The sequence below is a fragment of the Schistocerca gregaria genome, chromosome 7, assembly GCF_023897955.1.
Source record: "Schistocerca gregaria isolate iqSchGreg1 chromosome 7, iqSchGreg1.2, whole genome shotgun sequence".
Lineage (NCBI taxonomy): Eukaryota > Metazoa > Arthropoda > Insecta > Orthoptera > Acrididae > Schistocerca > Schistocerca gregaria.
This window is the reverse complement of record NC_064926.1, coordinates 481,402,942-481,547,120: the sequence shown is the minus strand read 5'-3', so window position 1 is coordinate 481,547,120 and position 144,179 is coordinate 481,402,942. Positions and strand designations below refer to the sequence as shown.

The window sequence follows — 144,179 nt, the reverse complement described above, 5'->3', positions numbered from 1 at the left end:
CAATAGTTATGGGTGACTAAAAGAACCACCATCCAATTATCCATAAAAAAGTATAATAATGCTGAGAGCGAGTTGCTTATCAATGAAATTAATATGCAGTACACGAAAATGAAATCAGATTCGAAGAAAGACACAAATTAACATGAAGTACACAAACATTAAATCAGATTAAAAGAAAGACACATAACTACATTGAGAAAGAAATTATTGTAGGAAAAACCGACCTCGTTAACAGTAATATTAAATATAGCTTTCGATTTAAGAGTACGAAGAGTAGATCTACGAAGAGCAGATAGTGAATCAATAAGTGCAGAAGAAAGGGCGTATACACTGGAAGAGTTAATCGAAGACATGCAAAATGGTGACTACTGTTCGAAAGCGTGATAAGAGAGAAGTCAGTGTTTGACAGAGCACTAAATGGTCAGATCTAAACAAGTCAACAGGCGTCGACGATACACCTGCAGAATGACAAAAACTGCGGGTCTTAGAAAGTCGAAAATTAAATGTAAAGAAACCAGACACGAAACGAGGAATACCAAAGAGCAGGTGATGATTTAAAGCAATAGAAAATCTGAATAATGAACAGGTGTGGGACATTTGTAACTGCATCCAAAATAGCTAAGTCGGGAAGACTTGTTAGAGCAGACAAAGACTGGAAAATTTGAAATATGTTGTAGAGGATCTTGGGTGTAATACACTGAGGCGCCAAAGAAACAAATACAGAAATACACTACGTGATCAAAAGTATCCGGACACAACCAAAAGCACACGTTTTTCATATTAGGTGCATTGTGCTGCCACCTACTGCCAGGTACTCCATATCAGCGACCTCTGTAGACATTACACATCGTGAGAGAACAGAGTGGGGCGCTCCGCGGAACTCACCGACTTCGAACGTGGTCTTGTGATTGGGTGTCGCTTGTGTCATACGTCTGTACGCGAGATTTCCACACTCATAAGCATCCCTAGGTCCACTGTTTCCGATTTGATAGTGAAGTGGAAAAATGAAGGGACACGTACAGCACAAAAGCGTACAGGCCGACCTCGCTTGTTCACTGACGGAGACCGCCAACAGCTGAAGAGTGTCGTAATGTGTAATAGGCAGACCATCAAACAGGACTTCCAAACTGCATCATGATCCATTGCACGTACTAGACAGTTAGGCGGGAGGTGAGAAAACTTTGATTTCATGGTCGAGCGGTTGCTCGTAAGCCACGGATAACGCTGGTAAACGCCAAACGACGCCTCGCTTGGTGTAAGAAGCATAAACATTGGACGACTGGACAGTAGAAAAGCGTTCTGTGGAGTGACGAATCACGGTACACAATGTGGCGATCAAATAGCAGGGTGTGGGTATGACGAATGCCCAGTGAGCGTCATCTGCCAGCATATGTAGTGCGAATAGTAAAATTCGGAGGCGGTGATGTTGTGTTTTTTATGGAGGGGGCTTGCACCCCTTGTTGTTTTGTGTGGCACTATCACAACATAGGCCTACATTGATGTTTCAAGTACCATCTTGCTTCTCACCGTTGAAGAACAATTCGGGGAAGGCGATTGCATCTTTCAACACGATCGAGCACCTGTTAATAATGCACGGCTTGTGGCGCAGTGGTTACACGACAATAACAGCCCTGTATGGACCGACCTGAATCCTATAGAACACGTATGGAACGCTGACTTGGTGCAAGGCCTCACCTACTGACATAGATATCTCTCCTCAGTGCACCACTCCGTGAAGAATGGGCTGCCATTCCTCAAGAAACCTTCCGGCACCTGATTGAACGTATTCCTGCAAGAGTGGAAGCTGTCATCGAGGCTAAGGGTGGGCCAACATCACACTGGATTCCATCATTACCGGTGGAGGGCGCCACGAAAATGTAAGCCATGTGTTCGGATACTTTTGATCAGATAGTGTATGTAAACAGGCAGACTAAGGCGCTGGGTCGGCAACGCCTATATGAGACAACAAGTGTCTGGTGCAGTTGGCTGTGAGCAGTATGGGACTTAACTACTGTGGTATCAGTCCTGGTACAGTTGTTAGATCGGTTACTGCTGTTACAATGGCGGGTTGTCAAGATTTAAGTGAAATTGAGCGTGGTGTTATAGTCGTCGCACGAGCGATGGGACAGATCATCTCCGCGTTAGCAGTGAATTGTGGGTTTTGCCGTGCGACCATTACACGAGTGTACGGTGAATAGCAGAAATCCGTTAAAACATCAAATCCCCGACATCGCTGGGCCCGGAAAAAGATCCAGCAAGAACGGGACCAATGAAAACTCCAGAGACTCGTTCAACGTGACAGAAGGGCAAACCTACCGCAAATTGCTGCAGATTTCGATGCTGGACCACCAACAAGTGTCTGCGTGCGAATCATTCAACGAAACATCATCGATAAGGGCATTCGGAGCCGAAGGCCCACTCGTGTACACTTGATGACTAAAATTCACAAAGCTTTACGCCTCGCCTGGGCCCGTCAATACCGACACTGGACTGTTGATGACTGGAAACATGTTGCCTAGTCGGACGGGTCTCGTTTGAAATAGTATCGAGCGGATGGACGTGTATGGGTCAACCTCATGAATCCATGGACTCTGCATGTGAGCAGTAGATTGTTCGAGCTGGTGGAGCCTCTGTAATGGTGTGGGGCGTGTGCAGTTGGAGTGATATGGAATCCCTGTTACGTCTTGATACGACTCTGATGGGTGACAAGTACGTATGCAGCCTGTCTGATCACCTGCATCCATTCATGTCCATTGTGCATTCCGACGACTTGGGCATTTCCAGCAGGACAATGCGACATTCCATCCGTCCAGAATTGCTACAGAGTGTCCCCAGGAAGACTCTTCTGAGTTTAAACACTTTCGCTGGCCACCAAACACCCCAGACATGACCAATAATGAGCATATCTGGGACACCTTGCAATGTTCTATTCAGAAGAGATCTCCACCCACTCGTGCTGCTACGGATTTATGGACAGCCCTGCAGGATTCATGGTGTCAGCTCCTTCCAGCACTAATACAGACATTAATCGAGTCCATGCCACGTCGTGTTGCGGCACTTCTGCGTGTTGGCGAAGGCCCTACACGATATTATGCAGGTGTACCAGTTTCTTCGGCTCTTCAGTGTAGATCCTAGAATATTTCTGAGGTGTGGGGGTACCATGCCAGTCAGGACGTATACAAAGAATGGCAGAAGGAAGTGTCACAGGTTTGTGTGACTCAGAGGAGAGTGCACGGAAAGGCGGAAAAAAATAATCTGGCAGACGCCTGAAGATATACGTGAACTATCTTGTATAAGGCCATTTACTAAGTTTTAAGACCAGTATTAAGGAGAGACTCTAGCAATATGCTTGTCGCAGTGGCTGCAGCGCAAGTAGATGACGTCAGCGTGACTGTGTCCTGTGTCGGGACGTACCCATTCTGTGGCTACCGCCATAACAACAGATTGTAGCAACAGTGCTATGCTATGAGGAGTATTTCGGTGTCGCTTTTTCTGTGACTATATGGACTCTTCATATGGAAAGTACTTTTGACCTACCTGATTACTAGTAGCGTGTACTGTCACACGTCTAGAAATGTTGGTAAACGAACGAACGCGCTTAAGCAAGAGGTCAAAGTTCCGTGGACCTAAAATCTCAGAACTCCAAATCAGTTAATAAACTGTGAGAAATACTGTAGACAGCGTGGATGCAGATACCCGTCGAGAAGAGTTAGCACCTGACTGACTTCCCCAGCTCGACTAACTACTGTGTGTTCTCAGGAAGCTAACAGCAGATCATAATAATATTACAACAGATCACATAGGCCTACCAGCTTCTGGGAATTTTTTTCAATATAGATGGTGGTAGCGGGAATGGATTCCGAAGTTGCTTTCGCCGTGATGTTCGGTTCTTCATCTCTAATTTGGAAAGTACTTTTGACCTACCTGATTACTAGTAGCGTGTACTGTCACACGTCTAGAAATGTTGGTAAACGAACGAACGCGCTTAAGCAAGAGGTCAAAGTTCCGTGGACCTAAAATCTCAGAACTCCAAATCAGTTAATAAACTGTGAGAAATACTGTAGACAGCGTGGATGCAGATACCCGTCGAGAAGAGTTAGCACCTGACTGACTTCCCCAGCTCGACTAACTACTGTGTGTTCTCAGGAAGCTAACAGCAGATCATAATAATATTACAACAGATCACATAGGCCTACCAGCTTCTGGGAATTTTTTTCAATATAGATGGTGGTAGCGGGAATGGATTCCGAAGTTGCTTTCGCCGTGATGTTCGGTTCTTCATCTCTAATTTGGAAATTATCTTTCTCCTGTATGTGGTGACGCTGTTGAGTACACCGACTGACCGTAAAGGAAATTTGCCAGCCACTATAGACGGAATACACGAGGATGTATGTAGCAAGGCAGATGTTTTCTCGTGAGTGCCAACCACATAACGCCAAGCGTCCGTCAGCAGTCTGCCAGGGCATTACGAAACAATCCATTGTACCCCTCCTAAGGACCGCGACTCTGAACTAAGACAATCGAATTAGCTGACTGTTGCCAAGAAAACGATGCGCACCCATTTCAACAAGCCAAGCTGTTCTTGTATTCATATTGCTCTTGTCAAAGTTCTACGGCAGCAACGAATCACGGTATTCACATCTAAATCTGTATTCCGCAAGCCGTTGTATACCCTCCCTCCACTTTTTTTTCCGTTTCATGAGTTAATGGAGTGCCGGTGGACACGTTGTGGATACCTCTATCTATGTGTTCAGCTTCGTCAAAATTTCGCCCTCATGTCAGTAGGCGAGACATACGACGATGGAAATTATATGTTTCGTGACACATAATGAAATGTAGGCACCCAGAATTATTGAAGTAAATCTCTTTGTGATGCACAGGGCTATCTCCTAGAGTCTCTCACTGCAGATTGTTAATTATTTCTATAGCAACGAATATCATCCGTTAATGTTATTCGCTAAGGATCTCAAATCGATAAACAACACTCTCACGAACTGGACGAAGTTTACAAGTAAAACGCCCTTTGGCTGCTGCACATTAGTTTTTTATTTTATTTGTGCACCCAAACGCGTTTCGCCTTTTTAACGAGGCATCTTTAGTGGGCGTACTGGAATATTGTGTGATTTTTTTTTCATTGTCGCATATCGGTCATAGATTTATAACAGTTCATGGAAGTTTATGGGTATAAAATGGAAAGGTACTTAAAGCTAAACGTCTAATTCATCATTTGAGAAACAAGCAGCTTTCCCCCATACACAAAACTGGCTCAAAGCGTCCAGTTCTTAGTGTACTCACTGTGCTTTCGTAACATAGCACTCTATTTGCCATTTCCTATGTCTGAAGTGTAATTTTTTTTGTAAGTGTTGCCAACTTTCTCAGTTTTTGCTTTCACTTTTTTTTTGCCTATTTGTGTGTTGATGTAAGTATGTATGAATCCTGCAGGGCTGCCCACAAATCCGAGGAGGAGGAGATCTCTTCTGAACACCACATTGCAAGGCATCCCGTATATGCTCAATAATATTCATGTCTGGCGAATTTGGCGGCCAGCGGAAGCGTTTAAACTCAGAAGAGTGTTCCTGGAGCCACTCTTGTCCTGCTGGAATTGCCCAAGACCGTTGGAAAGCACAATGGACATGAATGTATGCAGGTGATCAGACAGGATGCTTACGTACGTGACTCGTTTCTGAGTCGTATCTAGGCGTATCAGGGGGTCTCATATCACTACAACTGCACGCGCCCCACTCCATTACAAAGCCTCAACCAGCTTGAACAGTGCCCTGCTGACATGCAGGGTCCATGGGTTCATGAGTTTGTCTCCGTACACGTCCATCCCCTCGATACAATTTGAAACGAGACTCGTCCGACCATGCAACCTGCCTTAGGCTCCGAAAGCCCACATCGATGATATTTCGTTGAATGGTTAGCACGCTGACACTTGTTGGTGGCCCAGCATCGAAATCTGCAGCAATTTGTGGAAGGGTTGCAGTTCTGTCACGTTGAACGATCTCTTCAGTCGACGTTGGTCCCGTTCTTGCAGGATCTTTTTCCGAGCGCAGCGATGTCGGAGATTTTATGTTTTACCGGATTCCTGATATACACTGTATACTCGTGAAGAGGTTGTAGGGAAAAATCCCCCCTTCATCGCTACCTGGGAGATCCTGTTACCCATCTGTCGTGCGCCATATATAGGACGAATGCATTTGAGATCATCTGTTGGGATGTTTATTATACAGGTTGTCGCAGGAGGAATGATTATTTCTTAAGAATATGACAGGAATGATCATTTGAAGCAAAATACTTTATATGGACATACACCCAGTTTTGAATGGTTTGCCGGCCGCGGTGGTCTCGCGGTTCTAGGCGCGCAGTCCGGAACCGTGCGACTGCTACGGTCGCACGTTCGAATCCTGCCTCGGGCATGGATGTGTGTGATGTCCTTAGGTTAGTTAGGTTTAAGTAGTTCTAAGTTCTAGGGGACTAATGACCACAGCAGTTGAGTCCCATAGTGCTCAGAGCCATTTGAACCATTTTTTTGAATGGTTTCTGAAATAGAACACATTTAATGCACATTGTTATTTATTTTTTGTATTATTCAATATGCTGTCAGTTTTACACATGTACAGATGTACAACCGTTAGTAAACATTACAATATGGGTTTTCCAAAGTATCAAAGTGCTGAAAGCTCTGGTAAACACTACGACCACGAATTCGACGTGTTGGGAAGAGCCGATGGTAATCTTAGGCAAGAGCACTACCACTGTAGACGCCGTAAACATACACCATAACTGCAGATTTTCATTAGAGTATAAGTGTCACATTTTAGCTAGCACCTGAACAAACACAGTTAGCCGATGCTTCTCTCTGATACACTTGCAATCCCTCGCGCTACTTCACTCACCATGGTAAACTGTACGTTCAACAGGCTTGTTTAATGGCAGAAAGACATACCGAGGAAAGAACTTGAAAGCAATAAGTTAAGGTGGTCTAGAATAAGATGTCAAAGAGGTTTGATGTGTAAGACACATACTTGGACGCCACTAGCCAAAAATGTACCTTAAACGTGTTCTCTCACACAAACCATTCGGAATGAGGCACATGTCCATATCAAGTTTATTGCGTTCCAGTCATATCCCTGAATACTGACCATTCCTCATGGGCCACCCTGTACAAACAGTTATGTAAACAGTGACTGGTTAGTCACATTCACGCCGCCATTTAGTACAAGCATTATTGCTATCTTTATTTTATTTGTGCAATAATTTTCTTGTGCAGTTAGGAGGCGTCTTCACTATTCCGTCTAACTATTTTAAATTCTTTCTCCCTTGCAATAGGCTTGTGGCTACTTTCTCTTAAACGTTCTTCAAAAGTCGAATGGCTTGTCATATTTCTGTTCTCTGATATATCCTTTGTATAACATGTCGAATGTTCTGCTAGTTTGTTCTACATACATTCCACCATAAGTGTTGCATAGTAGATCATATATTCCTCCTTTCTGGTAGATGTCTGTGTCTTTTGTTATTTTTGGAATGTACTTTTGGACTGAACTGCTTGTTTGGAAACATTTATTATTTAATGTGTGTGTCGTGCTTGTATGTCACAAATTACCACCTTGAATCTTCTTTCTTGTTGACATATATTCTTTGTGTTGTTGCTGTTCTGTCACTTCAGTTCCTTGTGTTATTTTTTGTGGCTGTGTGTATTGTGTTTATTGACTACATTTTTTGTTTAATTTTGTGGCTAGATTAGTATTGTTGTTGTTTGTGTGACAAGTCCAGTTCTCCCTGGTGGTTTTCTTTGATTAGTGGTACTGTGTGGAGTCTACGAAGCATCTGAGTGCTGCTTCTTAATGTTAGTGTGGGTGATTTAAAGTCTGATGTATGACTGTGATACATGTTGTGAGTTTATAATAAATTTCGTAGTTATGTTGGTTATTTTGTTTTTTAATTGTTACATCTAAGGCTCTAATGAGAGCGTGCGGCGCCATAAAACGGAGATGCGATCATTACTCACGAAACTTCTGATGTAGAAGGTAACACCAGATCAAACTTTACCGCCCCTAGAGACACTTAACTCAGCCAATCCAGCACATCCTCAGCAAAAGCCTTTGGAAAAGAGAACAGGATTGAAATGTTAATCAGTTTAATGGCACAGCTGTGTGATGATACTAAAAGATGTTGACTAGCAGAGTGAAGAATCAGAAGACAAGAGTTCTTGAACAGACGAGAGAGACCGTTACTTGAAATCAAGACCCAACTGGAATACACCACAATAATTCAGGAACAGATTAGCAGTGTAGAATGTCGGCAAGATGGACAAGAGATTTAAGTCGTGTGTTGTAGCTCCTGGCATGTGTTTGCTATAGTCAAGGGTTCGGCCTATGTGGCTGTAAAAAGGCTAAAACTACACTCCGCCAAAACAGGCCATGAAGGCCCAACGGTACAGACCGACCGCCGTGTCGTCATCAGTTCACAGCCGTCACTGTATGTAGATACTGAAGGGCACGTGGTCAACACACCGCTCGCCCTGCCGTATTTCAGTTTACGAGACCGGAGCCGATATTTCAAGTAGCTCCTCAGGTTGTCTCACAAGGGCTGAGTGCACCCCGTTTGCCAATAGCGCCCGACAGTGCTTAACTTTGGTGATCTGACGGGAGCCGATGTTACCACAGCGGCAAGGCCGTTGGATGTGCCTGTAGCGGGAGTTATAACAAATCTGAAGAAGTTTCTAATTTCATCCCCCTTGCAATCCCAATATTCGTTTCGGTGACGAAATTTGGAACTGTTATTAAAAATTGATTTTTTTTGCTATTTATAGATATTATTTTATTTTTTTCACATGGGGAAACGCAGACGGAGAGAAATAGATTCGTTGCACGAAATGCTTGGTTTGTTATCATGAAATACGCTATTCACCCGGACAAACATACAAACTCATATCTGACAGATGTTTATACGGTTGAAAATAACTAGAAAACGTTGTTCATTTGAGGCTTTTCGTGATTTATAACAATGAAAGTGTTTGCCAATGTTAGTGTGGAAAAATACATTTAAAATAATTATGCATTTTAGAATTTTTATGAGGGACGAAATTACGAACTTCTTTTTTTTCTATTTCTGTTTCTAAGTGTTAACGTTTATGTCAAATTGTGCCTTTGGTGTTTTATAACAGTTTAATTGTAACTTGACTACAAGTGAAGAATAAATTGAGGGATATATATACAAATTTGTGACGTTTTCGATAACCTTCCAGGACTGATACAATCTCTAACATACTAAAGTGAAAAAATTTTCGCCTCCTACCTTGCATGTTCAATATCGAAAGCGGAAACTGTAGAAGTACAACCACTTCACGAGTTATGAATGATGCTTCTTTCTTACAGGTGACAAGTACAACCACTTCACGAGTTATGAATGATGCTTCTTTCTTACAGGTGACGTAAAAACTTACGACGTTAACACGAGCATAACGGTGTTTAGATCGTCCTGATATCAAAAGAAATGAGTACCCATGTTATTGCAGAGGATTTCCATCATTGTCATCCAGACAGTGATGGTGAAACTTCTCGTGAAATTCCACAAATTGTGCCTATTGCAGGCAAACAGAAAAGCAGAGTGCAGTACTAATTACGTCTCACAAGACATCGGGGTCAGCCAGGAATACCAGTATATCCAGCTTCCCCGCAGTTGGATACGTCTTAGAGGTCCTATGAAGTGGACGCCACATTAACCGTGTGTTAGTTCAACTGATTTCTGATCAGAATCGTAGCACGCCACAGCGAACGGAATGCTGATGCTTGTGGTTGCATTCGAGTGCATGTTTTGGTTAAAACTCGTGAGGATGAAGTTAAGAACAACCTTACAATGATCTGGACAACACATCAAGCACTGCCTACGACCTTTGTGTGTTAGCACCAGCATTTGCCCTCTTTTGTACAACTCAAGAATGAGTAAAGCCACCATACTCAACTGAAAGACACCATTGTTGTTCTTGTATAATTCTCTATCTGTTTTATATGTCATGACCCCCTTTGTATCTGAAATCTATGAGTTGCATCAAGATGGCGCCTTCCAAAATGGGCGCCACGTTATTAACACATTCTCAGTTTTCGCCCCTGCTACCTCACGCTATTTGACTTTACATTTTTGTTTATCCACAAGTTTTTGTTCTAGAATGGCTGTTCCATACCTATGGACCACCCATCGCTTTGGAGTTTAGTAGGCATACGAACACTCCCTTCTTAGTTGACGGACGTGACGTCACACAGAAGGTGCTGGAATGGCACAGCTGAGCAAGGAGACAGCCTGTTCCTGGCAGATACGGTGGCCGTTTTCTATAACTGAAGTGTGGTATCCATAAGTCTTTACACTGACGACAATTTATCATCAAGTATTTGAAATTATTTATCAGTCTTTATTTTTAAAACTGTGATGTAACATCCTAACATAAGTAATTAATGTTGGTTGGTCTTGGCCAGGGTACTGGACAATCTCTATAACATTTTTGGTATGTGGTGGGAGTCACACTGAAATTTAAATTAATTTGGAAATGTTTGTGTTGGCACCCAAAATAGAAAAGAAGACTACAAACAAGCCATGGGCTGCCTCCTCATCAGGATATAATGTGCACTTCATAAAATATGGCACTGCATGAAAATTTAACACGTCTTGTTCGGCAGAATTAATACAAGGCCACTAGCTTCAGCCACAATATGTGGTTACCTTCAGGGCTATTGATAAGACAGCCAAATGAAAAGTATCAGATATAACCAATTAATTACAACATTACATAGAAAACAGTATACACAACCACACAATAGTTCCTACAGAAGCTCGTCGCAGTTGAGTAATCACCAGTCATCAAACTCAACGGTTTCCAAACTTCAGAGCGTTAATATTGGAACTATGCGCTAATCTGGACAGTGGAGCGCAGGTTTCTGCGGCTTATAATTCAAATAACAAAATGTTACATACGAAAAATTTCAAAAGAGAAAACTACAGTCCAAATCAAAATTATATCAACCAAAAGCTCACGATATTCAATGGTACAAATACAAATTAAGTTCTTCAAAATCAACAGTAAGAGAGGTAAGTAACAAAACAACGTATAAGTCATCCAGAATAAACGGTACTGCTACTAATACAATACAGTTCATGACAAGATTCTGAAGGCATATTGTGTAAAGGGGTAACAGAACAAAACGCAGTAAGTAATAGGTGTGAAACAGTAACGGCGAGCAGCCTGCAGAGGTCGCAGCGCTTGTTGGTTATGTATTCAGCGTCTTCTACTTTCCTAGGATACAGCCACTTGGCTGCATGCACGGGGCACTCTTCGAGGAAATACCAAAATACTTTATCATGGCGAGACACTGCGACACATCTCCAGTGAGCGACCTCATCCTATTAATAATTATGTAATGAAACATATGAGAGCTAATAAAATTACGTGATCAGCTTCTCAAAAATGTTAAAAAATTAAACCCATCTTCACATTCGTCGTTCAAAAGACCCTACGAAAACCTTTTCTTGCCACTATATACCTCCAGCTCTTTTAAACTTCAATGTATAAGGGACAGGCAAATGAAAATCGAAGATCAACTACAGCGGGATCGTGAAATGGATCCAAACAAAAGTGATCACTACACACGTTAAGACGTTTACCCACAAGGAGACGAGATTTTCAGTTCCTGTGTCGCAGATTGCATGACGGATCAACAACCGCACCCACTGTTGCCCGTCCTCATCGGACTGCAACCTAGGTCCTCGCATGTCCACGGTCATTTTCATATGCTGAACGATCCGAGCTGTACATCTACATCTACATGGATACTCAGCAAATCACATTTAGTGCCTGGCACACGGTTCATCGAACCACCTTCACAATTCTCCATTATTCCAATCTCGTAGGAGCGTGGAAAGAACGAACACCTATATCTTTCCGCACGAACTCTGATTTCCCTTATTTTATCGTGGTCATCGTGTCTCCCTATGTAGGTCGGTGTCAACGAAATATTCTCGCCTTCGAAGGGAAAAGTCGATGATTGGAATTTCGCGAGAAGATTCCACCGCAACGAAAAACGCCTTTGTTTTAATGATGTCCACCCCAAATCCTGTATCACTTCAGTGATACTCTTTCGCGATAATATAAAACGTGCTGTCCTTCTTTGAACTTTTTGCATGTACTCCGTCAGTCCTATCTGGTAAGGATCGAACACCGCGCAGCAGTATTCTGAAAGAGGATGGACAGGCGTAGTGCAGGCAGTCTCCTTAGTAGATCTGTTACATTTTCTAAGTGTCCTGCCAATAAAACAGTCTTTGGTTACCCTTCCCCACAACATTTTCTATGTGTTCCTCCTAATTTAACTTGTTCTTTATTGTAATTCCTAGGTATTAAGTTGAATTTACGGCCTTTATATTTGACTGATTTATCGTGTAATATCGTGTAACCGAAGTTGGATGTGGATGGCCTCACACTTTTCGTTATTTAGGGTCAATAGCCAATTTTCGCACCATACAGATATCTTTCCTAAATCGTTTTTCAATTTGTTTTGATATTCTGATGACTTTATTAGTCGATAACGACAGCGTCATCTGCAAACAACCGAAGGGGGCTGCTCATATTGTCTCCCAAATCGTTTATATAGACTGCCTTGGGAAACGCCAGAAATCACTTCTGTTTTACTTGATGACTTTCCGTCAATTACTACGAACTGTGACCTGTCTGGCAGGAAATCACGAATCCAGTCACATAACTAAGACGATTTCCATAAGCAAGCAATTCACTAAAGTCGCTTGTGTGGTACAGTGTCAAAAGCCTTGCGGAAATGCAGAAATACGGAATCAATCTGAAATCCCTTGTCAATAGCACTCAACACTTCACGCGAGTAAAGAGCTAGTTGTGTTCCGCGATAACGATGTTTTCTAAATCCATGTTAACTGCGTGTCAATAAACTAATTTTCTTCGAGGTAATTCATTATCATCATCATCATAATTATAAATTACCTCGAAGAAAAAAGTCTATTTACACACAGTTGACATGGATTTAGAAAACATCGTTATCGCTGAACACAACTAGCTCTTTACTCGCATTAAGTGTTGAGTGCTATTGACAAGGGATTTCAGATTGAATTCATAATGTTCGAACAAAATATGTGTTTCAAAATCCTGCTGCATATCGACGTTAATGATATGGGCCTGTAATTTAGTGGATTACCCATATTACCTTTCGTGAATATTGGTGTGACCTATGAAACTCTCCAGTCTTCGGGTACGGGCCTTTCGTCGAGTGAACGGTTGTTAAGTGTGTTAAGTACACTCTGAAAGGAACCTAATTGGTATACCGCCTGAACCACAAGACTTGCTTTTATTAAGTGATTTAAGTTGCTTCACTACTCCGAGGATATTTACTTCTCCGTTACTTATGTTGGCAGCTGTTCTTGATTCGAATTCTGGAAAATTACCTCGTCTTCTTTTGTGAAGGCATTTCGGAAGACTGTGTTTAGTAACTCTGCTTTGGCAGCACTGTCTTCGATAGTATCTCCATTGCTATCGCGCAGAAAAGGCATTGATTGTGTCTTGCCCCTAGCATACTTTACATACGCCCAGAATCTCAGTGGATTTTCTGTCAGGCTTCGAAACAAAGTTTCGTTGTGGAAACCATTATAAGCATCAGCTCTAAATTTCGAGCTTCTGTAAAAGATCGACAATCTTGGGCATTTTGCGTTCGTTTAATTTGGCATGTTTCTTTCGTTGTTTCTGCAACAGCGTTCTGACCCGTATTGTGTACCAAGGAGGATCAGCTCCGTCCTTTGTTAATTTCTTTGGTATAAATCTCTGAATTGCTGTGGATACTATTTCTCTGATCTACACATACATTATTAATTTGGAAGGAGTGGAGATTGTCCCTCAGGAAGGAGTCAAGTGAATTTTTATCTGCTTTTTTGAATAAGTATATTTTTCGTTAAATTTTGAAGGTTTTGGGGGTTACAATATTCAATCTCGCTACGACAACCCTGTGTCCACTAATCCCTGTATCGGTTTTGATGCTCGTTATTAACTCAGGATTGTTTGTTGCTAAGAGGTTCTCTCACAACCGTTTACTATTCGCGTGGGCTCGTGAACCAACTGCTCGAAATAATTTTCAAAGAATGCGTTTAGCACAATTTCGGATGATGTTTTATGCGTACCTCCGGAATTAAAGATGTATTTTCGCCAACATATCGATGGTGAATTAAGGTCACAACCAACTAGAATCGTATGGGTCGGGTTCGTGTTTGAAATCAAACTCAAGTTTTCTTTGAACATTTCAGCAATTGTATAATCTGAATTGGGAGATCGGTAAAAGGATTCATCATTATTTTATTCCGGTTGCCAAAAATGATCTCTGTATGGAAGATGTTGCACTGTTTCTCAACCACATCGCTGAAGCACAGCTTTCTTCCGATTGGCAGTGTAGAGGCGGACATTATCCTGCAGCAGGATGATGCCGTACGACAGCGTTCCTGGCCGTTTCGGCTTTATGGCGTGTCACAGGGTCTGCAGAGTGTCCTTAAAAAACTGCACATTGATTGTGGTTCCATGCTCGAGGATCTTGATGAACATAGGGCCACTGCATTCGAAGAAGAAAGTCATCATGACCACACTGGGACTTGTTTTTGTGTTTGTTTGGTGGGAGAGATGTGGCATGTTTCAACTGCTGGCTTTGCTGTTTGCCCTCGGGCACGGAATGGTAGCACCACGTTAGGTCATGATGACCTTCTGGCGTTCTTCGACTGTAGGAGCCTTCTGCTTGTCGAGTTTTTTAAGCGTGGAACCACAAGCAACGCGCAGACACTTCGACGCGCCCTAAAGTCAAAACGCCCAGGAATGCCGTCGGAAGGCATCAGCATGTCGCACGATAAGCCCCACCTCACACCGCCAATCGGACGAAGGCTGCGCTTGAGAGATGTGGATGGGAAACACTGCAACATCTTCCGTACAGCGTGGATCGTTCACCGTGTGATTTTCACATCTTTGGTGACCCGGAGAAAGACATCCGTGGACGTCGGTGTCAAACGGACGAGTAAGTGCACGAATGGGTGCAGTTATGGGTCCGTCAGTGGCAGACAGCGTTCTATGAAACAGGAAACGATCGTCCCGTCTCCCAGTAGGGTAAATGTCTGAAAGCGTGTGGTGATTACTTTTGAACGGAACATTCCACGGTCCAGTTGTGGCGGGTGATTGGTTTTCGTTTGACTTTTCTTCATACCTTCCTATGGCTCCTTTATCCAATGTTTCGCCGCTCCGGCCGCTGTGACCGAGCGGTTGTAGGCGCTTCAGTCCGGAACCGCGCTTCTACTACGGCCGCATGTTCGAATCCTGTCTCGCGCATGGATGTGTGTGATGCCATTAGGTTAGTTAGGTTTATAGTAGTTCTTAATCTAGGGGACTGATGACCTCAGATGTTAAGTCCCATAGTGCTTAGAGCTATTTGAACCATTTTGGCAATGTTTTCATGTCATGGCTAATACTTCCTACAGAATGTCTGTTTTCTTTTATATGTACCATACTCCAAATACCGCACTTCAAACGAATGTCCAATTTGACCACCAATAAACTGTTACATTGATCGCATTCCGACTGATATTTCGAAAGCTCAGTTTCATGTCGGCATTTTTTAAATTATATTTTGTTTTCGCCGAAACTTAGCCGTTATATGTCATTGCTACGTATTTAGCTTCGTGTTTCCTTATTTCTATCTTTTATTTCTTAATGTTGTAATACATTTTGCTCATCTCAGATGCTCTGCTGTATTTTGCTTCGGCTGTTTGCTGAAGAATGCAAGTCCCTTATTAATTTCATCCTCTAGCAAAGGCAAGTGGCGAATGTGTCGAACCGTGAAGCGAAATAACGTATCTCTGAGCATAGCAGGACTTTCCAATAAAACTTACGTCAACATACACTATCTGGTTAAAAGTACCCGGACACCCCTAAATAATACGGAATTTGCGACTAGATGTTGTCATGAGAAGCTGACTCGCATGTATAAATGGAGGAGGGCAGTACTGTGTTGTCAGTAGAGAAGCAGTAACAGAAGAACAGGTCGGTCAGGAGAACTCAGTAGCCTCGAAAGTCGACTAGCCATTGGATGTCACCTGAGTAACAGATTCTTCAGAGACATTTCAACGTTTCTAAAGCTCCCAAAGCCAACTTTTAGTGATGCAATTGTGAAGTGAAAATGTGAAGGAACAACCACTGCTAAACCTAAGCCAGGGAGACCACGCATGCTGACTGACAGGGACTATTAAGCACTGCAGACGGTGGTTGTAAGAATCGTATGAAATCAGCGAAAGGAACCAGTAGTGAGTCTCAAGGTGCTACTGGAAGGCCAGCTAAAAGAGTGACTGTGCATAGGGAGTTAAAAAGAATGAGATACAATGGTCGAGCACCTCCTTGTAAGCCAGATTTCTGATGTCGGTGCTAAGCGAAGGCTGAGGTGGCGTACAGAGCAACGACACAGCTCAGTGGATGATTTGAAACGTGTGATTAATGACACTGTAACCAGTGTCAACCCGATGGAAAAGTACAGAGGAGGTAGTGTTACTCTATGGGGGTTTTCCGTGGTTAGGTTATGTGCCTCTTACTCCGTTTTAGGAAAATCTTAAATGAGGAAGGATGTGAATACATTTTAGAGCCTAATGTGATGCGTACAGTAGAGGAACAGTTAGGAGTCCGCGACCGTATCAGCTCGCAGTCCACCTTATCGCAAAGTAGCATTTCTGAAGCAATGGTTTGTGGCAAACACACTCTGGAAATGGACTGACCTGCCCAGTCTCTCGAACTGAACCAACAGAAAACCTTTGGGATAAGTTCAAACGCCGATTTCTCTCCAGATCCCAGTTGTAATGGTACTTGAATTACGTAACCATTACGGCACCTCACCTCAACCTCTCGATACCACCAATATTCTACTGTATTTCTGTAAAGTAGTTAACATATTTCTCAGACAACATTCAGATTTGATTTCATTAATGTAGAGGTATTTTGATACATCGATATGTTTATATTGCAATGATATTATTCTTATGTGAATTCTTTCTTTTGTCACTATGGTCTTTGATGTACTTGTAACTCTGATTTTTGGGCGCGTAAGCGGTTATTAGACAGTCAAGTCTTGGTTGTCATGTTGAAAACACGCAAATTGCAGTCAGTTTATGAAATGTGAACTTTAACAGTGAGGAAGATATTTTCAAGTATGTTTTATATTGTGAAGTGATGTTTTGTGAGTTACGTGATATTGCAACAAAAGTAATAAAAAAGAAGTGTAGCTTAAATTCGGAGTACTGATTACATTTTTACATCACGATTGTGCTAACTTGCAAAAGTTTAATCTTCAAGAATGGTTTATGAAACACAGCTATAAAACTTTTGAATATCGCAGAATAACACCTAGGTCTCTTTGCATCCGAGCTTGGAATTCGCTACCTAGATTTTCGACGATTGAGCCATGAGTTCACAACGAGACCAGCGTGGGAAACACGAAAAGATGAGTGCCTAGTTTATCCATTTTTTCATGAAATGACTTTATTAACTGTGCTCTAATGACACCTACCACATAATATAACTTGGTTGTTACCCAAAAATGCAATATTTAGCAGTGTGAACAACACTACAATCATAATTAATTTTTTACCTTTGTTGTGGTAGGGTTGTTAGACAGTGACCATCATCACTACCTTCTCCGGTTTGAGCTCTTCAGCAACAATGGGCTCCCACTCATGAGAAGACATTCAGACACCTCCAACAGTGTTAAAACGGTCAGGAAGATGAAGTGCTGTAGCAGGTGTAGTAGGCATGGTAGGTCACGTCTCTGGTGACAGTGGGCAGAGAAAGGGAAGTTACTGACTATCACTGGTTCCCTATCAGCCAGGATGTTGCACTCACCAGATAATCTTCTGCCTTGTAATATGAAGACGTTAACCTTCTGCACTTACTGTAAGTCTTTCGTCGCCTAAATTGATGCTATAATAAGAGAAATTCTGAGTAACTCGGCAAGATGTCACCTTGCTGTACGGCAAGTAGTGAAATAGAAAATCAAGACACAATGGAAATTAAACAAGAAGGCGTCCAGTCTGTACAGAAAGCGGGAACTTCCGAACTGAGGTCAATGTTAGCCATGAGTTCCGAAATACGATCACAAAGACAGGAGCAGTACGACAAAACTAACCATATTGCTACTGGCGGAATCACAGTGCCAGACGCTCATGGTACAAGTGGCAGAGTTGTATGGTAGTTACCAAAATACTAGTTGTTGCAAGTATCCTATCGCAAAACATGCTTATCTAGCCGGACTACTTTCACACAGGAATGCTCTCAAGGTAACGGAAGGCAATGTGTGTGTATTAGAATGTTGATAACTTCCACGCTACTGTCCAGGATCTGAAACCGAATGGAGTCAACAGAGCATTGCCTCCGTACTTCTCTAAACTCGAAAGCCATCCAGCAGCGTGTGTCCATAGATAAAAGGTTCCAAAAGGCAACATAACAAGGGATGGAGGCAGAAATGTTGCTGCTCCCTCAGACGAGTGGGATAACACAGTCTATGGGTGCACAAGTTGGGAGAGCTGTCTTTGTGCCAGTTCTTCGAGCATGGGAGAAAATAATGCCCATCCACATTGGCATAGCTTCAACTTAAATTCGAACATACCGGCCCTGAACTTTACGGATTTTCGCTCACCACCTTCGGTACTTTATAAATTAACTAAATGGTTAATGTGAACATTATTTCACGCCCTCCAGGCGGTGGTCCCCAGTGCGCGGAAGCCATCAGTGGTGTCCTTTGGTTCTACTTTTTCTTGTGTGTCATCACTGCATGGTTGGCGTGGTTAGTAACGGATTTGGCAAGGTTATTTCAAGAGATGGATGGATGTCCTTCCTGTCCGCCTCCCCATTACCCAATGGGATGCAGAATATGTACCCCAATTGTGTAGTGATATTTAAGTGAACACCAGCGAAAGTTTTCGAAAAATTTGCTAATCAGGTGAAACTTGGTTACCAGCCTGGTATTCTCCTAGCGGGATGTACCAAAAAGCCACATCCAGGATGGGCAGCACACTGACCTTCATCCTTAGTCCGCTGGGTGGATTCGATTTGAGACCAGCGCACCTTCCCCTCCCAGAAGCAGCGCTCCAACATGGACGACTATCCGGGTGGGTTGTTGGTGCCGTTCAATTGGAGAAAATAGGTTATCTAGTATTCTGACGTTTTAATTGATTGACAGTCAGATCTATGATTACTAGCAGTGAGCTTGAAATTTTGCAAGAAACTCGAATCTGTGACTGAAATTAATTTTATTTGGCTCTGCTTCTTAGTGATGTGGACTATACTACACACACTTTGTGGCTTCAGCACCTGCGCCGTACGCCTTCAAAAAGTCTCTGCGTTACAGGACAGACACACCCCGCATTAATGTCCACTAGCAGACACATTTGATAAACCACAAAAATATGGATCCACGTTTAGGAAGTTAATACCATTATTTTGTCCAACTGTAAAATTTATCTGAGTGTGCTGATTTCATCCCTGTCCTCATTATAAATACTATTGCCATGGTCTGCAAGCGTTCTTATTACATCATTTCTGCTATACAGTAGATACATTTAAATAAAATTGTTGCGAATTAAGGAAGTAAACATCTGTTGAAACTTCCTGGCAGATTAAAACTGTGTGCCGGACCGAGATTCGATCTCAGGAACTTTGCCTTTCGCGGGCAAGGTCCCGAGTTCGAGTCTCGGTTCGGCACACACTTTTAATCTACCAGGAAGTTTCGTATAAGCGCACACTCCGCTGCAGAGTGAAAATCTCATTCTGTACATCTGTTCCTGTACTTACATAGCAATCAGTCTTGAGTATACAGTCAAAGTTCATTTATGTCAGGGCGGGAAATGACGTGCCAAACCAGACAAGAGCCATATGCGCGGGCCACATGTGAGCTGCGGCTCAGCCTGTCTCGGTTTTGCTCGGTGTAGTATTTTACAACTGGCACTACTCCCTTCAATTCGGCAGAATCGTGGCGTCAACGCTGTTTATTCTTCGCCATTTTTCAGTGGTATGAAGGAAGTTTAGAGGTTCAGTGGCTGTTTGCACAAAAAGAGATATAAAGAGATCTATTGTTACAAGCCTTTAAAAATGAATAGGAATGAGGGTATTCTCAATATCTATGGCGCAGTCGAATGATTGATGGGTACTGCAAAATCCCTACGAAATGACGTTACAGTGCCATGCAGAAACAATTTTAAGATTTAGTTGACAATGAGACAGTAAAAAATTACTCTGATCGACAGACGGAGTTCATTGCTCTGTACATCGTGAAGCACATTCTGCTAAATTCGCGGGCATGGAGCATGTGAAGAAATTTGTGGTACGAATATTGAATTTCCTGAAGTCGCACGCATTATTCCGCTGTCAGTTCCAGCAGTATTCGATGGAAGTGTATGAAGATTATGGAGACTTTTTATACATCACTGCAAAGTTCGTTGGTCAACCAAAGGGCATATCTTGAACGAATTTTTTTATTTAAAACCAGCTATCGTTGGATTTACGAAGGAAAAAGGAGTGCAGGGACGAGAGTAAGAGCATTCGGATTGGACTTCAAACCTCGTACTTTAAGTGGACTTGACTGCACAGAGCCCACGTAAGACACTGCAAGGTGAGAAAAAAATTATTTATCATTTGATGAGGATGAATTTTAAAAGAAAATCGCATTGTAGAAGAGACAAATTCTGATAATCACAGCCAGTCCCCTGTGCTCACTGGCGTCAAAGACAAATTGTGGCTTTGGAAGAATTACAGCGATAGTTTTATAAACTTTGGAGGAAACTGCCAATCTTACATCTACTTTTGACCTGCTTTTGAGAGCAATTTGACGTTTCAGCAGAAAGAGCTCATGTGCATGTGCAGATGTAACTGATTAACCTGCAGTGCAATTCCCATTTTAAAGATAAATCCTTTTACATTAAATGTGTCCAGGATGTCTACATTGTTTTCCCCAGGTAGAGTTCCCACTTCTCTATAACGAGGTTGCAGAAGTGCTACATTATTTCGATCAACATATATGTATGAAAGACCTTTCTTTGATTATGAAACTGAGGGAGTCACGATATCCGTGGCAATATGAGTGCGAAAATCTGTGAAATTGTCTCCGCCTGTCAGAACGCCGGCAGTTTGTACTAGATAAATTTTATATTATGCCTTCAGTGTGCCAAAAATGAATAACATTGAAAACTTGTTTCGTTTGTGATCTATGTTGTTGATACATATGAAAGCAAGTTGTATGCAGTGCGACTTCATTGCCATCTAAATATGGTGCATTCGCAGTTTCCCCCTCTTATCCCTCCTACCATTCAGACGATGAGCCTAGTGGAGTGGGAAGTGTGCAGCCAGGCTGAGCACTATGACCAGTGAGCCAGGTCAAGGGTCACATGCCAAATTCTTGGCCATCCCGATTTATATTATTACCGCAATGATGAAGCAAAAATTATTCTTGGACTAAGAGTGTGTTTTTAAAGTAAGTGTGTGTGTTCTAACAGTCATTTACAAATGATGTCTCCACAGTTTAAGAATTTTTTAGATCGATAAAGAATTGAAAGAGACATTGCTTTTTTAAAATTTTTAGTTCATATCGAGAAATGATTTCTGTATTATTCGTGTTGAGTGCATGGTGGAAAGTACTTCATACCAGTGTTGACAATACTCTGCCCCAATCCATTTGCGCATATAACAAGGGAAAAATAACTGAATATATGCCTCTGTATCCGCCCTAATCTTTCTTATCTTATTCTCGTAGTCTCTCCACGTGATAGGCGATGGAAGCAGCAGAAACGTTGCACCATCAAGCTCACTGTCGGTTCTCTACATTTACCCAACTGGTTCTCGGTTTCATACCCTGAATATCTGCATTACTCTTTCGTGTGGACTGTTCAAATCTGCTACAGTTGTTGCAGCGTGTTTTTGAATTCCTTCGATTCCTGCTGTCATGCTTACTTGATAACAAGTCAAACACAGTGTGGCGGTTCGCCCGCTTTTATTTCTTTGTTGGTTGTCCACGGTGTCGACGTACTGGTTGAAAAAAATTGGAGGTGGAAGTGCAGCACTGTCTACTGTAAATGATGTAGCCGACAGATGCATATTTGCGTTTCACGGTCCTTTACTTTCACTGTTCACAGCCCCCCCCCCCCCCCCCAGTATTACAAAGTTACACGGCCAGTGCACTATTGTTTAACTTTCGATAAGCCTCAGTAATAGTTTTCAGGTGAACATCCACATACTGCTACAATAGTTTACTGTTGAATATCTATGAGTAGTATAAAACCTAACAGTTCTTGAAGAATAACAAGGTACGTACGGAACAGACACTGTCATTGTTTTAACACACGGCCTATTTGTGTTACACTTATTTCACGGATGTATTGTTGTTGATCTAACCAGTATAGGTTCCCCAGCTGAAACTCGGCCGTGGACTGACTCGGGAGCAGAAATTGGGGTATCCTGACAATAATAGGTGTCGAAACTACACATTGTTCAAAGTAAAATTTACAGGAAGTACAATTAAAGATTTACAGAAATTACTATTAAAACTTAACTCATTAAATTAAATGAATACATTGTAAAATTTTGTTCTTTTTAACAGTTTATTCTACTACAAGAGTTAGGCCGAATTGTTCAAATCATGAAATTAACAAATATCATTATGAAAACAATACTTTTGCAAAACTGTTAATTACTTTGGAATTAAATAAGGACTGGCTTTGCTACAATGTTTTCGAATATAGCAGAAATAAATACTTTAAGTACACTATTAGTTGTTCCTCTAAATGTTTATAATTAGTGCAGAATTTATATTTGTTTATACAGAACAATAGAATTTAAGTTACGAAGTAATTACTGATTTCATTCTATAATGAAAGATATTAACTAGGAATAGTCAAAATAAATTAGAAAATCAATTTTGTGCTTAGTTTTACATACATAAAACTAAGCACAAAATTAGACCTGGTACTATATTCTTTAAAACTGAGGGCTAACCATTGTCTTTTATGAAAATGCAGATTATTGTAAGAAAGCAGATGGCAAAACCAGAGGGGAAGTAAAAATATCCCAGCCTGCTTCGTCACATCACCCCCTCATTGGACTGACCAGATAGAAATTGCAAATAGCTAACTGGGCAGTCCAGTGACCACTAGCGACGCCAAAAAATTGGTTTAATTATCTACACAAAAGGATCTGGAGAATAGCCAGAATGGGCACGGAAATTTTAGGAGAAATTCAAGTAAAAGAAATGGAGGAGATGACTTTAATTCTGGATCGAACCATTTAAACTAGATAATGCTCCAGTTTTCGCTCGTACTCGAGTTAGTAGTGACGAAGAACCACTTGCATATAAATGTGCTGTAATCAGAAGTAAGGGTAATGTAAATGATAGTAGTAATACGAGTGTAATTCCTAATTCTAGTGAGATGTTGAATGATGGTGTGGACAGGAATGCTTATCCCGTAAAAGGAGAGGAGGAACTTACTTTAATAAAATCAAGTGATTAAACAGTGTGTGTTTGCTGGTGCTCAGGATGCCCAGAGTGTCAAATTTGGTGTTAAGTTTTTAAGAGAACACAAGGAATTCAGGTGTTCTGCTTTGTGGTCTAATGGACACAACGATCAACTAACCAGTCAAGTATTTGAGGACAATGAGAGTGACAGCAGGTCTGATTCTGACAGTAGTGCTAATGATGATAGCAGTGTCGAATCCAGTAGTGATGAGAACGAGGTCTTTGCATTTATAGCTGATAATGATGGTCAGGTGGTAAGTAAAGAAAGAATAAAGGAGTATATTATTAGGCCTAACGAAGAGTTAGAGTTTGAGGGTGGTAATGAGGAAGAGGGCCATGCTATCTGTCATTTGACTGAGTCTGATAATCATTTTGGTAAGCAGGATGATGGTTTTTCCAGGGAAAGGATTAACGAGGATGTGTTGTATGAAGAAGATCATATGGTAAATAAAAAGGAAGTGTGGCTCCTTGTAATAACAGCAAGGGTACAAGTGATACATGTTAAGTGTTTACTGGACAGTGGTAGTGACGTGAATGACATTTCACAGGCATTTTTTGAATCTATTAAGAACACAGAGGGTATAGTAGTGATGCATGTTTCTGGAATAAAAATTATTGGTGCAACTGGTAAGCCATAGAGCGTAAAATAGGTACTATTAACTGTGGAATTGGCAGGATAGCTGTTGGAATGCAGTTCCTTGGTGCTTCAAAACCTCAGCATTGATGTAATATTTAGAACTAATTTCTTGTGCAAATGGTGTGTAAACATTGATTTTGCTAGTGGTAAGTCTTGTTTTAAGTACAGTGGAAGCCGGTACAAAGTGTCATTTTTGGAAGGTATGGACAAGTGTATGGAAAATGAATTAGATTCGCCGCTAACAGTTTTGACGACAGAGCAGGTTACTGAGGAAGAAGAGGAGGAGAGACTAAGGTTGGAGATAATAAAGAGAGTTGAAGATATTGAAGGTATTACAAATAGTCAAAGGGATGAATTAAAAGTTATTCTCCTGAGCAACTGTAAGGCATTTTCAGACAGGCCAGGTTTGGTAAAAGATTTTGAGTGCAAATTAAAGTTTAAGGATCATGAAGCATTTTCAAAAAAACGTTACATTATTCCATTTTCAAAAAAGAAGTGGTGAGGAAAGAAATTATAAAGATGGTCTCATGAGGAATAATCGAAAGGTCAAACAGCAGGTATAATAACCCACTTGTGGTTCTAAAGAAGAAGAACAGTGGTGTAAGGTTGTTTCTGGATGTCTGAAAGTTAAAAGAAATTGTAATAGGAGAGAGTGACAGACCCGCTAACATGGATGAAGTTTTGCAAAAGTCCCATGGATGTAAATTTCTGACTTCTTTTGATGTGACTTGTGGCTATTGGAATATCAGTTTGGCCAAGGAATCTAAGCCATGTACAGCATTTTTAAATGAAGGTAAGTGTTACCAATACTATGTGGTGCCATTTGGTCTGAACTTGTCTGCATGTGCGTTTCTCAGAGCTATTGACAAGATGCTAGGTGAGACATTAACTTATGAAATAACGGTCTATGTAGATGCTATCCTAGTAGAGAGTGCAGAATGGTACAAGCACTGTAAGATTCTGAATGAGGTACTGAGAGCTATGCACAGAGGAGGAATGAAACTAAAATTACATAAATCTGAATTTTTAAAGAAGGATATTTCATTTTTGGGTCACAGGATTAACGAGGAAGGAATACAGCTTGATCCAGAAAAGCTTGCTGCTATTGTCGATTTTCCACTCCCAAAGAACAAGAAGGCTCCTAAAGCTATATTTGGCTTGTTTGGGTTCTAAAGAAAGTTCGTATCAGATCAGGCATTTAACCGTCCTTGCCTTGGTAATTTATTGAAAAACAATGTGGTGTGGAGTTGGACAGAGGAGTATGAAAAGGCATTTCACAGTTTGAAAAAAGAATTAGTAAATAATAAGATGTTAGGACATCCAAAATTTTCAGTGCCTTTCTGGATGAGTACTGGTGCAAGTTTTTTTGGTTTGGGGAGTTGTGAATATTGAAAGTGAAGTACTATGAAACGCAAGTGTGCATCTGTCGGCTACATCATTAACAGTAGACAGTACTACACTTCCACCCCTTATTCTTTCAGCCAGTACGTCGACACCGAGGACAATCAACGAACAAATAAAAGCGAGCGAACCGTCACAACTGCAGCAATACTCCACAACACGTCGCAGTAGCTTACGAGCTGTAGTCACGAAGTTTTAATTTCCACCTCAAAAAGCTGAAATTATATAATTAAACTTGTTTGTAAGTAAATGTCTGCAGTCTAAGCAAACATCGAAAATTCCTGTACCACAGTAACCTAGCATGCTGCAACAAATCCTGCTGGGTTCATCAATTCCTCATAACCACTCAAACAGGCTGAAGAAACGAGTCAGCACCAGAATTCCTACAGCTGTGAAGGCCAGTCAATACGATATTTTTAGCCTCATAAACAACGTGGACGAGTGCTAGGTGTATCACTACAACTCTGAGACGAAGGAGCAATGCAACAGTGAAAACACGTGGATTCAGCATCACCGAAAAACGCGAAGACGAAGCCATCAGACTGCAAAGTGAAGTCTGTGTGTTTTCTGGGGCTGCCATGATACGCTGTTAACATATTATGTTCGTAAAGTGAAAAAAGTCACAGGAGCATACAACAGAAATCTCATGGCGACGAGAGCCTGTCAAGACAAAGTCATGGGAAGTTCCCCAAAGATGTGTTTATGCTCCACAACACACAAGTTCGTTCTGCACAGCTTCTTTGGGCTACCAAATTATATACAAGGTGTACAACTTTTCTTCTGCTGTTTGCCGATAGGTGGCGACAACGGTAAGTAGCGGTCGAAAGAAACAGATCGAAGACGTCAGGCAGTTAGCTTGGACCTCGGTTAACATAATTTCATTCAAACATTAGTCGATTTGCGTCTGCATCATAAAGTTGCTCTTGAGTGAAAATGTCAGTTTACGAGACTAATTCTCGTCATTTGCGGGAGGTGTTACTGTTTTGTTTCAGTATGAAGAAAACAGCGGCTGAGTCTCATCGACTGCTCTCAAGTAAGCTTGGTAAGGACGCTATTAGAGAAAGAACGTGTCGTGAGTAATTTCAACGCCTTAATAACGGTGATTTTAACGTCGTAGACCGGCATGTGGTGGAAGTGAGAATATTTTCGAAGATGCAGAATTGGAGACACAGCTGAGTGAAGACTCGCGTGAAACTCAAGAAGAATTGCCACTATTAGTGGGAGTGACACAGCAAGCCATTTCCAAACGTCTCAAGGCTATGGACATGATTCTGAAAGAAGGAACCTGAGTCCCGTGTGAGCTGAAACCAAGAGACGTTGAACGGCGTTTGTGTGTTTGTGAACAATTGCTTCAGAGGCAAAAACGGAAGGGATTTCTGCATCGCATTGTGACGGGTTCATTACGATAACCCTAAACGCAAAAAAATTATGGGGATATTCCGACCATGCTTCCAAGTCGATGGCCAAACCGAATAGTCACGGCTCCTAGACCATGCTCTGCATTTGGTGGGACCAGCTCGGCGTCGTGTACTATGAGGTGTTAAAACCAATTGAAACAATCACAGGTGCTCGTTATCGAACGCAATTAATGCACTTGAGCAGAGCATTAAAAGGCAAACGGCCGCAATACAGCGAAAGGCACAGTAAAGTGATTTTGCAGCAAGACAACGCTTGACCCCACGTTGCAAAAGAGGTCAAAACGTACTTGTAAACGTTGAAATGGGAAGTCCTATGCCACCATCCGTATTCTCCAGACATTTCTCCCTCTGTTTATCACCTGTTTAGATGAATGACGCATGGACTGGCTCACTAACGCTTCCGATCTCATGAAGAAATCACAAATTTGATCGATTCGTGGATCGCTTCAAAAGATGAACAATTTTTTCGACGCGGGTATCGTACACTGCCCGAAAGATGGGAGAAAGTAGTGGCCAGTGATGGAAAATACTTTGAATGATACATATGTAACCAATTTGTTTCATTAAAGCCACAACTGTTGGGGGAAGATACGGCGGAAGCAAAGTTGTACACCTTGCAACTAATCTGTTTTTGTTTCATTTTTAATATAAAGAATGTAATTTAATATATTACATTTAATAGAACATCCTTACTTTCCACTCGGTGTATGTGCTTATTCTACCTTATATCGCTCCAGACAGAATCTTCTAGCTGTCTGTAGGTTCTGAGTGACTGCTGATCATGTAAGTAAATGGTATTGGATTTTTCCATATATTTATGCACACTTCATACGTTTATTGATGTTCAGTCAGCTCTCTCTCTGAGGCTCTGAGCAGTATGGGACTCAACTGCTGTGGTCATCAGTCCCCTAGAACTTAGAACTACTTAAACCGAACTAACCTAAGGACATCACACACATCCATGCCCGAGGCACGATTCGAACCTGCGACCGTAGCAGTCGCACGGTTCCGGACTGCGCGCCTAGAACCGCGAGACCACCGCGGCCGGCATTAGTCAGCTACCAATCTCTGCACCAGGCGCTTCCTGCTGCGTCGATGCCTTATGCCTACTCAGCCAGCAACCAAGCACGCAGAGGGGTTATAGGGACACAGACCTCACAGGGGCAGCTCTTCACATGACAGACAAGCGATGGCTGCAGTCCGCCTGTCCGCTAGACGGCAATTCAAGGCCACCAGAAGTCACTGGCCCAGGGACCTTTTCTCCTCCAAATGTCATGTGACTGAAAGTAGTACTTGTAGTATCATGGCACACAGGCAGTATTTATGCTTGTGCCCAGGCTACACTCGAAGAGTTCACTCCGAGTGAGTTTCCTGAGCAAGGCGTCAACTGCAAAAGCATTCCCACAATCAGGCTCTCACTCTGGAGCTGCTGCTATGACTAAGCTGGTGTCCATTTGAGACTCATCGCCAGGCGCTGCCAGCTATTGACCTGCACGATTTTTGCCTTTACACCAAGGTGATGTGCCCTCAGACGCCATGAACAGCAATCGGACTTTTTGATATTTGCCTCTGTTTTTCATCAGAAATACGCTGGACTTTTATTCTCAGGACCTTAACCTTCGCACATCCCTTCCAGAGAGTGACTGTGGTACACTTAGTCTATGGTCAATGGAGTTTGGAACTTTCAGATTACTGTGACATTTTCGGGTCTTCGGTCTTCAGATAATATTGTTGTTCTCTTAATGTCCAAGAAGTGACTTATTTTCAATTAATGTGTTCCATACTAAGTCCCATCAGAGAAGACCAATCATTTGTGCTACAATTATTCATCTCAAAGAAGGGTAATTTTCCTGCGCCGCCTTCGGCAGATACATCAGTTGTCCGAAAGGCATTTAAAAAATATATATATTTTTGTGTCACTATCTGACGTGTGTGCTCCAACCCTTGTAGACAATGTTTTGATGTGAGTTCTTACACTCTCAAGTACACGTACTGTCATGTTTTTTCCAGCATGACAGAACCAAGGATGTCTCTGCCCAGGTGTTGTTACCGCTCCAGCAGATGCACAACACACATGAACTCCTGATATCGAGTGGCTGGCGGCCATCACCACATTGCCTGCAGAGCTCCCCAACGGTCTATCCTGGATCGACTCCATGATAAAGGGCTTCTGGACGGCGCCCTTGCCGCTTCAGCAGCTTGAGATGAAGGTTGAGCGATGGGCAAACTATGTCGCATGCATGGAACAACACTTCTTAGACCATAGCACACAGAAGATGCCCACTAGTTTTCTTGGCACACATGGGCCCAGACATTAAACACCTTCTAGAACAACTAAATTTGAAAGTGTAACCACAAGATCTTCCCTATGACAGGTTGATTACGAGTTTTTTAACAATGTTTTACTCCAAGGTACATATGGTGGCAGCCCACAACAAGTTTTTCAGCTGCCATAAACTTGACTGTGAATGTCTCCAGGGTTTACCTCACAACTGTCATTTCCAGTCTAGTAATCCTTAATGTAAGCAATCGTTTTTGAAGAGTTTCTTAGGTCAACAGCCATCATTAAGGATCGTCGTTTTTTCCTTGGCCAGACATTATCTGGTCCCTGTTACACCTGGATTGGTGGGTTCCTTCCTGGGTCACTCCTGGTTAATCGCCATAGATGCTGGCTGTAGCTTCCCCTATGCCTCAGGCATGGCTGCCATGTCTGCAGGTCAGACCACTTAAATTCTGTCCCGCATGTATTCAGTTGAAGGTCTCCCAGAATCCACTGTCATAGACAATGGCCATCAATTTTCTTCTGCAGAGTTCTCCACTTTCTGCAAAGCAAATGGCATACCATTGAGACATATTGCACACTCCTGACCTTCTTCTAATGGTCTAACTGAACACTTAGTCGGTACCTTTAATTCCCAGCTGTCCAACCTCCAGTGCCATCAACATTTGGATGAGGTCCTTATGCTCTTCCTGGTTTCCTGTCGCTCCACTCCTCAGGACAGGTCAACCCCAGCAGAAAAACTCCACAACTGATCCCATTAGTGGCAATTACCTACCATCCAGTTCAGTAGTACATGCCCTTCCTCTTGGCTGTGCAACACAACAATTTATTTCCCAAACATACCCTGTGGGCAATTGTCTTCACCAAAGGCTGCCGGCATTGGTTTCCTGTGGTTGTTTCCAATCTTCTGACCACGTGTTTGGATGAGGTGATACTTCAAGAAGGCACAAGAGTGCTGTAAGCACATGAACCAGTTGCAGCTTTGCCATATTCATCTTCCTGTGTCCAGTAATCTACCAGCATCTTTTATTTCAGAGGCAAAGCCCTCCTCCATGAACATATCAGACACCGCTTGTCTGTTTCAGCTCTGGACTATGACTGGCTTCCTCCAAGGGCCCCCAGCTGCTCCACATGCATCATAAATGCCAATGCTGATGGAGGTGGACCTGAGATACCCTCCTCCCCCATCCCCCCAACCCACTCCAGCCACTGGCAGGGCCCTATCCCTTCCAGGGGCATTGAGATGTGTTACCACCTCTCCTCCTCTTTGGGGGGGGGGGGGGGATAACGAATGCTGTGTCGAGGTCTTGTACGTATTGAACCAGTAACCAACAACACAGACAGATTATGTGGGCATAGACCATGCAGAGGACAACTCTTCAGAGGACAGTCAAGGGATGACCACACTCCACCCAGCCAACAGGCAGGAATTGAAGCACTGCCAAAGGTCACAAGCCCCACAGGCCTTTCCTCCTCCATGGGGCATGTGACCAAGAGTAGTACCTGCAGTAACATGCCGCCTGGGCAGTTTCTAGGCAGGTACCTGGGGTATGATCAAGTTCACTCTGAGTGAGCTTCTTGGCGGTAGGCACTGATTGCAAAAACATCCCCACAATCAGGATTTGACGCTGGAGCCATCGCTACAATGACAACGCCGCCAATGTCCATCTTCGCCTCCAGGAGCTGCCAGCTATGGACCTACACCATCTATGCCTCTACATTGAGGAGACATGACCTCTGACACCATGACCAACAGTCAGACTTCGTATTAATGGTTCAAATGGCTCTAAGCACTATAGGACTTAACATCTGAGGTCATCAGTCCCCTATACTTAGAACTACTTAAACCTAACTAACCTAAAGACATCACACACATCCATGCCCGAGGCAGGGTTCCAACCTGTGACTGCAGCAGCAGCGCAGTTCCAGGCTGAAGCGCCTAGAACCGCGACCGCAGACTTCGTATTATTTGTTTTCATTTTTGATTGGCAATCACCTTACTTAATCATCTGTATTTCCCTTCGGGATTTTGATTGTGATATGCTTAGTGTATGGAAATTTGATTTTGGAACTTACTATTTACTTATTTTTCAGGCCTTCAGATGTTATTATTGCTCTTTTAAGATCTAAATAGTGACCTGTTTTCTAATATTGTGTTCTAAATTAACTTCTGTAGTTGAAAAGTATTTATGTTTGTTACAATAAACATCATAGTCATTTTATACCCAGCTATTTTTTCTGCACCGTCGTTGGTGGACTTATTCAAGTGGCAATTGGGTAATTTTTAATGAGGCAGTGTCGCACTTGTGTTCTCTGAGCCAGGTAGACATAATTTTGGAATGTGCTCTTCCACTTTCAAATACATTTAGTGTCACATTGCTTCCAGCATGGCGGAACCAGTGTTTTTCTATGTGTAAATGTTGTTATTACTCCAGCAAATGCAGCACACTCCGAATTCCTGATCGATTATCTGGCGACCACATCCACCTCTGGAGCTCTCCAATCGCCTCTTCCAGACTGACTACATGGGCAAGGGCTTCCAGACAGTGCTGTCGCCATTCCAGCAGCTCGACAAAAAGGCCGAGCCATGGGTGAACTACACTGCATGCGTGGAACAGAACGTCTTGGGATCACATTTGATAGCAATGCCTTCTTTCTGGCATACGTGAGCTCAGACATTTGCCACCCAGAAGTGGAACTCTACAGTATGCCCTATGAGAAGTTGAAGTCGAGTTTGCTAGAATACTTTGGATCACAGGTACATATACATATGGCAGCAGAAACCACAAGTTTTTCAGCTGCCATAAACTCAGCGGACCATCTTAAGACGAATGGATAGCAAACTTCCACGGTTTATGTCGTGGCTGCCATTTCCAGTCTAGTAATCCTCAAAGTAATCATATGTGGCTTCCTTGGTCTGGGATATGATTTTTGTGCATGCGCTGATGATGAACTACTTGTGTACCTACTTAAATTGGAGGACCCTTCCTTAGAAACATGTCTCCAGAATAGAAGAGCTTTTGAACAGTCTCTTAGATCATCAGCAAACATGCAGGACCCTTCACAAGTCTTTAACGCCCGACCAACACGCCGCCCTTAGCCCCAGCTGCACTCCTCATGACGTCAGTTTCACACAATGCAGGCAAATACTCGGCAGCCAGACTTCACCCTCAACAGCTCCCTTCCAGAAGCCTGTATTTTATTAGTCACCAGAGACGCTACTGGTGTGCTAAGTGCAACTCTTGTGGGAAATCCGGATATAGGGCTGAAAAGAACCAAGCAATATTAAAAAAGAAAGGCAACTAAACACTTACGGATCCGTCAGACATAGGGTGGACGACAGGGCAGACCTATTCCCGAACATATCCTACATGCAGTCTGTGCTTCCTCAGTCAGAGGAATCTCTTTTGCTCATGGTAGCCATCAACAATGTGCCCATTGTGCTAAAGATAGACACAGGGTCCTCCATCACTACCATACAATGGTGATCGTTTTGACACTCCGCTGCACAATTACATCATTAGAATCAACAGCTAATTTTCAGTCCTAGTTCAGTATCGTTCAAATGAATGCACAGCCAAGATTTTGGATGGCAATGTTCCTGAAGCAATCTTTCTCTTGGGCCTGGCTCTGTTCAGTGCTATTGGTTTAGAAGTCCATGACTCTGCCCCCACATCAAATCGCCAGCCACCAACCCCTACCTAAAGGACCTCTTTTCCAAGTTTAGCTCAGGCGCGACAAAATCCTCCTTGGGTCTCAAAGCTTTTAGGCACATATGGGCCTTCCCCCGTCAGTGACACTGAAGTTCTTCAAAGCCAGAAATGTACCTTCACACTGAGAGACAAACATCGACTGGAGCTACAGCGGCTGCGGCGTGAGGTGTACCTCCAGCTTGCACTGGCTGAGGATTCTCAATCCTGCTTAGGTGTCAATACTCGTTTTGGACTATTTAAGTGTAATAGACTTTCGTTTGGCATTGCCAGTGCTCACAGACACATGAATGAGGCCCGAACAAGGTGACGAACGTAAGACAGAAGTCAAATGAGATTAGCCGGTCGGCCGTAACCAACCCCCATCATGGCTATCGACTACGCAGTTGCATTTCTTCCTAGCAAACATGTTTTCAAACGGCTGTAGCACGGAAACGATACACTTCTGGACATGGGTTACTATTAAAATATTATGTACTAAACGTATTGGAAGAGGATGTAGATGAAGATGAAATGGGAGATATGATACTGCGTGAAGAGGTTGACAGAGCACTAAAAGACCTGAGTCGAAACAAGGCCCCCGGAGTAGACAACATTCCATTAGAACTACTGACAGCCTTGGGAGAGCCAGTCCTGACAAAACTCTACCATCTGGTGAGCAAGATGTATGAGACAGGCGAAATACCCTCAGACTTCAAGAAGAATATAATAATTCCAATCCCAAAGAAAGCAGGTGTTGACAGACGTGAAAATTACCGAACTATCACTTTAATAAGTCACAGCTGCAAATTACTAACGTGAATTCTTTACAGACGAATGGAAAAACTGATAGAAGCCGACCTCGGGGAAGATCAGTTTGGATTCCGTAGAAATGTTGGAACACGTGAGACAATACTGACCCTACGACTTATCTTAGAAGAAAAATTAAGGAAAGGCAAACCTACGTTTCTAGCATTTGTAGACTTAGAGAAAGCTTTTGACAATGTTGATTGGAATACTCTCTTTCAAATTCTGAAGGTGGAAGGGTAAAATACGGGGAGCGAAAGGCTATTTACAATTTGTATAGAAAGAAGATGGCAGTCACAAGAGTCGAGGGGTATGAAAGGGAAGCAGTGGTTGGAAAGCGAGTGAAACAGGGTTGTAGCCTATCCCCGATGTTATTCAATCTGTATATTGAGCAAGAAATAAAGGAAACAAAAGATAAGTTCGGAGTAGGTATTAAAATCCATGGAGAAGAAATAAAACTTTGAGGTTCGCCGATAACATAGTAATTCTGTCAAAGCGAGCAAAGGACTTGGAAGAGCAGTTGAACGGAATGACAGTGTCTTGAAAGGAGGGTATAAGATAAACATCAACAAAAGCAAAATGAAATGGAATGTAGTCGAATTAAGTCGGGTGATGCTGAGGGAATTAGATTAGGAAATGAGACACTTAATGTAGTAAAGGAGTTTTGCTATTTGGGGAGCAAAATAACTGATGACGGTCGAAATAGAGAGGATATAAAATGTAGACTGGCAATGGCAAGGAAAGCGTTTCTGAAGAAGAAAAATTTCTTACACCGAGTATAGATTTAAATGTCAGGAAGTCGTTTCTGAAAATATTTGTATGGAGTGTAGCCATGTATGGAAGTGAAACGTGGACGATAAATAGTTTAGACAAGAAGAATAGAAGCTTTCGAAATGTGGTGCTACAGAATGCTGAAGATTAGATGGGTAGATCACATAACTAATGAGGAGGTGTTGAACGGAATTGGGGAGAAGAGGAGCTTGTGGCACAACTTGACTAGAAGAAGGGATCGGTTGGTAGGACATGTTCTGAGACATCGAGGGATCATCAATTTAGTATTGGAGGGCAGCGTGGAGGGTAAAAATCGTAGAGGGAGACATAGAGATGAATGCAATAGGCAGATTCAGAAGGATGTAGGCTGCAGTAGTTACTGGGAGATGAAGCCTGCACAGGATAGAGTAGCATGGAGAGCTGCATCAAACCAGTCTCAGGACTGAAGACCACAACAACAACAACAACCCCCCTACCCTCCTACAAGTCCTAGATGTTTGTAACGGGAATTCCCGAAAACCCTGTATACCGCACTGTTTATAGGTATTTCTGGCGCATTAACGCGGTGCCAATAACGTTGGTAGTGATTGGAAACCGCTCAGTATCGGTCAAATCAGTGAGCGCATATAGTAAACTCGAGCATTTTCGAGCGACAACAAATCTGATGCCCGTTTGCAACTGCGTAACGCAGGGATGTCGGCTTTACGGTCACGAACGACGTTGGGCGGGGTCGAGAGTTAACGATCGAAGTGGCAAGGGACCGGACGCCATACGGTTCACTCGTAGCAGCCTCTGGATGTATGCGGTGCGGTGGAAGCGGCGGAGGCAGCGTCTGGAAACATGATCGCGACCGTGTTGGTTGGCAATGCTCCTGATGCAATCATTCTCTTGGGTCTAGGTCTGTTCAATGCTCTTGGCTTAGAAATCCATGACTCTGCCTCCACATCAAATCGCTAGCCACCATCCCTTACCTGAAGGACCTGTTTTCCAAGTTTAGCTCAAGTGCGACAAAACCCTTCTTGGGTCTCAAAGCTTCTGGGGCACATACAGGCCTTCCTCCGTCAGTGACACTGAAGTTCTTCAAAGCCAGAAATGTACTTTCACACTGAGACACAAACGTTGACTGGAGGTACAGCGACTGCGAGGTGAGGCGTACCACCAGCTTGCATTGGCTGAGGATACCCAATGCTGCTTGGTTGTCAATACTCGTTTTGGACTGTTTCAGCGTATTAGACTTTCGTTTGGCATTGCCAGTGCTCACAGACACGTGAATGAGGCCCGAACAAGGTGACAAAGATAAAACAGAAGTCAAATGAGATTAGCTGGGCGGACGTAACCAACCCCCATCATGATTATCGACTACGCAGTTGCATGCCTTCCTAGCAAACATGTTTACAAACGGCTGTAGCACGGAGACGATACACTTCCGGACATGGGTTACTATTCAAAATATTACATACTAATCCCCCCCCCCCCCCCTGCTACAAGTCCTAGATGTTTGTAACGGGAATTTCCAAAAACCCTGTATACCGCACTGTTCATAGGTATTTCTGGCGCAGTAAACGCGTTGCCAAATAACGTTGGTAGTAGAATGAGATTTTCACTCTGTAGCGGAGTGTGCGCTGATATGAAACTTCCTGGCAGATTAAAACTGTGTGCCGGACCGAGACTCGAACTCGGGACCTTTGCCTTTGGCGGGCAAGTGCTCTACCAACTGAGCTACCCAAGCACGACTCAAGCCCCGTACTCACAGCTTTACTTCCGCCAGTACCTCGTCTCCTACCTCCCAAACTTCACAGAAGCTCTCCTGCGAACCATGCAGAACTAGCACTCCTGAAAGAAAGGATATTGCGGAGACATGGCTTAGCCACAGTCTGGGGGATGTTTCCGGAATGAGATTTTTACTCTGCAGCGGCATGTGCGCTGATATGAAACTTCCTGGTATATTAAAACTGTGTGACGGACCGAGACTCGAACTCGGGACCCTTGCCTTTCGCGGGTAAGTGCTCTACCAACTGGGAGGTAGGAGACGAGGTACTGGAGGAAGTAAAGCTTGAGGGCGGGGCGTCAGTCGTGCTTGGGTAGCTCAGTTGGTAGAGCACTTGCCCGCGAAAGGCAAAGGTCCCGAGTTCGAGTCACGGTCCGGCACACAGTTTTAATCTGCCAGGAAGTTTCATACCAGCGCACACTCTGCTGCAAAGAGAAAATCTCATTCTGGAAACATCCCCAAGGCTGCGGCTAAGCCATGTCTCCGCAATATCCTCTCTTTCAGGAGTGCCAGTTCTGCAATGTTCGCAGGAGAGCTTCTGTAAAGTTTGGAAGGTAGGAGTCGAGGTACTGGCAGAAGTGAAGCTGTGAGGACGGGGCTTGAGTCGTGCTTGGGTAGCTCAGTTGGTAGAGCGTTTGCCCGCGAAAGGCAAAGGACCCGAGTTCGAGTCTCGGTCCGGCACACAGTCTTAATCTGCCAGGAAGTTCCTACGTTGGTAGTGACTGGAAACCGCTCAATACCGCTCAAATCAGTGACCGCATATAGTAATCTCGAGTGTTTTCGGGCGACAACAAATCTGATGCCCGTTTGCAACTGCGTAACGCAGGGATGTCGGCTTTACGGTCACGAACGTCGTTGGGCGGGGCCGAGAGTTAACGACCGAAGTGGCAAGGGACCGGACGGCATACGGCGCTCTCTGGACGTGTGCGGGGGCGGTGGAAGCGGCGGAGGCAGCGTCTGGAAACATGATCGCGACCGTGCGCGCTGGGCGAGCGCTCGATTTGACTGCGCCGGGCGGCGACTGCTCTATTTCTGGTCGTGGGGTGGGGGGCGGCGCCCGGGGGCGGGGTGGTGGGGCGGCGCCGCCCCCTGCGAGCCGTGGTGGTCGCGGCGCGCCGGCCGGCCCTCGCCAGATCCGCTGCAAGCCTCGCGGACTCCACATTCCACGGCCCTCGGATTCTTCGCGGACAGTGTGAGTGCATCGCGGCTCAGCTGCGTCTGTGTGTCGGCCGCTTGCCGCTTGTGTGCGACTGCAGGTGACGCTCGTGCTGCCGCGGTGGGACGACAGTGGTGAACACAGGTGCGACAGGCAGACAGTGCGAGTGTGCTCTCTAACGGCTCGTATTCGGGGTGCGCGCCGCGAGAAACGACTGGTCTTCGTCTGATGAAACCTACGTGAAGAGCTACGGAAATAGTGCGGTAGCTGCCAGCAATTCGCAGCAAGTTTCAGTTCGTGTCCGGGAACCATTGTCCAAGTTTTTCGTCGAAAAGAATTCAGAGTGTTCTGAATGAGATTGTGGCCACAGAATGACACGTTCTGTGGGACTAGAAACCTAACTCGATACTACAAGAATCTACTCTCTCGTTCGCTCGGAGTAACTACACGCGCTCGTTGGTTTCACATCTGTGACACAGTATGACAGGGACGAGTCTTTCGCTGTATAGACACGTAATTTGGCCGAAGGAGTAGAGCCTATATCTGTTGCCTGTGATCACCGCTGTTTTCAGTGAGAGTGGCAGTGTGTTAAAAAAACTATGAAAATAAACCGCTTATAACGACGGGCAGGTGCAGGGATGTCGATTCTTGCCTTACTTCTCGAGTCCCGAAACCAACCAAACAGAAATTAACCTTCCTTCTCACACCCACGAACAAATTTAGCTTTCTTAATTTACCCTCCTTACCCTGCGTTCCACACTTTTATTTTACTTTGAAAACATCATTTTCATTTTCTGTTTTGATTATACAGCGTACTTCGGTAACAGGTACTTCGCAATTTAACATTGCCCTGTCGATTCTAACTATCTTATTTTTCTCGCCTTAGCTCGTAGTTCTCACACTTGCAAAATTTTTCCTCAGCAAAAATCTAACTATACCTAATAGAATTAACTGGTTACATTTTATCCCAAATTCACCACTTTAGTGGTAGTTTCATGGTTTATCACTCTGCAGTGTCTGAAACCGTACTGCCCCTCACCCATCCCCCTTGAGCTGTGTCATCATACAGATTTAGACTCTAATCTGTCATTCCTGACTGACTTATAACATAAATTCGATGTTAGGAATGTATCACAGAAAGCATGAATGGTGAAAATAGTTCTTTCATTGTCATTTGTAGTTTTTACTACTAAATGCTGCACATGTATCTTGTTGAGAAGAGTGAGAATCAGTTATGACATTTAAATAGTCTAGTGCCATTCCATGTCCACAAGGAAGAGAGAAATATGAGAAACAGGCCTAAATATCGGTAGAGGAAATAAAGCGTATAAACTGAAGGTCCTTTGAAACGCGGGCAACATTTACTTGTCATAAACGGGGCAAAAATAAATAAAAAAATCACCTAGCTTTTCAGCAAATGCCGAAAGATATGCTGTATGAAGGCAGGTCCTGTGTAACGTACACAACACACACATGTCATAAACGGGGCAACATAAAAAAATTGATCTCTCAGCAAGTGATTGTACGAATATGCCGAAAGGTATGCTGTATGAGTAAGACTTCTACGTTTGTCATCTACTGCTACGTGAAGTAATTATGATTATAAAAACTTCCCTTTAACTATTAGACAGTTTCTGAAAAGAAGAATACAGTGAGATAATGCTTATTAGTATTTGCAACACAATGTTTCTCAAAAATGGACGCGAAATGTGCTAAATGTGTCCGAGCCACGGTACGCAATGATTACGTGGTAATCTAGGTGAAAGTTTGCTGTTCCAGAAACTCTGGCTCCCGTATCTAGAACTCTTCTCAGCTATATTTGCGGAAAGTCTCAAGTCATCACATTATAGTTCCCCTCTTTTCAAAACCACTCGCAAAAAAATCGTTTAGTTGGAAAAAAGGCAGTTCTTCAATATATCAATTTAGTCAGATGAAGTTATGAGTATGAACCATACTTGCTCTTACGGGTAATACCGTTTGTAGAATTCTTGTTTCCATTTCACAAAATTCTCTACTCCGGTTTCGGGTTACAAGCCCGTTTTCCAATGTTACTGTTTCAAAGAGTCAGCAGTCTCTTCGTGGAGAGTAGGAACACAGATGTTGATGTACAGTACAACCATCAAAGAAATTAAGTAGTAATTCGAAATACTTCAAGATCTTATATATCAGATAAATTAAGTGATGTATATGAAACATTGATAGAGTAATATCTAATAGATAATACCATACTCAAAATCGGTTAAATAGATTATAGGTTGTCCTCATCGTCATTTCATCCTCAACCAATGTGGCGTCGACTGAAATAAAACGCACTTCCCGGCCGAACTTCCCCGGGTGGGGCCTCCTGGCCAGCGATACGCTCATCCCTATTTTTTATTTATTTTTTGTTGTATAAACTGTTCTTGGTGCGCTACCATTCTGTATGGAGAATAAATGCGGCAGATACATCTAGAACAGTTTATACAGGTTAAATATATGGTTTCTAAAAACAGAATAATGGCAATGGGACACTATTTATTACAAAGCAGAGGATCGTGGTTAAGTCAGTAAGTATTTAAGAACGCAGAGTAAGCAAAACGCTTTCGGTCGCAGCAGTTCTGGGTGAGCCCTTCTTTCGAAGCCAATAACATCTTTAAAACAGTAATACTATATACTTGTACCCAAAATCTAGGTAGTTCGTGGACACAAGAAAAAAATAGAGTTTTCTTGTGTAATTATTTACTATGTTTCAGTAAGAACACACAGTTAAGCCAATTAAAATGATTCAGTTAGTACTCATAACAGTCATGCCACGTCTAATTCAAACGATTGTACTCAAAGTTAACCCCAATTCTCCCAAATTAGGCAACTAAGTGTCAGGTATGCTTCAATTTCTTCGTCTTACCGTGAAACCAATTCCGCTTCTGTGTTAAAAGAGAATTCTAATACAATCTAGTAGGCAGGCAGCAATATCCATGACCTCAAGAGTGGCCTTTTATACTGAGGAATTGTTAACTGGATTAGGCAAAACTCCTAAGACCGCCATCGTGCAATGGCCCACCGAATGTGTACACTATTCGTGTATTTGTAAATGACTCAGCGAAAGGGTGCAGCGATTAAGACACTGGTTGGAATGGGATTCAAATCCAAGTCCAGTAAGCCTGATTTCTCCGGGGTTTCGCTAATCAGGTGAAGGCCAGAATGGCCCCGTTAACAAAAGCCACGACCTATTATCTTCCTCCGCCTTTTATGATCGAGTTAGCGTTTTGTCTCATTGTGTGGGGTGCACGTCCTGCTGAATACAAATATAAAAACTTACGTTGTTCATTTGAATACTGGTTCGATGCAGCTTTCCGCGCTAGTCTATGTTGTGAAAGTACTTTCATATCTGCACAGCTACTGCACTCTATATCTATTTGAAATTGTGTATGTACCTATTGTAGTGTTGGTCTTCCTTCACAGCTCTTGTATCCATGCTTTCGTCCACTACCAATATATTATACACCAACGGATATTTAACATTCCTTGCTGCCACAGCACATGCCATATCAGTCATCTCATCTTTTAGTTCAGCTCTTTTTTTCCCAAATCGGTTCAGTACCTCTTCATCATTTACTCCATCTTACTATCTAATCAACAGAATACTGTAGCACCACATTTCTAAAGGTCTCGCGGTTCTAGGCGCGCAGTCCGGAACCGTGCGACTGCTACGGTCGCAGGTTCGAATCCTGCCTCGGGCATGGATGTATGTGATGTCCTTAGGTTAGTTAGGTTTAAGTAGTTCTAAGTTCTAGGGGACTGATGACCACAGCAGTTGAGTCCCATAGTGCTCAGAGCCATTTGAACCATTTGAACATTTCTAAAGCCCTTACTTTCCTCTTATTTATCTTCCACGTTCCACTTCTATATAAGGTTACTATTCAGAAAAGACTTCATGACCCTGAAATTTGTAATCGACATTAATATAGTTCTCTTTCCAAGAAAGCTTTTCTGTTTATACCAGTCTACATTTTATATCATCTTTACTTCTGCAGTTGTCCGCTATTTTGCTGCCCAAGTAGCAGTATTGTCTACACCTTTTAACGTCACTTTTCTAATCTGATTTCCCTCATCCTCCCTCATCTGACTAAATTTGGCTATACCCCATTAGCCTTGTTTTACATTTCCTGGTGTCCATCATAACCTCTATTATGGACAATATCCATTCTTTTCGACTGATCCTCCACGTTCTTTGCCACCTCTATAGAATTATAATGTCATTGGCAAACCTTAAAACGTATACATACAAATAAAATATTCGACGCTATAAAAAACAAAGATGAAGACTTCAGGCGCTCGGTTGCGTAGGTTTACACATATGGTAAAACTGCAGTTTGTGAATCCGTGTGCCAGCTCGCATTCTCGTCTTTCCCCTATCTCTATCCCTTGTCGAAGGAATCAAGCAGTCTCATTATCGACTAGACGTAAAATTCTACCGTAACTTTTCTTTTGCATATGAAACACAGGCTTGATTGTTCACAGACAATAAGGACAGATTAGCAAGGCAAGTTATTCAGTCTTGTTTGTGATACCAGTGTCCATTCAACATTCTTCGATCGACGTTGTCACAATTATACTCTTGACACTAAATTAGTGGCAACACCACCTACGAGTATAGTTTAACGAGTCTGCTAATAAGGCAACGAAAAATGTTTGTTTTGTAAACAACTCACCTTACTTCCCGACATAGTCTGCTTTGAGGGGTATACACTTGGTCCTGCAAACCTCCAGCTGTCAGACACTGCACTCTTTCGCTCCAGCTATGATTTCCTCATTTAATTAAAATTTATTCCCAGCAAGCCAAATTTTCAAGTTAGGGAACAGGAAGAAGTCACTTGGCACTAAGCCTGGTGAACAGGCTGTATGAGGAACCAAATAAAAGTCTAATTCGTGCACTTTCGCCATTGTTATCGTTGACGTGAGGGATGGTGAACTATCCTGGCGAAACAGTGCTTTTTAGTGTGCCAACCTTGGTCTTTCTCCAGCCAGCACAAGTTTCAAATGATCCAACAATGAAACATAATACGGTCCAGTTATGTTTCTACCTTTTTCCAAGTAATCTACGAGGATTGTTCGTTGGGAAACGCAAGGAACAGTGGCCATAACCTTATCAGCTGACAAAATGTTCTTTGCCGTCTTTGGAGCACTTTCGCCAGACTTTGTCCGTTGTTTTGACCGCCGTTTTAACTCTGGTGTGTAATGATGGATTCAGGTTCCATCAACAGTCGCAAATCGGAGCAATAAGTCATGAGGATTGCGATTAAATATCGCCAGACATGGTGTTGAAAAATTGTGCCGGATGCGCTTTTCGTGGTCTGTTAGCATTCGTGACATCCGTCTCGCGTGCAGTTTCTCCATTGCCAATTCTCCGTACACGATATGCACTAGCTTATTTGAGATGCTTGCAGTCTCAGCAATACCACGAATTTTTATTCAGCGGTCTTGGATTGTAATATCATGGATGTTGTCGGTGGTTTCCTTTACGGTGACATCAATCGGGCGGCCGGAGTGCGCTTCGTCTTCGGTGCTTGTCGGACCACGTATAAATTCATTAATCCAAAGGTAAATGGTCTTCAGTGATGGTGCAGATTGCGCGTGAACTTCAACCAATCCTGAAACTTCCTGGCAGATTAAAATTGTGTGCTGGACCGAGAGTCGAACTTGGGACCTTTACCTTTCGCGGGCAAGTGCTCCACCAACTGAGCTGCCCAAGCACGACTCAGGTCCTGTCTTCACAGCTTTACTTCTGCCAGAACGTCGTCTCCTACCTCCCAAACTTTACAGAAGCTCTCCTGCGAACCTTGCAGAACTAGCACTCCTGAAAGAAAGGATACTGCGGAGACATGGCTAAGCCACAGCCTTTGGTTGGTAGAGCACTTGCCCGCGAAACGCGAAGGTCCCGAGTTTGAGTCTCGGTCTGGCACACAGTTTTCACCTGCCAGGAAGTTTCATATCAGCGCACACTCCGCTGCAGAGTAAAAATCTCATTCTTCATCCAATCCTGTTTCAATTTATGTGGCAGTCTAGCTCTTCAAATTAAAATGTTTAATAACAGCACTAAACTACGTTTTCTCCACTTTCAATCTGAGTCGACACACTGGCCATTTCAAATGGCTGCAACAATGAACTGTACGCTGTACACTATTGAAAGTATTTATACGATCCCTGGAATAATCAAGCTGACCAACCCCGAAGACGCGACAAAAATGTTCCATTCTTTCATGGTAATTTACCAGGCTTATCAAACCGCCCTTGTACCTTCAACAGTATGGAGGTCGATCAGCACTGTAATCAATAACAGCTGATAGTATAAAGGAAGCAACAATCCTCTAAGCCATGTTATAGTGCAGAAGCTACCAAATGTGCACTTGACAGAACAGAGCACAGTCATTATCTTCAGTATGATGTAGGAACAGCTGATCGGCAAGGATGTCTCAAATAAGGTCGTAGTACAGTAGGCAGTAGCAATCCTCATTAGTTACATATGATTGCAAGCATTCGCCTTGTGTAGAACAGTCGAAGCACTGGTCATTTTGAGCGCTCTACAATTTTTTCTGGTTTTCAACAGGGCACTGTAGAGCCCGACACAGATGCAGTTCTAGGGTCATGAAATGGGTCCATTAATCTCGCTACACTCGAGAACATACATCACTTCCAACGTTTCACACAGTATGTGAAAAAGGGACAGCTGGACATTGCTTTCGTCCTTAGGACATTGTACTTTCAGACTTGCATTCTTACTGGATAAAATTAGTAATAAGGTCAAATCATATATCCAATCACTCATTCAGTTATACTGACACGGAATTGGAAGACGATAAAGCGAAACCGGAAGTACTAAATTCGGTCTTCCACAACTGCTCCGCAAAAAAATGCGTTCTACAGTTTCTACACTGACAGAAAAAAATCACAACAAAAAAATAATTAATCTAGAGTAATGAAATTTCGGAATTAATTTGTCTTTGTAACATAATTAAGTGATTAACACTGCACGATCACAGGTTAATCGCCATATAACCCACGTCAAATGTAAGTGCGAGATAAGCCATCAGAAATGTGAAATACTGGTATGTTTCTAACCAGTGTAACCGGCAGATTGTTGAAAGCAAGTATACAAACATGCATACATTTTATTGGCCATTGCCGGATGTCATTTTGTGAGATGGAGTTCTATGCCTGTTGCACTTGGCCGGTCGACACAGGGACAGTTAATGTTCGTTATGGATGACACTGGAGTTGTCGTCCGATGATGTCCGATATGTCTTCGAGTGGAGACAGATCTAGTGATGAAGCAGGTCAAGCCACCATGTGGACACTGTACATGTTGAGTTACAACAGCTGTTTGTGGTCGAGCGTTATCCTGTTGGGCAGCACCCCTGGAATGCTGTTCATGAACGGCAGAACAACAGGTCGAATCGCCAGAATGACGTACAAATTTGCAGTCAGGGTTCATGTGATAACCGCGAGAATGCTCCAGCTGTCATACAAAATCGCACCCGAGACCATAACACCAGGTGCACACATAGTGCGCCTAACTTGCAGACAAATGGTTGAATGCCCTCCTTCTAACCAAAAAACGGCCATCACTGACACCGAGACGTAATGAGCTCTCATCAGAAAACACAAGACCCCAAACCTGGCCTTCAATGCGCTTTTGCTTGACACCACTGAAGTCGCATATGGTGTTGGTTTAGGGTCAGTGGAATACACGTTAAAGGGTGTCTGGCTTGGAGCTGTCCTTGCAGTAACAGATTTGAAACAGTTCATTGCGTCAATGTATTGCCAACTGCTGCTGAATTGTAGTTCCCCAAATTTCTACCAATGGATAGTGGCCTGCCATTTGCTTTATGTACAACTGAACATTTACGACTGTTCTACTTCATATCTACACAAATTATTACCCAGATACACTACCAGACATAGTAAAGTGAAGCACCCAGAAGACACGGTCGGATGTCATTGGCTGGCATGTAAATGGTTAGACTGCAATTCTCTATAACAGGAAGAATGGCCACCAGGTGCATTATTGTGAAGGATACAGAGATTCCATGTATTCATATGAGATAGCACTATCTGCTCCTGACAGATTTGAAAGGCACCTCCACCTGACTGTCCATTCAAATCACACAATTTTCAGATTTTTGGGGCATTCAAATGTGACACTGGACCAATGCTGGTATGTACGCAAACTTTAGGGCATTATTGTTTGGGCTGACCGTATCTGAAAACAACACAGAAAGATTACCATACTGTGCACGTAGCACATCATACCCCGTTTACATTCTCACTTGACATCTGAGAATAAGTAACAGACTCCCTGCAACATTCTGTGTCATCCAGCATCACTGGTAGGAGACTGGCAGTTGGCGGACTAGGAAACTACCAACCCATGAGCACGCTACCATTAACATCACAACACAACCCGCTACATTTGTAGTTGTGCCATGAGGGGAAGCATGGACTGTTGATGTATGGCATCGCATTATGCTCAGTGATGAATTGCAGTTCTGCACTACCTGAATGTCCATCGTCGATGAGTATTGAGGTGTCCTGGGGAGACATCACAGCAGACGGTGGTTCTGTCAATGGCTGTTGCAGAATTCTCAAGAGATGTTGTTGCGAATTAACACATCCAGCATGTATAGGCAGACGTAAATCTCCAAGCAATTCAGGAGAGACGACACCAACCCCGATCATCAATCAACGCACAGGCAGGAGTAATTGGTGATAGATTAATAGGGTCATACATGATACCACAAAGGTTAATTGGGGTACATTATCTGGACTTTCTCATTAATGTATTGCCTACCTTGCTGGAGGCCGTGCCATTTCGGCAACGAATACACATGCGAACATCTAATGCAGCTATCTCAGGTCTGCTGGATTGGTCAGGGGAGAGAGGGAGGGAGGGGGGGGGGGTCAAACCTCAATCCCCTAGACTTCTGAATAAGAGAACACTTGAAGGAACTGGTCTACGCCATGCCAATCAATGATGTGCGGGCACTACAGGGTCACATCTTCAATACAGCCCAGAAGGTACAACTGGATGTACTTCAAACGGTGCATCATTCCTTATGCCACAGGATAGAGGGGCGCATTTTCTGGATGGACTCCACATTGGGCATGTCCTGTAAACACGTGTTAGGCAGCAAGTATGCATTTCCGGACCCATATTTATTGAATGTATCACAGAAAGTATGCATTTCTGGACCCATGTTTACTGGACTTATTTTTCTTGCTTTGATGGGTACTACCACCTCTCAAAGTATTCAACACTTTTTTTAACACCCTGCATATTTAGAATGTGAGAACGAAGTGCACTAGACCACATGGAAATGGAAAGCTCTTTCTTTGTGTATGATCCTCTTTATCAAGAATTTGAGTTGGTCTTAAAAGGGCAGCTTCCAACCACCACACCCCGTTTCTTTCTCAACGAAAAGAAAAAAAAAAGAAAAAAATACGACTTCGCAAACCCAACTCATATCCTGAACCCTGCCAACTAAAGAGATGTACGAATTTGGTAACAGTTTGAAGAAGGCCAGAATATGTAATGGATACTGACATCTAATGGTAGCTTGTGCAGAATTATATCTATGTGCTACAATGTGGTGGCCTACAGCATTCCAACTTACTAGGGCAGCATTCGTAACTAAAGTGAATATATTATTTTTGCATATATCAATTGATATTTTAATTTTATTATTAATAGTTCAACATTGTGAGGAATAAGATACAATGGAAAAATAAAGAATATTGGTAAAAGCATGAATTCAACCCAAGTCAGAGAGCTGCCAGCCTGTACTTTAGTCCACTCACTAACAGTGGCATTGAGAAAGCCACCCTTTAAAAATCCGTCACGCTCTACGATTGTACAATACACTATAGACAATTTCAGAGAAAAATACTGACCTGCTGCTGTGAGCAACATAGCACTCTTAGTGCCAGAAGAGATGCCATCACATAAGATCTCGTGCAATGGAAAATAGACAGCTGTATCATTCCTCTGAATTGATCCTAATGCAGTTGACCATCATTTCATTTCAGGACTCTATGCTGGTTTCTAGTTATCACAGACAGAACTTTAAAACATGTTTTCGTTCATTTTATTAGCCTATCAGCACACAGTTGAAGAGAAATGGCATAATTTCAGTGCAATTTCCAACTCGTAAGCAAAGAGAAATTGTGTAATTTTAGTGCAATTTATGGTTTGCATTTGAACCAAGTGGCACATTTGATATTTACAGTGAGCTATTGCATATGATAACTGGCTGCCATTGCCAACAAATAAGATGTGTAGTGAGAGCTATTTGTTGTGAAATCTCACAGCTGTTTTGCCATTCACTGGGAAACAGACATGAATTGCTTCACACCACCCCCCACACACCCTCAACTCTGGTCCTGGATATGCTATTGAAACTACACATTCAGTTTAAATTGTCACTAACCTGGGTATTAAACTGTGGGAAATTGAAAAACCGTATAACTGGCAACTTGTTTTAAATGTTCAGGAATGGAAAACTGTGCATTTCACAAAACAAATAAGCGTAGTATCCTATACTTATAACATCAAAGGGTCACAAACAAAATTGGTCTATTCATAAGAATATCTGCATGTAACAATTTGTAGGAATATGAAATTGATTGATCATGTGGTCTCAAGTGTAGCCACAGCAGGTGTCAAATTTCAGTTCATTTGTTGAATACTTGGGAAATGCAATGAGCCTACAAAGGGGACTGGTGACAAAAAAACTCATGGGCACATCCTAGAACACTACTCAAGTGTGTGGGACACGTACCTAACAGGACTAACAGGGGATATTGAACGTATACAGAGAAGGGCAGCATGAATGCTCACAATTTGGTTGCGCCATGGGACAGTGTCATGGAGGTGCTGAAGAAACTGAATTGGCAGACGCTTGAGGATAGACACAAACTATCCCAAGAAAGTCTACTTTTACAAAGCTTCAGGAATTGTAATTAAATGATGGATTCAGGAATATGCTACAACCCCCCTCCCCCCTCCTCCTGATATCACTTCTGCACAGTTAGCAACTACACAGTTAGACTAATTACAGTGCACCCAAAGGTGCATTCTTCCCATGCTCCACATGTGAATGGTACAGGAATAAGCCATAATAACTGATTCAATGGGAAGTACCCTCTGTCATGCACTTCACAGTGATTTGTGGAATATGGATGTAGATGTGAACATATTGAATGTGAATAATAACACGTCTTGTAAATTCTTGTCTTGAATTTATTAATCAGCTACTTAAACGAGGCTATGAAATGAGATCCATTCTGTCTTACATTTTGCCCACCAAATCAAAAATAGCTTCTCATTGTCCCCCCAACCAATGTCCACAATTTCCTGGTCAGACCTGATGCTCCTTCTGTACCCATATCCCTACCCTATTGCTCTTACTCCTGTGACTGCTGTGCCACACTAAGACTTGTCCTACACACTCTCCTGCCACCACATATACCAGACATTTAACTGGAAAAACATATATTCAAAACATATATTATAAATGGGAGAACTATCTGTGAAGTAACATACGTCACTTACCAGCAGTTATGTAAACACTGTTTAGCCTACTACATTGGTATGACTACAACCAAGTTATCACTTTGGATGAATGGACATAGGCAGGTGGTGTATACTGGCAACACACAATATCCTGTCCTAGAGCATGCTCTACCACATGACAGTCATGACTCAGTGCTTGTTTGACCACACATGCCATCTGGGGTTCTCCCTCTTGGCACCAGCTTCTCAGAACTCTGCAGGTGGAAACTAGTGTACACCTGTGTTCCGTCCTTGCTATCCACCTGGCCTAAATTGACGTTAATTTCTTTGGTCTCATCATTTCCTTTCTGTAACTATTCCTTTTATTTACTTCCTTTTAGTTTCCCTGTTACCCCCCCCCCCCCCCCCCCCCCCCCCACCTATCCACCACACATGTTGCACTCCGCTGGTTTAAGCTCATCCAACTATCAGTCTTTCCTTCTCATCATATTCAGTACGGCCTCCCGTACCCAGGGTTCTGGACAATTTTTCCGTAACTGTCCCCATTTCCTAAATCTCAACAGTCCTTTTCCTTCAACCCTCTTCCTTTCCCTTCAACTTTTCTGCCAGAAGAAGAAGCCACTCGCTCTGAAAGCTTGCATACTCCCATAACTTTTATATGTGTTTTCTCTTGCTGGTACCTGGCAAGTAGATTTTTTCACCTGTCTAATTATAAAGTGGAAAATACATAACATCAACAATACAATGTTAAAAATAACATCATCTGAATACAGACTGAGCAGAATAGAAACTAATGAACTAGCTCAAATACAAACAAATAAAAATGAAGGGAGATAGGAAAAGATCATCTAAGTTAAACTGTGATTAAAATAAATGCTAGTCTTTGCAGTCCAGTAGAATACAGTGAGATTATAATAGCGTCTTGGTAAATAGTTATACTTACAACATAAACGTGCATTTAGTTCTGAAACATCAGCTAAAAAGAGTGAAATTTAATGTAACTTGATAGACAAAAAATCTACTAATCAAGCAGTGGCAAGAGAACACACACAAGACACATGTGTAGGTTAAAGAAATTCACATGCTTTTGGAGCCAGTGGCTCCTTTTTCTAGCAGAAGGGTTGAAGAGGAAGGAAGACAGATGAAGGAAGAGAACTGCTGAGATTTGCAAAAAGGGGGGAAAATTTTGAAAAGTCACCCAAAACCCTAGATCAGAGGAGAACTACTGAACAGGATGAGAAGGAAAGACTGGTTGCTGGAGACTGCACTGGATGAGATTTGAAAGAGATTACAGACAAAGAATCATGCAAGAGTTAACAAGAATGGAAAGCTAAATGCATTATACATTGCAGATGTGAGAGAGGGGAGGGGATAATGCAAGGTGCAGAAAATTATAAGGAGGCGACAAAAGGAATGGTTACTGAAAATAAATGCTAAAGCTGAAGAAATTAACATAAATTAAGGCCATGTGGTTGGTGAGAACCAAGGACATGTTGTAATGCCAGTTCCTACCTTGGTTCTTACTACCCACCTGGTCTTAATTTACAGGGTGATTATAATCAATGTTAAACTTTCAGATCACTGTCGAAATAACATCACTGGTCAGAATGACATCAAATTGCAATGGAACTTTATCATTGAAGGGGGAAAACATATGGCAATTTAATAGTGGTTGACTAAAATGACAAATGAATCATTCAAGAATGTCTAACGTGTACGTTTAACATTAAACAAACTGTACTACTCAGTGTGCATGTGTGTACAGGTGTGACACTGTTAGTTATGTAAGCCCATCCACCATGGTAAGATCACATCACATTGACTTTTAATTGTTCTGAGGCCAGAAACTGCATAAGAAGCATCAATCACATTGGTTTTTAATTGTCCTGAGGGCAAAAACTGCATATAAAGCATCGATCCAAATCAAATCGGATTATTAATTTACATCTGACTGGCACAAAACATGTTCAATATGCTGTCCACCATTTTCTGAAACATGAAATCGAGAAACAGCACATTCCACAGCTGATCGAAGTGTTTCCGAGGTTGCATTCAGAATGTGTTCTGCAATGTGTGCCTTCAATGCAGCTAAGCTAATGGATTAGGAATGGGACAAGGACAGAAAAGTGAAAAAGGCATAATGACGATTTTGTCATTAACTGCTGCTTACACAGTTTGTTCAATATGAGCACCAGAGATGTTGACAACATACTGCATCTGTAAAACAATGTAATCAACTGTTGCTCACAGCAGTTCAGTGGAATTTGAGCAATGTTTTCCTGTCTACTGACACCATGTAGAGACCAAATGTAACTGCATAATAGGTGTAAAATGAAGCATAGGATTATAGATAGAGAGATACTGAATGAAACACTTTTGGCTGTCAAGAGAGAGAAATGTGTGATGCCCTCTACACCTACATCTACATAGATACTCCGCAAGCCACCATATGGTGCATGAGGGAGGCTACCCTGTACCACTACTTGTCATTTCCTTTCCTGTTCCAATTGCAAACAGAGCAAGGGAAAAGCGATTGTCTATATCCCTCCGTATGAGCTCTGATTTCTTGCATCTTGACTTTGTGGTTCTTACACACAATGTCTGTTGGTGGCAGTAGAATCATTCAGCAGCCAGCTTCAAATGCTTGTTCTCTAAATTTTCTCAATAGAGTTTCTCAAAAAGGACGTCACCTTCCCTCCAGCAGTTCCCATTTGAGTTGCATCTCTGTAATACTTAACATGTTGTTCGAATGTACCAGTAATAAATCTAGCAGCCCACCTTTGAATTGCTTTGATGTCTTTCTTCAATCCAACCTGGCACATATCCCAAACAATTGAACAGTACTAAAGAACAGGTCGCACCAGTGTCCTACATGTGGCCTCCTTTACAGGTGAAGCATTCTTTGCTAAAATTCTCCCAATAAACAGAAGTCAACCATTCACATTCCCTAACACAGTTCTCACATGCTTATTCCACATCATATTGCTTTGCAGCATTAGACCCAGATATTTACACGATTTGATTGTGTCAAGCAGGACACTACTAACATTGTATCCGAACATCACAGGCTTGATCTTCCTACACATCTGCATTAACTCACATTTTTCCACATTTAGAGCTAGCTGCCATTTATCACACCAACTGGAAATTTTTATTGTGTCATCTTGTATCTTCATAGAGTCATTCTACTTTGACACCTTACTACATACAATGGCATCATCAGGAAACAACTGCAGACTGCTGCCCACCATGTCTGCCAAATCATTTATGTATATTCAGAACAACAGCAGTCTTATCACACTTCCCTGGGGCACTCCTGATGATACCCTTGTCTCTGATACCTTCAATGACTACAATAGTAAAATATTGTCAAATGATCTTTCACAGAAACGAAAGAAATTCTGGTCATATATGAAGGCTGTTAGTGGCACCAAAGTTACTGTCCAGTCCCTAGGGAATGAGACAGGGACTTTGAAATTCTTAACTACATTTTTAAATGTTACTTTACAAATGAAAACTTTGGAGAATTGCCCCAATTCAATCCTTGTGCTATTGAAAAGATAATGAAATAAGTATTTGTGTCACTACTGTTGAGAAACAACTGAAGTCATTAAAATTGAACAAAGCTCTGGGACCCAGTGGAATCCCTGTCAGGTTCTATACTGAATTTGCAGCTGTTTTAGCCCCTCTTCTAACGATAATCTGTCATAGATCCCTCCCCGTCCTCTGTCATAGATCCGTCCCCAGTTCTAGGAAAAATGCACATGTCACACCTGCGTAAATATTCAGCCAGATCTTGATAAGATTTCAAAGTGGTGTAGAGATTGGCAACTTGCTTTAAATGTTCAGAAATGTAAAATTTTCTGCTTCACAAAATTAAAAATTGTAGTATCCTATGACTATAATCAATGAGTCACTGTTGGAACCAGATAACTCATACAAATACGTGGGTGTAACAATTTGTAGGGATATGAAGTAAATTGCTCACATAAACTCAGTCATGGATAAAGCAGGTAGCAGACTTTGGTTTATTGGCAGAATATTGGGGAACTGCAATTAGTCTACAAAGGATATTGCTTACAAATCACTCATGCGACCTATTCTAAAACATTGGTCAAGTGTGTGGGGTCCATACCAAATAGGTCTAACAGGGGATATTGAATTTACACAGAGAAGGGAAACACAACTGGTCACAGGTTTGTTTAATCTGTAGGAGAGTGTCACAGATATATTGAAGGAACTGAACTGGAAGACTCTTGAAAAAGTCTATTAATGAAGTTTCACGAACCGGCTTTAAATGATTACTCTAGGAATATACTACAACCCCCAATGTATCACTTGAATATGGATCATGAAGATAAGATTAGAATAATTACTGCATGTGCAGAGACATTCAAACAATCATTTTTCTCATGCTGTATATGCAAATGGAACAGGAAGAAACCCTAATAACTGGTACAATGGGACATACCCTCTGCCATGCACCTTAGGGTGGTTTGCAGAGTATAGATGTAGATGTAGGTGTAGATCCATAGCAAATGCATTCTTTTAGATATCCCCAGAGCCAAAAGGCATGTAGATTCAGATCAAATGATCTTGTGCCCCATACACCTGGAAAACTTACGGAGATAACATGTTCTTGGAGGGTTGCATTAGGCAGATATTTCACTGGGCAAGTGACATAAGGTGTTCCCCCATCTTGTATGAAAATAGTGATTTCCACACAGCTTTTCCAAAGCAGGAATCATACACTGTACAAGGGGGTCTAGGTAAAGTGCAGCCGCCATGGTACACCTGAGACACCTTTTGGGTATATTCTCTTCAAAGAAGAACAGACCAAGAATAAAGGTGCTTGTGAAAACACTTGAAATGGTCACATACAGCAAGTGCTATGGCTGTTTGTGCACAAAATGCAGTTTAACATTGCCCCTGCAGTGAAGAATGTGCCTCATCCCATGATAGAATATTGCCGGGCACATCTCATCAACTTTGATCTGTGCCAGAAACCAAAGAGCAAATTCAGAATGTTGCAGTTGATTGTGAGGTTTCAGTTGCTATACAGCTTAGATCTTGCATAGGTATCAGTGTAAAATAGACCACAAAACTTTCAGTACTGTTAACCATGGGATAGACAATTCTCATGACACTGAATGAGCACTGGCACTATCTGGGACACATGCATGATCAGTTACAGAAACAGCAACCTTGTCAATAACTTCCAGCAGATATCTTCCTCTTCCATGCACCATACCGAGGTGACACATATTTTCAAATTTCATTACCAACTTCTTTAAACCATTTAATGACATTAAGCCTCTCTCCTCAGACCTTTCGGTTAGGTAATATTATCTCAGTTAATCATGATTTACAGGATGAATAAAGAAATGCATCAGTGTAATTGTTGCCATTCATGTAAAACAGTTTCATTAACAGCACAGCACACAGTCTCTTTTCACGACAGTCTTACTGTTAACTTGCGTTATGGCTTGTCAAATGATAGCATAGATGTCGCACCATCATACAAACAGTGTAAAGTGGCAGACTTACACCCGATGGCCAAAATTGGAACTAATTATTTTCCAACATAAATCGATTTTGGCATAATATATTAGCATATCTACCAAGTTTCACTGCCATACAATAATTACAGCCTACACTGGACCTCCATGAGTAGCTGCATTTTAATTATAAACATCCAGTATGTCACATAAATAAAGGGGCCTTTCACTACCCATCTAGCAATGTACCATCTCTCAAAAAAATTTCTTCTACCACTATTAGAATGTAGTTTTTTGTGGTGGTATTTTATAGAAGCTTAGTCACCTTACAATTAAAATTCTTCTGTGGATGATGTTTAATCTTTTATGGATGAATGTGGCTATTTCAGCAAAATTGACAATGTCTAAAGTAAATTATTTAATAGATTTCATATATGGCATAATTAAACTGATTGTTGATAATTATTTCCCTTTTGGTTACAGCTCTTTTAACCTCTTGCAACCATGTCAGATGATGAGGAAGTCTACTCGTAAGTACATTATTTTATGATCAGGAACATACTTAAGTAATAATATCTGCCTCAAAGTTGTTTCATGTTTGCGACAAATTGAAACTGGTGATGAGGTGAACATTTGAGTCAGTCCTTGAAGCTTGCTTAAACAGCAATATTGTTAGTGCACTGTTTGCAAAGTTAAATTTCTTGTTTGAAGAGTCAGTCCAAGAGACAGTTTTAACTTGTCGCAAGTTTTCGCTGAAGAGTAAAGAAATGTCAATGCCATACAAATTTTATTGTTAGTAAAATTCTTTGGTGTGCAAGCTGTATGCTAATCAGGAAATTAGAATAAAAAGTATCGGAAGACATCAAGCATATGTTATCATAAATTGAAAGAGAAGAAGGAAATGAATGAAATTAATATATTAGATTCAAAACACCGTTCAGAGAAAGAAAACTGCATTGAGTTCAGTGGCAGTACTCTATAGATGTTCTAAGACACTTCTCTACATAATCAAAAGGAACAAGCAGTCTGACAGAAGTTGCATTGTAGAGCAAACTGAAGTGAATTGTACAAATTGGCATAGCTAAACCAACTAATTCAAGTGTTGTTTCATAAGGCTGTCACAATTTTTATATTATTTATAATACCTATGCTTTACCAGATTTCCCTCTTCAGTTGGGCTCAGAATACTATGATCTATGTTCCTCCAGTATAAATGTATGCATCAAACCATTTTTCTACCAAAATTATCTCTAACAGCCTTTTGGTGCTTACAGCTGCCACATCAACAGTGACATCTGTTTCCTTCTATATTTCTTTAGAAACACAACAGAGCATTCACTTGTTACATTTCTTTTCACACAGGCAAAAATATCAATATTTTCTCTATATCTATACTTCCCATTTCATACAGAATTCTCTTTCCAATGTTGCTTGTATCAGCTTGTAATATTTTGAAAAGTTTGTAATTTGGACAGCTCATAGTCATTGTCTAATTATACAAGCTACCTCACAGAAAGCCATTCTAGTTCCCATGCAGCAGATGCTTCAGTTTTGTGAAAATATTAATGTATAGAAGAGGGACATGTAAGGAGTTCATATCAGGAACTCTGAAGTAAAAAGATTGGATGGAAGACAAAGTGTGCTGTGCCTCTGGTATACTGAGACAATACAATAGCAAATAGGAATAACAAATAAATTTGACACAAGAAAAATGTGAATAAAACTGTGTTGAAGAGCTGACATACAATATTTCTGTTAACTCTCACTGGAAATGATATGACAACTCTGTTAGCTGTTCATGACCAAAAGATGAAACAAAGCTACCCGCTGTGTGTAACAATATTTATAACTAAATTTCATACTTTATTAGAATAAATTGTTCATTGCAAAACTATTATTTTGTATTGAAAGCACCTTACTGTTTAACTAAACCTATTCTTTCTTTCTTTTCTAGTGAGGAGGAGGAAGAGGAGGTTGAGGTGTAAGTATATTGTTTAATTTGTATACATTTTCATTCTGGCACTATTAACTTTAAATGCAATACTTAATAGCTTCTATTAATAAAAAGTTTAACTTCTGAAGGGTTTACAATATATTTCTTTTTATGATTACAGGAAGTAAGTATTGAACCAGCAGCAGCACTTATTCTATTTTAGTCAAATGACAGTTACAGCCCTAGATGGACAATAATTACTGTGAGGTATTTGCTGATGAAATAACACAATTATTACCCACGGACATCACCCATGAGCAATCTGAAAACACCTATGGTAGCTTGCTGGAAGTTGGTTATTTTACTGTTCCATCCGATACTAGCAGTTCATGCATAGATGTGCATAGTGGAAAAAGATTTCGTACGCCATATCAGGTATTGTGCATAATATGATGAGATTGTACCAGAAGTGAAGCAGACTATTTGGCACGCATTATCCATTTATGTTGTGTGAAACAAAAGTGACTCAATATTATGAACATAAACCTCCATTCTGCTACAAGTAATATTCACACAAACAAAGTTGACACCCAGCACGGTGGCTGATGGGAGCGACTGTACATGGGATATGCCTTTACAGTCGCTTCCTTCAGCCACTGCACCAAGTGCCAACTTCGTTTGCACGTATAATAAAACTCTGTTACCTTGCTAACCTTTAGAATATGTTATATAATTTTGTATAACAAGAACTGAAATTCACAGATGGAGTTTATGTGTTATATTAGCTTTGTTTTGGTTGTTGTACAGTAATTCAAAACTAAATATTCATAGAGTGTACATCCCACTATCCTTTTTAAGTACACACACACACACACACACACACACACACACACAGATAGATAGATCTATGTTCTCTGTGACAGACCACAATTTTAAGGAAAATTTTACATTTGTTAATTCTATGACACAAAGAGAGGAATTAATGAAGAAATCTAGCATATGCTGTATTGCTATACTATTCAAAGACTCTGTTTATTGCTACAAATCTGTTATAATAGAATAATGATTGTTCCCCAATTTTGCTTCTAACTGAACTGCCACAAACAAGTGAAGAGTGCTATGTAATAAACACTGCATGCCACAGCAGAGAGAGAACTTCAAGATGACAAGTGAATATTAACGTTGATGTGCTTTGAATTTTGTTGTGAAACAAGGCAGATAAGATGATATAAAACTGCATGTGCTTGAAGAAAGTCTACTCAGTTTTTGTGAGAATCTCCCCACAAACAATAGTTATTGAACATAATTTCATTGGTTATTGTTATTACACATATCTATGTTGCTAGTGCTCTCCTGTAATGCACTTCTATGTAGATTTGGAATCAATATCACATATTCTGACAAGCCTAAGCATTATGATCATGTGCTTAATAACTTGTTGGTCCATCTTCAGAATGCAATACATCACGGTGTGTCGCACCAGATGACCATGCACGACTCATGTAATTTCCTTAAACAGCATTACTGATTTGTGACCGCAATGATGGTGCCTGATAGAGACCCAAATGGGTTCCATTGAATTCACATCAAGAGAATTTCATGGCCAAGACATCAACAAGAGTATACTACCATGCTCCTCAAACCACTGTAGCATAGTTCTGGCTTTGAGACATGGGCAACTGTCCTGCTGGAAGAAGACATCGACAGGGGAAAAGACATCAAGCATGAAGGGGTGCAGGTGGTCGTGGCTGTCAGTGTGTCTTCGATTACTATCACCGGGCCCATGTAAGTGCAGCAGAATGTCTCCCATAGCATAATACTGGTCCCACCAGCCTGCATCCTTGGCACAGTGCACATTTCAAACTGCCGTTCATATGGATGATGGCATTTGTGGAGATGACCATCAACCGGGTGTAGCAAGAACATGATTCATCTGACAAGGTGATATTTTTCCATTGATTCATTGTCCAATCTCAATGATCCTGCAGCCACTGCAATTATATGCAATGTTACTGCGGCAAAACGTGAACACATAGTGGCTGCCTGCTGAGTACAGCATGTGCTACAATGTACAATGAACAGTGTGCTCCAAAACACTTACACATGCACCAGTATTGTGCCCTTTCAGCAGAGATGCCACAGACTGGCTCATATCCTGCTTTACAGAGCAGGGAAGCCTCCAAATCTCACGTTCTATGAAGAGTTGTGAACGTCCAACCACATATTGCCCAGTAGTAGTTTCATTGTCATTCTTCTGCTTTCCACAGACCCTCATTATAGTAGCATGTCTTGGCTCAACCAGCTATGCCATTTTCAAGATACTTGCTTACAGGATCTGGGTAAGAATAATATCACCTCTGTCAAAGTTGCTTATGGCAGTAGATTTCCCCATTTGTGGCCGGTGTCATGCTAGAATGATTCCCCATCTGTCTTTGATCCACTTATATGCTTCCCTTACCAAGTCATGTTCCCTCAACAGCACCAGGCAACATACAACTTCAGGGTGGGCTGTGGTCATAATGTTTTGGCTTATCAGTGTTTATGCAGCATATGGATTCATATATTACAACATAAAAATATTTTTTGAGTCTATTTCAACTGATGCAATGAACAACTACTTCTGTCTTCTATCATACCCCATGATAGCGGTCCATGGGCAGTGACAAAGAATGGAAACTGAAACAACTTCTGACTGAGTTAACAATAAATTAGCACAATGTAGCAATAAGTATGAGAAATGTTTTCTCTCTCTCTAGAACAATAATTCATAGAAATACAGCAATATGAATCACACATGAATTGCAAAAGGTACATCATTATGAACCTTGCACTGAATAAACAAGTACAATATGGGTTTTCCATCTGTACACAGCCTACATTTATGACAGTCTATAGCCATATTGGCTCTTATGTGTTCACAGCTTACAATCATCATCATAGTAAATCAGATGGTGCATGACTATACATAACAACAATCACAAGAACCCTATTATGTTATTTACCATTTATATTTCATCTCATCATTTGCCAATGAAACCATATATTTATCTTACTTTCAATAGTTCTGCATCTTTGTTCAATGTCACGATGATAGTAGTTATTCAACATTTATTTTTTGTGAAATCATTGTGGAGTATTAAATCTGCTTAACATTTTCAAGCAGAAACTATTTCACAATACAGTGAAATCTTTAAAAGAAATCTGTGAAGATAAGAATGAAGAAAAAACAAACTTTCTGACATACAAAAACCCTCAGGGAAGGTCAGAGTGACAAAGCCTGTAAACACAAAGCAAGTATACTGTTTTTCAGTACCAGTGAAAGGCAAAACAGATAGTCAGAAAGAAATATTAATACTAAAAAAAAATTACAGTAATTTTCAAACTGATTCTAAGCTGTTATTTTTGTAGGTCAAAGATACATTCATTCCATCACATTTTATTTTTTTGGAATATGGGCAAGGTATTATCAATGAAAATCTCATTTTTATCTAATGTTCATAAACTAAGTGACACAAAAAATGCATTCCCATTAGGTCTGAATAGACACTTTTTAGTTGTGCCCTGCTGCATTTGTGATATACAACTGTATTCAGTAAATGAAATAGCACTACATTAACAAATTAAATTTATTGGTGATGTGGTGTACATTTAATACTGTTTTGAAAAATTGATTCTCTGCTAAGTTATATATACAAGAAAATGACAGCATCTCAGAAATGACAATCACAGAGGAGCTAATGAATTATACAAATTAAATTAAAGGTATGTTTTTGAAATGTATGACAAACATAAAATGTATTATGTATATTTTTAGAAATACACATCGGCATTTGAATACTGGTTTCTGCCAAATTTATCTCATACTTTAAATATTATAGTGTTCATTTTAATCCATGGGTCATGTTCTGAGATGCTCTAATTAAACTTTCAAATGTTTTCTCAGTGAAGAATATTACTAAGATTTAACCAAGTTAATTTACTTTAAACATTTTTGTTTTCCTTTTTATCTTCTTCGATATGATGTCACCCTTATCAAAGACAGCCACAAGAAGCAAAGAAAGAGTAAGTGGATTGTGCATCAGTCGCACTACACCTGCCAGAAGTCGCTGATACAATATGAGCAATATTCATTTTCACTAAACAGTCATTTCATCACAAAACTTTTATAACTGACTTAACAACCAAAACAGAAAAAAGTATACTTACAATTTTTGTATGAGGGAGTGATTCAAGCTTGTAGTTAATAATCCTTGTTGGTTTCAGTGGAAAAACATCTTCTTTAGATATTTATAAATCTACTATTGGATTCCATGAATTTTGTCTAAGGCAATTGCAATCCATTCAGGTGGGCTTGAATATAAAATGTATTACTGGAACAACAAAGACATCCAGTGATTAATAAATGAACTACATAGAATAAAAGCTTACATCAACTGCAGAACTCTGAATAGATCATTAAAACAAATTTCAGTTTTTGTTCAAAACCTTGTAAAAGGAATAACATTGTGATGAAATGACTATGTCCCTGATAATGCTTTTTATATGCATTGGCTTTCTTTTTAATAAACAATTAGGTATTTCTTTACATACAGACAAACAGTAGTGTCGTTTATGTTTGCGTTGTGTAGATTTCACATGCTTCAGAATCATTTAACTGTATTTTCAATATTTTAATTACTTTATTTACTTATGAATGCCATAGATATCATTTTTAATTTTCATTTTTGCTATTTGCAAAATAATGCCCATATGGTTTTCTTTTACTAATTGGACTTTAATACAAAAGTACTTCAAAAAATTTAAAAGAAAACTTTGTCTATCATCATTTTCCTGTCTTTTTCCAATGATGGTATCATTTTTCAAATGTGTTGTTTTTCTTTTTATTGTGAACATGACTGTCTGGCAGTTGTGCAGCGTCCTTGTCACTGTCCTTGTTCATTTAGAAACTTTAATGTGTAAAGTGTATATTGATGTCTTATACAATTTGTGTTGTCTGTCAAATGCCCATTTAATTTGTGTCTTCTCCTGATGCGTCCAGAATCAGGACACAATACTATCCTTTAGATTACATTATATAACATCCACATCATTCAAGTAAATATCTATTTGTTTTGGAAATATTTCTTGGTCATAATCTGGTACAAACTTAAGCACCAAATGAACGATATGAAATACTGCATTTGGTAACACTTACAGACAATGGGTAATGATCTAAATGTTAGTATGGCAGTAAAGCTCCAATTCTTTTTTATGTTACTGGTAAAATGTCACTCATAAAAACTGATAATGTGAAGGTTAAAAAAAAATACTTTAATTCATTGTCATCTACTCTACAACAAAGACAAAAAAATAGTTTCATTGGAGATCTTTAACAATTGCTATAAATGCCCCTGAACTATGAAACTCAGCCTGTATCATACTTAGACACCAATGGTGGAAAAATATTTTTTTAAGTACTTTGCTCCATTTATAAATATAACTAAAAGATGACTCATGATTGAGAACAATATATACTAGAAAAGAGTTAGGTTCCTTCTGCTTGTAATGTGGACTATGTTATTAATCATTAAAGTATCTTAGAACCGCTTTAAAGGACTTAAACTAGCTTCTTCATGATGTATTGAAACAGGAAAAAAACTACGGTTTATGTTTTTGAGCTTAAGTATTAAAAACACAGTCACATTCTATATATGAGAGACTGCAAATTAATCAGTCCTATTCCACCTATTCAACAAATGCATTCCAGTTTTAACTCTGGATTATGTAAACAGATAGTTTGCTAAAGTTGTTTTATAATCAAACAAACAGCCTAACTGAAGCATCATATGCCTTCTGTCAAATTATATTTAACCTTATATGCAGCTCCTCATCAAAATATAGTGATATAATTTAAACAAGTTTGGAATTCTAATATATAGTGAATTAAATGACACGTGGCATTTCTAGGGTTCACAAAAAGATGACAATCATCTCTTCAAATGAGTGGTAAATCAAAATAATATGTGAAGAAATTGAATTCCCCAGAAATTAAATTTAAACACAGATATGAAATTCCAGTGTTAGGAGTAATTAGACCTTTTTTCATAAAAGTATTTTGTTTCAAACGAAAAGTGTCTGAAAAGGCTGAGACACATTCCTCAAACAAGTTATGGTTATAAACCTTAAGTTTTATCACTATAGGTTCTGCTTTTATATATATTAGATAAAATGGGTAGCTTTGCTTCCTAGCTGTTCGCTTTTACTGCTTATTATAACATGCAGATGAAATAGTCCTTTTACTGTAGCTCTCTAAACTGCCTTTCAGGCCCTCTAGCATGAAATTATGCATGGTAACAGCAGATGTCCTGGGTAAAGTAAAACATCACTGTATCCTCAGATTCTACAGTGCTTTAGCTATTAGTCATATACTTCATACTGTTGAAAGTGAGCTCTTGTTTCTAAAACAATTTATGTTTATTTTCATCATGCAGTCTAACTCAAAAATGGAATACATCATCTCATTATGTAATGAAAATATTATTAAATGACTGATATAAGCTAATTAATTACAAAATATCTTCTCACTTTCTTCTGATTCATATTGGAAGTACTGTGACTACAACGTAGAATAACATATGTGCAATGAATAGTTCTGATATTTTTAGGAAATTTTATATTTGATACCTGATGAAAATGAAAAATGGTATCCACATTTCACAACTATATGCAGCATAAGGTCAGACGATATTTTATTATGCCAATGTATTCTGCCACTTGTTACAATGTTATAAAACAAGAGTTCATCTTTCAATACAGTTTTAGATTACCCTCTATAAGTAGAATTTAAAAGCCAATATTTTAATGCAGAACTAGTTGAGTACTTGTATGCTAACACAGTATCATATAAATTAACAGTTTTACTACCTGATACTTTTTTTCTTTTTAGGCCCAGAAAGAGCATTGTGTAAGTTTGGCCAGCAGCATTATATGTCAGTCAGTGGCATGCTTCTTAACATAAATTCTGCTTTTTGCTCTGTTGGGAAACTTGATATTTGAAAAAATAATAACTTCACTTTCAAGCACTTTTGGCATATTACATAATTTACAAGCCATGCTATAAATGTGTAAGTGTGAATTACATCTTTCAGTGACAAGCAATGAATCTGTGATGTAAGTAGTTGCAAACACATCACATAGAAATTCACTAACAAAACAGAAAGAATGAAAAGCAGAATTTACATATAAATGTGCTTCCTTTGCAATACTGTTGCTCTTCAGATCACAATATGGACTTGTAGCACACTGTCTTATAATGTTTTTATCATATTTTGTGACTGTTTCCAGTCATTTTGACAATGGGCTGCCACACTGAGTACAATCTGTCCAAATGAAAAGTACGTATCTGTTACTAATATAAAGAACAGAACGTAACAATATTAAGAAAAGGATGGTTGCTACTCAAAATAGCAGATGTGCCGAGTCGCAGACAGGCAAAACAAAAAGACTGTCTGAAAATGAGCTTTTGGCCAACAAGGCCTTGGCATGTGTGTGTGTGTGTGTGTGTGTGTGTGTGTGTGTGTGTGTGTGTGTGTGTGTGTGTGAGTGTGTACATTGTCTATTTATGATGAAGGCCTTGTTGGCTGAAAGCTCACTTTTTGACGGTCTTTTTGTTAGGCCTATCTGAGACTTAGCATGTGGTGAGCAGCAATTCTCCTTTTCATAATATTGTTACATTCCATTCTGTATTTTCCACTGTTTGATTATACAGAACAGAACATTTATGTACTAACTTTTACGTTTTTCAAGACAGCAATACAGACAGAAATATTAAAAATGCTCAGAAAATTATAGGGACATGTGTGCTTGATCTGAAGGTGTGTCCTGAATTGATCAAATGTCATTCCTTCGTCTTTCAGAAAATTTGCAGTTATTGTCCAATATGCATGAAATACATGCTAATGTCATTCTTTCACACAGCTTGCTGCAGAGCACTGCAATATGCTAGCTCAATTAAAAACTGCTGAAATCTACATCTACTGATAATATGAAATTTACTATTACCACAAGCTCTAACATGACGTTTGCTGCTAACTCATCTTCAAATTTAAGGGTACATGAATGTGATACTATTAATATATACTACAAACAGACCTTAAATTGAGTATAAAACTCTGAGGGCCTGTTCCAGTCCAGGAAATTGAAGACACAGCAATAAAATATCTTAACAGCATTGCACATGTGGTGGAGATAGAAGCTCTCAGAAAAATTACAAATACAGACTGTACGTATTGTGCCCAAATAACAAAATGGGGTACTGAAAACACAGGTAATTGAAATACATTTGAAACAGGCAACAAAAACACTGCTAGTCTGTACATGTTTATTGTATAACAGAGTTCTGTTAACCACACATTTCCATTTTATCGTACACTGTTTATACTCACCAATGACATGGTCATTAGTATCGATGTTTCTACTTTAGTATCACATAGCATTAAAACGTATTCTAAAAACAGAGGAACAAGGTGTCAGACTCACACTTATCCTACAATCATTATGGAAGCATAGTTTCTCTCCTGTTTTATTTTCTATGTTTACCCCAAGTCATTGTACAATTAAAGGAACATACACTGTCAAAATAAGCTTTGTTTGTTATTGCATTATTGTACATATGTTTATGTGTTTGGTGTTGATAAAATGCTAATATATGTGCATCTGATAGCTAAATGTATGCTTGGAATTGATGGTCTGGTTTTGTCATGAATCTGTCTGTACCTTTCAAGTGCTTTATGTCTGGTTTGTGAAAGATTTTTATGATTTGTGTTTTTATGTTTGCAATGAGTTAGCTACACGTGATTATAGTTCTCATTCACCCTCAGTTTTTGTATGATGAATACATGAGAAAGAAAACTTCATAAGATCAAGTTTCTCGTTAATGGTGACTTATTTTTGCAGACAAATTATTTATTACAAAATCAAAAATCAGCTAATGGTAAATGTGGGCAGAAAATGATGTATGAAATAACATCAGTTGCTGATTGACAGGCTCCCATCTAGATAAGCAATGAACATTGAAAATACTGACACAATGTTATGTGGCTCATTTCTATTTCAGAATAATATTTTATCCTGTAATGGAATTAAGCTGTTTTGAATCTTTCTGGCAGGTTAAAACTGTGTACTGTATTTAGAATCAAACCAGGATCCTTGCCTTTCACTAGTTAAATGCCTACTGAAGAGCTATCCAGCCACAACTCCTGGCTTAATTTCACAGCCTCAATTTTGCTTATATTTCTCTCCAACTTTCCAAAGCTCATACTGGACTATCAGTGAGAGAAAGGACATCATGGGGAATGGTTAGGAACAACACAGCATGTTTCCAATTTTAATCTCTCATTCTGCTGAGTGTTCACTGTTATGAAACTTTTGAGTTCCAGTCCAAGAGATGGTTGTATTTGTCAGGATGTTTCTCAACTTTCATTTCCAGTTCAATAAAAAAGTGCCTGAACAATCACCTGCTCTCTTCTGCATATATGGGATGGTTTTCTTTTCCTGCCATTTGCACAGTTTAAAAAAATGTCAAGTTCAAAAAGAAAACACTGTATATGTGATATTCTTCTGCCAATAAAAAATATCGTTAAACATGTTATTGCAACCTACTAATATTGTTTTCACTATGGGTATATGAAAAAATGACAAAGAGAACTAAAATATAATATTTATATTTATGTCTGCAGTATGTTCATTACAGAAACATAGGTTACACAAACCAGCAACACCCAAATACTTTTTTTTTTTTTTTTTTTTTTTTTTTTTTTTTTTTTTTTTTTTTTTTTGACTTACGCCAAAGAAGATATATTGTGTAGCTTACACACACTGTGTGCTGTCTTGCTAGAGACACATTCCTATAGACACAACTTGATTAATGAGCAGATAAATTTGTTCAGCATAAAAAATACCAATCAGTTCCGTCAACTGAACATCACAAGAATGAAGTTTTCTTTCATAGAGCCCTAATGTTCTCCCTTTTGTACCATCAATTAACATATGGTGCAATGTCACTTTTTGTAAATACATTTTTTGAAGTGCTGAGCATGTGACAGTGTTAAGACTTACTTTAGTTTTTAAATTTATGCTGTTTATTAATTAACACTGCACAAATTAATTAATAAAGTTAATGATGATGTGGTTTTCTTCTCAGTTTTCTGTTACTTGTTTTGTAAAAAACACAAATGCATTCTGTTGCCATGTCTACTGTGTGTTTTTATCTGTATTTGTGTACCATTATGCCAAGATGTATGGAAACTTTTTTCTGTTGCACTATGCAGAGAGTAAAGTGAAATAGTGTTCCTACTGACAAGCAGAGTAACACTGCCTTTTTCATACCATGCCAGTAAATATACAGAGCTGTAATAAAGCCAGCATTTTTGTGAAACCTGATGACTTTTGGCTTGTATAAAGCCATGTATGGTGGCAAGATGAAACATATTTTCTTTGACAAAGACTGTGTCTTCTGTATCAAAATTTCACTTTTTGTTGGGTTTGGGACCCTTTATGTCAACATACCATGTTCAAATGTTACAAATTCCAGCACTAAGTACTTCAAAATCTTCAGTTTTCCCATTTATTATGGAGATTGTGGATTTTTGATTGTAGTTATGTTCTATTGATGGCTTCACCCCTAAATATGGTGGTAATCTTGATTCAATCAACATGGAGTGAGCCACTTCGAGCAACGGATGATTCTTTTATTCAGTGCCACTATTTTATTGTTGTGTCTATGAAGCCATTAGACATCATGGTATACCTGCCATCCTGAGGGTGGAGAACATTCTCTTACTGCAGTATTCCTTATTGTTGTCTGATTGAAAAGGCATAATCTTATGTCCAGTCTGATTTTCTGCCAAGCTTTTGATTCAAGAGATTTATCAGAAACCTATACCTTATGATGAAGAAAATACACTCGACTCCAACTGCTGTTTTTGTCTATGAAAGTCATCAAAAAATCTTGCTCCATCTAGAGATGTTTTTCTCCTTGGTCCACAGACAACAGGGTGTATTAATTGCAGAAATCTGAATCTGCACCTCATTTGGTGAAAGGAGTGGACACAATCTTAGCTTCAAGACATATTGTATGTTTTGGGAGATCAACTGTACTTGAGTTTCTGTCATGTATGAGAACATTACATAACACATGTGAGATATGTAGCTACTTTCTATGCATCACAGGGCCTTCAAGTCAAAACCTTAGGAAATAGTTCATTCATGTAAAAACAAAATAAGCTTTGTTGACTTCCTTCATGACTCATTCAATACAATACAGTTTATTCTTGATAGAGTGCTCGCCCCGTCATATGTGTGTTTTTATAATAAAATAGAAAGAAACTTCCACATGGGAAAAATATATTAAAAACAAAGATTCCAAGACTTACCAAGCGGGAAAGCGCCGGCAGACAGGCACAATGAACAAAACACACAAACACACACACAGAATTACTAGCTTTCGCAACCGATGGTTGCTTCTTCAGGAAGGAGAGGGAAAGACGAAAGGATGTGGGTTTTAAGGGAGAGGGTAACGAGTCATTCCAATCCCGGGAGCGGAAAGACTTTCCTTAGGGGGAAAAAAAGGACAGGTGTACACACACACACACACACACACACACACACACACACACACACACACACACACATATCCATCCGCACATACACAAACACAAGCAAACATATTTAAAGGCAAAGAGTAAGGGCAGAGATGTCAGTTGAGGCGGAAGTACAGAGGCAAAGAAGTTGTTGAAAGACAGGTGAGGTATGAGCGGCTTTCTCTGGAAAATGCTTGGCATACGAGGCAACAGCAGCCTCAACATTTCTCCTATAGTCTCCATAAATCAGGATCATTTTAATTTTTTATTCTGTGGTTGCAACATTCAGGGTCCACTTACACGTCTATTGTCCAAATGACAGGTAGGCAAGCAGGCAATAAAAACTGTGCAAGTATTATAATATTTAGAGCCTCTATCTGTTTTACATCTGCACAATACATGAGCTCCAGTTGCAGTGTACTGCCTGTTACGATACATTGCAGACCACTACACCGCCACAACAGTGCATCGAGTAATCCGCTGTTCAATATGTCGGAGGAATTCGATGTTGCAAATGGGGTTTCCATCAGGAAGTTATGAAATACTGGCCTGTCCTACCCTTGTGCAATGGAGGTGTGGTACCAGGTCTTATACAATATTCGAGGGCCGCTGAGTAGCAAGTCATAAATTACAATTGTGTACCCATTTCCATTCCTCCAATTACAGTGCCACCTGTGGCAAAATTTAAAAAAATTAAGTAAAATAAAAAGGTTATGGGCAAAATGTATGTAGATTTTGCTGTAGAACTGTAATCTGAAATAAAAAATGGGGGTTCCCATTGAAGATTTTAAAGTTACCCTCCGCAGCCACACACAGGGTGGGGTGGCAGGTCAAGTGTGTTATTGCTGGACTTTCCCCTCCAAGATAAGCAACTTGGAATCATTACTTTTTTTGATCCAATGTGTACTTTTTAATATACTTCAGTGTCTTCAGTTAAAATGAAAGCCCTATATATAATATTGCTGTTTTGTAATTACATATCATTCCCAGTCTAAAAGACTTCCATAATACACAACAGCACTGTTTTATACTTTGCAGCATAGTCTGTAGGAGGAAATCCTTTTAGTCTCAGAAAACAAGGACTTTTTGTCTGTCAGATGGAAAAGAGTTTGTTTTTATTGGTGCAGGGTGACCAGCCTCCACCTACTTCTTTGACTGCTGATTCATTTCTTGAATGAAATTTGTTACAGCTCTCGCTTAAAATACTTCTTTTTTTCTTTTTCTTTTCAAATGCTCTGAACCATTCACTTTTGCATATACTCATCAGCATTCAACAATCATGGCACCTATTTGCACAAAGTATTCTCACAATAAATTCTTCATTTACAATGTACTACAATCTTTCTTTATATTTGTCTATAGTATCATCTACTTCACACACTTTATATCAGTAATCATCCAGTACCATACTGTGCATTTTCTCAATATCTTCACTGTGGTTGTAGTTTTTGGACATCTTTCAGGTGGATTATCTTCAAGAAACGTACAGCTGCATTTGAATTCTGATGCTCATTTCTTAACTATTGAAAATGAAGGAGCAGATGTTTATAAACATTACATAAATTTGGAGAAATTTCCCATTGTGGCAAATAATACCAAGCAAAGAATTTTAGAACAGTATTTCAGTTCATCCATTTGAGTAAAAAACAGCTACTTTTAAAAGCTGTAGAAGCAAAATTATTCCACAGATTCTGTTTACAGTGGACTTATCAAATGCATTAAAATACCGAAAATGAGATTTTATTAATATTAATGTCACCTCAGTACCAAACAAGAGCTTTTCAACTTGCTGCCATACTGCACACACAAAAGTGTGTGGACATGCGCTCAGTCTCACTGTAATGAGATAAACATTGCTGTCTGCATATACATCCTCACATTGGGACATCATACTTCTCTGACAAAGATCTTTTGCTCTAACCTGTTTAAGAGCTGTCTATGATAAGAAAGCCATACAACCCATTTAATAGCAGCTCAGCTAAGACCAGACTGCATTGCACTATGAAGATGAAATACTCAAGTTTGTAGATGTCTCTTATTATCAACCATACTCCTGCTTGCAGTACAGCTCTGCAAACTCACTGAACAGAAGACAGTTGCTTTTCACTAATTTTGATCCTATTTATGGACAAAAGATATTTTACTTGGAGTCAGCCATTGCACTGAAAACTGTTTACACAGCTCCCTACATTTTGGCAGACAATAAATTTATAATCCAAACATTTTAAGTGATTTATAAATAAATTTAAAGAGTACTGATACGAAACAAAAAATATCAAGTTGAAAACATTTTTTAAATGTTCCTGTAAAGGTAAATCAAATGATACATTGTAACATCACTTCTCTATGTAAGTATGCTAAACATGACATTTATCAGCATTATAATTAAACATCACTTTGTAACTAATTGTAATTTATTTTCTATTTCTTTGGAATAGGGGAGAAACTGCTCCTGCTGGTGACCCAGAATTTATTAAGGTGAGTTTTTTAATTAAACTGCCAAGCAATTTTGTTAGATTAAACCAAAAATAGAGCTAATGTATATGAAATTGAATGATTAATTTTTCAGAGGCAAGAGCAGAAGAAATCCGATCTTGATGAACAGTTGAAAGAATACATCACAGAATGGCGCAAACAGCGAGCCAAAGAAGAAGAAGAACTCAAGAGGTTGAAAGAAAAGCAAGCCAAGCGCAAGGTACATTCACTTTTCAACTGTTGACTGCAAAAAGGATTTATGTAATATGTGGATCAAGTCACTTGCTTTCTTATCAGTTACTCAAATCAATCAAAAACATATATCTTACCCATAAATAAGCCACAAGTACCAAAGAAGCTGAATAATTTCTACAGAACTTACTTGTTTCACAAAAAGCTTATGACAATAATTGAACAAAACATAAACACATGACTTAAAGTAGTTAGAAATTCTGAATGCAACAACACATAGTACTCATAATACACTCATCAAAATTTAGACGAATTTCATACATTAAGCAGAATGTTTGATTTATAATTTGCAGCCAGCATATGAACTTTCCTTATTGTATAAATTGCTTTTCTTGCTATCTATTCAGAGTAAATAAGTGACTTAATAATCCTTTTTATAAAATGTAAAGCTAAAAAGTTATTAGTGGCACAAAAACTATGTCACTGTATTTAATGAAAAGTGCCCATTATTTGTGGAACATGTCACTGACAGAACACTACAAATAACTAATACAAGTATTCTCCACTGTAACAATTGTAAATATATACTCTTAAGGTCTGGACCTGGGTAATAAACAAAAAGTAAATTGATATAACAGCCACCACCAGCAATGAGGGCTGAATCTTTAACAGTGCCAGCTGTTTGTAATTTGTAATTTTATTTATCCTGTAGATCATACATTGTGTGCAGAGAAACACATGATGATGCAGGATAAGTCAAAAATGAAGATGAGATGATACATGGTTAAATTGATTATGAAAGCATATAGTTGAATATCTTGTGAAAAATTCAGAATTGCTCAGTATTTCTAAATAAGTTCGCACTGTTAAGGGAAAGAAACATATAAGCAAATTAAATGGAAATACATTTAGAAATTCATTACTAAAGTAAAACAGTAAAGGTGACACACTTCTGCGTTGAAGTGTTCAGGTTTACATAGGTGTTCAGGTTTACGTACAAAGTGCAAAACAAATGACATGGAAGTTCAAAAGTATACATTAAAAATGCATTACATATGGGAAAACACACTTCTGTATTACACAGTTTATGTTTGCATACAAATCTATAGAGCATGGATAGAAAAAGTAACAATTTAAAAACAGTGTTGCATTATATACGAGGTGATGAGTTTTGAAGGTGAAATTAGAATTCTGTGTCAAGAAATGCAGTAATGGAGTAAAAACACTAATTTAATAATATTTGTTTAATTTTTGGTCTCAGTTCTTCAGATTATTAATTGTCTCAGCATATAATTTGGTGATGTGTGCTATAATTTTTAACTGAAATTTGTTTCTAGTGTTGTGCAATCTAGATTTCTGTGTAGCGTTCCTAAATGCTGAGCTACAAAACAAACCAATTCTATTAGACAAAGGCACAGCATTGGCAGGATTTTTAATACTTTAAACGGTGGTTTACAATGTTCAGTTCTGTTTTTGAAGCCATAATTCAGATCACCTGTTTTTCTAATTTTAAAATTGTATTGGCTTTAGAACTATTTCCCCCAAAAAATTAGGCCATATCTCATAATGGATTCAAACAGAGCATGGTATATGAGCTTCAAAGTGTCAGTGTTGGCTGACTCTTTTACTGATCTGAGTAGATAACACATTTTGCTGAACTTCGTTGCTACTATCTCTACATGCAATTTCCAGTTTAGTGAACTATTGACAGTTATTCCAAGGAACTTGGTGTCCTCCACACTGACAATTTCATATTTGCCAATATGTACATCTGCACTGAAGGGGGTATCATTCTCCCTTGTGTGAAAGATCGTGTTTAAGCTTTTCTGGGTGTTTATTAGTAGTCTGTTTGCCTCAAACCAATATTTTGTGTGACAGGTAGTTTCATTGACAGTTTCTTGAAGTGCATTTTCTCTGTTGGAAATTAAAATATCATCAGCATACATAAAAGAAATAGCTTTAGAGATTTTTCTTGGAGGTTATTTATTAACAATGTGAATAGGACTTGCCCAAGAACAGACCCTTGTGGGACACAAAAAGTTATAGTTAGGCTTTCTGACCTGCAATAGGTAGCATCCTTGGGATTTCTAGCTTCTACACATTGTCTCCTTTCACTTAATAGCAACCGAGCCAGCAGTGAGCAGTAAAACTGATTCCAAATTTCTCAAGTTTGCAAGGGGCAACTTATGGTTGACCATATCAAAGGCTTTGGTCAAGGAATATACCAACAACAGGCTGTTTCTGATCAATTAGACTTGAGCAGTTCCCTAAAAACTTATGCAGTGCATTTCTGATTGACCTAGTTTTGGGAAAACTGTACCGAGAACATGTTATAATGTTGTTGGACTTCAAAAAGCTTCCTTATCTTATGGAAACACAGTATTAAATTTTTTTAAATGTAGATAACACTGCAATAGGTCTATAATTATCCATGGCAGTTTTCACCTCTTTCTTATACAGTCGGGTAATTTTAGATATTTTTAACTGATCAGGAAATGTTCCCTCTTCAAAAGAAGTGTTCATGATACTAAACACGGGCCCACAAATGAAAGTGAACTCTTTTCAAGTAAAAAGCAAGGTACCATACATGTGCAGCAGAGAATATTTTTTTGATTCTTTTCCTTATAATATCCTCTACTTCAGAAGGTGTTGTTGAAGATAGGAGAAAGGAATTCAAGGGAACATTGTTTTTTGGATAAGAATGCACAGTGTTTGAACAGGCATGCAATATATTTTTTTGAAATTTCTTGAAAAATTTTGTTGAAATCATTGACAATTTTGTGTGTATTTTCTGTTTTTTGTCCTTCTATGTTCAACTTCAATTCATTGCGTGTGGTTCTCTTTCTCCCAGTTTGGTTGTTTATTATACTCCATACTGTCTTTCATTTGTTAGATGTGTTCCTAATGACATTATCATTGTGATCCTTTTCTGCTGCTTTGCTGCTTTAATCACTCTTCTACAAGTACATTTGCACTTTTAAAGTACAAATTGAACTCTTTCAGCCTGTCACTGTCCAGGTTGCTAGCTCTGTTCAGTAGCCCCATTTTATTAAAGATGTTTTAATCCCTTTTATAATCCAATAATTTTGGTTTTTGTGAAACACCAATAAAATAATTACACAAGCATTGCCCAAAGTTCCCAAGACAGAAGCTCCCAGGCAACCACAAAGCCTCAACAATTTTCTAAAAATTAAATACTCTGAGCGAATAATACCCAATTAAAATTAATCAGCTATATAGATAAGTCACCTATAGATAAGGGGGAAAGCAGTTGATGTTATAAAATCATTCATGGAAAATAAAGAAAAGTGTGTAGAAATAAAGCAAAATATGAACAGTACTATCACAAATGTCTGCTCAAATTTTGAATTTGTTAATGAACTATGGACTAGTTCATTCACAAATTTTATATAGTATCCTGGTGCACATACAGAGTACTAAAGCTACAAAAGAAGGCAAAATTATCTCCTAGAGATTCCTGCACAAATAAATTCAGGGAAGTGAACATATTAACAGTAGCATCATTGTTCATATATGAAACAATTATTCATGTAAAATGTAAACATGCTGCATTGTTAAACAGAAATATCCATAACTGTAATACAAGAAATAAAAATGATTATCATACTGAAGGAAACTGGCACAAATTAACAGACAATGAGCCTATAAAAGCAGACTGCCTTCTGTACAACAGTTTGCCAAATTATATAAAGGTAATAGAAAACATGTCTTCTCTCAAAAATAAACTAAAATGTAACTTGCTTAAAACTTTCCCATATTGTATTAAATAATTCCATAAAGCAAAAATATAATGTAATGTTTCATACGTAAATGTGAAAATAGGAAAAAAACATTTTCAAAAAGCATAAAGTGATTTTAATCTTTGGTAATTACATATGTATATCAACATTTTTTAGATGCTTATATTTTAGAGGCTATTTTTGAAGAAATCAGTCATTTTACAAATATATACATGTAGTTACATATTTTGCAAACTTGTAATTTTTTCAAACTTCATGTAAACATGTCCAATATAACTGTGCAGAATTGTCCATGGACATAAATAAGTAAATACATGTTGTACAGGTTAACTGCCATCTTTAGCAACTGTAATAGAAGTCTTATTCAGACCGTACACATTTTTCTTTATTTTAAATATGCTCTTTTTCAACTTTATGTATTGATTATTTGCATTTGCATACAGGACTTTCACTGTACTTGACACATTTACACTTCTGTGCACTGTCCTGAAGAGCAGTGAAACTCTTGTGTGCAAATGCAAATACTAAACACATACAAGTGGTCCTGTGGGCAAATGCAAACACTCAACAAATACACATGGAAGGCAAAGAAGAATGGAATAAACAATGAAAAACCTTATGACTGAGGATGTGTTAGAATAAAACAAAATGCATCTGGTCTGAATAAGACTTTTATTACAGTTGCTAAAGATGGCAATTTACCTATATAAGCTGTATATGCACAACTGTGAAAAAAAGAGGCCAAAACAACAAGGAAAACGACATGTAATAAATGAATAAATATGCTGCAGCTTCCTTATTTCAAGAATTAACTATTATGCCTATTGCAAATAATTTGGAAAAGGAGGAGGATGGGAGGGCAATGAGAGATCTGCACATAATCTTACATAGTAAAAGGAATAAATTTATGTATTTACTGCAGTTTCAGTAAAGATAAATGTCTCTTCATAATCATAGTTTAATATTTGCTAATGTCCCTGTTTACCTATCAGTCTCCAAAATAGGTACATGTTTTTAAGGTTAATTTTATTTAAGTCTACACATATGAAGTATTTGCATAGTGTTAAGGTTTTTGTTCAGTGAGTTAACTTCATAAATACTCATTCATGCATATGTGCTTGTACTATGTCTTATTTGTTCAAAAAACCTAACTGATTGCTGTGAACCTTGACTTTTGTTATGTCAAATATTGGGTGTTTTATTATTATTATCATTATTATTGCTGAGACACTAGTGATCTGCTATGACTTATGATTATCAGTACATTAAACAGGCTGAAAAATGTAGCTGGTACTAAATTCTGTTCATGTAGTCTCAATTCCTTACCACATAATCTGTAGCCTTCTCAAACGAAATACAAAACCATTCCAAACAGGTCATGCGTGCTGATGAAGAGAAGCGCTTGGCTGAGAGGAAGAAGCAAGAGGAAGAGAGGAGACAGCGTGAAATTGAGGAAAAGAAGCAGAGGGACATTGAGGAAAAGAGACGCCGTCTGGAGGAGGCTGAGAAGAAGAGACAAGCTATGATGGCAGCTCTCAAGGTATAGTCAGAATACAATGCTTCTTGGCTTATCCCTTTCATCAACTAATATTCACATTTATTACCCCTACGAAACAGCATTTCTTTTGTTTCACACATTTCCAGACTTTCTGGGTCTTTTGCATGCAGCTCTGTTCCAGATGTCAATTTGATGCTGTTCTTCATTAAGTTTTCATTTGAAAACAAGTTGGAAAGGATCTCAATATAAGTTCATTTTTAGCCACTACAAGGAGACACAAAGCTAAAAAATCACAATCCTCTTTTAACTGCAACTATGATCTTAATCACCTATAAACACATAAAGCTATTGGATAGTGCTTGTTGATGCAACTGTAAAGTCTACCACCGCCTCCATAGAATATCCTCTATTATGGCTGAAGGAAAATAACCACGATTTTGCCAATCTGTCATATCAACCTTGCGCACTGTGTTACTCAAGGTGAATGTAATAGGCGCTCACCTATACCATTCCCATAGGTACTATAACATTAGTACAAACAATCCAAGTAATTGAATTCTCTTTCTCGTAATTCCACAGACACATGAAGATACTGTTAGCTTCAACATGCCGGGTGACAATCTTCTGATAGTCATATGAACTTAGATATCTATTAGTGTGCTGCACGTCTTAAAGTTTCATATGTCAAATTTAAACAAAGTTTTTTTTATGAGGAACCATGAATATTTGAGACTTATAGTATGTACAGCTCTGGCTACAGATGGTCACACAGTTTTGCATCTAATTTTTAGTCAGCGTAACATTAGATTTGTTTGAAGTTGGCACACAGTATTGGTATTTGGAATCAATAAAAAGCTCTCTGATATGACATTTTGACTTTCAGTTTAAAATTTATTAATTGATAAATGCTTATCACCATATGTTTCCATTAACATTATACCTTGATGAAGTCACTTTCATACATTACAACACTGACAACATACAACACTTCAGTTTTCTTTTCAGTGGTGACAGTGTGATTGACAATTGGGAATGTTGTCTTATAAAATTATGTTTCAAATACTTTCAAGCAAAGGAGACAACTTACCAAATAGTTGAAATGTGCAGTTGTTAACATGCACACAAAAGAGAATGAAAATTTTGCTAGCTGTAGGAAGAAATCCTTTCACACACACACACACACACACACACACACACACACACACCTGTGCATCTATACAGTGGTGGCTGGACACGCAATGACAGGATTTCAGTTTGGTAGGTGGACTAGGTTGGGGGTTTAATTGCATTGGGTGGGTAGAGGAAGAAAGAGGCAGAAAGCAGGAGGAAAGATTGAGGACAGGTAGCGATGACTTGGTCACTGAACTGAGACCCTGGCATTGTGCTTCTAGTCAGCACATTGTAGATCCACTGTTGTGTGTGTGTGTGTGTGTGCGTGTGTGTGTGTGTGTGTGTAAGTGGGCACATGTGCGTGATATATTTGCACCCAACTCATCAAAGAATTTCTTTTGAAAGATAGCAAAGCTTCCACTCTTCTTTGTGTGCCTGTTGACAGCTCAGCACTTCTGCTATTCAGTAAGTGGTCTCCTTTACATTCTACTAGAACTTTCCCTACACATATAAAATTTCATTTCATGTATTGTGTACATAAATTTCTGAAACTTAGCTTACACTATTACTGGAAGGCACTCTTCAGCAACAAGATCAAATACTTTTAACAGAGCATTCTCTGACCATCAGAATGATAATATAAGTTTTTCATGACTATCAGTTCTGGTTTTTCACAAAACATCTTCAAATCTGACATTTCTTTAACTACAACTATATTTGATCTGTCATATGACATGTTGTGTTAGATATTGACATTTCATCATCATGCATCTCCTGTGACATGCTCAATGGGCAGACATACTACAGGCATAGTGAAAGAAATTAACTGATCCATAGATGGTTTACTGAAAAATCAAAACCAGTAACCACCATAAGACTGTTGTATGACCCTGGCAGTTAATGAAGACAGGTAAAATAAGGAGCGATCACAAATTCCTTAAGACACATTTTTTTTTTTTTATGTGACAGAGTCTCCGCATGTTCTAATTGCAAATGACACATCTGTTAAACATTCCCTAAATTGTGTTGGTCACATTTTTAAATCACCTACATTCCACCAGATTCTATTTCACAAGATTCTTGCATGTGATTTTGGATGAAGTGGTTATCTGTGTTGTAAATATTACCTTCCCCTTAAAAGAACTCAAATGATTTGGGTGTACTAATGCAAGGAGAGCTGAAGGAAGTGAGGGTATGATTTTAAATTTATTTTATGCTGTTCCAAAGCATTTTAATATTTTTCATCAGTAGCTACAAGTAATTTGCATATTTTTTTATTATTTCTGTAATGCTAGACACTCAAACAGCTATACCGGTTATTACTTAAAAGCAAAATAATATATCACATAAAGTTTTCAAAGATTCACTGTTCTCATGAAATACCACATGTGTTGTTGAGCACACCATATACAGGGTGTACATAAAGTCCAGGAACACTTTCAGTTATTTATTACACAAGAACCAAACATTGTACAGATAGCATACATATGTCATAAACCCTGAAAGTTTTTTCTCATGTATACTGTCACAGCCTAGTTTGATTATTTGCCGACAGTCAGCGCTAGTGGCAAACATGGCGAGTCCATGTGGGGAGTGAGCTTTCTGCGTGCAGGAGTTGACCATAACAAGTGTGATACAACTGTTCAGTGGACGTTTAGAATCAAGTACGGTAAGAAGCCACCAACAAGGAAGGGACACAGTAAAGATCTGGTGTATGTACCGCCTCTGCCATGTGATGTTGCAGAACTCTGGGAGAGAATATAGGAAGCTACCGCCACAGTCGACAATGCCATGCTGGGGCGGGTATGGCAAGAATTCAATTACTGTATTCACGTCTGCCGGGTCACTCATGGTTTCCATATCGAATGTTTGTAAAAAAAAACTTTTCAAAATGCACTATGTAAGATATCTGTACAATGTTTAATTCTTGTGCAATAAATAACTGAAAGTGTTCCCGGACTTTATGTACATCCTGTATTATTATTTTATTTTTCCTGTATGACGCCTTCTAATAGATAACTTGTACCCAAGTAACTGCAGTTGCTACATTCTCTTTAGATACATACTGGTTTAGAGTTTCTAACTGTATTATATGATGCATGTCCCATTTGTAGCTACTTCCTTGTAGTACAAAGATTTTATGAGATATAATATTAAAATGTTGGATAGTTTTACATTGTAATGTATTAAATTGCACTATATGATGCATGCCCAATAAGTAGTAAATTCCTTATATATATATAATAGAGCGAAACATTCCATGTGGGAAAAATATATCTAAAAACAAAGATGATGTGACTTACCAAACAAAAGCGCTGGCAGGTTGATAGACACACAAACAAACACAAACATACACACAAAATTCAAGCTTTAGTAACCAACGGTTGCTTCTTCAGGAAAGAGGGAAGGAGAGGGAAAGACGAAAGGATGTGGGTTTTAAGGGAGAGGGTAAGGAGTCATTCCAATCCCAGGAGCGGAAAGACTTACCTTAAGGGGAAAAAAGGACAGGTATACACTCGCACACACACACATAATCATCCGCACATACACAGACACAAGCAGAAATGGGATTTACAAATGTCTGCTTGTGTCTGTGTATGTGCGGATGGATGTGTGTGTGTGTGTGTGTGTGTGTGTGTGTGTGTGTGTGTGTGTGTGTGTGTGTGTGTGTGTGTGTGTGTGTGTGTGTGTGTGTGTGCGACTGTACACCTGTCCTTTTTTCCCCCTAAGGTAAGTCTTTCAGCTCCTGGGATTGGAATGACTCCTTACCTTCTCCCTTAAAACCCACATCCTTTCGTCTTTCCCTCTTTCCTGAAGAAGCAACCGTTGGTTGCGAAAGCTTGAATTTTGTGTGTATGTTTGTGTTTGTTTGTGTGTCTATCGACCTGCCAGCACTTTTGTTTGGTAAGTCACATCATTTTTTTTTAGATATATTTTTCCCACGTGGAATATTTCCCTCTATTAAAGAAGAATGTGAAAATGGGATATTAAAATGTTAGTTAGATTTATAGTGTAAATTAAATTGTTTCCTTTCATGCATCATTGTAAACAGTAGCATACATTTACTTTTATTAAGCACACACAAAAGTGTGATTCCTGGACCTAAAATCAATGTACAGTAGATCTGAATTGAGTCAATCCACTTAGATGTACAGAAAGTTTTTTAATGTTCAGTGTCTAACTGTGTTCTCTCTGTTTTTCTCTATTTTTCACAGCCGGTAAGCTAGTGGTGACCGCTGAAATTTACAGTGTAGTGTGGTGAGACCTGTTGGACCAACCTGCCTGTGTATTATCCTGGGTACTCTGGGCGAGTGTTGGTTTCTCTGCCCAGAAGATAGTCCTCCTGCATCTTTCTTGACTTAGGAAGAATGCTTATCATTCTAGGAACAACCACCTCAAAAATAAATGGCTAACATGATTTGTAGTACCCCTGTCTAATTCTTAACGTTCCTTTCTTCAATAACAGATGTTGTAACAATTAAGCCTCTTACCTTTTCTAACTGAAAGAACTTACTGTATTCCACATATAATCAGCATCTGCTGTAGCAATTTCTTCCTGTGCTATAAAACCTACTAATCTGGCATAAGACGTGTTACAATGTTCTATTCAAACACAGTGTAACAAAATTGCTTTTATTTTTTATGTTTCTGGGTGTTTAATAAATACTTTGCCATCTTTCTGTTTAAACTGCAGATACTTGAAGGAATTAAAACATGTTTTAAGATAGCTTCTTTCAGTGCTGACACATCATAAGGATGTGAAATCTGTGAAGTCTGTGAGCTTTATAAAAAATTTATTCACTGCAAAGATTTTTGTTTTTGTTTTTATGTTTCTCTTTTTCCTTTTTTAATTCTAACAAAACTCAGTATGGAAAGAAATTCTCTTTTAATTGCAAAAGTGGAGTTTTTAAAAATCAGACAATTGATTTTTATCTGATTGCTAACAACCAAACAGCATGTACATACAATAAAAATGGCAAAAGAACATTTGAAAAATATAACTGCTAAATAATTCCTCAACACAAAGCTATTCTGCAAAAGATTTTTGAGGCTTTCAACAGAAATTGGTTCCTGTGCAACGACATACATAGGTAAAGAAAACTTTTTTTTCTGTATGGTAAGTCAGTTTTTTCACAATATTCTTTTTTAAATTTTTGTATCTGAGCATCATAATTTTGAACAAAACTAGAAAACAGAAAAGTTTTCCTGAATACGAATATGACGTACTTTCATTAAATGTGACATATAAAATGAGAATATGGACAGAAATGTAAAATGCAAATCAATTTTCAAAAGAAAAAAATGAACATTCTAACAATTTCTATTTACAATACATGAACTGAAAATTACAATTCCTTCCACAGGACCAGAGCAAGAACAAGGGCCCTAACTTCACGATTACAAAGAAGGATGCAACCGTAAGTAAACAGTTCATATTGTAATAGTATAGCAACATTACAACATAATACCTCTAAAACCAAAGTTTTTAACTCTTGATTAAATACCTCTTATTGGTCTGAAACCAATTTACTTTTTTCTGCCCACTCCTTTGACTGGTGAGCAAATCAATTACTGGGTAACAATGCAGAAAAATTGTGAAATTGTATTGAAGATCATAATAATTAGTGAATGGACAACTTGACAGTTGGCATTTGAAGTGTCTTTCATGGTCAATAAAAGGTGTCAGCCCATTCCACAATGGAAAAATATCAGTCCACATGTTCTGGTTTACACAGAGTATTGTTGATAACTTCTGCTGCAGTGTTGTGTATGTACCAATCAGGACGCAAATAAGCATATATGACGCTTTTATAAATCACTGTTTACCCTCACCTCCCCTTCCCTTTCTTTACCTAAATAAATGAAGTACAGATTATCAAACAGAGAGCAGAACATTCTCCAATTTACCTACCAGAGAGGTAGGTGAATGGCAATATGTAATTGACCATCAGAACACATCTGCCAGTATCTCATTCTGTAACTCAAAGTACAGTACTCTGAAAAAATTGCTAATTTACTTGTCCACTGACATGTTGGTGAAGAATCATTGACCCATTATGTCATTACCAATAATTCCAACCCAAACACTGACACTAAGACAAAATATCAATACTAAAGTATTACTGCTGAGAAAAACACAAATATTCTATGGAGCTTTGTAGTTGACTGCAGAGGCCGGTTGTTTATGTTAATGATGCAACCTCTTCAATCATGTCAAAGTTTATGACGAAGGTACAGTCCTGCACATGGTTGGGACTGGAAAATGTCTCAATGTGGTAGACTGTTTTATCCTGGTAGGTCTGTTTATTTAAGTTTATTCCTACTTACACCTCAGTGTAGACTGAAAGTTCAATTCTGCAACTAATTATTAAGCTATGGTTAAACTATTTCTTAACCAGCTTCTTTCTCCTAAATTTGCTAGTCAGACAAGCTAATGCAAGTGAGCTTCTGTAGAAAAAGAATAGGAAGGACAGAGCATCATGGAGATGCTTAGAAAACTGAACTTGCAGGTGCTTGAAGATGAACACAAACTATTCCATGAAATTCTACTTACAAAGTTTCCAGAACCAACCTTAAGTGATATCTAGGAAAATAATACAACCCCTGCCCCATGTGTCACTATTGTATCAGTCATAAAGACAAGGTAAGACTAATTACTGTGCATCCAGAGGTGTTTAAGCAAATATTTTTTCTGTGCTCCATTGACAAATGGAATGGGAAGTCTTACTAACTTGTACAATGGGAAGTACCCTCTGCCATAAACTTCATAGTGGTATGCAGAGGAAGGCCATAGATGTGAATCAGTCTTTGTTTCAGATAGCAGAACAATGTCTATGAAAGGCCTACAAATTTAACGTGTCAAGAATGTTACCACCCTATTATATCTGACTGCAGAGTGAATGTTCCATTCTAAAACTTGATAGCTACTTGTAACTGGAAATGTTTTTATGATTAGTTAGAAGTACTTGATCTACTACTAATTACATTTGTAGATTTTATACTATCAAAATTACTTCAATTTTGGATTTTTCCATTATCATGTAATAATATACTTATAAGTGTACAAATAATGCAAAGGTATATCAAAAGAGAAGATTTGTGAGTTTATAATCTATATGACTTCTTCCTCTTCAACAGTTCAACATGTCATCTGCACAATTGGAGAGAAACAAGACCAAGGAACAGTTGGAGGAAGAGAAGAGAATCTCCCTGAGCATTCGCATCAAGCCTCTTGATATTGATGGGCTCAGTTTAGATAAGCTGCGTGCAAAAGCAACAGAACTGTGGGAAACTATTGTAAAGCTTGAAACAGAGAAATATGACCTCGAAGAAAGACAGAAGAGGCAGGACTATGACGTGAGTTCAACTAAATGAACATTTCACAATTGAAAATACACATGATAATTTGTTCATGATATATTTCCCATTATTCAGGTTATATCTCTAATCGGAAATGTAAAATCCAACACAACTGCATGATCATGATTTTGTCTTGCAGCTGAAAGAACTGAAGGAGAGGCAGAAGCAGCAGCTTAGGCACAAAGCTATGAAGAAGGGTCTGGATCCAGAGTAAGTGTACCTGCAATTACATTCATGAATTCTTATCGCACACAGTATTATTTGCATTCTTAGGGTAAATAAGACAATTTAATATCATCTAACCTATTACTCATACTGCCAAGTATATTCTAATTCTCAGAACCATTCATAGAGATTTATGTTTACAGGATTATGTGATGACATGAATAAACCTTTACTAATTATTCCACTTCTCTCTCTCAATTTTCAGAGCACTGACTGGAAAGTACCCAGTAAGTATCAAAAGCCACTTCACTTTAAACTTATTTTTCTTACTGTTATATGGTAGTAAAAACTTTAACTGGCCAACCACTGTTTCAATCATAAAATTAAATTTTCAGTTGCATTTTCTTGGATGTTTAATCACAAAACTACTCTCAAAATATTCTAGAGGTAGATCTCTTGTGAGGAAGATTTTTCTACAGACCATTCTTTTTATCTGTATCATTATAATGAAGTATTTAAGGATGATAAATAGTATTATCTTTATATTTTCAAATAGCAGTCTTCTTGTGTACTTATTCTTCAGTGTCGTAGATTATATTAATTTTTCATTTTCTTAATTTTATCACTTTCACAGCCTAAAATCCAGGTTGCTTCAAAGTATGAGCGCCGTGTTGATACAAGATCATATGATGACAAGAAGAAGCTCTTTGAAGGGGTAAGACTTTCAATACCTCATTTGTAAACAATCTACATTCCTTATGTATTACATCTTATACACACCCTCCAAGTAAGTTGAAAGACAATCACCATTCATTGCTCATAAAACCACTTCTAAAAACGAAAATTTTCAAACATTTAAATAGTTGCAGAAATCGCACATATTGTGTGTAACTAAAGAAAAAGAGTACAATGTCTGATTTTATTTTGAGCTAAATATGAGAAAATGTTTATAACGAATGGTAAAATGTCTTTATTAATTAACAAATCAACATCCAGTTACATTGGTAGTCTCTTGTTGTTCTCATTATCTTCTGAAGTAATTTTTCTAGCAAATAGAACTTCACAGCTCCCTCATACACTGAAGGTTGATATAAAAAGAAGTCTGTCAGCCACAGCAGGCATTAAATTCAAATTATCGTACAAGAAAAAAATATAAACCATTCAATTATGGCACCATATGATAAAAAGCAAGGGATACTGTATATTAACCACGTCTTCATCTGTGATAACCAGATGCATATTTCAATGGAAAGACGATAACAGTGAGAAAAATGGTGCCTGTAAACTCCTTATTTGCATCTAGGCACATGTACCAGTTCAATACAAAACAAAGATAAAATAATGGGAGTCATTTATGCAATATTAAATTTGAAATAATTAAGACTTTTTTACTATATATTCAACCTAACATAAAAGAGAGAGACGTAAATGACAAAGACAGATAAAAAATTAAATGTAATAAGCCATTAACACTAATACATACAGTAAAGCAATAAATCTTGTTTCACTATATCCTTTAATTCCCATCTGAACATAGGACCTCCAAAAGGAGTTACAAACCACTCTATTGCTTATTGTATTTTTTTGCATTTTACCAGCATTTTCTCATAACTGTCAGTTTGAGAAACTGAAACAAAAGAAGCTCATAATAATGTAGGAGTCAAAAGTAATCTAAGGGAAAAACAGTGGTAATGAAATGTGTTAAAAATCAGGGTTATGTGAATAGAAAAGTAAAAAAGTAAACACAAAATCATGAGACAGAGCAAAAGAAGGAATGGGGAGAAATAGAGTTCTTTTATCTGAAGCCATTATTTTTTTTTAATTGTGGTATCTTCTTGAGAAGTATTAACTATAAACATTTGTAAATGTTTTAATTAATTTTTCTTTTTACTGTTATTTACTTTTTTTAAGTGAAAACACATCATTTACTTTTTGCTCTCTTTGAGCAAAGTGTGATTTTTCTGTACATATCTATCCCTGTTTGATTTTTTTAATTTTGGCTTTCTTGTCTGTAGTTTAGACATAGAAAGAAAAAATATCATCTGTGTGGCATTAACAAATGGGTGGCTAACTTGAGAACATGGCCTACAAATGCCATCCTACAAATCAAGATTAGCAGTGCCAGAGTTATCAGGCATATTGAATACATAGTTTTAGTGTGCTCACAGTGCTGTGAAATACACACAATGCAGAACAAAGTAAATGAACTGAGAGGTATCTTAACCAGTAAACCTTTTGTATAAACCCTGGTGTTAGTACTACAGTATTACTCAATTCCCTTTGGCACACAGACATAAATCTAAAATAGTTAACCGGAATTTTAGTTACATTTAATGGTATCTCTTAATTTTTGCAATCTTTAACTTACTTTTCCAAACTGCTAGACTTGGTTACCTGACTTTGCACACACTGTGTTATCTGCAGCTGGTGGATTCTAATATTGTTTAAATAAATATGGGTGCCAATGGCTAAAAAGCATTTATTTATTTCACAAATATATTGCTTGACTTTCAGATGCCATTGATGTCATGAAGACATCTTGCTTATTTTCTTGCATTTCTTTACATTGTACTTCCACTTTCATAATACTATTTTTCTTGTTAATTGTGTGTGGGCTTTACTGTGGATCTTAATCACATTAATTTCTATTTCTTATCAGACGTCAGACTTCATGCTTTTGACAACCACATTTTTACATCTGTGGTATCATTTCTTACTACCACTTTCAAAACAAAAGGCACATATCTAGCTGCAGTTTTATTCATGGAAGAAACTGTAATGAAAAAAACCACACATTTTTCTTGCTTAGTATAACATTTATTCCTGTCCTCATGCAGGGTTGGGCCACATTAAGCTCTGAGGTAAATGAGAAACTTTGGAAAGAGAAGTACGAAGTGTTTACCAAGAGAAGCAAGAGTAAGTAGTGAGGTGGTTCCAGCCACAGAGAACTGCATTTTTTGCTGCTTGTTTTTCCCTACCTCAGGCACCTCACTGCTGGGACAAAGCAACAGGCCTGCCGATATCTCCTAGAGATGTGTATTACTGCACTGATTTAATATGTTATTTATTATACCTGTGTTTATTCCCTTAGGATATTCTTCCACAGAATATATGGCTCGACCTTTATGAGACTGTTTGCTATTTCATGACTTACAGTCAAATAACAGTTAAATATTTATTAAAATGTGATAACACTAACACAACACTTAATTGTCCATAAAGTTAAAGAGAACTATATGACTGCTTACTGCAGCCCTTGACAAATCTTTGTTCATTGCAACATGAGAACTGAAAATTCAGAAATATAATTATTTTTTTAACTTGGGATCTATAATAAATATTTATAGTTCTTTTCATTCTGGAGGATTTCGAGTAACACTGAACACTATCAGCAGCATATGAATGCAGAAAATAATGTTGTGGTCATTTGTCAGAAGTTTGTGTTCACATTTTTGGTGACAAACAATTGTATAGTGGAGAATGGTCACTACTTGAAAATTAACAAAAGTTAATATTAATAACATATGGAAAAGACAGAGTGTTACCATAAAAATGAAATATTAAGCTGCAGACAGGTGCAATTAAAAGACACTTACACATGAGCTTTTGGTCAGAGCTTTCATCAGAAAAAGAAAGAGAAACATGCACACCCATTCATTCACACAAATATGCATACTTCATCCACACATGACCATCATCTCTGGCAGCTTGGACCACAATGTCAAAAGTATTCTTTCAGAAAAGGAAACAAACCTGTATAATATTTAGAATTTATCAGTTTGTTGCTTGAAGTTTCTACATAAGCAACTAAAAATGAATTTGCTAATCAATTCATCCTTCAATTGAATGAATGATTGCATGAATCTCAGTTCTATCAATTTCTCAAAAGAACAAATGATTCAAAAGCTCTGGCAAAGCAATTTATTGCAGATATTTATTCATATTTGTTTATGTTCCTTTGTCTGCAAGCTAAAAGAAGATTTGTGTTCCTCTGATTTCAAACAATACTCTTTCCTATTTTTTGCCTTAATTCAAAGTAAAGAAGAAAAAATAGCATAGAAAATAATTCATTATATTACTTCTCTGCAATTACTAAACCTGGATAAATAGCCACATTCTTGTGTAAAGAGAGTTGTTAAATTCATTGCCTTGTTCATTTCACTGTTTTGGCACATAACACACATGAATAATTGTGCCATCAAAATTGATTTTTTTTGTTGTAACTGCAGCCTATATAGTTCTCTTTCCCTGCCGATGACATGAAAGCTAACAGGTTGCATCTGTGGGTCCTTATGAAAACGTACAGCATGTGCACGTGCAATGTCTCTTCACTTTGATTTAATTAGTTATTTTTTTTTAAGAACAGCACCGGTTGCAAAATCGTATTGCCATCTCTCTGTGGAAGAATGACAACACAGCAAAACTAACATATCTGACTCCTGATGCATTTGTATGACTGATTGTGTGCTCCCATTTAATACAATGCGTGGCTGCTTGCTCTTCCCCTTCAGGGTTTAGCTGAACAAAACAAAGAAGTCCTGGAGAAGCAGTGGACCGATAAGGCTACCGAATTTGATTCAAGACAAAAATGTAAGTTATGTTCAAGAAAAATTTTTACAATGGAGGTAATATTTTTTTGCGATTTTTATATGTTTTTGCAGTAGCTTGGCATAGGAAAAAAGTAACAAAATTAAACTTGCAGTTAACTCTTTCTTGAAACAACTATATCAGTAGAGCTTTCTCAGAAGCCTATGCTTCACTCTTAACAAACACTTGCATATAGATTCGTTGTGATGTATTAACAGTAAATATCAAATTCAAACAACAGCAAAGCATTTTATTTGAAAATTAGTTAACACTGAAATGTTACACTATATAAAATAGCTTTGTAGTTTACATATCACATTCATCGAGGAAAGCAAACTGCTAAAATTGATTAAAAATTTTTGCTTTCTTTCATATTTCAAGTAACATTTTTATCCACTGGGAATTTTTTTCTGAGTGAAAATCTATGCATGTCACAATAAACTCAAGAGCAATGTTGATAATACATGGTAATCATTTAAGATTATATATTCCGAATATTGAGAAAAATGAACTACAAATTTCTTAGTTCTACAAATTGCCCCTTGTCAGGTAAACATTATCAGACAATGTGTTTTATATTGTAATTTAATAGTCCCTTATATAGAATCTTAACATTAAAAAATGATCTTGTCAGAACATTCAGAGCACACAGTTAATAATAACATCTTTTTCACTGACAACTGATACAGTTATTTTAGATTATAAAAAAACGTAAGGAATAATACAAATAAAACTCTCTAACTTTAGTGAAACTGCTACAGTATCTTCTGGTTATATGATGACTTCCACAAGACGACATTAAACAACCTGCAGACAAAATACTATCACTTAACCCATAGTCCAGGGAATGCTACAGAACCTCTCCATGAGACAAGACACTCAAGGTTACAATCTCTTAAAAAGTCTATGATGATTTTCTTCAGTCTTTTTTGTGCTGCAGTGCAAGGATAGTGGTGATACTAGTGGTCAGCTGGTGTTTCAATGTGCTTAGTCTCGAGTTGCTGGTTGTGGTATTCTTCAGACAAAGAGAATACATGATTTATATCATCTTCTGCAGTAGAGTCAGAGGAAAGAATGGAGGAGTCTCTGATGCCTACTCTATGAAAGTGACTAGGAAAGTTGTCTTGATGGACATTAGGTGCAGTCTAGCAAATGTTAAATCTGTAAACCATGATCTTTAGAGGGTATGGGTTGCAAATTATGACATTATCTCTGCAACACTATATTTCTTTCCACTCCTCCTTTCACATATTAAAATTTCAGAGATTTTGTTGGATACATTGAAATCATGGTAAAACAACTGTGTGTTGTATGGTAGATCATTTGCGAGAAGGCCCAAGACCTATTTTGTTGGGTGTCTGGGTAAAGTGGTATCTAGAGAAAGTGCAGTGAATTTTCATGCTTCTGTAGCTCAACCACATTTTGTATTCATCATCATCATCATCATCATTTAAGACTGATTATGCCTTTCAGCGTTCAGTCTGGAGGATAGCCCCCTTATAAAATACCTCCATGATCCCCTATTCAGTGCTACCATTGGTGCCTCTTCTGATGTTAAACCTATTACTTCAAAATCATTCTTAACTGAATCCAAGTACCTTCTCCTTGGTCTGCCCCGACTCCTCCTACCCTCTACTGCTGAACCCAGTGGTTCATGGTGTGGGTTCCTGTAGTCATATCCTAGTTCATGAACCACGGGCAATGTACGAGTGGCCAAGTAAGTGGTCCCGACAGTCGGGACACCAGCTACTTTGGAATAAGGATGGGCATCTCGGACATATTCTGAGTCGTGGTCACCTTTGTGCTCATACAGCAAAGACTACCAAATCCACCGGTTAGTCCCTCAACCGTTAGGGGTAAAACTCAATGGGACTTGGGGCAAGTAAGGCTAGCAACCTGCTTCCCTGGTACATTAAATATGATGCTGGCAACAATCAGAGCAAAATACCTCGGACCTTTGGAGGTGACGGAGTCCAACCTTTAACTGACAAACCAGGGACTCCTAAGATACGACATTTTGTATTATGTTCTTAAAATAAATGTTGTTCCTCCTTATTGCTGGTGTGTTAAGAGCCAGTACACTTCCCAAGTTTGATGTGGTATGCATCTCGTTTCAATCCTAGATGCTCAACAAGCTGATGGGTACTATCTCTGCTGTAAACACTGATACGTTTTGGGGGAGGTAGTACGACTGCTCTTCTTGGAGATTAGCAAAACTGAAGGTGCTCGCCACATATAGCTGATGAGTTATTTTCCATCTGTCAGTGAAATTTTTAAAAATAAATGCCATTTATTTGCATAAGTGTTGCGAATATATTGTTAATGTATGATGTTTCTTGTTTCGGGAGCAGATGTATGCTTCACAAAGTGAGTAGAGAAAAAGAAATTCTGAAGTGCAGGTTCATCTAGTGAACTAGATAGTATAAGATGATTGTTACAGATGCTTGTTAATAATGAATGCTTAAATTAGAATAACTGAAACAACTCCGTGACTGGAAAGATTCTTATGACAAGATTACATTGCAGAGAATTAAACTTTGGGACCCTCAATTGTTCATAATTAGCTGGTCAACAGGAGCTTCTCCTGACAAATGATAATTTGTCTCATAAGTATTCCATTCATTTATTTCCTGAAGAAAAATTCCTTTTCTTTGGTCTTACAGTCTGCGAGGCAACTGAGATAAGATGGAAAGAATACTACCAGTACTATATGTGCCAATGCAAATTATTTACTGTAACAACCGTGGAAATTTATGTACAAATGGTATCATCTGCACACTCAAAGATATCATTACAGGGGAAATAAAAATATAAAACTATAGTTCATGATAAGTAATGAACCAGCAGATTGCACCCAATCACAAATGCAAACAGAACCAAAATGTGATGCCTAATTCCTTAAATACATGTCTATAAGATAACTGTGGGTGAGAACCACATATTATTCTTAACAGCACATTTTTGAGAGTTGGAGACTTTCTTTCTTAATGATGAGGTACTCCAGGATATTATTCTATATCACATTATTGAATGAAAATATGTAAAATTTGTCAACTCTCTCACCAAGATTTGCAATGATTCAAACTGTAAATATGGCTGAACTATGTTGTTTTAGGAGTCATTGTCTTCCTTAAGCCGGCTGTGTCATCAGGAGTAAACTGAAATATTCACTTAATGACAGAAACTAAAACTATTATCTTAAGACTAATACTGATGATTATAACTTCCGAATATGTCATTCTTCTCAGTGAAAAGGTTCTACAACCAACCAGTATTTTGAGCCAATTTTTATTTAGTTTTGTTACAATGTGTGAGTATGTTGTGCCCAAATGACTGACCTTCCTCAGTTTGTTTTTTTGTACCACTGCAACTGAAATGTGTGAGAATTTTTGCTGTTTTTAACTTATAACTTGAATCACAATCCTCCAGATTTCTTTCCTTGAATGCATGTTATAACTTAATGTGCTTTTATAGTAACAATGTCAAGCTGAATGTGGGACTGTACAAGTTTTGTTTTCTATGCAATTTAATGTTAAATTATTTCACATAATAACGAATTTTGATAAATCCAGCTGAAAAATACTTTGTAACAATGCAGTATAATGATTATTTTATCATTGTGCAGAACTTCATTTTAAGATTACTATGTTGTTGGTTCTAGAAAAATAATCAACAGTAGCAGTCACACTATTTGTTTAGCTTTATTTAACTCCTTCAATTGTGTCATATTATAATCAGTTTCATCTGACAAAATGACAATATTATGAAGAGGATAGTTCCTACTCACCACATAGTGGAGATGCTGAGAAACAGGTAGGCCTAACTATGACTCAGCATCTCCACTATATGGTGAGTAGCAACTATCCTTTTCATAATATAATTATTATTCCATCCTGCATTTTCCATCATCTGATAAAATGAACACAGAAGGTCTTGACAAACAATAGCTGGTAACTTTTGCTGACTGCTTCCTAATGGCTACTATTTTTAATGAGTTCTTATGTAGTCTCTTGATGAACGAGATTAGTTTTCTTACAGGTACATAATGTTTTCAAAATACAAACATTTACAACCGGAATAATCTGAGAAATCTGTTCCATTGTTCACTGAACAGCTTAGTTTACACGACAGCAGCAAATGTGATTAATATGCAAATCTTGGGTGTAGATGCAGATCATAAAATTTCAATTTTTACTGCCTCCTTTACAAACAAATCAGCAACTATTCCCTAAAAGCTGTGAGTAATCCTTATACAGACATCTATGACAAAGAAGAAACCGAAAGGTATGGTATGCCTTGAAAATTCTTGGTAAAGCATATGGAAATATTCATTAAAAGTATTATGTCCCATAAAAATATGTCCACAAAATGAAATGGCGGTATTTTGCCGCCATTATAAATCAGTGTTTGATGTCACACTTGAGAGCCAATAACTAATATAGAAACAGTCAAGTAATCAAGGTCTTCTAGAATAAATAGCCCTCCTATATCATAATTATTTATGAGAAGATGACTGATAATGATACATTTAAAAGGTTTATGGGAAGAAAGAAAAAAGAAAATCAGAGAACACTATCAGAGAGGAACTGTTGATTCTTCAGTTATAAGGAATACCCTGAATAAACACATCACTAGAAATTATAACTGTTATTTATTCCTAATCTAATCAACAGCTTTATAGGCTCTTAGTTGTCATGAACAAGGTTAAATTACATATCACAGTTCTTATTTCAGCACTCCTAATAGTAGTTATTATAAAGTATTTCTTATGCAGAGGAGAATAACTTTATGACACATAATTTAATAAAAATTACTCACAAACACCAACTGATGTTTTAATCGTTTGACACTCAATCCATAAGGTGACAGAACTTACAAAAATAGGATTTGCAATGTGGTCAACATTACACATCCAAAGATTGCCTCACTTTGTATAGTTTACTGCCTATTTGTTGATGAATAGAGAGGTAATATTACATCAAACGAAAAAAAGGTGCAGAACTGGAATACTTGCTGCAATAATGACTGTGTAGCCATTGAGAATAGCACAGCTCTGATGATAAAGAACCAACATCAGACTCTGTGTAGCACTGATGTATGAGGTGATCAACAACTCTGATTTCATCCATGCTAGTTAGTGTAGCATCTTACTGGGGACTTTGCATCTGGGTTAAAAACAATGCATTCCACACTGACTACTGATTTAACTTACAGTGTGTTAAGTAAGTCATTGCTCATGTTTACAAGATGTGATGACATGAAAGAAGAATAAAGTTAACAATGAAATATTGTACCGAGTTAGACACAGAATCCATTTTTTCTCCTACTGGGAAATTTAAAAGCATGTTACCAAAGAACATTAAACAGTTCACAGTATTTTGTAGTTTAATGAGATGAAAAATCTGGTGATGACCTTTCTCGACATAGTGAAAGCCTATGAGAGTGTTCCCAGGGAAAAGGCATGGGCAACCTTGAAGAAAAAGTGTGTTGGAAAGCAAACACTTGAAGTCATCCAGGCAATGTATGAAAAAAAGCTCTAGTTGTGTGCAGACACCAGTTGGAAGATCTGAATGGTTTAAGAATGTTATGGGACTAAGACAAGGAAGTGTGATATCACTAGTACTAATTATAATGGTGATGGATGTAATAGTCAAAGAGATGAAAGAAGCCCATAGAGGATGGGGATGAAGCTGTTATTATTTGCTGATGATATTGTGATGTGGGGAACAAGCAGTAAGGAGGTACAAAAACAAATAGAGCCATCCACATGATAAGATCGAGAAATATGGAATGAAATTTAGTGTGGAGAAAAGTGAGACCATGGTGGTAACCAGAGGGGACAGAGAGAGCAAGGGACAAATTCATGTTAAGGGATGGGATATTGAAATAGTGGACAACTTTAAATATTTGGGAAGTGTATTAATGGGGAATGCTCATTTGGAGACAGACATTAGCAAAAGAATACAACAGAGTAGTACATTTTACCATTGTGTGAGGGGCTCAGTATGGGGATGGGAAGTGAGAATGAGGTGCAAGCTGGTGCTATACAAGACTTACTTCAAACCCATACTAATTTACAGCTCAGAGACTTGGACTATGACCAAAAGAGAGGAGAGTGGGATACAATCCAGTCAAATGAAGTTATGATAAGTATGCTAGGGAAGACTAGGAGAGACAGAGTGAAAAATGAAGATGTTCAAAATGGTTCAAATGGCTCTAACCACTATGGACTTAACATCTGAGGTCATCAGTCCCCTAGAACTTAGAACTACTTAAGCCTAACTAACCTAAGGACATCACACACATCCATGCCTGAGGCAGCATTCAAACCTGCGACCATAGCAGTCGTACAGTTCCGGACTGAAGCATTTAGAACCACTTGGCCACTGCGGCCAGTCATGAAGATGTTAGGAGGCAAACTGGAGTGGAGAAGTTGACTGAGAAAATTGAAAAGAATAGATTAAAATGTTTTGGGCATGTGAAGAGGGTGGGAGAGGGAAGAATACTAAGAAGAATGATGGAGTTCAAGATTGAGGGCAAGAGGCCAAGAAGAAGACTGAGAACAAGATGGATTGATGCAATAGAGATGAGTTTAAGGAGGAAAAACCTGCTATGGAACCAAACTGTGGAAGAAGAATGGTGGAAAGACAGAAAAGTAGTGAAGTACCATAGATACCCCATCCCAACCAGATGTTGGATAGATGGGAAAATGAGGATGATGATGTGATGTTTATTGCTAAATCCCCTCAGTGGAAATGTAATGATTGTGCTAGGTTTTATGACAGACTAAAATAGTTATGGGAGGTAATACCTATGAAATAAGAAAAAAACAGTGGTATGTACTCATCATTTCAACACGTTACAATAGTGTGTCACACAATGACTGGAATCTATGTCCCTGCCCTTTCCAAGCAATGTACTACTAACTGCACTAGTCAAGCTGTCTCCATAGTTGGACTGTCAGTGTGCCTGACAGCATGTAATCCTTGGGTAGTGCATAAAATAAGTGAGATGTCTTTCAGGTAGTCAAATGTTAAACACTAACTACTTTTCTGCTAAAATGCAACAATTTGAAGATGCAATATCTATCAGGGCATTCTGTTGTTCACAGGTAACATCTGAATAAATTTACATTGTTACAGATTGTAAACTTCACTTACTGAATCACTGTCATAATATTTGAAAATATTCTTGGCCAAAACACAGTTTGTTCTAGTCAGCTATTTCGGCATTAATTATTGAAATCATAATGCAAAGCATTATCCCCACAGCCAAGCTGCCCAAATGGTTTGGTGAGAGGCCAGGCAAGAAGAAGGGAGACCCAGACAGCCCCGAGGAAGAGGAAGTGAAGCCTGTTGATGAAGATGAGGAAATTGAAGAACCCAAGTTCCAACCTGAGCCTGAAGAGGAGGAGGTTGAAGAAGAGGAGGTTGAAGAAGAGGAAGAAGAGGAGGAAGAAGAGGAAGAGGAGGAGGAAGAAGAGGAATAGACAGGTATACACCAAAAAATTCTATATGTTTATTAAGGAAAGGAATATATTCCAAGACTTACCAAGCGGGAAAGCACCGATAGATAGGCACAAAGAATAAAACACACAAACACACACACAGAATTTCGAGCTTTCGCAACCGGCGGCTGCTTCGTCAGGAAAGGGGGAAGGAAAAGGAAAGATGAAAGGATGTGGGTTTTAAGGGAGAAGGTAAGGAGTCATTCCAATCCCGAGAGCGGAAAGACTTAACTTAGGGGGAAAAAAGGATAGGTATATACTCGCGCGCGCACACACACACACACACACACACACACACACACACACACACACACACACACACACACACACATATCCATCCATGTGTATGTGCAATGAGTAGCAATCCACCCATTTCAAATAATATTGAATTACTAAAGACCAAATTGCAGATTGCAGTAAACCACAATAATATGATTCCTTAGATACTGTGGTAGCCCAATTAATAATGACAACTTGCAAACAACAAGCCATAAAATTACTCTTAAATTAATTACTTGAGCCAAGTATAGTGTGTTAAATGTAAGTTGGCCAAATACCTGAGGGTTTTGTGGTGAGCAGAGGAAATAAGCCCAACCCCCACACAGACCACCATGGGATGAGGAGCTATGCGGGGGAAGAGGGGAGGAAGGAACAAGCCCCATGTGCCTCCCACATTACAGGCACCTTCATTTATGCTTCACACTTCAGCAAAAGCAGAATTCATGTACCGAGGTAAAAAAGACTTAAATATTGTTTATAACTGAAACTGAAGTTGTCTTATGTATTGGCATGTTTAATAAAGAACATAACTGCAACAATTATGTACACTTATTAGAAGGAAAGGAAACAGTGCAAAATAGAGTGAAGTACAGCACAGTGACACAGCAGACAAAGGATACCTCAGACAGTACTGTCAGTTAGGCAACACTGGCTGAACTGGAAACAAATGACTAGTGCTTGAAGCCTTCCAGTTTCTTTCAGTTCAGGATTAGAGAGTTGTTCAAACAACTTGCAAACACACTGTATATCTCCAGGGCTATCTGCAACAACCATCAGAAGATACTGGCTCAGTGTACAAATTCCTATATCTACCTCTATAGTTCCCAATGACCTTACAGTATGGTAAAGGGTACTTTGTGTGCCACTGTGCTTGCCCCTTTTCCTATTCCAGCTGTGAATAGATCCCAAATTATAATGATTGTTGGTAAGCCTCCATGTGAGTTAGAATCTCTTGAATTTAACTTCATGGTTTTTTTAATGAGATATACACAGTAGGAAGCAATATACTGGCTAACTCTTCTAAGAACATCTGCTCTCAGAATGTTGACAGTAAACCACACCACAATGCAGAATGCCTCTGTTGTATCATCTGGCACTGGAGTTGGCTGAGTATCTCCACGATGCTTCGAAACCTATTAAATGAATCTGTAACAAAATGCCTACTCTCCTTTCAATCTTCTCTATTTCCTCTATCAATCCTCTCAAGTACAGATTCCAAACTGAAAAATAATATTGAGGTATTGGTCAAATGATGGTTTCGTAAGCTGCTTCCTTTGTGACTGGACTGCATTTCCTGAGGATTCTTCCAATTAATCTCTGTCTGGAATCTGCCTTACCTGTGATTAGTTTTATCTGGTCATTCCACTTTAAATCACTTTTGAAGCATCCTCCTAGATATTTTATGTATGTGTCCGGTTCCAGTCATTGATCTGCAATTGGGTAATCATACAATAATGGGTCTTTCTACATATATGTGTGCAATATGTTATATTTGTTAGTGTTGAGGGTCTGCTGCCAATCATTACACCAAGCGTTCATCCTCTGCATGTCTTCCTGCATTTCACTAAAAATGTTCCATTGCAATTTCTCTTTACACGACAGCATAATCCGTGAAAAGCCTCACAGAACTTCCAATGTTATACACGAGTCATTTACATATAGTGTGAAAAGCAATGATCCAACAACACTCCCTTGGAGTATGCCTGAAGTTACTCTTATGTCTGAGAGAATGATATGCAGGTATTCTGTTTGCTAGAAACTTTTCAGTCCAGTCACACTACCTGTCTTATATCCCGTAAGCTCATATTTTGGTCAGTAGCCAACAGTGCGCAACTGTACCAAACATCTTCCAGAACTCAAGGAATATGTGATCAACCTGGACACTCATATCTACCACTTTCTGGATCTTGGGGACCAACAAAGTGAGCTGAGATTCACACAATCCTTGTTTCTGGAACCCATGCTGATTCCTACAGTGTAGATTTCTGGGCTCCAGAAATGTCATAATATGTCAGCATAAAATATGTTCAAAAATTGTGCAACATACCGACCTCAGAGATATACAAGGTGTGACAATAAAGTAATGAGACTGATGTGAAAAAAAAATGTTGCTTACCATTTTAGTCACGTTTAGTGTTGTCTCCTTCAAAGTAGTTCCCTTCTGATTGCACACACTTTTTCCAGCACTTCTGCCATTGATGGTAACATTTCTGGAGCTCATCTTCTGTAATATCCTCCAAGACCATCGTCACAGCTTTTTGGACATCTTGTGCTGCTTGATAATGGTGTCCCTTGACCGCCGTTTTGACTCTTGGAAATAGAAAAAAGTCACATGTAGCGATATCTGGTGAATAAGGTGGCTGTGGTAGTGCTGAAATTTGTTTTGAGGTTAAAAATTGCTGTGTTGACAGAGCAGTATGGGATGGCGCATTATTGTGATGCAGAATCCAATTATCAGCAATGTTAGCACAGACACGAAGAACTCTTTTATTAAGTCTTTCAAAAATTTCTTTGTAGTAATATTGGTTAACTATTTGTCCAGGAGGCACCCACTCTTTATGAACAATTCCCTTGGAATCAAAGAAGCACACAAGCATGCATTTCACTTTTGACTTTGACATGTGTGCTTTTTTTGTCTGGGCGCACCATTGCGAACTTTGGCATTATGTCTCTGGATCGTACTGAAAAAACCAACTTTAATTACCAGTGATAACATTGCTCAACAATTCTGGATTGATTTCCATTTGCTCTTATGGATCAGCTGCCACATTTTTCCATGTTTCTTGCTGTTGTAGTGTGAGATTTTTGGGGACCATTTCTGCACAAATCTTTCTCATACCAAGATCTTCAGTTATTATTAGACGAACCATTTCTCGATTTATGTTCAGTTCTTCTGCAGTCATTTTCACGGATAATCTTCGAACAGATCATACAAGTTCATGCACCCTGGCCAAGTTGACATCCGTCCATGAGGTTGATGGTCATCCACTACGCTCTTCATCTTCAACATTCATTTTGCCTTCACTAAACATTATATGCCAATGAAAAACTTGAGCTCTTTGACATAACCTCCTCTTCAAATGCCTTCTGAAGCTTACTGTAAGTTGTCATCACGTTTTCACCCAACTTAAAGCAAAAAGAAATGGCATACTGTTGCACAATATTATGCGGTTCCATTTCTGTGATAAGAGACACAAACACTTGTTAACTTATTAGAGGTTCCATTTCTGTGACAAGATACACAAACACGTGTTAACCTATTACAGCACAACTCACAACTGAGCAGTTGCATCGATGTGCTGCTTGGACTAGAAACAACTTATAGATCAAGGTCAAAGATATTGTGCCTACGCAAGCCTGCACGGTTTCCACATCTTGCAAAGAAAATCAGTCTCATTACTTTATTGGCGCACCTCTTAGGTCCATACTTCTGTGCATCTGTTTTGGCCCTTCTTGAAAATGCAAATTGTCTGCCCTTTTTTTGGTTCAATCATTAGGAACACTTCCCTCCATGAGAAACCTACAGTACACTGCTGCTAGAAGAGGAGCAAGATCTTTTGCATACTGTACGTAGAACTCTACTTGTATCTCTTCAGGTCCAGTGGTCTTTTATCTGTTAAGGAATTTCAATTACTTTTCTATCCCACAGTCACTTATTTTGATATTTGTCAGTGACATTTGTGCACTGATTTAAAGCAAGAACATGGTGTGACCTTCCTCAGAGAAACACATGTGTGAAATGACATTCCCTGTGTCATCTTCTGTTTTAATGCCACTTTCATCACAGAGTGTCTGGGTGGATTGCTTCAATCTTTCTACTGATTTAATGTAAGACCACAACTTCTTAGGATTTTCTGTTACATCAGTATATAGAATTTTAATTTAAAATTCATTGAATACTTCATGAATTGCTCTCCTTACACTGATTTTGGCTTTGTTCAAGTTTTGTTTGTCTGCAAGGCTTTGGCAATATTAAAATTTGCAGTGACGCTATCTTTTTCTTTGGTAGCAGCTTCCTGAAAAGGCTGTTGAACCACAACTTTGCTCAGCATATACCTATCTAGAGTATAGAGTGAAAATACATCATCTGTACTTGACATTGACAACAACCACTACAAAATAGACTTGATCTCTTATACATATTACTGATATACTTATTTACAGACACAATTACAGACATCAACTTAGCCCATTGATGCTCGACATTTTTAGTGCTGGAGATGAAATTTTCATGTTGACCTCTCAGGTATTCTGAAATTTGTTTCTTATTTATCTTGCTAATCCAAAACTTTCATCCTAATTTTCTTTATATTCCTATTTACAATGATGTTTGGTGGTACTATGATGGACTTGTGATCACTGATTCCCCATTCTATGATAACTGTATCAAACAGTTCAGGCCTGTAGATGCAAAGAGAGCTAATATGTTACCTCATGAGTCGGTTGGAAAAGGCATTTATGTCAATTTCAATTATTCTCTGTCCCTACTACCCAACTTAATCACTCAAGTTTCACAGTCTGTAGCTGGTAAGTTGAAAATCTCCAATTAATACTATATTACTACTCTTAATGCTACAACATGAGAAAGAAATTTATGTGAAATATTCCCAAAGTTTCCTTCAAATGTTCTGACACCCCTGCTCCTAAGGCAGAAGATTTATAACAGCATTTTATTACCATATTTGATCCACATTTAACATTCGTTCAAAGCCAAATTATTTCACATTCAGAATGCGTGCTAACCTCTCTAGATATTACAGTGTTTTTTTACAGCTATAAACATGCCTTCACCACTGGCATTTATCTTTTCTTTGGGATATACATTCCAATCTGAAATTAGAATTTTTGGTGCAAATAGTATTCTGTCTATGGGAAAAAGTGATTCACATATATTGTACAATAATTTTCAATTCTTTTAGGTCGAATTACGGAATACACATTTACTTGTGGCCATTTTGTCCATCTTCAGAGACAATAAGACCTAGGCATCATATGGTGAACAGAGTTCTCTGGTTTAGTATGACAACACATGTAGTGGACATACCATTCACCATATGCAGACTTATGGTTTCTGAAGATGGCCAAATGTATAGATGAAAGCATTCATAATTAAAAGTGTGTCCTCTGATTAAGGATGCAAGAAACAAAAATGATTGAGCAATAAACTGTGGAACATATTTTTACAAGCATCGTCACTGATAGTATAGTGATTTTCGTTACAAGGGAGACATGGCCGTTGTTTGCATGTACACAGTTTCACACAAATAAATATACAATTATTGTCTCCTTTGAAATATAGTAATTTTTTGCATTTTTCAGCTGATTCTTTCTATGCTCCAGGGTTTGCAGAAGAGCTTGGCCATTCTCCTCAAAGAAGACCACTTCACATCTCCATCTGGGTTAATCACCTCAAAATTCCAGGACTGAACATCATTCATTGTAGGGGTGGAGCCATCAGAAGTTGCAATATAATGATTTCAGTTATTGCACACATAAAATAATTGGATATCATTGTAACATAAAAATATTTTAAATATACTGAATAATGTTGTTTTTATCGTTCGGTTTATTTTAAAGTCAAAATATTTTTATACATTTACATCTTATACTGTAAGCCTGTTACACATTATATTCTACACCTGTTACAGTTCTCTGTCAATCAAAATGTGTAAGGTTGTTCAGTTTATGTCAAAACAGAACTCTCAATGAAGTATCTTTGACTTGCAACTGACTTGTGTAATACCGTTTATTCTGGTAAAGTCTTCAAGAAAGTCAATCTATGCCTTTAATTACTAAAACCAATGAGTTCACGTGGCTGGATTCCAGAAATCACCAACATCTTAAATGAAGAAAAAATTATGGACAGCCCTCTATTTCTTTTAGATTTTTCATCAATTTTCTTTTTCTTTGGGGGAAAGGTGTATATGTATTTGTGTGTCTATCTACCAGCACTTTCCCATTTGGTAAATCACAGCATCTTTCTTTTAATATGTTTGTATACTTCTTTATACAATATTTAACAAACAAGATACCTGAATTCCTTATGCCATACTCTTAATATTACATCATCTCTTAACATCATGAACTGTGAAGCTTTTTATGTTCGTACCATATACGAGCATTTACTACTAGCACAACACATATCAAAGAACAATAAGTAAAGTTAATATAATATTTTTGCAACTCATTCAAAAGTAACCATAAGACAGGAAAGATCCACCCTGAAATAGCAATATTAGAAAATTTACGAGAACTGACACAACTACACAAAACATTAAATCAAAATACAACTTGAAGAACTAAGGAATATTACAAACTTCCAGCTTGCTGGAGTAATTGCTGGGCAGCAACTTTGTTAATCAATACAATGGAAAACCAACCAAAGTTGCAAATTGCACCTTATCTGCTCAATGACTAGTTTTGGAGTATGGGCCCATTTTCATATCACCCATATAGCCAAAATGAAACAACGAAAATGATAAATTTTTGACAAAATAATTAAATTGGATGGATAAAAAATCTACTCAAGAAGTGGTGGCAGATCACACACATAAAAGAAGGTTGTAATTCGGCAATCTCTCAGAGCCAGTAGCTCCTTCTTCAGGCAGAAGGATTGAAGGGCAGGAATATGGGGGAAGGAAAAGGAATGGAGAGGTCTAAGAAAAGGGCTAGATTTCAGAAATGTCACAAAGAACTGCGAGTAAAGGGGAGACTTACTGCACAAGATGAGAAGGAAAAATGATATTTCCCAAAATATAAGAACCACGTCAAGATAACAGGCATACATTTGTAACAAAGTGCAAATAGTCAGTTAAAGAGCATATAGTTAACAAACATATATGTATAACAAAGTGTAAATGAATAGTTACAGAGCGTAAAATTATCTGTACACTCTGTAACTGATCATTTGTACTCTGTTAAATGTATATGTTTGTTATCTTGACATGGTTCTTATATTTTGGGGAATACATTTTGAATATCTGGATGATTTAAAAATAGGTCCCAACCCAAAACTAGACACTGAGTAAATAAAAGTGAAATTCACAACTTTGGGTGTTTTGCTGTTGTATTAAAAATATTAATTTAGCCTATATTTGATAAGTTGCGTTCATGACTCTAGGTGTTGAAATTATGAAGGCTATTCATAAATTAACGTCCAACTGTCTATAAAAAAAGAACAAAAAACAGATAATTTGTATAAAATGTGTACTTACACATTAACAGTACTTCTCCACACAGTCATCACCAAAAGTTAAACATCTGACTTAGCTTGACACCAGCAGCTTTATCCTTTCATCAAAGGATAGAACTGTATAATGTTTCAGCTAGTTGTTTCAGCATCTCTCAGTCTATCATTGGTCATGAAGTGCTAAGCAGCCAGCCAGGCCTTCATCTTGAGGAAGATTGACAGTAACCAGTGGCGGCATTAAGCATCAGCGGCTGCTGATGGCCTCATACCTGTGGGATTGTCTCAAAGTTGTTGACGGTGTTACAATGTTAGCTGCTTAGTTGTCTGTCTCTATTTCTGTATGAATGTAGTAGTATTTATCGAGGGTCATCTGGCAACATTATGACAGTTAAGTCCCATTACAAGATGCATCTAAGGTGTATATCTATGGGGCAACACATTAAGCGTGCAAGTTTGGGACTGCAGACTGCTTCTGGTAGGCCTATTACATTACAAGGTTCACGTGTGATACACCTGTTTTGAATCACCACATGTGCACTACACGGCAGTATCGCATGAAACTTGAATGAGACTGTTTTGTTGTAAAGTCGTTCACACAGACAAAAAAAATTTTGTACAATAAATTATTAAATTCTTTATTTAGAGAGGAAGCTGATCACCATATTAAAGAAAGATGTATATTAAATGGAAAATACACTTACTTTTCTTTATGTCATATTCACAGCCTGCTTGGTGTGCACAGTTTTTCCGAATTGACACTTCAATCTAAATAACAAGTAAATGCAATACTGCTTTGTGGAAGACAATACTGGCATGAGCATTATCTTGGCTCTCTGAAACCAATCCTACTAAGTGTAACTTCGTTCTTTTTTTTTTTCAAGTTATTGGACTGGTACAAGTGAACAAGGTGTGGTTGTACCAATTTCAGCCATACATTCTAAAGGAACCCCATCCTATGGTAAGTCAGTATACAAATACATTTCTTGATGTATTTACTTGGCTGCTATCATACATGACAGAAAAAAAAGAAATTCTTCCATGTATGATAATCGCACAGCCTATTGGCTTTATATTATGAGATTGAGTACTTTAAATACCCTCCTGTACTTGTCAACGTACTTAGCACAAAATGTTTTTTAGATCATCATGCCTGGAGAAGCCTAAAGAGACAGAGGCATTGGGAGAAAGTGGGAATCTGGTGCATCAAAAAGAAAAACAAAAGGCTTAGACGATTATATTCAACCAAGCTATGAGTTCGAGTTTGATGAAATTTCTTAAGTAAATTTCAGGTGTAATTCCTCCAGATGCCTGCGATGAAGCTCTTATCCAAGTGTCTTTAGTTTCTGAAACAGAACCAGCTTCAAGGTCGAATGAGTCTGTTAGCCTTTCTGATACAGCATCAGAGTTGGGTGAAACTGCTGTGATCCGAGATTGTGAGCCGAATAAAGACTCCAAAAGTGATAATCAAGAGCAACCCGTTCAAATAGGAGAATCACTAATAGAATTAGATCCAGGAGAGTGGGTATTTCCAGTAATAGATTTGCAGCATCATGATTTAATTCAAAATGGTCCCCACCAAAACCTACAGAAACCTGATGAAAGTTATCCCAAAGATGCAAATAAAAGACATTTTACTAAATTTCGTTTTACTATAAAACTGAGTAACAGCAAAAAGCAACATCACAGATGGTTAGCTTATTCCATATCTCAAAGTTTATTGCTTGCCAAGTCGACTTTTTTCACATTTGCAGACACAGACAGTAAAAGAAGGATTTTTCAATTGGTAAGAGATGAGTAGGATATTGCAAAGGCATGAACAAAGTCAAGGACACATGGAGTGTGTGATTAGATGAATGGAATTCTGTAAAGTAATCAAATACAGAAAAACAATAGATAAGGAAAATGAGAGACTGGTAAGGGAATCACAAAAGTATTAATAAAACTTCTTTGAAACATTGGTTGATATTATATAAACTGAATGATAGGAGAAACAGTGGAAATTTTATATACCTATTTAAAATGTTATCGAAACATCATCTAACACTAAGTAAGCACTTGCATTGTATAATTACCGAAAAACAACTTTGTCAGCATTATCTGAGCCACAACATACAAAATGAATTAATTACGTTCATGTCCAAATCTGTTATTAATGAAATTATAAGCAGACTCAAACAAGCAAAATATTATGCCTTCATGCTCAATTGTACCAGGCATCAAGCCATGTTGAACAAATGTCAGTAATATTAATATTTTGTCATTTCTCAACTGGAGAAATAGAGGAACATTATTGCCATCGCAGAAACAACAGGAAGGTATTTAACAAACGCCACTTTAAATAAACTAGAAAATAATGGTCTAGACATCTAACACTGTTGATGACAGGAATATGATAACTGTGACAATATGGTTGGCATTAATAATGGTGTAAAAACAAGAATACTCAATATTAATCCACAAGACTTGTTCATGCCGTGCAAATGTCATTGTTGAAATTTGTTTTGTTAGATGCCACTAACACTTCTACAACAGCTAAAATGTTTTTCAGCTTCATGAACAAAGTTTATGTGATTCTTACAAAATCAAGCAAGCATTGGGATCATATAAAAACTTAACTGAAATTGACATTGAAACATCTGTCTGAAACATGACAAGAAAGTAGAATCATAGCTGTGAAAGTGATATTTCTGAATTTGATAATATCATCAAAAGTGTGAGTGACTTGAAAAATAGTACTGACAATTCTGAAACTCTTGGCGACTGTGAAGCAGTCTTGAAGGGAATATTAACTTTTGAGTTTACTGTATGGGATTTTAATATGAGTAAACAGTAAAAGTAAACTACGGTAATCAGTTCAAGTGAACTTAAAAGTCGCTATTGATACTTTACGTTCATTTGTGATTGGACTCAAAACTCAATTGCTGGTGGAAAAAAGTAGTTATGAAATTGAGTTTCATTAAAAAGAAAAAGCACAGAAAAAAACAAATCGATGAAACTCTACAATCTTCTGAAATGCAGTACAGAGCTGGTTTTTTTAATACAATAATAGATGCTATAATAGTTGGCACTGAACGTCAATTCAAAGCATTCTATGAATATTTTGAACGATTTAGTTTTATTTACAATATGAATTATTTGACATTGTTATCCAAAGTCGATCTTCCCAAACATTGTAATGATTTAGGTACAATACTTCAAGAAGGCGAAAATAGCGACATACAGCCATTCGAACTTTATGAGGAACTCCAACTCACAAAAAGCACAGATATATATATAAATCTTGTAATAAAGACCACAGCAAAAAATCTTGCAGCAACCCAGATTAGAAATTGAGTAAAACAAACAATGTATCAAACGCAACAGATAAAGAACGAGATGGAACACAAAGTCATGAAATACTAAGAGAAAAAACAACACACATCATAATTCACTCTCATGGTTTTGGAAGAAGGATGGCCACGAAAATGAAGACCCTGACAACTCAAAAAAACGTTAAAATTGCAGGCATTGTGAAACCTGGAGCAAGATTCAACCAGATCCTCACCAACACTGAAGACTGCAGTAATATATCAAAGAGTGACTTTGCAGTTATTATACAAGGTTCCATTGATGTATACCACAATGAAACAGCTGCAACAACAACAAATCTGAAGACAACAGAGACAAGTCAACAAACACAAATGTCATATTATTTAAAATACCTCATTGCTAAGATTTAATCGAATCATCATGTGTAAATAGAGAAAAACGAAAACTAACAAGTATTTTGAAACAATTTGCAAACAGTTTAAAATGTAATGCTTTTAGATATTAAGGAATGTCTCACTTGCAAACATCAACCCTCTGACAATTGTAACTGCTTGACAACTTGTCATACAAGACATGGTCAAGGCCTACATGGATTAGGAAAGACACTACTGGCCCAAAAAATGGTAAATAATAAATTCTCTTGTATCAGCAAATTAGAACATATGTCTCCAAAGTAAGAACCGGATCAAGGAAACATATAAGGCTTACCAAGCCCAAAATGTGTCAGACGTGGGGAAAAAAAAAAAAAAAAAAAAAAACAACTTGAAAACACAATATCGAAAACATACTTCAAGTAAATAATCAAACTAAGCTCAGTGTAAGCAATGTACCACTGTACAGCAAAAATTAACTACTTTTGTTACATATAAATGTACAACCCTAGGAAACAGTGAACTACAGTACTGGCTGGAGGAAATTACATGTGGCATTCTCTGTGTGAATGAACATTGGATTAAAAGTGCAGAAATAAGATTATTTCTATCTTTTGGCTACTCACTGGCAACAAGCAACTGTAGACCAAATGATATCCATAGTGGAGTGTCCATTTATATCAATAAAAATTTGAATCTAAAATATTCAGTCATGGACCTCACAAGCCTGTCTGTTGAATTTTTGAAGCATCTGCCTTGTATATAAACACTCAAAAACCCATTATTGCAACCGTTTACTGACTACCAGCTTCTCATGAGGAGATATCCACAGAGAAACTCTCTGAATTAATCTTACTGAATCCAAATATAAGCAATATAAAACATTTGTCACAAGAGACATTAATATAGATGTAAGAGTAAAGAGAAAAACTGTGATACACATCCTAAATATCTTAAGATCAATGAATTGCTACTGCTTAAATGAAAAACTGACCAGAATGTAGGCATGCCTTGACAATATAATTAGCAATGTGTATAGGAATCAAGCAGAGTGGGATACCATCAAATTAGGACTATCTGGCCATGATGGCAAATGGCTTAAAATTGGAAATTTGACACATTGATGATACCGGGGGAGATACATATAGAGCTCTCAAGCAAGAGAACATTGAAATAATGAGAACTGAGCTGAGTAGAATAGAATGGGCCAGAATACTAACCACTGGCAAAGATATAAATGAAAGCTTTTCTGCATTCATAACTAATATAAAAAATACATTAGACAGTAACTGCCTTCTTATTACTAAGAGATGAAACCCTAGCAATATTCATAAACCACAACATACAAAAAGTGGTACACCCCACACCTCAATAAAATCAGAATCCTTTTACTCATGCTGAAGGATATCATTGAAGGCAGTCAAGAAAACAAGAATACATACATAAACTTAAGAAAAATATACAAATCTGAAATTAAAGCTGCAAAGTATATTTTAAATTCTAAAAACAAATGTAAAGAAAGCTGCCTGGAACATAGTTAAGAGCAAGATAAACATGGGAAAGAAAGAAATCAGTAACCCAAGTAATTGTAACACTCTCAATGAACACTTCATAAATTCAGTAAATGCCTGTGCACCAAAAAGTGATGATTTAACTAATGCAGAAGCTTTTCTTTTGCAATCACAGAATAAAGCAGATAAAAGATTAACTGGAGTAAAATAACTGCTATAGATATACTTAACTCTGTAAACAAGCTGAACAACTATAGAACAGAAAACTACTATGGATTCAGTAACTTTGTAATAAAGGCTATAATTAACCTTGCAAATAAAATCCTTGATGATGGCATTTTCCCTGGTTGCCTTAAAATTATGGTTACACTCCTCATCCATAAAAATGGCGACAGAGAAGTACCAGATAACTATACACCAATATCAATTGTCCCAATACCGGCCAGCATCATAAGAGCTGTTCACACACACAGATTTACATGTATTTTGAGAGCAATAAATTGCTTAGCGACAATCAGTTTGGATTTAGAATTAATCAATCAACCATAAAAGCTATTGAAAGCCAGATAACTGAAATCCACAATGCTTTCGAAAGGAAACTGACCACCCGAGTAACACTCAAAGACTTAAGCAAAGCATTTGATTCAGTATCACTTGAGATAATTGTTAAAAAATTAGAATATTATCATATTGCATACAAACCACTTATTTGATTAAATCATACCTAAATAACAGGCAACAGTTAGTGTATGTGAACAATTAAAGCTCACAACTAGTGAAAACTAAGAGAGGAACTTTATAGGGCTCCATTGTTGGATCCTTCCTCTTTATTGTCTATGTTAATGACTTCTCAAATTATATAGCCTGCAAAACTGTCTTATATGCTGATGATATGACCATGATCTCCACAGATGAGAGTATGCAAGCAGTGGTAAACAAAAATAATGAACTTTTTTGAAAAATGTAGGTTGCGGTGTATTGCTAGCCAGGTATGTATAAACAACACAAAAATGGAGGAAATTTATTTTAATCTGAAAGTAAGGAAAGAAGCGAATCACAGTGTCAAACTATTTGGACTAAAAATAGACCAAAGGCTCTCATGGGATGACCGTATAAGCTATCTGGCAGGCAAACTTGCACACATGATATTACTGCTGTATAAAATAAGATAGTTTGTCAGTAAAAGCTTATTGATGCTTTGCTACTACGCATTCTTTCAGTCACTGCTACAATATGGGATTCTGTTAAGGGATAATTCAACAGACACAAACTGTGTATTCATACAGCAAAAAAAGCAATTAGATGTATACAAGGACTGGGTCCAAGAGAAACCTGTAAGGAGCACTTCAGCCTATGAGACTTAATGACTCTCCCAAGTCTCTATATGTATAACTGCCTAATCTACATGAAAGAAAATATACAACAATTTACACAGAGAATGAATTTACATTTTCACAGCACTAGAAACAACTGCTTGCTTGATGTTCCACTGTCACTGACACACAACAGTCACAAACACCTAAGTCTAAAGTTATATAATAAACAGCCACAAACAGTCAAAACCCTGACCCTCTTTAAATTTGAGAGGGTATTAGACACATGGCTTAAAAACAAAGCATACTACTCAATTGAAGAATATCTTGAAAGTAATTTGGAAACAACGTATAAACAATGTAACTATAATTAACTAAATGTGTAAAACTGTATAATTAACTCTTGAATGAAATAAACAATGAAATAGTGTAACTATCATTAACTAAATGTGTAAAACTGTATAATTAATTCTTGAATGTAAACTACATGATGATTATTACTGAAATCTTCTGATTAGTAAGAAGTTTATTTATTTGTGTGCATGTGTAAAATGATGACATATGTAAAACGTAAAAATTAATAACTACTAAAAATATGTATGTATATATATATGCATAATGTATAATGTAGAATGTAAAACTTAGTAGCAATTATACTTTTATGAATGTGCAAAATATATTTTGATGAAGCCAGTTCCATGGTAAACATGCTGAATAGCTAATAAATAAACATATAAACATATAGAATCCAACCTACAGGACTCAATCAAAGACACAAAACTACTTATTCAGTGCATATTACAAAATAATTTGGAAGAAGTATATTCAAATCTTTACAAAATAATCAGAATAATGTTCACAGTTCCGGTCAGTACAGCTTCTGCCAAGAGAAGTTTCTTGAAGTTAAAACTGATTAAGACATACTTAAGAAGCGCATTGCGCCAAGGAAGACTATCTGTGTTGTCAGTACTATCAGTGGAAACAGAAATAGTGGCTTGTATTAACTACGATGCAATCTTTAAAAAATTCAATGTGGTGAAAAGCCAGTAGTTTTGTTTATTTTAACGTGTGTTTGTTTAACGTAATTTTTGTCATTGCAATAATCCTTGTATGCTATAATAATAAAATTTGTGTGTAATGATTATTAGTGTATAATTAACCTTGTTTAATTTAACATTTTCTTTCTGACTGGAAAGAGAAAGAGGCCTCGCACAACTGATTCATAGCCGATGTTCAGTTTTCGCCTAGCACCCCCCACTGATACTTGGTGCCAAGTCTGCACTACAGCAAAGTTGTTGAAAGATCTCCCAGTCAAAAAGTCTAAGTTTTTACTTCATTTGATTCACAGAAGGGGTCATGTATTTTCATTGAGGAGAATTATTCCTTCAGTAATCATCCCATGTCATTTAGTTTGGATTGATCTTCAGAGTTTTGTAAGAGCCTCACAATAATCCATTAGTCTCACATATTCTCTGTTACTGTAACGAAATACATTGTCCAAACTGATTTGCAATCCCCAAAAAACTGTAACCATCACATAGCAGTTTAACATCGTCTGTTTGAATTTTTTGGTCTTTTTTAGAGGATAAGAGTGCATTCAGTGTGTGTACTGTTCTTTAGATTCAGAGTACACAAATGTATCGATGTCACATCCCTGGCCATGAATTTATTCAAAATTCCTCTCCTTTTAATGGCAGTGCTGAAGAAATGTCAGTACCAAAACCATTCTTTCAGTTCAGTGAACAGTCAGTTAGACATTATGGGGCCCATCATGCACAAAACTTATAGTAACCTAATCTTTCTGTGACAACATTAAAGAGAGCTATCTTAAAAATCTGAACATATCTTGAGAAAGTTCATAAATTGTGAGCTAATGTCTTTCACACACAATTTCATCAACAAGTTGCACACACAATTTCACCATGTTCCACAAGTTAACCAGTTATATCTGAATCTCTTTCTCAAACACTTTTATCATGCTCATCTCTGTCACCAGCCTTGAATTTTCTGCACTACTTCCTCACAATACCATCATTAACATCCCATCCCCAAATACGACACAACTGCTGCTGGGAGATGCAACAACACTATCCATTTCAGTTGCTTGCTGCATACACACTGACGAATTGAACAGACAACTGATTGGCACAACACAACTTTCGAAGTCTCCAAGACTACAAGAGCTACAGAAAAGTTACTGAAATTAAAGGAAAACAATCACATCATTAGTCTCAGGTTGTACATTAAATTTTTATTAATGTATGTTTTCTACAGGAGTGAGACACACACTGATGTCAATGATAAACTTTGCCCATGAAAGACCTAACAAATGGAACTAAAACAACCACTCTCCCACAGTGTATGAGTCAGACAATATACTGTACTGACCAATTTTTATTAGTCCAACATTGGAAAGATTATTCACGTGACAATGGATTTATTAAATTATAAACCTGAGAAGATAAATTTATATTATTTGCATTTATAAAACACCAATGTAATTTAAGCAACATTATAATTGTATCCAAGCACCACCTGATGATGGCAGAACGGTTATTCGTCAAAATATCGAGGAACTTCAACGATCGGATCTGGCTGGACACCCAAGAACCTTGGATACGGCACATTCACCAGGAAAGCCTCAGATCAAACATTATAATTGCTTTTACTTGCACAAAATTTATTTTATTCTCGAAACTCGTCTGCACACAGTATTTCTTGCATGAAACAGTAATTGGCTTTTGGATAGCAATGACTCTAAATACAATTACAATCAAAAGCTCTGAGCAACCTCTCAGCATTCATTCATTTATTCATCATGTCCTGTGGCTGTCAACAAGAAGAACATGAAAGTATCTCGAAAAATTTGAGGTGTACATTACCAAAAGACAAGAAATCATAGAAACTTAACCTGCATATTGTTTTAACAATAAACTGCTTAATGCTGTTGACACCTTTGCCATCTAAAATTAAGCACGTAAATTAGTAAGAAAGCATTTGACAGCATGCCTCGCTGCAGACTGTTAATGAATGTCTGAGTATATTGACTCAGTTACCAGATATGTGAGTGGCTCAAAATCTTCTTAGATAATAGGCCCCAGTACATTGTGAACAACAATCTGTGACATTTTGCTCCTTTTTGTGATGACGCTATAGTGTACAGGAAAGTGTTGTCACTGAATGACTATAGGAGAACATAGAATGACTTAGCCACAATTTCTACTTGGTGTGAAGAATGGCAACATGTTTTAACTGTAGAAAAATGCAGATAAGAAGGGAAAATAATTCTTCAGTGTTAAAATATAATACCAGTGGTGTTCTGCTTGACACAGTCATGTCAATTAAAGATTAGATTAGATTAGATTAATACTTGTTCCATGGATCATGAATACGATATTTCGTAATGATGTGGAATGTGTCAGGTTAATGAAAGATGTCTGTACACGATATTACATTACGCAAAATATTGCATGACAGTAATGTTTAAGGTAGTTTTTTTCCCTCCCTTAATTTATATCCAAAAATTCAGCCAATGAGTAGAAGGAGTTGTCATCTAGAAATTCTTTTAATTTATTTTTAAATGTTGGTTGACTATCTGTCAAGGTTTTTGATGCTGTTTGGTAGGTGACCAAAGACTTTTGTGGCAGCATAATTTACCCCTTTCTGTGCCAAAGTCAGATTTAACCCTGCATAGTAAAGATCATCCTTTCTCCTGGTGTTATAGCTATGCACACTGCTATTACTTTTGAACTGGGTTGGATTATTAACAACAAAATTTCATAAGTGAATATATATATTGTGAGGTTACTGTGAGGATCCCTAGATCCTTAAATAGATGTCTGCAGGATGACCGTGGGTGGGCTCCAGCAATTATTCTGATTACACATTTTTGAGCAATGAATACTTTTCTACTCAATGATAAATTACCCCGGAATATGATGCCATACAAAAGCAGTGAATGAAAGTACTGTGTGATCCATATAAACCTCAACTCCTGTACTTTAATGAGTCATAACATCTGAACCAGTAATTAGACACATTTGTAATTTTTTGAGATAATATACAACTGGGAGATTACATACATACAAACAAAGTCCTCACAGCAAATGATGGACGTGCCTTCCATCAGCATTAATGCACGACTGTACTTGTTTCACCATATTCCATGATGTTCAATAAAATGTATTCTTGCCAGTGTTGCTTATCTTGTGTGTCCTGGCCTTACAGAGCTCTGCAGCTGTCTGTCTGTCCATGGTCTATTATTGTACATTTGGCTTTTAAGATATCTCCGCAAGAAAAAATTAGGGTGGGCAGGGGAATGAGGTCCAGTGATCAAGGGGCCACAAATTTTTTGAGGTTCACCAAATAAACTTGTTACAAGTTGTATGGAAGCATTAGGTGTGTGACACATCACACAGGGAAGGGGCTGGATGGGTGAGGACAGTGACTGACAATAACCTTTTCATCACACAGTGGTGTTTGTGGATGGTATGGGGGTTTACCTCAGCCCAGTACCTGCTGTTGAATGTGTTGATGTAACATTACAGATGGAGCCATGCCTCATCTGTAAACCAAATTATGGAGAGTACATCTGCGTGTTGAATAAGAAATCTCTGAAACCATTGACAGTTAATGCATTCTTTTCTCATGAACTGTTTCTTGCAATGAATGCATCATGTGCACTCTGTATGGTCACAACACATATTTCTTAGCACCTCTTTGACATATGCTATATGAAATACTTGTATCCTGACTCAATGCCGCAACAATTTCCTCAGAAAGTTTTTCCTCTTTATTATTTTGTTTTACGCAGGACCACACTGAGGAGCAAATCTCCACGGTAATGGAATAGGTCAGTACATTACAATAAAAAAGAAATAATAGATAAAATAAAATGTTTATGAATGTATAAGACAATATTATGAAAAAGAAAGTTGCTACTCAGCATATAGCAGAGATGCTGAGTTGTAGAAAGGCACAACAAAAAGACTTTCACAAATAATCTTTTGTCTAGTAAGGTATTTGTCAGAAATAGATGGCACACACAAACACACACAACCACACACACACACACACACACACACACACACACACACACATACACACACAAAAGCAACCCACACACACAACTGCAGTCTCAGGCAACTGAAATCACACTGCGAGCACCAGCACCAGTGCATGGTGGGAGTGGCGACTGGGTTGGGGCAGGGAGGAGGAGGGACAGTAGGGTAGGGGTGCTGGACAGTGAAGTGCTGCAGGTTAGATGGAGGGCAGGGGAGTGGTGGGGAGCACGGGAGCAGTAGCGAAAAAAGAGAGAAGTAAAAAGACTGGGTGCGATGGTGAAATGAGGGCTGTGTAGTGCTGGAATGGGAACAGGGAAGGGGCTGGATGGGTGAGGACAGTGACTAACAAAGGTTGAGGTAAGGAGGGTTATGGAAATGTAGGATATATTGCAGGGAAAGTTCCCACCTGTGCAATTCAGAAAAGCTGGTGTTGGTGGGAATGATCCATATGGCACAGGCTGTGAAGCAGTCATTGAAATGAAGGATGTCATGTTTGGCAGCATGCTCAGCAAAGTGTGGTCCACTTGTTTCTTGACCACTGTTTGTCGGTGGCCATTCATGCAGACAGCCAGCTTGTTGGTTGTCATGCCCACAGAGAAGGCAGCACAGTGGTTGCAGCTTAGCTTGTAGATCACATGACTGGTTTCGCAGGTGGCCCTACCTTTGATGGGATAGGTGATGTTTGTGACAGGAGTAGGTGGTGGTGGGAGGATGTATAGGACAGGTTTTTCATCTAGGTCTATTACAGGGGTATGAGCCATGAAATAAGGTGCTGGGAGCAGAGGTGGTGTAGGGATGGACAAGTATATGTGTAGGTTCGGTGGACGGCAGTATACCACTATTAGAGGGGTGGGAAGGATAGTGGGCAGGATATTTCTTATTTCAGGGCATGACAGGAGGTAGTCAAATCCTGGCAGAGAATGTAATTCAGTTGCTCCAGTCCCGGATGGTACTGAGTTATGAGGGGAATGCCCCTCTGCAGCCTGATGGTGGGACTTTGTGAGGTAGTGGGAGACTGGAAAGATAAGGCACAGCAGATTTGTTTTTGTACAAGTTTGGGAGATAAATACGGTCTGTGAAGGCTTCAGTGAGTCCCTCAGTATATTCCAAGAGGGACCACTCATCACCTCAGAAACGATAACCACGGGTGGCCAGGCTGTATGGAAGGGACTTCTTGGTGCAGAATGGGTGGCACCTGTTGAAGTGGAGGTACTGCTGATGGTTAGTAGATTTGATATGGACAGAGGTACTGATGTAGCCATCTTTGAGGTGGAGGTCAACATCTAGGAAGGTGGCTTGTTGGGTTGTGTAGGACCAGGTGAAGCAAATGGGGAGAAGTTGAGGTTCTGGAGGAAAGTGAATAGGGTGTCCTCATTCTCAACCCAAATCACAAAGATGTCATCAATGAATCTGAACCAGGTGAGAGATTTAAGATTCTGGGTGTTTAGGATGGATTCCTTTAGATGACCCATGAATAGGTTTGCATAGGATAGTACCATTTATAAGTTTATGTAAATGCAAGAAAGATGACACTCTATATGTCTATACAAACACAATAAAAATGTAACACATGAATCAGTTTAATTTTTCAAGAAACATCTTAACAGGATAGAAGGAGTGACCCACGAGCTTAGATTTGAAAACATGTGGATTACTGGTATGATTTTTGAATTCTTATGGTAGCTTATTGAAAACAGATGCAGCAGAATACTGCACAAGAGTCAAGATGGTGGGATCCAAATGCAGACTAGACTTCTGCCTATTAACTGACTGAGAGCTGCGAATTCTTGGGAACAGGCTGATACTGTTAACAAGAAATGACATTAGAGAATATATGTATATACTGAAGGCCAATGTCAGAATACCTAGACTAAGGAACAGGGGTCGACAAGAAGTTCATGAAATTACACCACCTATTGCCAGAACCACCCATTTCTGAGCCAAAAATGCCCTTCGAAAATGAGAAGAGTATTACAAAATACAACACTATACGTCATAAGTGAATGAAAATAAGCAAAGCAGACCACTTATCATGTCGAACTGTCATCCGGAACATGGCTTTCCACAACAGTTTACTGTCTATCCGAACACCTAGAAATTTGAACAATTCAGTCTCACTAATCATATGCCCTTTCCGAGTAAAATGTCAGGTTTTGTTGAATTTTGTGTCAGAAACTGTGAACTTTACTATTTGAGACAATGTAAATATTGCACACACATTCTTTACAACCAATCGGCAAACAGAAATATTTTAGAACCATTTGTAATACTAGAAGAGAGGGAAACATTCCACGTGGAAAAATATATCTAAAAACAAAGTTGATGTGGCTTACCAAACAAAAGTGCTGGCAGGTCAATTGACACACAAACAAACACAAACACATACACAAAATTGGAGCTTTCGCAACCGGCGGTTGCTTCATCAGGAAAGACAGAAGGGGAGGGAAAGATGAAAGGATGTGGGTTTTAAGGGAGAGGATAAGGAGTCATTCCAATCCCGGGAGTGGAAAGACTTACCTTAGGGGGAAAAGGGGATAGGTATACACACACACACACACACATATCCAAACCCACATACACAGACACAAGCAGACATTTGTAAAGGCAACGAGTTTGGGCAGAGATGTCAGTCGAGACGGAAGTACAGAGGCAAAGAAGTTGTTGAAAGACAGGTGAGGTATGAGCGGCGGCAACTTGAAATTAGCGGAGGTTGAGGCCTGGCGGATATCGAGAAGAGAGGATATACTGAAGGGCAAGTTCCCATCTCCGGAGTTCTGACAAGTTGGTGTTAGTGGGAAGTATCCAGATAACTTGGACGGTGTAACATTGTGCCAAGATGTGCTGGCCATGCACCAAGGCATGTTTAGCCACAGGGTGATCCTCATTACCAACAAACACTGTCTGCCTGTGTCCATTCATGCGAATGGACAGTTTGTTGCTGGTCATTCCCACATAGAAAGCTTCACAGTGTAGGCGGGTCAGTTGGTAAATCACGTGGGTGCTTTCACACGTGGCTCTGCCTTTAATCGTGTACACCTTCCGGGTTACAGGACTGGAGTAGGTGGTGGTGGGAGGATGCATGGGACAGGTTTTACACTGGGGGCTGTTACAAGGGTAGGAGCCAGAGGGTAGGGAAGGTGCTTTGGGAATTTCATAGGGATGAACTAAGAGGTTATGAAGGTTAGGTGGATGGCGGAAAGACACTCTTGGTGGAGTGGGGAGGATTTAATGAAGGATGGATCTCATTTCGGGACAGGATTTGAGGAAGTTGTATCCCTGCTGGACAGCCACATTCAGAGTCTGATCCAGTCCCGGAAAGTATCCTGTCACAAGTGGGGCACTTTTGTGGTTCTTCTGTGAGAGGTTCTGGGTTTGAGGCGATGAGGAAGTGGCTCTGGTTATCTGCTTCTGTACCAGGTCGGGAGGGTAGTTGCAGGATGCGAAAGCTGTTTTCAGGTTGTTGGTATAACGGTTCAAGGATTCCGGACTGGAGCAGATTCGTTTGCCACGAAACCTAGGATGTAGGGAAGGGACTGTTTGATGTGGAATGGGTGGCAGCTGTCATAATGGAGGTACTATTGCTTGTTTGTGGGTTTGATGTGGACGGATGTGTGAAGCTGGCCATTGGACAGATGGAGATCGACGTCAAGGAAAGTGGCATGGGTTTTGGAGTAGGACCAGGTGAATCTGATGGAACCAAGGAATTGAGGTTGGAGAGGAAATTCTGGAGTTGTTCTTCACTGTGAGTCCAGATCATGAAGATGTCATCAATAAATCAGTACTAAACTTTGGGTTGGCAGGCCCGGGTAACCAAGAAGGCTTCCTCTAAGTGACCCAGGAGTAGGTTGGCGTACGTGGGGGCCATCCTGGTACCCATGGCAGTTCCCTTTAATTGTTGGTACGTCTTCAAAAGTGAAGAAGTTGTGGGTCAGGATGAAGCTGGCTAAGGTAATGGGAAAGAGGTTTTAGGTAGGGTGGCAGGTGATCGGTGTGAAAGGAAGTGCTCCTTCGCAGCGAGGCCCTGGACGTGTGGTTTATAAATTTCTATTTATTTTCACTTTAACCTCATATTACCCTTTCCACCTTCTAATACCATGTCAACCTCACAACATCCCTACAACGACCCCATTAAATTTTATTTACATTCCCTCCGCAAACATGCCTTCACCCTAGCCAGATTACGCTCCCATATTTTATTTACTCAGGCTTGTCTGACATTTGGCATTACCCCCAAAGGCCTCACACCTTAAGTTCCCATCTCTGGCTGCAATCCTTCTTTCCATCAGTCCTTATACCAGTTCCAAAGAGCACAATCCATAGCCCTCACCCGCCTAATCCTTCACCTATACATCAACTCGGCCAATGAACACACCGGTCAACTCCTATCCCAAATCAAAGTCCTCAATCTTTCCTCTCCCACATCCACACCGGCTGTACATAGCATCCTCCTACAGGTCAACCGCAAATTAGAACAGCATGCCACCCTCCACCTCAAAAAACTATCCAATCTCCTGGTTTCCCACCTCCGGAAAGGCAACTCACTCACCCTCCACAACCTTTCCAACAAACCTCAACCTCCTCTCATTGCACACAGACCCAGTCTCTCCCATCTACTCAATCTCCCACTTCCAGCTCCACTCCCCTCAACACCTCAAAATTCTAGTCAACACAATCTGGAACCATAACACCCCAATTCAGTAGTTAACCTTTCCTCCAAACCCCTCTCCCAATCCGCAACCTCTGTCCTATCCAAAGGCCTCACCTTCAGCCCCACTCCCAGGTTCAACCAAACTGCCCTTGTCAAAGATTTACTGTCCTACACTCGTAGTCTCTGCTGGAAATATCACTTTGCCACGAAGAAAAATAATCCTGATCCCACTCGTAATGATCCAACTCCCCAAGACACTATCTAAATTGAACCCTGCCTGGAACAGTTCCGTCCTCCATCACAGCAGGACCCACCTCCTATTCCTCAAAATCACCCTCTCCAAACCTTCCAGGAATTTCTCACTTCCAGCCTTGCCTCTCAATCTTTCTTGAAAAACCTTAATCCTACTCCCAACATCACCACAGCCGAAGCCCAGGCTATCTGTGATCTGAAAGCTGACCGATCCATCATCATTCTTCCGGCTGACAAGGGTTCCACAACTGTGGTACTTGATCGTCGGGAGTATGTGGCTGAGGGACTGCGTCAGCTTTCAGACGACTCTACATACAAAGTTTGCCAAGGTAATCCCATTCCTCATGTCCAGGTGGAGCTTCAAGGAATCCTCAGAACCTTAGGCCCCCTACAAAACCTTTCACCTGACTCCATCAAACTCCTAACCCCACCGACACCTCGCACTCCTACCTTCTCTCTATTTCCTAAAATTCACAAACCCAAACATCCTGGGCGCCCCATTGTAGCTGGTTATCAAGCCCCCACAGAACGTATCTCTGCCTACGTAGATCAACACCTTCACCCCATTACATGCAGTCTCTCATCCTTCATCAAAGACGCCAACCACTTTCTCGAATGCCTGGAATCCGTACCCAGTCTGTTACCCCCGGAAACCATCCTTGTAACCATTGATGCCACTTCCCTATACACAAATGTCCCGCACGTCCAGGGCCTCGCTGCAATGGAGCACTTCCTTTCACGCCGATCACCTGCCACCCTACCTAAAACCTCTTTCCTCATCACCTTAGCCAGCTTCATCCTGACCCACAACTTCTTCACTTTTGAAGGCCAGACATACCAACAATTAAAGGGAACAGCCATGGGTACTAGGATGGCCCCCTCGTATGCCAACCTATTTATGGGTCTCTTAGAGGAAGCCTTCTTGGTTGCCCAAGCCTGCCAACCCAAAGTTTGGTACAGATTTATTGATGACATCTTCATGATCTGGACTCACAGTGAAGAACAACTCCAGAATTTCCTCTCCAACCTCAACTCCTTTGGTTCCATCAGATTCACCTGGTCCTTGACTTTGACCTCCATCTGTCCAATGGCCAGCTTCACACATCTGTCCACATCAAATCCACCAACAAGCAATAGTACCTCCATTATGACAGCTGCCACCCATTCCATATCAAACGGTCCCTGCCCTACAGCCTAGGCCTTTGTGGCAAACGAATCTGCTCCAGTCCTGAATCCCTCGACCATTACACCAACAACCTGAAAACAGCTTTCGCATCCCGCAACTACCCTCCCGACCTGGTACAGAAGCAGATAACCAGAGCCACTTCCTCATCGCCTCAAACCCAGAACCTCTCACAGAAGAACCACAAAAGTGCCCCACTTGTGACAGGATACTTCCCGGGACTGGATCAGACTCTGAATGTGGCTCTCCAGCAGGGATACGACTTCCTCAAATCCTGCCCCGAAATGAGATCCATCCTTCATTAAATCCTCCCCACTCCACCAAGAGTGTCTTTCCGCCGTCCACCTAACCTTCGTAACCTCTTGATTCATCCCTATGAAATCCCCAAACCACCTTCCCTACCCTCTGGATCCTACCCTTGGAACCTCCCCCGGTGTAAAACCTGTCCTATGCACCCTCCCACCACCACCTACTCCAGTCCTGTAACCCGGAAGGTGTACATGATCAAAGGCAGAGCCACATGTGAAAGCACCCACGTGATTTACCAACTGACCTGCCTACACTGTGACGCTTTCTATGTGGGAATGACCAGCAACAAACTGTCCATTCGCATGAATGGACACAGGCAGACAGTGTTTGTTGGTAATGAGGATCACCCTGTGGCTAAACATGCCTTGGTGCACGGTTAGCACATCTTGGCACAGTGTTACACCGTCCGAGTTATCTGGATACTTCCTACCAACACCAACCTATCCAAACTCCGGAGATGGGAACTTGCCATAGGGGACCGCACCGCCACTTCCCAGCAAATTAGGGACACTGTTGCTCCTGGGGTATCGGCGAGGACCATTCACAACCGTCTCCATGAAGCTGGGCTACGGTCCCGCACACCGTTAGGCCGTCTTCCGCTCACGCCCCAACATCGTGCAGCCAGCCTCCAGTGGAGTCGCGACAGGCGTGAATGGAGGGACGAATGGAGACGTGTCGTCTTCAGTGATGAGAGTCACTTCTGCCTTGGTGCCAATGATGGTCGTATGCGTGTTTGGCGCCGTGCAGGTGAGCGCTACAATCAGGACTGCATACGACCGAGGCACACAGGGCCAACACCCGGCATCATGGTGTGGGGAGCGATCTCCTACACTGGCCGTACACCTCTGGTGATCGTCGAGGGGACACTGAATAGTGCACGGTACATCCAAACCGTCTTCGAACCAATCGTTCTACCATTCCTAGACCGGCAAGGGAACTTGCTGTTCCAACAGGACAATGCACGTCCGCATGTATCCCGTGCCACCCAACGTGCTCTAGAAGGTGTAAGTCAACTACCCTGGCCAGCAAGATCTCTGGATCTGTCCCCCATTGAACATGTTTGGGACTGGATGAAGCGTCGTCTCACGCGGTCTGCACGTCCAGCACGAACGCTGGTCCAACTGAGGCGCCAGGTGGAAATGGCATGGCAAGCCGTTCCACAGGACTACATCCAGCATCTCTACGATCGTCTCCATGGGAGAATAGCAGCCTGCATTGCTGCGAAAGGTGGATATGCACTGAACTAGTGCCGACATTGTGCATGCTCTGTTGCCTGTGTCTATGTGCCTGTGGTTCTGTCAGTGTGATCATGTGATGTATCTGTCCCCAGGAATGTGTCAATAAAGTTTCCCCTTCCTGGGACAATGAATTCACGGTGTTCTTATTTCAATTTCCAGGAGTGTATATTAAAAACAAAGATTCCAAGACTTACCAAGAGGGAAAGCGCCAGCAGACAGGCACAATGAACAAAACACACAAACACACACACAGAATTACTAGCTTTCGCAACCGATGGTTGCTTCTTCAGGAAGGAGAGGGAAAGACGAAAGGATGTGGGTTTTAAGGGAGAGGGTAAGGAGTCATTCCAATCCCGGGAGCGGAAAGACTTCCCTTAGGGGGAAAAAAAGGGACAGGTGTACACTCGCACACACACACACACACACACACACACACACACACACACACACACACACACATATCCATCTGCACATACACAGACACAAGCAGACATATTTAAAGGCAACAAAATCAGAACAATCACATTTTCACTTCAAATAGAACATTCCACCATTTTCAAAATAGTAAAGCAGGTTTGCATTAAAATATGGCATGTTTCAGGGACAATCACATAACAAATTATCTCAGCTGCGTCAACACTAAGCCTGTTGTAACCACAGAGACATTCTCTCTAGTATCTTGTAAACCAGTTGGCTGAAGAGCTAGCTATGTTGCATTTTCAGTAATGGGTAGTTTTGTAGACCATTACAGTATTACACTTTAATAATTGAATACCTTTAAAGGAAAGACAACCAAGCAACACCTCTGCGAAACTGAATCCGAGATGTAATTTTTTTTATCTACATCTATACTATGCACACCACTGTGAAGTGTGTGGCAGTGGATATGTCCTATTGTACCAGTTGTAAGGGCTTTTCCTCATTCCATTCACATATTGAGCGTGCGGAAAATGGCTAAACGTCTCTGTGCATGCTGTAATTTTGCCCACATGATACTCATTGGAGTGATATGTAGGGGGTTGTAGTATATTCCTGGAGTCATTATTTAAAGCCGGTTCTTGAGACTTTGTAAGTAGGATTTGTCAGGCTAGTTTACGTATATCTTCAAGTAACTGCCACTTCAGTTCCTTCAGCAAGTCAGTGGCACTCTCCCACAGGCTAGCATTCATGTTGCTCTTCTCCATATACTCGTACATTCAATATCCCCTGTTAGTCCTTTCCAATACGGGTCACACACACTTGAGCAATATTCTAGGATGGGTTAGATGAGTGATTTGTAAGCAGTCTCCTTTGTAGACTGATTGCATTTCTCCAGTATTCTACCAATAAACTCAGGTCTGATACCTGCCCTGCTATACTCTTGACAGGGCCCATGTGATCGTTTCATTTTGTATCCCTACAAAGTATTAAAAGAAGGTATTTGCAAGACTTGGCTGACTCCGACTGTGACTCGTTGTTATTGTAGTCATAGGGTAATTTGTTTTTTTATTTTGTGAAGGGCACAATTTTACATTTCTGAACATGTAAAGCAAGTTACCAATGTATGCACCATATTGAAACTTTAACAATACCTCAATGAACATTAACGCAGCCTCTTCCAGACAATACTTTACAACATGATCTGCAAAACTTTGAGGCTATTATTAATAATGTTCGTAAGGTAATAAATACACAACATGAATAGCAAAGGTTTCAACACGCTTCTCGGGGTACACCCGACTTTACATCAGTACCACTTGATCACTCTCCAAGACAGCTTGCAGCATCTTCGCTAGCAAAAACACCTCACTCCAGTCACAAATTTCACTTGATACCACATACGATCATACTTTTGATAATAAGCATAGGTGTAGTACTGAGTCAAATGCTTTCTGGAAACCGAGAAATACTACCTCTACCTGACTGTCTTTATTTATGGCTTTCAGTAAATTCCTGCTGGTTGGCATGGAGTAGGCCATTATATTTGAGATATCTCTTCATGTCTGAGCTCAGAATGTGTTCCAAAATACAATAAATTTATGTGAAGGATATTGCATGGTAGTTTTGTTGATCCCTGCTGCTACCCTTATTGTAGATGGATATGATATATGCTTCCTTCCAATCACTGGGCATGGTTTTTTGCGAGAGGGATCTATGACAGATTGTAGTTAACAGGGGGGATAACTCAGCCGCAATATGAAATTTGGTACGGATTGCATTGGGTGCTGGGACTTTGTTCAGTTTTAACAAGTACTGATTGCAGTACTGAGGACTGATTGCAAATGTTAAGCATACAATTTCTCGTCAGGTTGTAGGTATTGCTTTAAATTGTTTTATAAAACAAGTGTTTGGAATAACATCTTTGGTTGTTAGTGCTAGAAACAAGCACCAAAGTAATTCATTTGACATCACAAATACCATATGAGACTATTTTCATTTGAATGCAAAACGTAATTGTTTTATATGAAGCTCAATTTTCTACATTTTTTGCTTTTGGTTTTTATTTATCTATATTTCTCGTCAGGTTGTAGGTATTGCTTTAAATTGTTTTATAAAACAAGTGTTTGGAATAACATCTTTGGTTGTTAGTGCTAGAAACAAGCACCAAAGTAATTCATTTGACATCACAAATACCATATGAGACTATTTTCATTTGAATGCAAAACGTAATTGTTTTATATGAAGCTCAATTTTCTACATTTTTTGCTTTTGGTTTTTATTTATCTATTTATTTATTTATTTATTTATTCCATGTGATCTGGTGGTACACAGTGTGTTGTAGATGTCGGAAAATATCATTTAACAATGTTAACATATATTAGCATAGGCCTATAGTATCGTAATGTATTACATTGCTCAATGTTTTCAATTTAACAGAAACAGCAAGATTACTGTTCTAAGTATTCATTTACAGAGTAAAAACAGTGACACAACAAATATGACTTCACGGCTTTGCTAAATTTAATGTTGTCTTCGATGGACTTAATACTAGTGGGAAGATTGTAGAACAGTTGGAGGCCCATGTGGAAAACTCCCTTTTTACACAGTTGAGTGTTTGTACTTATAACATGTAGGTTTGCGTTTTTCCTGGTGTTGTGTTTGTGTATTTCATTATTTTTTATGACTCTGGGGTCAGTTGGCATTATGTGGTTTCTGAAAAATTTTAGAGTTGCTTACATACTGGCTGCAATATCTTTCACATGCTTTAAGATGTAATGTACACTAAATGATTTCCAGTGCTTAGCTCTGTACTGTACTTCATTTTATGTAACTTATTGCATGTGTGAAAATTAAAATTTTCTTTAAAGATATTTACCATTTTGGAACACTTTAGCTTAGCTATGGCCTTCTTCAAAATTTTCTATAATTTGCATCATCCATATTGCACAAGAAGTTGTACTTACTCACTTGCTCAATAAGTTTTTCTGTTTTTATGATTTCCACTGAGTGCACTGCGCACTCCCTGACAGACACATCTGCATGCCACTGCTGCTGGTTCAGCTGCCAATGTGAGAAACGGCAAAAAATGTGGCAGCAGGCACTCTCCTCCATCAACGACAAAAGTCAATCTGCACTGTGGGACAGACTGGCACTTGCCACGGCAGCTGGCCAGTCACCACAGAGGCAAGACCTTCCTCTGTGTTCTGTGTAACCAACATGACACACACACATTTTAAAGACACGGCCAGTCCGCAGCGGCTCAAGGTCACAGCCCACTCAGGCAAACCACATTTTGTGCCGCCAGTCCCTTAACCAGGTTTAAATAACTCTCTCTGCCATCGTATTTCCTTTTCTACACAGTCTGTAATTATACATAACACTTGTTTGAGTACAAAAATCTTTTAGTGTTAAAATTCATACATCACTGTCTGATATGCCATTCACCCTTTTATTAATAGTTCTCCAATCATCTACAAACCTCTGTACTAAGTGATGGTCATTGTTTACCACTGTCACTGTTTGTTACACCATTTGTCTCCAGTTACCGTAAAATTAATAAAATTGTTGCCTTTTTCAGAACATCATGCACATTGAATTCTCTCTGAAATGCCCATTGTGGTGCAACCAAGGAGTTTGTCTTCCAGTAAGTTTTCACAATAAAAACCCACTCTTCTGTTGTACTGCATGTTTCTGTGAACAAATCACTAACTCGCTTGCCACTGTCATGCGGGCTGAACTATACACTAACAGACTTCACAAAGTGTGACTGATGAGGTTATGAATGAACCAACGCAAGCTCAGCAGACATGGCTTTATACCAGACAAAAGGACCTCATGCACAGAAAAAACACTCAGCTTGCCAACAGCAGGCAGTATTTGTGATTCTCCCAGAGCTACTGCCATTATTAAAACAACTTTCCCATTTCTATGAGCTTTTGGAGGTAAATTATGACCCACTGAAGTAGTTCAGGATTACATGGATTGCCCTATAATTAGACACAATCTTATAAAGTGTTATGAAATGGAATGATCATCTGAGGTCAGCATTAGGGAAGGCCCATGATAGACTTTGGTTTATTGGGAGGAATATGTAGCTGTACCCATGGAATGCACCTATACAGGCCACGAAAAAAAAAAATACTAGGTGTCCTTCTAAACGCACTAATTTCAGAAAAACTCAACCCAAAGAAGGTAGTGCATATAGACAAACCACATCAAATGAATGGTTTTCGAAATCACAGGTCAAGAAAGCAAAGCACATCTGAACACACTGACAGAATTCTTTTTTAGACAAAACCTTTTAACTAGCACTGAAAAGCATAAACGGGAAATCTTCCACCAGAATATTACAGGTTCATATAGTAAATTAAATGAACTCTAGGTCAAATGCAATATTATGGAAGTATAGACCATACCTATGTACTGTGCTTAACTAAGCTACTTTCATAAAGAACTGTGTCAGTTGTAAAACAATTGATGTACATGACTTTTGTCTAGAGCAACACTTAGAAGCATGTACCTTGAGTATTCTGTGAATAATTCTACCCTTTTAATCATAGCAATATATAGAGCACCCTCAGGCAATCATGCCCTCTTTCTGAGGCAGTTCGACTCACTCTTACTTCATTTATTTAATTCTAAAATAGGTGTCAATAATACTCGGAGATATTAATATCAACTTCTTAACACACCGTAGTGAGACGTAAGATCTGGAGAATCTGATACACACCTACAATGTTGTCCAAGTGGTCTATTTTCCCACCAGAATACTTCTAATTCAAGCACCCTAATTCACAACATATTTGTAGACCAAGGGAATCCGGGCAGTATCACCGTTAGTAAAATACGGGATGGTCTCTCTGATCATAATGGTCTGAGAGTTAGCATTCATAATATGATTACTTGCCAGAATAAAACTGAGCCCTAGTACATGATAGTCAGGTCCACAAATGATGAAACAATTAAGGCCTTTAATGTCATGCCTCAAAAATGTAGACTGGAATCGAATATACTATTAAACAGATCTCAATTCCAATTCATCTTTAGGATTCATAAGATACATTACAACCATGCTCCTTTTCTTTACACATGTTACTCATTTCCTACATAGAGTTCTAGTAAATAAGTGTTTTTTTCTTTTACAGACTATGTTTTTTTTTCCACCTTCACATGACAAAATCCAGAAATAATTTTCACTTTTGTGTCATCTGAAACACTGTTAGGCCTGTCTGCATGCTTACCACGCACGTCCTGTTGAGCGAACACTGGCCTCTTCAATGATTTTTGTATGTTTTTTTATATCTTTTTCGGTATACTATGTAGGGACAGAAAGGCTTCTTGAGATGCAAAAACTATTATGCCACCTTCTTTCCAAACTTTTTCTTTATGGTTACAACAGATTTTCTCGGAATTTCGAACCCACATTTTTATTCTTCACTGTTTCCCACAGCATCACACTCTAAAACTAATCCATGTGCGTATTGGGTCTGTTAATTCATGCAGCAAAAGTATTAAAATTTTTAATTATCTTTGACCTTCTTGAGACTTGAATATTGTCAAAACACTTCAATTTTTATTTAACCTTCAATGTGACGTGTTTTCTTGCACAATATGTAGACATAGATGTGTCAAGATTTCATCAGTCATAGATAATAGTCACCTTCCATCATCTTACAGTAAAAAAGAAAGGACTGGAAAATCTTTTGCTGATCACCAGCACTGCCTAATGATTACAATACACTAATAAACACATTTTTGTTACAGAAATAAAGGATGCAGTGAAACTAAGCATACATTTTATGATTAGGGGACAAATACCAAATAAAACAATTCATGTTTTCATACCCACATATGGAAACGCATCATATAAGTTAATGAGAAACAAAAATGTAATAACACACTATCTGTGTAAAAGGGGTTAAGTCGAAAATCATCTTTGTATCCTGTCTATGGAGTTCATGTAGACTGATTATTGGTTAGCTCAAATGATGACAACATTAATAAATAAAAAAGGGCTTTCACAAACTGATAAAAATTAAATATATTATTTCTTTATGGTGGATGCAAAAGAATCAGGAGGTGAAGAGCTAGTAGTTAGACATGAAGGTGTCCTGATATGAGTCCAACAATAATGATAACTTGCGAATGTGCTACATATGTTACTGGAATGGCACACGAATGTTCCACATACAGTAAGTGATAAGTCAGCAATGAGGGGAGGAAAGAAAGAAATATTCTAAAAGCTTTTTCTCGGAATTCATATATTGGCTAAACAGAAATTGCGAATGCCTCTGGAATACGTCAATCTAGCATTATTCAAATTTTAGACACAGATTGAATCTCTTATCATGTGTCACTCAGCATATTGACAGGAGTAAGTCCAGAAGACATATATATTTGTTTTATTTTATCTTATATTTATGGAATTCTGTAGGTTAATTCTGATACTATATGGGCCAACTGATTCTTTCTACAAGAAATTCTCTGTATCAATGAAGCAATCTTTACAAAAAAATGGAATTTTGTATATAACAAATAAGCATTTTTGGGCTGCTGACAATCTGCTGTGAGTTAACACATGGTGGACAATAAGCTGTGGTGTGCACACATCTGATGTAGAATTATTGGAGACTATATAATTGCTCCTTAATTTGTTGGCAAAACCTTAATAAGTAACAGACATGGGCAATTTTTTTTATTTTAGTTCCATTGGCTCTCCAAGAGAAAGTATCACTTGGAAGAAATAGACATATAAAGCATCAGCACAATGGGTGCCTGGTTCACTATTTGTTTGCATCTGAGCATGCACTCATCCAACTCTTTCCTAATTACATGTTCTGATGGCTCCAGATGATTTAACACATTCTTTCATTGCAACATGTGCAACATCCATGGAACCTCTTCATCCTGTCCAGATGTCATTGCACAAAAACCTGCGACTGTATATTGTGGCAGACATTGTGCACCCAATTTTATGGAAGTGATTACAACCACTTTCTTTTGTGACTGCTTTTGTTGTTGTTGCTGGTATCATAATTTTATAATATAAATGTGTGTCTCAAAATCGAACCTGTATTACTATTTTTTATTCATGTTCAGATATTACATGGTCCAGTCACCGCCTCTGTTCGATGTCAGAATGGAGTAGCATCTTTGGTTGACAGAGTTGTGTACATTCAGAGCTCTCTTATAAATGAGTGTTATTTGTGTAATGACAATATTTTAAGGCAACATTATATCACAAATAAATAAATTAGTGTCTACTGTAAGCCATCTGTTGGTTTCTCAATTATCTGCTTATTTTTCAGAAAAAGAAAACATGTAATAGGCATGTATTTTGGCCTAGGTTTTGTTTACATTATCATATACCGTTAAATTACTTGATTATTTCAATAAAGTACAGTTTGTGAGGTAACATGCGAGTTGTGGCACCCTGAAGATATTCTAAGTTCGGAGTTGGTGTGGCCAAACGGGCCGCTCGGCAAGCAGAATCCTGGCAGCAAACATGTGGTGGCGAACGTTAGCTGAGCAAGAGCCCCAGAGCATTGTCCAGGATGATTGCATGGCTGGAAATCCCATGTTGACGCTGTGGAGAGGATGATCTTTGTGTCAATGAAGGAAATTTCTATGCTAGGAGTGCTAAACATGACGGACTTTGTGAAACCTTAATGGCAGGCATTTCACAGTTCATATAGAAATTAATAGTAGTCAGAGGAATCATGATACCTCAAAAAGAAACATGTACATTACCATTATTTAGAAGATGACTCTGATGGAGTAATCAGATTTTCAATATCTTTATTAGTTTAAAGTTTAGTATCTGACGGTAAATTATATAAGTAACACCCAGAAACGCATTTCCAAAATTTAAACACTTCATCCGATTTCATCAACATCAACTGGCATGTCTTTAGAAAGCTATTAGTGTAAACCTAAATTGGTATAAATTACAGACATGTAACTTGAATAGTACATGAGTTATTGGAGGTCAAAGTGGATGATTACTGTCAATCATGTCAGGGCATAAGTACTCCACAGTGACACGAAAAAATGGTAGCAGCAAGCTTATATATATATTTATTCGTCTATGTCTTTGTTTACATCCAATATATACTATTCATGAAGAAACTGGTTAACACTCTGAGTCACAAACTCGAGCGCAGCTCGTGTGACAGGCATGCTGTGAGCATCCCATGCCTGAACTCTGCTCGTCTTCCTCCATTCACTTTGTTTTTGTTGCGCTCGCATCTAATATTCGGGCTTGGCATGATGTGATCTGCCCACTGCATGGCGCTGCCATTGTGTGGATATTTGTGAAACTATTTTGGCATTGTCAAGGATAATCCTCAGTTGTTCAAAAACACTGTACTGTCGCGTAGCACCTTAGTTTTCGTGCATTTCTTGTTGCACTTGCAGTGCATTTTGCAATAAATATGGCAAAGTTTTTGGCTAATACTAAGACTGAGAGGCTTTTGAATGAGACATTTGTTGATTCCAGTTCCGAAGTGAACGTTTCTGAAAGTGAATACAGTGATTTTGCTTCTGAAGCAGACTCAGGTACAAAAGCAACATTGGTTTTCCTTTCCATTGTTATAAATTGTTTTGTGTAATAAGACTGTTATTTAGGTTACGTGTCCATTCCTTTTTTCAGACAAAATTTCACCTCCGTTGATATATAATGTACTACCTAATACTGAAGGCGGTACTTCAAATGTAGTGCCACCTACAGAGTCACCACGCAAGAGAAGATATTCTAGTGTTCCAAAATCTTCAGATGCGGAATTAGGGTGGACTGCATTAGACATGCAATCTTCATTGCCTGAATTCAAAGAGGAAAGTGGATGTGTGACAGAAGTGGGTGACTGCAGCAGCCTTTCGATATTTTTTTTCAATTTTTATCCCTGGATCAGTGGTGAAGCACGTTAAGGCAGAAACTAACAGGTATGTGAAATCTATTGCAGATAAAATGAGAAGACCACGCAAAATGAAACCCAACAACATGTGGAGCTCATGGACTGAGGTACAGCTTCATGAAATGTATTTGATCTTTGCTGTCATAATCCACATGTGCCTGCTGAAGAAAAATAAGCTGTATAATTACTGGTCTACAAACAGCTTTGTTTCCACACCTTCTCCAGGTTCAGTTCTAGCTAGAAATAGATTTTTTGCTATTCTCTCTTGCCTACATGTAAATGACATTGCCTTGTACATTCCAAGAAACGAACCTGTCCACAATCCAATGCACAAAATCAGACCATTCCTGAATCATTTACTCACATAGTTACCAGCACCGTTTTTACCTGAGGAAAATCTCACTATAGATGAAGGTGCCTGTGGATTCAAGGGAAGAGTTATGTTTCATGTCTGTATAAAAAACAAACCTGACAAGTATAGTATCTAACTGTTTACCTTGTGTGATGCAAATACAGGATATGTTTTACACAATGAAGTTTACACAGGTAAAGGGCAGGAAGACAATTTAGTCACTGCCCTTTTTCAGAGACTTCTGTCTGGCTACCTCAAAAAGGGACAAACTGTTTGTATGGACAGAGATAACACTTCACCTGGTGTTTTTGATTTCCTGTTGGAGAATAAGATGAAGGCTGTGGGAGCGAGCATGCCTAATCGTAGAGGGCTTCCTAAGCAAGGTGTAGTCAGCAAAAAACTGAAAAAAGGGTGACTGTACATTTATGAGGAAAGAACATTTGTTGTGCCTGAAGTGGAGGGACACAAGAGTGTTCTGTGTTTGTGTCAAGTTTTCACAAGATGAACAAAACAGAAGTAGAAGTACATAGCAAAGGAAAATGGGTCTGACAAAGAAAATGAAACCAGATGCCATTCTAGACTGCAACCTCAACCAGACAGGTGTAGACAGAAATGACCAACTTACATCTTACTACCCTGTGAAGAGAAGTCAAATGAAATGGTGGAAGAAACTGTCTTTCCATCTTTTTATAATGTCAGCAGTGAATACTTTCACCTTGTACCGTAAAACAAGAAACAATCAGAATAAAGGCTACCATTTGGCAAATTTTCTTCTGCAATTAGGTGAAGAATTTTCAAAGAAAGGTGTTGTACATCAACATACTGCTACTCCCTAAAATGCGTGTAGCAGCAGACTCCTAGGAAGGCATTTTGCAGACAGGATTCCTTCCACTGAAAAGAAGGTGCATCCCACAAGAGTGTGCAAAGTTTCTGAAGAGAAAACAAAACTGTACAGGAGCAAATTATTGTTAAATGTACAGATAAGAATCTCCGCAGAATTGTTTTTCACTAAATATATACTGCAATGTAAATAAAATTCGTGTCCTAAATTTGTATTTTAATGTGCTTTATTTTACAAATGGATCACATAGGAACCTTTCCTTCTAAAAGAAATGTTTCCATATCTTTAAATAAGGTTATAAGAATGAAATGATAGTTAATTAAAGAGATGCCAAAAATGCTCAGGGTTCTGTTAAATGCATGGTCCAAAGTGTTCGGGACTCAAAGTGTTAAATATTTACTGTGTTTTAGAAAGCACAGCAACATTAGGCTACTGGCCTACCTTTTGCTCTATTCCTTTGATATATGTTTATTTAATTTGTTTATGTATTTAATAATGTGTGTTAGAGCATGTTTATGGTTCAGCTGTAGGAATATCTATTTAATTTCAAGTTATTTAAATGTAAATCCAGTATTTTGAATGTGTTTCAATATGTTAGTGTGGGTGCATTGGCTTGAAGACATGGTGCAAGCACTCTAGCCAATCACAGCACTCGTGAAAGGGGAGACTGGATCAAAGTTGGAGAAGAGTTCACGGAATACTCGACAGGACTGGGAGGTGCTGGATGGCGCAACGGATGCACAGTGGCAGAGAGACTTGGAGAGTGTGGAGCGGTTTGTGCATAGTCGCGAGAGATAGAAATACTTTGGAGTGCCAACTTGTGAACTTTTGAGACTTTCGAGGTTTCTACAGTGAAGATGTAGTATGCGTTTAGAAGTGAATACCTCGCAAGCTATGTGGTCATTCATAGCTAATTATGTGCAGTAGGAATCTATTGTTTCACTGTTCTTCAACTTATATTTTATTTAATTGCTGCACCATCAACACCAATAAGTGTTTTGCAGAAATATACGGCATTCTCAAAAGTACTTCTGCTATCATACTCATCATTTAAAGTTGTTAAAATAATACCTGCAGATTTTATTCAACTGCAGTCTTTCATTTATAAATTTCTATATTAATTCGCAATTGCCAAGTGACAGAAACCTTAAACCATTTGATTCATGTGTCTATTCATATTGTATACAGTAGACTCAGCAGTATTTCACTTGTAATGCAGCAACTGCGTATCCCAGCCCCTAGACAACGAAACCAGCCAAAACTTTTAATATTTCAACTCTGAGTCGGAGGGTACGTAGTTGAGGGCCACCCACACCACATCATCATTCATCATTTATTATTTGAAAGCCCACAATCAAAGGTTTCTCATCTAGGGTTTGTGCCCTGCAAAGTGGTAATTCCTTTGCTCTCTGTTATTCAGTGTCCTACGCAAAGTGTAAAAACGTATGCAAAACCAATAGAGATTTCTGTAGAGTGAACCTCTCACAAAAAACAGTGTGAGATCGGTTTTTGTCACAAGTAGGTCTCTGGAAATAGTGAAATTGCACAGTAATATTCACAACTAACACTTGTTATCGATGGAGGTCCTAATCTATCACATTAAAGGCAATTTTCGTGGGGGCTCAGAGTCTAAATATGTTGAGTGCAGGTAACAGTAGCAGTTAGTGCATTTAATGCACAGCGGTATTGGAGACATTTGGAGCACGTGGTAACCGGCGGCAGCTACAATTACTTCAGGCGACTTCAGTGGCGGACGCAGATCAGCAGCAGTACGGCAGCAGCTTCTTCAAGCACTCCAGGGCAGTCTTCAATGTTGACTTCCACTACACCGATGGCATCACCATGGCAGAGGGAGTCATATCAGATCAGATAAGTGCCTGCGCAAATAGTGAAACAGTTTTTAACTCTGAAGTTCAAGCTCCACTTATAGATCTTGTGAATATAAAACAGTCATCTAGTATGTGTAATTCTGAAAACGGAAGTGAGATGGTTAGTCCAAAATCAGAGCGCGAAAGTGTAAATAGTATAAATTCAGGCAAGGGGAATGAATGTGGGGGAGATATGTATCAGCTAATGCGAAGGATCCAGGGAATGGCAAATAATATCAGAGCAATTCGAACAGATATGGGCACATTGCAAACCGTTACGAATACAATTCGCACTGATATGGGTACAATGCGAACTGAAATAGGTTCCACTGTGAAAGAAGAAGTTGAAAAAATTATGGGTAACCTTGAAAAAGCAATTGATGATGAATTAAAATGTGTCCGAATGGATATGGGGCAAATTAGAGACAAAGTTGTAATATTAAAATCTAAAATCAAATCAGTGGAAAAATATCTTGGGGAAAAAAGATGCTCATAAAAACGATATAAATTTAGCTAGTGACATTGCCAATTGTGAGGGGGAGAACGAAGTGAGCAAAATTAAAGATAAAATAGAATCCAGTATCACCAGTGAAAATGAATTTAAAAAAAACAATGCTACAGATAAAAAGCGATATAAATTTGTTAGCCTCCCAACAGGCCACACTGGATATAAATATCCCTTGGGCAAATACCAGATCTGTGAAATGTTACACAGATGACAGAAGAATCACCCAGAAAATTTCTTGGCTGTGTGTAGGGACACTTTTGTTCACAGCATGTCGGACGAAGGAAAAATAAAATATGTTAAACGGCATTTGGAGGGAGACCCAAAGTCTTGGGCAAATGTTAGATGTAGTTTGTGCGAATCATACAAAGAGTTCGAAAAGGGTTTTTCGAATAAATTTTGGAGAGAGGCAAAACAGACACAAATCCAAAATGAATCCTTAAATGGGCCGAGTTACAGGTACGGTAATGGGCCAATGAGAGATTTTTGCAAGTGCGAACTTGGCAAGCTTATGCATGTGAAATAATCCATGGGGTTCTACCAAGTATAACCACATTAAAAAGGCAATTTCCAGAAAATTTGCAGTGGGATCTTGTCCATAGTGCACATGATTCCATGGACAAATTTCTAGAAGTTGTAGAAAAATTAGAGAGGGCTTTGAAGTTCAGACCTCAGAGCAAACTGGGTGGTAGTTATCAAAATGAGAATCCAAATAATCACCACCAGAATAATAATCATGAGGGAAATCAATAGAATTCTCAGGGTGATAGTAGCTGGAATGAGCAGAATGATCAGAGAATGAGCAGGAGTGATAACTTCCGTGAACAGGATCCGAGTAAAGAATGCAGATTTGACGGGAGAAAATCGAGCAAAGAGCAGTTGTGTAAAACCAGTCAGGAAACAGATGTTCGCCACATCTCAGGTCCAGGGATGGTGATCTATGCAGGCAATGAAAAGGACTGGAGATAATGGTAATGGTAGAAACGTTGATAGGTTTGGGAAAAGGCAACAAATATGTAATATGGCAACAAATATGTAATATGGAGTATGCTAAAGAGGAAGGCTATATAGAAGGCACTTTCAATAAAGCAGGCGTGAACAGCGAAAGCATAGATTTGTGAGAGATTTAAGTAAAAGTAATGGCAATAAATTTGCGGGGAATGATGTTAAGTTATCGATGTGTAATGAATGACAGTGTGAATGGTGATGAATGGAAAGATGCAGTGGTTCAAAAAGAGGTTAAAAAGGAGATTAATTTTGTGAAAGCAAATTGTGTGGAGAGTTCTGAAGAGGTATTAACAAACAGTAGCAATTGCAGTAAGGAAGATGTTGTAGTAGCAAGTATTTGTGAGTCGGTGAAAAGCATCGATGTTATTGAAGGCAGTGTAGCTTTGGTCTCGCTAGCTGCAAGTGATGATGATTGTTTTTTATTGGAAAGCAACAATGTTACTGAGGGAGGCTTAGCATTGGTTTTGGCAGCACTTGAAGTTAAAAATGTATCAGCGGAGAGAGATGATTTCTGTTTAAAGGAACAGAGTAATGGTAATTTATGTAATGATGTAAAAGTTACTGGTATTGATACTTTGTAGGAAGAAATTTATGCGTTTCTAGTCATACATGAAGGCGAAATGAAACTTATTGATGACTGTGTGGATCTAAAACGTTTGTCAGAGTGTGAATATGAGAACGTGTGTAAAATAGGGTGGAGGGTTAATTTGGATGTAAGGTGTGTGGAAATGGCACTGTGTACTGATTTTTGCCTGATCACAGTGGAACGTAGCAAGCCTGGAAGTCCCAAAATTGTACAACAAGGTAGCAGCAATTTGTGTAATGTAGTGGCCGTGGATAAAGTTTTGTACGATTCACATAAAGTTAGTTTGTTGATGGAGGAAAGTAAGGTTTCTGATGTGAATTTTTGTAGTGATTTAAATGGTGTATCAGCAGAAAGGAGGATATAAGATGAACATCAACAAAAGCAAAACGAGGATAATGGAATGTAGTCAAATTAAGTCGGGTGATGCTGAGGGAATTAGATTAGGAAATGAGGCACTTAAAGTAGTAAAGGAGTTTTGCTATAAACTGATGGTGGTTGAAGTAGAGAGGATATAAAATGTAGACTGGCAATGGCAAGAAAAGCGTTTCTGAAGAAGAGAAATTTGTTAACATCGAGTATAGATTTAAATGTCAGGAAGTCGTTTCTGAAAGTATTTGTATGGAGTGTAGCCATGTACGGAAGTGAAATATGGATGATAAATAGTTTGGACAAGAAGAGAACAGAATCTTTTGAAATGTGGTGCTACAGAAGAATGCTGAAGATTAGATGGGTATTGAATAGAGTTGGGGAGAAGACGAGTTTGTGGCACAACTTGACTAGAAGAAGGGACTGGTTGGTAGGACATGTTCTGAGGCATCAAGGGATCACAAATTTAGCATTGGAGGGCAGCGTGGAGGGTAAAAATCATAGGGGGAGACCAAGAGATGAATACACTAAGCAGATTCAGAAGGACGTAGGTTGTAGTAGGTACTGGGAGATGAAGAAGCTTGCACAGGATAGAGTAGCATGGAGAGCTGCATCAAACCAGTCTCAGGACTGAAGACCACAACAACAACATCAACATCAGCAGAAAAGGTTGCTGAGATGAATATTTATGGTGATTATGGCTTAGGCATCAATGAGTTATTTCAGGAAGATAAAGTGTTTAACAGTGATTGAGGCTGCAAGTGTCGATATTTCGGAGGGGACAAACAGTAAAGTTGTGCATGCTGTGGGCAGTGAATCAGTAAAATGTGTGGAAGAACTAACAGAAAATTTAGAGAGCTGAAATAAATAGAGTGGATGGGGATACTTTGTGTAATGAAGTACGTATGAATTGGCATATGAAGGAGGAGTGTGATTCTAGTGAGACTGATTGGCTTTGGTACGGTAGAACATTACGGTCATTGCTGTCGCGTATGTGGAAACGAGAGAAGTTTAAAATTGCTAACGGCATATAGAGAAAGAGCAGAACTGAAAAGCTGTTCTAATCTGTAATTAGTGGTAGTAATTTGGAGGGATAATTTATGTTTATTTGGGGATTCATTAGCAATTTGTTATTTTATTGTGGCACCGTACATGTGCAACGGGGGAAAGTTTAGACACAGGGCGCGTGGAGGTCAGTGACTTCATGAATTTAAGTAAAATATGTATTGATTTATGCTTTGTATAAGAGTGTGGCCAAGAATTTAGTGGTCAATTTGAAGGGTATTAAAATTGTAATTGTATGTGCATGCAATTTTTCGTGCCTGGAGGTAGGAAGGATTTATTAAGATCAATTAAATAGAACTTCTGGGAATTTGAGCGTACTGTGATTCAGTCGTTTGCCTTGTGACTTTGTTCCTAAAGTATCGTTTTCTGCTGGAAGGAATCGTCAGCGGGAATCCTGGTTGGTTTTAAGAAAAATGACGGTTTTCTACTTTGGTTTTCGCTGTAGACAGATCTGTCATGATAAACAGTGGAAATCAGAACTCCGAGGCAGACACGATTTCTGCAAGGCATTTGGTCAAAATACTCATGTGAGTTGATAAATACTTCATGCGAAAATCCGTGTGAGCATGTGTAGTGCGACGGAAAAAATTAGTGCATGAAGGAGCCTTAGTACTGAGTGAGTGGCACAAGAAGTGCTTAGAAAATCGCACATAAGTAAAAGTGCATTTAAAAATTTTATTTCTTGTCCAAAAAACTGTTCATGCATAACTGAAAGGCAGGCATTTAATTAATATGCCATTTCATTGATAATTTGTGTTAGTTTAAGTTTATTTCAAAATTCATGCTGCTCCCACACCACCACAAAAAGAATCTGTGAACACTATTGGCCTGGTGTTGTAATCAATCTGGCAAGCCAGAATGTTAATAAGTGGACGTGTGTGAGGTAACGGGCAAGTTGTGGCAACCTGAAGACGTTCTAAGTTTGGAGTTGGCATGGCCGAACAGGCCGTTCGGCAAGCCGAGGCCTGGCAGCAAACATGTGGTGCCAAACATTAGCTGAGCAAGAGTTTTGCTGAAATATACGGCAATCTCAAAAGTATTTCTGCTATCATACTCATCATTTAAAGTCGTAAAAATAGTACCTGCAGATTTTATTCAATTGCAGTCTTGCATTTATAAATTTCTATATTAATTCGCAGTTGCCAAGTGATAGGAACCTTCAACCATTAGATTCATGTGTCTATTCATATTGTATACTGTAGACTCAGCAGTATTTGGCTTGTAATGCGGCAACTACGTATCCCAGCCTCTAGACAATGAAACCAGCCAAAACTTTAAATATTTCAACTCTGAGTCGGAGAGTACGTAGTTGAGGGCCATCCACACCATTTCATTTTATTTTTATTTGAAAGCCCACAAGTTTATGTAGTTAGTGTATTCTTACACACAATCCATCTGAGTCATATTCTTACACACAATCCATCTGAGTCTTTAGTAAGTTGCCAAAGTGAGAAAGTGTGGCAATAAGTGAAAAGTTCATATAGTGTAAGTGCAGTTCTTTGTTTACTTTTGTTTCATCATGTAAACACTACTGATTTAATCATTTCTCTGGAAGTTTTGTATTAGTTCCAAACTTTAGGCCTAAACACTAAGAAATTTAATATGTTAATTGAGTTGTCTAGGATGATATTCTTGTTCAATTTAGACTAAAGCTATAATTTTATTGCCATGAGTGAGCAGAGTATGACTTGTCATATGATTGTTAGTTCCAGCATGTAGTGTGAGGGTTGTTACATTTTCTTTCATATGGGTGATTGCACAGATGTGGGAATTCTGCTGTAGAGATAGGAAGATAAAGGAACTGGAGGAGAAAATTGCTGCCCTCCAGTGGAACTAGATAAAGCAAAACAAGATCTAGAAAGGTTAAGGGAAGAGAAGAGGAAGGAGAGGTGGGAAATGACAAGAGGTTACAGGAGAAACAGAAATAAGATTTTCTCAGACAGTTTTGTTGTTAATGTGGAAAACAGGTTTGATTTGTTGTCTCAGTCGGAAACCGACGAGCCACAAGTAGATGTAGGCATAGACAGGACACAACAAACTTTCAAAAAAAGTTTGAGGAGTAAGAAGTAAGAAAAAGTTGTGAAGAAAGAGGAAGTTTTGTTGTTATGTAGTCCATACAGTAGAGGTGTTGGCCAACTGTTGCAAGGTTAGGATCATAGGTTTTTTTTTATACCTGGTGCAAATCTGGCCAGGTGATAGAGAATGTAGATTCACTTTACAAATACCTCACAAAGGAAGACACAACAGTAATAACAGGTGGGGCAGGCAACAGCACAGACAGGAACCCTAATTACTAAATTGAGGGTGATCTGGTAAAGACAGCTTCAGCAAACAAAGCATACTGGTGTTGAGCTTGTGTCTGTTCAGAGGTGCCATAACTGGCCGCTTTTATACTCTTCTGTTGGGAGAGTTAATTTACAGGTGGAACGGCTGCTTGGATCAGGTATGAAGTCTTGTATTGGTGTGGTTCCTGCTGACATGATTCAACTCAACAGGAAAGGAAAGGGGAAACTGTCTGAGATAATAGCACATAACTTAAGGGGGCACTATCACATTTGGTAAAGTATCAGTGATTAAAAGTGACAGAACTGCAGTTTTCTAGGGTAGAAAGAGCAGAAACAAAACATATTCAGAGACAAGTTGCAAATTACATTTACAATGATAAAACAGGCAGTCATGAAGCAAATTTTATTGTACATAATTCATGCAATCAGGCCCTGATACTGGAGATGTTCAGAAAATGACAGAAAAATTAAGTTCATCCGGTTGTAATTCAGCCACTGCATAAAATCAGTTATCCTTATTGCACCAGAATATCCGAGGACTGTGGGGTACAATTAGTGACTTAGTTATTTGTGTTGAAGAACTAGAGTTGAGCACTTACTTTACTTTTTCATGTCTGGAAACTACAATTGTTTGCCAAGTATTGGACAATGTCCAATGCTGCTTCTTTAGCCAGCCACAGACCGTCGAGGGCACATCTGTGGGGGCAGTCAGGGCATTGTAGGAGATGTTCCATGTCCTGTCGAGTGCCGCAGTCACATTTGTCGCCATTTTCGTCCAACAAGCCCCATTTGATCAGATTAGATTTCACGGGAACCACCCCAGTTCTGATGCCATTAAGCATTCTCCAGGTTTTCCAATCACCAGAAATGCCACTTGGTGGGTCCTCTCTTAGTGGATAGTAGATGGGGGGCTCACCTAAGGCACAACTTAGGAAACGGCGTCTGCATTTGAGTCTGTTGGGTCCACACTCTACGCCAAATATTGAGTGACAGGCATCAAAGGTTTGTTTCAGCTTCTCCGTATGTTCATGGGCTTTCCTACATGAGTCAGGGTTTGTAAAACCTGCGGCCCTGTGAAGATTTTCTATGGGGGTTGGTTTCATGCAGCCTGTCACTATTCTGCATGTTTCATTCAAGCTAATTCTACCTTTTTCGCGTGGGTGGATCTGCACCGTACCGGGCAGGCATATTCAGCAGTTGAGAAGCACAAAGCTTGGGCTGAAGTTCTGACCTCGGTAGGTTTGGGATCCCATTTGCTATTGGACAGCTTTCTTATTAGGGAATTTCATGCTTCTACTTTTTTGCGTGTTTTTTCGCAATGATACTTGTATGTCAATGTTCTGTCCAGCACGACACCAAGGTAGGTGGGAGTTTCTGTGTGTTCTAGTAATGTACCATCCCAGATAACATTGAGTCTGTACTTTGCCTGCCTTGAGTTCAGATGGGATGCACTCACCTGAGTTTTGGAGGGATTGGGTTTTAGAGAATTGTTTTTGTAGTAGGTTGACATTGTAGAAAGAGCGGTTTCTAGTTTCTCCTCGATAGCTTCAAACCTGTTGCCTTGAACTGTTCTTGCCAGGTCGTCTGCATATACAAAAGTTTTGGTTTTGTCTGGAGTTGGTTGGTCACTTGTATATGTGTTGAATAGGATTGGGGCCAACACGCTCCCTTTTTACTGATTCCGCCATCGACTGTTTTTCCTCTCAAGCATTACGAAGAACTGTCTATTTTGTAGCAGGGATTCGATTATCTTGACTAGGTGGTAGTCTTTCAGGGTCTCATAGGTTTTATGCAGTAGTGTCCGGTGATCTACTGTATCATAGGCGGAACTTAGGTCGACTAGTGCCAGCCAGGTGATTAGTTTATTCTCAAACCCATCCTCGATATGTTCCGTCAATGCCAGAATTTGACTGGTACAGGACTTTCCAGGTCTAAAACAAGCTTGGTGTCGAATTAACTTCAAGTCAATGATCTTCTCTATTCTGTTGAGGATCAATCTTTCATAGAGCTTAAAAAGGTTGCAGAGAAGGGTTATGGGTCGATAGCTCTTCGGAGACTCTGGGTCCTTCCCGGGTTTAAGGAGAGCCACCAATTTTGACTTCCTCCACAGTTTCAGGATTTGAAAGGTTTCAAGACACACATTAAAAAGTCCAAGTATCCAGTCCCTGGCGCCAAGGCCGAAGTCCGAAGTTTTTAATCTGTTCCATGCAAATATCATCAAACCCAGTGGCTTTCCCATTCTTCATGGTATTTATGCCATTATTCAACTCTCTCATGGTAAATGGTTTCTGGAAGTTGGTGTTTTCTGTTGGCAGTAGGCGTGTGATTTTAGTTTTCTGACCTTTGGAGTTGAACTTGCAGTTTAGAAGGAGTTGGTTGGCCACCTGGTTTGGAGTTACGTTGGCTGGGGCCTTGCTTAGCCTTGGGTCACCATCCAGTCTCTTAATCAGGTTTCAGGCTATTTAGTTACTGTGGGACATATCCATTCTTTCTAGGGTTGCTATCCACTTCTTCTTGCGTGCCTCGCTGAGGGCTGACATTAAAGCTGTGCCACAGGTGATGGTTTCATCGCTGAATGGGTCTTCCGCGAACAATACTTGATACTTCTCCAGGATGTCCTTTGAGGCATTTGAGAGCCCTGAGATATAGTGTTGTCTGCAGCCCCTAGGAATATAGCGTCTAGATACCTTTCGCAAAGTGCCAACAAAGATAAGATAATTATTTGGTGTTGGGGTCAGACTGGCTAATTCCTCATCCAGCGCTTGGGAATATTCTGACCACCTAGCCTTTTTAAAGTTGAATCTCCTACAGAAAGGTATTTTGGTTGTTTTGATTGTTGAGTAGACTTGGATTCCAATATGTCGGTGTTGTGTCTTTGGGATCGCATCATATACTCTTTTGCAACAGGTGTCATAGATGCTCCGGCTGATGAAGCAAATATCGGGATTGTAACCTTGCTTCCAAATTTTGCTGTTGAAGGAGCAGGGGAGCTTGGGGTCGTGGAGAAGTGAGAGGTTATTTGCCTCAGCCCATTGTTCTAGCAGCTGACCATTGGCGTCTGTGTCATTGTAGCCCCACGTGGTTCTGTGGCTGTTAAAGTCGCCCACAACGAAGTGTGTCCTTTGGTTGTTGAGGCTTTCTGGCGTTGAAATATGTAAGTTCTGGCCGGGGAGTTTATATATGGAGCATATTGTAAGTGATCCACTCACTATGGCTAACACTTCAATGTTGTTGGTGGTTATCTTACTCGTGGAAGAGAGCAGCATCTCGGGTCTGGTAAATATTGCGCTCCCATACCTTCTGTGAGGTGCTTCTACTGCCAAGCACATTCCTTTGATATTGGGTCTGTTTGCTGTTTCATCTCTATATGTTTCCTGCAGGCACAGTACGTCCCACTTTTCTGATTGACATAGTTGTGATATTACATCCTCTTTATTCTTGGTGATTCCCTCAATATTCAGGCTGACAATCGTCAGGGTTGGCCCTGAAGAGGACCTGTTTCTGCTTTTGTTTTTGGCTTTTGATTGCATTGGTTTCTGGTGGTGGAAGG

The 144,179-nt window shown here is 39.0% G+C and overlaps 1 protein-coding gene and 2 non-coding genes across 10 annotated transcripts; 2 read left to right on the top strand and 1 right to left on the bottom strand.

The window, feature by feature from the left end:
- Positions 1-36,235: 36,235 nt before the first annotated feature.
- Trnaw-cca (transfer RNA tryptophan (anticodon CCA)) lies at positions 36,236-36,310 on the bottom strand. The gene has a single exon. It is a non-coding gene; the product is annotated as a tRNA-Trp (tRNA).
- Positions 36,311-36,955: 645 nt separating this feature from the next.
- Trnas-cga (transfer RNA serine (anticodon CGA)) lies at positions 36,956-37,030 on the top strand. The gene has a single exon. It is a non-coding gene; the product is annotated as a tRNA-Ser (tRNA).
- A 375-nt stretch (positions 37,031-37,405) lies between these two features.
- LOC126281868 (troponin T-like) lies at positions 37,406-101,762 on the top strand. Of its 8 annotated transcripts, none has more exons than XM_049981138.1 (15): positions 37,406-37,540; positions 55,034-55,080; positions 56,505-56,535; positions 63,409-63,426; positions 70,540-70,579; positions 70,671-70,796; positions 75,905-76,069; positions 81,502-81,555; positions 83,276-83,494; positions 83,637-83,707; positions 83,928-83,949; positions 84,297-84,377; positions 88,174-88,252; positions 95,521-95,742; positions 101,376-101,762. In XM_049981138.1, exons 2-14 carry the CDS (start codon positions 55,062-55,064, stop codon positions 95,736-95,738), a joined length of 1,143 nt encoding a protein of 380 aa, XP_049837095.1. In that variant the 5' UTR covers positions 37,406-37,540; positions 55,034-55,061; the 3' UTR covers positions 95,739-95,742; positions 101,376-101,762. The 8 variants fall into 8 exon arrangements, with proteins under 8 accessions (XP_049837095.1, XP_049837100.1, XP_049837102.1 ...); XM_049981140.1 differs by lacking the exon at positions 88,174-88,252 and adding an exon at positions 86,500-86,578 and having other exon boundaries at positions 37,434-37,540; positions 101,355-101,762; XM_049981139.1 differs by lacking the exon at positions 88,174-88,252 and adding an exon at positions 86,500-86,578 and having other exon boundaries at positions 37,435-37,540.
- Positions 101,763-144,179: the final 42,417 nt, after the last annotated feature.

Coding starts and splice junctions, on each gene's coding strand:
- LOC126281868 (XM_049981138.1), top strand. Junction 70,580..70,670: donor GTGACCCAGAATTTATTAAG/GTGAGTTTTTTA, acceptor TTAATTTTTCAG/AGGCAAGAGCAGAAGAAATC. Junction 88,253..95,520: donor ATTTGATTCAAGACAAAAAT/GTAAGTTATGTT, acceptor TTATCCCCACAG/CCAAGCTGCCCAAATGGTTT.